The sequence below is a fragment of the Arvicola amphibius genome, chromosome 9 (assembly GCF_903992535.2).
Source record: "Arvicola amphibius chromosome 9, mArvAmp1.2, whole genome shotgun sequence".
NCBI lineage: Eukaryota > Metazoa > Chordata > Mammalia > Rodentia > Cricetidae > Arvicola > Arvicola amphibius.
The window spans coordinates 32,784,771-32,926,928 of record NC_052055.2 but is presented as its reverse complement, the minus strand read 5'-3'; the positions used below and the strand labels follow the sequence as shown (position 1 = coordinate 32,926,928).

The 142,158-nt window shown below is 52.0% G+C and overlaps 3 protein-coding genes across 5 annotated transcripts; 2 read left to right on the top strand and 1 right to left on the bottom strand.

Moving 5' to 3' along the window:
* The first annotated feature begins 23,256 nt into the window (after window positions 1-23,256).
* LOC119823663 (maestro heat-like repeat family member 5) lies at window positions 23,257-78,357 on the top strand. The gene is made up of 30 exons (XM_042055716.1): window positions 23,257-23,330; window positions 23,715-23,896; window positions 24,777-24,922; window positions 25,679-25,807; window positions 41,618-41,777; window positions 42,931-42,983; window positions 48,620-48,727; window positions 49,017-49,133; window positions 50,353-50,472; window positions 51,344-51,490; window positions 51,999-52,121; window positions 52,744-52,823; window positions 53,944-54,114; window positions 55,883-56,030; window positions 57,129-57,233; window positions 58,383-58,518; window positions 58,802-58,974; window positions 61,228-61,377; window positions 62,052-62,206; window positions 69,412-69,571; window positions 70,755-70,935; window positions 73,390-73,534; window positions 73,977-74,091; window positions 74,854-74,997; window positions 76,137-76,313; window positions 76,756-76,911; window positions 77,408-77,530; window positions 77,681-77,783; window positions 77,937-78,011; window positions 78,257-78,357. Exons 1-30 carry the CDS (start codon window positions 23,257-23,259, stop codon window positions 78,355-78,357), a joined length of 3,957 nt encoding a protein of 1,318 aa, XP_041911650.1.
* Window positions 78,358-80,118: 1,761 nt separating this feature from the next.
* On the bottom strand, window positions 80,119-112,960 carry Ptp4a3 (protein tyrosine phosphatase 4A3). 3 transcript variants are annotated; one of them, XM_038344024.2, is made up of 7 exons: window positions 108,006-108,043; window positions 107,774-107,909; window positions 85,655-86,555; window positions 83,497-83,589; window positions 81,941-82,071; window positions 81,265-81,339; window positions 80,119-80,559 (listed from the first exon to the last, which is right to left on the bottom strand). In XM_038344024.2, exons 3-7 carry the CDS (start codon window positions 85,757-85,759, stop codon window positions 80,442-80,444), a joined length of 522 nt encoding a protein of 173 aa, XP_038199952.1. In that variant the 5' UTR covers window positions 85,760-86,555; window positions 107,774-107,909; window positions 108,006-108,043; the 3' UTR covers window positions 80,119-80,441. The 3 variants fall into 3 exon arrangements, with proteins under 3 accessions (XP_038199952.1, XP_038199951.1, XP_038199950.1); XM_038344023.2 differs by lacking the exons at window positions 107,774-107,909; window positions 108,006-108,043 and adding an exon at window positions 112,845-112,960; XM_038344022.2 differs by lacking the exons at window positions 107,774-107,909; window positions 108,006-108,043 and adding an exon at window positions 89,059-89,140.
* Window positions 112,961-128,390: 15,430 nt separating this feature from the next.
* Window positions 128,391-137,495, top strand: Gpr20 (G protein-coupled receptor 20). Its single transcript, XM_038341203.1, has 2 exons — window positions 128,391-128,450; window positions 136,404-137,495. Exon 2 carries the CDS (start codon window positions 136,428-136,430, stop codon window positions 137,493-137,495), a length of 1,068 nt encoding a protein of 355 aa, XP_038197131.1. The 5' UTR covers window positions 128,391-128,450; window positions 136,404-136,427.
* Window positions 137,496-142,158: the final 4,663 nt, after the last annotated feature.

Genomic DNA, 142,158 nt, shown 5'->3' with positions numbered 1-142,158 from the left:
GCCGTTTTTATAAGTCCTATAGCGAGTGCCCTCGCTCTATGCTACAAGGACACAACCTCATATCTCAGAGGTTTAGTTCCTATCCTCGTTACAGGACCCTGACCCCAGTTATCCCCAGGACTTGAACTATGGGAAACCTAGGCATAGTTACCATCAAACACCAAGACAGACAAGAAAGGGGTTTCCGTGTACTCACTCTGAACATGACACTTGGGCCCACGAGTGGCAAGGGCATGGTGCCTACATTTCAGTGGCTATCAGGGGTCGCTTACTGACCCCACCTGCTCATAACCCAGGGGAAACAACTACACCCAGAAATGCCAGCAGACTTAAATAGGCCACTCAGCAGCCCACCTGCCCGTTCACACTAGATCCACCCACCATCAGTCTCAACCTTGGCCTTGAGGTCTTTCTCCAGGCATCAGTGTCTGCCCCTGCCCCGCTCTCCTTGCCCTCCTGCCTCCCCTGCCTTGGCTGAACACAGGCTTTATCTACAGGGGAGGGACGTAAACTAGATCCTCACAGCGACTCAATTACGCCTCCATCGGAAAGTCTAACACAATCAATTCAGGGAGCCGGCCGACATCATAACACAGTAATTAGGAACAACTTCCAACCCAGGGCTTCCTTTGAAGATTGTAATTGCAATTAATTAAACATCCTCACGGCTCCTCAGAATCTGCTCCTGAGGAAACCTGGGGAGGTGGGTCCCACTTCTATTCCTAGCAGCCTTGGAAGCAAAGCATGGACCAGTCTCCTTTTAATATAGCAAGGCATGGAGTCACCTAGAGCCGCTGTTAGGTGGGCAGAACCAGGCCTCTTGATTCTGCTTGTGTACCCTGGACTCCTCCCTCCTTCCCTTCTCTGCCATTCCCAGAATGAGAGGGGCCCCAGGCTGCCCTGCCTTGGCTCTGAAAGGTGATTATCCCAGATCATAAGCTGCTCAGGGCACCTGCTGTGTGCAGTTCTGCCATGTACGCACAGCACCAGGCCAGAGATCCTACCACTGCGGGGTGAGTGCTTCACCCAGGAGTCGGATCCCCATTAGGTGGATACGTCCTGAGGCTGAGACAGACAAAGTGTAGGCAACTCAGGCTCCCACAAGGGTGAGGGGCCCTGGGAAACACTGCTACACTTGGAGCAGAGGACTGACTAGCTCTTAAGAAAGGGGAACATACAAGGAACAGCTGAGAAATGCTAGTGTGGGTGTTCCCTCAGCACCCTAGCTCCTTGTAAGGCAGAGGTGAAGTGCCACCATTCAAGGCCAAGCTCTATGACCCTAGAATAGACACTTCCCCAACTTCTGAAGATAATTTGAAGGCTTGTTTGGTTTTTGCAGTGTTTGCTTGCTTGCTTGCTTGCTTGCTTGCTTGCTTGCTTGCTTGCTTGCTTGCTTGCTTGCTTGCTTGCTTGTTTAAGACAGGGTATCACTATGTAGCCCTGGCTGGCCTGGCGCTCACTATGTAAACCAAGCTAACCTTGTACTCACAGAATTCTGCCACCTCTGTCTTTCACCTTGTTTGAAGCCTTATAATGGTTAGCTTTGCCAACTTGATATAGCCTAGAATCACCTGGGATAAAAGAGAGTCTCAGTAACAGATTGCCTACATTGGATTGGCCTGTGGCTTGTCTGGTATGTGGGAGGGTTGCCTGAATTTAATTCACTGATGTGGGAAGATCCAGCCTGCTGTAGGCAGCTCGATTCCCTAGGCAGGGGACCTGACTCTGACTATATAAGAGCGGAGGACTGAGCTGAACACAAGCAAGCAGTCTTTCTGCTCTTGACTGTGGCTATGATGTGACTAGTTATTTCAAGTTCCCACCTTGACTCCCCACAATGATGGACTGCAACCCAGAACAGTTCGTTGAATAAATCCTTTCTCCCCTAAGTTGCTTTTTGTCAGAATGTCACCACCGCGGCAGAAATGAAACTAGGCCATGCCTCATATATTTCTGATGCAGACGTCAGGAGACTTGGAAGGCAGACAGCTGGAGGCAGCATCGGTGCTAGAGAGGAGGGGCCAGGAGTCCCAGAAGATGAAGCCCAAGGAAAGTCATGCCAGTGGCCATAGCAAAAACAGCATTGTGAGTGCTCCCCCTGTGTAATGAGGACCACAGGGGAAGCGCAGGCCAGGAAGGACTGCACAGCAGTTCCCACCTCCGTCTGAGAGCTCCTCAAGGCTGAAGCTACCTTCACAGCCTCAACACCACCTAGCACACATAGGTGTGTGGCCAGGCTTTCCACAAACTGCACAGACCCCAGTCCGCAGCTCTTTAAGACAGAATGTTCCCTGGGGGTACAGTGGAACGTGGGAGATTTAGCAGGAGCTGGCCACGGAGTCACATCCTTGACCTTCTTGCTTGTGGTTCAGCTCTCATCACCCTTTCCAGTCTTTCCCACTGTGGACGCCTCAGGGATTAAGCGCTTGACTTCCTGTCCCAGGGAGCATAGCTCTGTGGCATACCCAATATTCCCCTGTCTTCCTGACTCAGGTAGCAGAGACTAGTGTCAACGGATGTGTGGCACTTCCTGGGACATGGGAACACATTCAACACGGGCCACATTTGAGCCCCTGGGTCTTCTACACGTCTATTCTTTCTGAAACAGCTCGTGGAAGCCTGTGGCCCATGGCCACAGGTGAAGGTGGATGGTGTGTCAGTTGAGCTAGCCCAGAGAGGAAGCAATCTGAGGGCACAACCAGCAAGCTGGAAGACAGGGCTTCTATGACAACCCTGAGTCAGGGGAGCAAACCTTTCCTGAAGCCGATGTTTCTGGCCATTTCAGTTACCTGATCACCCTAATCCCTCCTGTGGCTGAAGCCCACATGAGATCAGTCTCTAGCCTGACAGAACTCCTAGGGGAGGGGCTTTGATCCTTGCTGCCACTCCCTGGGACTGCCCAGCCTTTGCAGACACTGTCCCCTCTTCTTCAGCACCCTTCCCTACCCACAGGGCAGCTTCCTCCTCACCCTGTCATTCTTAGCTAAAGCGCCACCCCCTCCCAGAGGCTTTCACATCCTGCTGGGAATAGTTTGTACCATTATTGCTCACGTCACTCCTGCATCTCTTTGTGATGTTTAATTTCCTGTTTGATAACTCACTGGTGGGGGGGTCTTGGTGCCCTATATTCTCGGATTGGCTCAAGGCTCTGTCTCTGAGCTCTTAACCACGTGACTTTGAAAACTATTTTGAAAATCAATTTCCAGAAAAGTGAGGTTAAAAACATAAAAAGCCCAACCCCCACATTTTCGTTATTATAGCATAGTCATAAAATGACTTCACGGATGCTATGAGAGAGGAGGTGTGTGCTCCATTCCCCCACAGGGCAAGCTGACCTGCAGGACTTACTGGCCTAGAGGACTCCTCACTAGGACAGAAAGGCAGTGATTAAGTGCTTGACTTCCTGTCCCTGGGAGCATGGCTCTGCGTGGGAGCCAGAGGGCACTGGCCTACAGTTGCCCACAGTATGAACTGCTTTATATCTGTCCCCCCTTCCCTACCCAGTTGGCTTCCTGGATGCCCTGTCTGTGTTCAGAGGGTGACCTCCAAATCTAGATGCTGTTTATAAAGAGCCTAAACAGCTAATATACCATATGGACAGACAGACACTAGCGTAGAGTCCAGATGGGTGTGGCCTGATTAGGAATCTAATGCCGGAGAGTGTTACAATGATGCCATCAGACGTCTCTATAGCGTTGAAGAGATGCCCAAGTGGAGAAGGAGCCTAGAGCAGAGACTGCAGTTGAGGCCAGTGCAGTGGAGGGGAGGAAGGAAAAGACCGCCTCCTCCATAGCCCTAAGCTGACTCTGGTACTGTGCCTCCTCCTCCCCCTTCTCCTCCTGCTGCCCCTGTTTCTCCTCCTCATCCCCCAAAGTGAACATTCCGTCTAAGTTGTTCTGCCAGCACTTGGGAATTTTTTTTCTCCTCAGCGCTGAGAAATTATAAATAACTCCTGGATTAGAAGAAACAAACAAAAGCAGAACCAAAATCTGAGTCCAGATGCTCTTGCATGGGAACGGGCCTGCAGCCCACCAGCCCCCTTGTATACCAGGAACCCAAAGTCTCTCAGGCAGGGGAGAGACTGGTCATTTCACTAAAGGCCACTCGTCCTTGCTGCTTGATGTCCCACGATTTAGAGAAGCCTCCAGGGCTAGGCAATCCTTCCCTGCAGCCCACTAACTATTGACACAGACTCCTCTCTGGAATTTGCAACCTAGAAAGGGACAAGTTGGAAGCCCTGGTCATATGTGCTACATTCCAGGAAAGCCTCTCAGATTTTCAAGAAAGCCATTGACAGCACGCTCTGGGAGGGGACCGAGAGGAAGACAGACTGGAGACTGTCAGAACTCCTTCCTGACACTGCCTCTCACATGCTCTCCACGCATACAGTCTATCCCTGTGCATCTCTAGCGGCTGTCATGGAAACCAGCAACGCTATGGCACTTGGAGTGAGGTAAAGGGCAGTCAACATCCAGCTACTCCTTGGAGGCCAGGCTGTCCTCGCCTTCCTTTCTGCCAGGTGAGATCATAACTTCCCATCCTGGTGCTGCGTGAGAGAGCCAACACTGGGGTGGAGGGCCTGACTTCCCACATTCCCCGACCCTTCTCCTTCTTGCAGCCTGCCTGGGTCTCCTTTTCCATCTGACTCACAGACTCGCTAGGTGATGGAGTTCGTGCAGGCATTGTGTCCCGCGCCCCTTCCCGGGCTTCCCTGGCACACGGTGCAGGGCGATGAGGGACTAGGTGACAGTAGAGGCAAAGGCTTTATTCGCTGTCGCGACCCAGGGCGCGCCAAGCAGGACGACCTGCTTCGGGCGGGAAGGCAGCGGTCGCAGGTGCCAGCAGCACCAAGCCATGAGGCCGACCCGCACCCGCATAGCTCAGCGCCAGGCGCTCCAGGCGTCGCTTGCGCTCGGCCGCCTGCGCCGTGGCGTGCAGGGGTTGCAGCAGCGCGGGAGGTGGCGCGCCGGGGCCGCGCAGCAGGAAATCGAAGCCCGCGCGGTCCCGCGGATCGTAGAAGAGCGGCCCGGTGGCCGGGTCCGGCCCCGGTGGCCAGGAGAACGGAAAGGGCAGCGTGAAGTCCTCTGTGAGCACGCGGATGGCGAAGTCGTCCTCCTTGCCCAGCGCGCGGTAGGCGCGCCCGATGCCGCGGAAATGCGCCTCCCAGAGCTGCGCGTCGCCGCCGTAGATGTCGGGGAAGCGCGGGGCCGGGGTCGCAGCGGGACCTGCGACAGGCGCAACAGTCAGCGGGGGGCCCCACGCTCGTCTCTGCGCGGGGAGGCTAGGGGCGCAAAGGGCCGGGAAACGGAAGGAAAGGCCACCCGGACAGAAGAATGAGGTGAGGGCCACTCGGGAGTGAGAGCTGGGGCCCCCCTCAACACCGAGGACCACGCCTGCGAGGCTGAGAGGCTCTCAACCCTAGATGGGACCAAGGTGGCCTGCCTCTATCTCTGACCCTTTTCCTGCCTCCTTGGTCACCTCTCCCTCCAAAAGGGACAACTTGTCCACTTTGCTGAAGGACTGCATCAACAGATTGTGGAGGCCAGCAAGGTCCCGAGAGTATGAAAAAAGTCAGGCTCCTGGGCAGGAAGCTCAAGATGGGGAGGGGGTAATTTGTCCAGAAAGCTCAAGATGGTAGGATTCACCCAGCAGGTGGTGAGCAGGCAGCAGTTGGGGCAGAAAGTGACTGAGTAACTCAGTAGAAACCACCCTGGCTGCTCTGGATACAGCAGACTATAGACCTGGCCTGGGGTCTTCAACTTGGTTCCCATGAGGAAGAAATACATATAAGGATAGTGGAGCACTCAGCCGGAGAGATGGGGTGCAGGAGCCTGGCATGGCAGCAGATGCTGGGACCCCAGGATGGGGACCAGTCCTAGGAGTTGGAGAATTCCGGCTTGCAGGTATGTGGGTTCCCACAACGCAATAGGGGTCAACATTGCATCTTGGCTATAGGCGAAGGTCTAAGAACAGGAAAGTCATGCAGGAGGGCTGTGGTAAACCTCCTAGTGCCACACCCATGCCCTGGAACCTCTTGGTTATAATTCTTACACAGTGTACTTACTGAGCGCCTGCTGTATACAGTCAGGTTCTGTACTAGACACTCTGCAGCCATGAGCCAGACCTGTTCTTCCACCTTCAGATAAGCAAATGCCTTCTTGAGTATGAACCCTGGGCAACACTAGTAGTATTGTGCCCGGGGCGGGGGGGGTAGGGGGTGAAACAGGTGTGACCTGCCTAGTCCAGTGGGCTAGGCCAGGCCTGCAGATGGCTGTACCCTCGGTGTATAGCTCAGAGGGCCAATGAGATCCCGTCTCCCTGGCTGTCTTCTGAGGTCCCTGTCTTACTGCTCAGTGCCAGGGTGTGGGGGGCAGCGACAGAAGGGGCTGTAGGAATTCCTCTGAGGTGCTGGTGCAGAAAAGAGGGACTGCAGGTGGGAGCAGAGACCCCATCACAGCCCTGGGCATGGATGGGGTGGTTTTATCAGACTGGCCTTGTTCCAGGTAAGTCTAGCTTACAGAGGTGGGGGTAGGAGCAGCCTCTGGTCCAGGTGAAGGCATCTGGAGCCAGGGCAGCAGTGAGGAGAGCCCTACTTCTGAAGATGTCTTGAAGGTAGTTGGAGTGGAACTGTGGAACGGGAGCATTGTGGGCGAGGGAAACTCCAAGGCCAGCAAAAGAGAAGCTGCTGGGGCCAGGGAATAGAGAGCTTGATTTGGGGCAGGTTGAAGGTTTCAGGTGGACCAGTAGGGAGCACTGTCTCTGACTGGAGATAGACTCAGGGATGTAGTATTTAGAGCCGAAAGAGTAGATGAAATCGCCAAGGAAGGAAGGAGGGATGGAGGAAGAGAGGGAAGAAGAAAAGAGGAGAAGGGAGAATAAATGGGAAGTGAGAAGAAGAGGAGGGGAGAGAAGAGAGGAGAGGAGAAGAGATCCAGAACCAAGCCTGAGGCTGGCCATCTGTCCTTGACAGGTCAGGGAGAGGAGAAGCTAGGGAGGGGACCAAGGAGGAACAGAGAGGGGCTGATCCAGTGCTTCCAGTGGGTCACAATCAAATGAGGCCTGAGACTGGCCTCAGATTTAGCATCGTGGAGGTCATCAGTGACCTTGACCTGAGTTGCTTCAGGGAAGCACAGAAACTAAGCCTGATTAGAGTGGGTTCAAGAGCAAATGGGAGAGAGAGATTTGGAGGCAGCGCGGATGCGTGACCTTCTGGCAGAGTTTTGCTATAAATGAAGAACAGAGAAGTGGGGCAGGGACTACCAGGGACGTGAGCTTGAGAGCGGAAACACAGAGCCACCCACCTCTGCGGTAAAGGCTGAGAAAAACCTGAGGTGGGAGGGAGGCTTGGCCACCCACCTCTGAGGAAAGCCTCAGGGGGAGGGAGCGCAGCTTGGGGTGTGACTGGGTAAGAGAGAAGGGCGGGCAGCTGGCCTTGGCTGGGAGTGGTGAAGGTGACTGGAATCAGTACCAACAGTACGGGAGTCCTCCTGTGATGGCTGCAAATTCACCAAGAAAGAGATTCACAGCCAGAAGCTGAGGAGGGGCACAGAGAATAGGCCCCTGGCTGCTGCTTAGGACAGAAGTCAGGCAACCAAGGAAGTAGCCACCTGGCCTGCTGGAGCACCCTGCAGGCAGCTATTAAGAGGGTGAAGATCTGGTTCTGTTTGCCAGCTTAGTGGACACAGGCAAGGGTGAGATAGCATTGGGGAGGGGGGGTTGCCAAGTAAGGACAGGAAAAAGAGAAGACTGGGGTGGGGTGAGTGAGACAAAGCTGGGAGGGCGGGGAGATGGTTTAAAAACAGAGAGTGGTTCCACCAAGTAGGACGGGAGCTTCCTCAAGAGAGCAGAACCGAGAAGAATCCTGAGGTAGATATAGAGGAGCCATGGTCTACCTGCTGCTGATCAGGTCTTCACCATGCTGGGGAAACAGGCTCCTAGGAGCAGAGGAATCCAGAGGCATGAGCCACTCAGTGGGATGACAGAAAAACTGTGATCAGAGAGGGTGGTGTCCCCATAGGGGTGGAGGGCTGAGGTCCTGGGGTCCTAGAGGTATGGCCAGAACAAAGGAGGCTGTGTGTCTGTTCTCCCCTGAGGGCCAGGGAGAGAGGAAGCAGGAAGGAGCTCAGCTCAGAGGAAGAGCCCTCAGCTGACTGGGCCCCGCCCCCACTTTCTGGACCACTGCTCCCAGTTCTCACACACCTTCCCCCACTTCCTCACTCATCCTCTCAGTGTCTCACCTGGAGTGGCCACAGGGGGCGGGGGCAGACCAGTGGGGCTAAGATGCCCAGAGCAAGGGGAAGCCATGTCAGAAGCTAGGATCTCACTTTTGTTTACCTGGCTGCCCAGGAGACTGGGAGGGGCCTTTTGGAAGATAGAACCTTGCATTTAAAGGGGCCTCATCTGTGGGGGGGGGGCAAGGGTGGGATTCATAGGAGTCAGAAGGTGACTGTGTGTCCTGTCTTGTCTCAGCTCCATCTGGTAACCACATCCCAGCCTGTGCCCACAGGGCTGCTGAGAAATGGATCTCCCTCAGATTGCCCTGCTATGGGCACCCCAGGATTGTCCCCAGAACCCAGAAGCCCAGCCATCAGCTCTCAACTCTAGATTTAGAACAGACTAGGTCTCCTATCTCAGGAAGCCTCTATAGGTTTGTGTCCATCCTCTGTGGTCTCCCTCCCCCACCCTAATGGATATAGCACCAGTAGAAGGATCAGGGATGTGGGGCTGCAAAGGTAAGAAATTCTAGCAGGAACTACTGTGGGCAGCAGGGCTTCCTGCCGTCAGGAACACTGAGCACTGTGGTATAGCCTGTCTGTGGTGCCACCCGAAATATTCATAGTTCAGCAAAGCCATAATCCCTGAAGGAGGCTGGGCTGTGTCGCTCCCCTCCAACCATGCCTGCAGGCTGTAAGAAGGCCCAGAAGTCAAGGTAACTTCAGAAGAAGTGAATGTCCATACCTGTAACTGGGCCCGGGGCCTGGGGAAGAGAAAACCCAAACTCCAGCCATCATGTGAGCAAGCTCACTGCAAGGGGCTGTTTGTTACACGGCCCTCACTGACTGATACAACAGCACCACAGTAGAAGAAGTCCACCATCATGGAAGACTTACCTATCCATCATTACACACACACACACACACACACACACACACACACACACACACCTCCTGTAGGGCTTTGCCATCCTACACAAGGCAAGCATACTCTTGTTCTTCAGTACCACTCCCTGTCCCTTTCCAAAAGCCCTCCTGGTCAGCGCTGCACCTCCAAGTCCACGGAGCCTTCATGGACTGAACTGGTCCCTCCTTGACTTGTGTGGCTTCCAGTGTCATAAGAAGTATGTCTTGCTCTAGACAGCCCATACCAAGACCATTCCCTTTTCTCTGCTCAGTCACCGTGTGAGTGCTGAAGTTCAGGTTCCCAAACAGCCACAGCCCTCCTTCCCCCATCTTCACCCAGATTTGGCACAAAAGCGCCCCACAGAGAATGGGCTCAGAGTGAGACTCACACTCACGTGGTCTAGGTCATCATGTCTCTTCCAGAGCCTCTGTTTTCCTGTCCGTAAAATGTGCCTAGAAACAGTCTACCTATGGCTAACCACGAAGACAGGCAGGCTTTTGAGAAAGGGTGGAATGCACCTTGCTCCCATGACTACCTGGCTCCCCATGTCACTCCACCTCAGCAGAGCTTTGGGTCTGTGTCCCGTGATCCCCACGTATAAGCTTACACCCTCAGTATGTCAGCATGCCCTCGTTCATCTTCCAGAGCCATGGGCCAGCAGCCCCCATCCTTCCCCAGCCCTAGTATCCGCATCCCACTCCCCACTGCTGGGAGTCTACCGGCTTCATATGTTGTAGCCACGTTGTCTGGGAGTCTACCGGCTTCATATGTTGTAGCCACGTTGTCTGGGAGTCTACCGGCTTCATGTGTTGTAGCCACGTTGTCTGGGAGTCTACCGGCTTCATGTGTTGTAGCCACGTTGTCTGGGAGTCTACCGGCTTCATGTGTTGTAGCCACGTTGTCTGGGAGTCTACCGGCTTCATGTGTTGTAGCCACGTTGTCTGGGAGTCTACCGGCTTCATGTGTTGTAGCCACGTTGTCTGGGAGTCTACCGGCTTCATGTGTTGTAGCCACGTTGTCTGGGAGTCTACCGGCTTCATGTGTTGTAGCCACGTTGTCTGCTGCAGCAGCTCTTTTCACTTAGTGCAGGGTCTTGGGGAGCAGCCCCATACCTGAGGCGTCAGCTTTCCTCCTCATTAAAAGCGAGGTGGTATTCCCCTGTGTGCCTCGTCACGCACCCCTATCCACCCAGCCATAGAGGGACGCAAGTCACTCCCGCACCCTGTCCTAGTGGCTGCCTCGGCAAACAAGGAGTGACACCTCCTGAGATCCTAATCTTGATGCTTTTGGATGTGTGCCCGGAAGGGCGATTACTAAATCATATGGCAGTGCTATTTTTAATTTTCTGAGGAACCTCCATACTGTTTTCTTGACTGGCTGCACCATGTGACACTTCACCCACAGGGCAGGAGCATTCCCCTCCTCCACACCCTCAGTCTTGCTTTCTGACAGTCCGTCCGGACAGGTGGCTCTGATGGCCCTGCCTGGGTTTCCGGTGATGGGGGCACCTGTTTGTGTACCTGCTAGCCAGGTGTCTGTCCACTCTGGATGCTGCCAGCCTGTCCTGCCCTGCCCTTTTGTTAGGGGTTTGTCTGTCTGTTGATGGGTTGAGTGCTTTCTTTCGCTGTTTGGCTGTAACCCCTTACCAGAGAGACAGCCGCCAGTGCCTTCCCCTGGCTGTGGGGAGCTGCCTTTGCATTTTGCCGTTTCCTGCGCTTTGCTAGGTTTTTTGCTCGGATACTGTCTCTCCCGCATCCATCTCCACCCTTTTAACTGTGCTTTTGGTTTCCCATCAGGGAGACCAATGTCCACCAGCTCCCCCCCCCACCGAGTTTTCTTCTAAGGGTCGTCCGAGCCTGAAGCTGATGTCTTCAGAGAGTGTGGGTTGGTCAAAGGGCTGCACTGTATTGCTGAAAAGAGGGGTGCAGGTGCGTACCTGGCCCCTCCATCAACATCAACAACACAGCTCCCCCAGCCCTCTCCCACTATGCCCAACAGTCTTCAGGGATCTGCAGCCCTAAAACTCAGACAAACCAGGACTGGCTTCCCAGAGACCAGGACTGGGGCATCCAGGAAGAGATAGGAAGGTGTACCGTGTTTCCTTAGGAAGAGGGCAAATTCCAGCGACCCCATGTTGCAGGGGGAGAAAAGAAACAAAAACAAAAACAAAAACCAGTATCACTGGAACACTGAGGGCTGGGGAAAGGTAAAGGAGAGGCCTGGAAGCAACCAGGTGCTGCCCTATGTGGGTCAGGTCTCTCTGCTAGGGGAGCCAGTATGCGTCCAAGACAAAACCACCGCAAGTCCCCCCTAAGGCGGTAAGATGCTGACCTCCCAGCCCGTAAGTCCCCCACTGCTGGTTTTCCGTTGGAGGAGGGTGATATAGGGGAGCAGCTCACTACAGGAGCTCCAAGGCTCCAGGCCGACTCCATGGAGTCCCAGCCTTCGCATCCCCTCCTCAAACTTCCCCCACCGCAGCCCTCTGACCACAGTCCTGTCTGTGACCACAGCACCACCTACTGGCCATATGAGGGAGCTGGGAGGCCCAGCAAGTGAGCCACTGAGACAGGATGAGGAAGCTAAGACCCAGGAAAATGGGTTCCAGATGGCCATGGGGCCTCATCCACACACTGGACTTGTTTAGTGTCCTGAGTTTGTGTCCTGCTTCTGCTACTGACAGCTGTGCGGCCTTAACCAATTTATGGCCGTCTCCGAATTTCATCCCAGATCAGGACAGTGGGAACGTCTGACCTTTGGGTAACAAGAGGAAGCAATGGCCCCTACTAGACAGGGAGCCTACATCTGGCAGAAGTCGGTGGTGCTCACAGGCAGACCAACACAAGCATGGCACAGCCAGGAGTTTGGCTGAATTCAGGTTCTCATGAACACCGTGGATGCTTGTGGCTCCCACAAAGTCACTCACTGGAACGTAGTTTGACAGCCACACAGGTGTAGTGTACAGTAATGATCTTAGCAGCACAGAGGACAGCGACACAGCCACAAAACCAGCAAGGAAGAGTTCGGGGAATCAAGATAATGCTTAAGCTTTCTGTGGCTTTATTTAGCAACCAACACCCAAAATTCATGAAAATTCAGGAATCCCCCATGAAGCCTGCTTGGCTGGCTCCTGCACACCTTTGGTCAAGGGTCCCAGACAGAAATCTTTATGGGCCCCTTGGAGCCACCACACACTTGTAGAAGCCACAGAACCAGCTGTGCTGTGACCTCCCTCGTGGGTGGGTAGGTGTGAGCCTGCTTATGATGGGAGGGGGCTTCAGGACCCCCAAAAAACCTGGGTCCCAACTCTGCTGCTGACATAGAACACATGGCCTGGGGGCTCATGAGCATCAGGAAGTCTGGACCAAGCTCTGCCCCCATTGAGGACTGGTTTCCTGCTTTGTATCCTGCACTCTGGGAGTGAGGGTGAATCTCAGCAGCCCCCAACGCTGAGCACTGTGACACTTAGCACCATCAGCCGGGACTGGCATTGCTGCCATCTCTGGCAGACTATTGTTGGACTGGGGCTACTCTTTAGCCCCAGAACCAAGATGCCACTAGCCTGCCCAGGCTCTGTATTGAGGTACTCTACCTTCAATAAGCCTCAAAGCATCTCAGGAGTTGGGTAGACGTGCTCCCATTTCACAGGTGGGGAGACTGAGGCAGGGGAGAGGCTGAATAGCTGACACTGGGCCTCGGAGTCACTGGGCCTCCAGGTCAGTAAATGGTAGACTGGGCAGTTAGTCTGTGGAGCAATTTGCCCTGCCCTCTACTTGGAACCTCAGGCTGGCCTCACTCCAGCTGTGTCTGTGAGGGACAGCGAGGGGGGATGTTTATGCAATAGCACCCAGATGGGAGAGTATGGCACCTCGTGTGCTCAGCTAGAGCCCTCGAGAGCAGTGCCAGGCCCAGCCTAGGCCCTGCTATTACCACAGGGTCCTGGACTCATATAACAGATGGTCCACTCATCCACAAGTCACAGAGAATGTCTGAAGTCTGAGGACCAAGAGATGGACACGGGGCCTCACTGGGGACACACATCCTCAATGCCTATGTAGACCCAAGCACACACATTCCCCAACCTGCCATCCCCAGATGTTGTTGGCTCCACACCACTGTCCCTGGAAGGGTGCTGTGGACACTAAAGCCATTGTGACCTCAGGGTGAGGTCAGGGCCAGTCAGGGCACCAGGAGAAAGGACAATGCCCAGGACAGAGCTAGCCTGTTGGTGAGGATAGGGCTGTCAATTGGGACCTGTGGGTCTCCTGCTCTGAGCCTCAGCATGGATGGGCAGCAGCCTGACAGGTCACACAGCCGCAACTCAACTGATGGGACCTCCTCAGCCATGTCCTACAACCCCAGGTCAGTTCAGCCCCAGAGGACATGGGAGAGCCAGGGGCCACCCCTCCTACAGGCACCTGGCCTTTTCACCTTCCAGAGCAGCAACACTCCGCCCCAGAGGGTGCATCCTGGGCAGGCTGCGCCAGCACAGTGTCTAGGGGGTCTCACCTCCAAGAGCAGCCCTGAGGGACTTTGGGTGAGTCCTGTGATGATGCTGCCCTCAGTGTGATGGGGTGGACCACAAGCTCTACCCTTACCATGGAGGAGAGGGCAGCAACTGCTTTTAAGGACCAGAGATGAAGATGGACAAGGGTCGCAGCACAGCGTGAGCTAGGGAATGGACAGCTGGACAGACAGGGACAGGCTGCTGCCTACTTCTGTGTCAGCTTCTTCAGGGTGGAGTGGGAGAAACACACTTGTGTTCTTACAGATTTGACTATGAGGAGAGAAAAGAGCTACTACTGTTCATTCATTACATGTACATGTACAAACTCCTATATACACACATACACACACTCATACACATGTACAAACATATATGCAGACTCCTGTATGTATGTATGTATGTATGTATGTATGTGTGTGTATGTATGTATGTATAGATATACACCTGCATATATATACATACATGCATATATACACAGGTATACGTATACACATGTGTATACACACATATGCACACAGGTATACAGAAGTACACATAGGTATACACACATACATATGTGCATGCACACATGTATATACACACAGGTACATATGCACACAGATAAGGCACCCACAGGGTCGCTTTCCCCACAGGCCACAGCCTTGGCCTAGCCTTCCAGGCCTGCTATTTGATTTGACTTCTTCCTTTACCTCATGGTCCCCTGTATCTTGGCCCAGCCAACACTGTCCTTAGTTCCCTTGTCCAATCACTTGCTGCTGTATTCCACCCCATTGCAATGTCAACCTCATGAAGGAGGGGACGTTGAGAGCCGTAGCTGCTGACAAACTTTGCTCCCAGATGTCAACTCTGCCTCAGCCCCATGAGTCGCAGTGAGGAATCGGGCCACTCTGTGCAGTGACAGGGCACCCAGGATTGGACATCTTCCGCCAGACTTGTCTCCCGCTGTTTCAGAGCAGAAGTTCACAATGGGATGGCTTCTGATGAGTGCCAGTTCCTAGCTCACTGACGGCTACCCTCCAGCTGCGTGCCCACACTGGGGAAAGAGACAGCCTCCTATGGAGACACTAACCCTGTGCCTGGGCCCCATCCTCAGCATTCAGTTTGACCCCAATCCTTCATATGGTCCAACCTCCAAGGATACAGTGAGGCTTCCACCCTGGAGCAGGGACAGAAGTCAGTCCATAGCAGGGCTATAGCCCGCTCCATAGCCGGGCATCACTGCTGACCAGTCACCTGCTCCCTTCTCTGCCCAACCTTGTGATAGTTCCTCCCCAGCTTGATCTCAGGATCAGGGAGGGAGTCTCTCCCAAGAACATCCTGCCAGGTCCAGAGGAGAAAATGGAAGGCATAGAAGTCCAGGTGTCCCCAGGAGTGCCCTTGGGCAGCGTACTACCTGAGCAAAAAGATTCTGAAGACTATTACAGGGCTCTCTATGCAAAGATCCAGAGAGGCTGAGCTGCCTTGCAGTTGAGAATTGGTAAGGTCCTGACAGTTATGGCTCCTGACAGTTATGGCACCTGACAAACTAAAAAGGGGGTGAGGGTCAGGCTGAGGTTTCCAACAAGTTTACCAAGATGCCAACTAAGCGAGACTTGAAAGAAGTGAGCAGCTGGGAGCTGGAGAGATGGCTCAGCAGTTAAAGAGTGTGTGCCACTCTGCGAAGGACCTGCGTCTGGTTCCCAAGCATCCACATCAAGGAACTCACATCCTGTATCTCCAGATCCAGGCCCTCTGACACCCTCTTCTGGCTTCTGCAGACACATGTACACAAAATATATATTAAGTAATTAAATTTTTAAAAAAGTGGTGGACCAGGAGAGAAGTGGGAGAGTGTGATGGGGCGGCGGGGGTGGGGGGTGTAGTGATCTCCAGATCAAAGGGAGCAGCCAGTGCAAATGTCCTCGGGTTGCAGCTTACCTGGTAGTTTAGAGCCAGCCTGAGCTCGCTGGACTGGGGTGGAGTGAGCAGGAGGCAGGAGGAAATGAAACCTGTTAGGATGGGCTCCTTTCTACTCTCTTGTGTGTTCATTTTTTTTCCTTTTCCTGCACATTCTTACTTACACATGAGAGAATTCGCTGGTTTGAGTGTGTGCTGGACCACAGGTTAGACAAGAAACAGCTGTCTCCGAACACATCCCCACACCGCCTAGCAGTGAGTGAGTCCAGCTATGCTCGTCCCCGACCATTGTAACCTTTTCCATTACGTCTGTAAAATAGCACGAAGTGTAGCCTTGGGTCTGTTTTCTTTCACGTGTCATTCTTTGTTTCTGATGTCCAGTGTGTCGTTGATCTGTTTCCCCTGGATCCTGGAATGTGCTATGGTTTGTTTAGAAAGCACATCTGTATGCTTTGCATTTTCAGCTGTTGTAAGTCAGAGCACTACTAAACATCTGTTCAGGGACTTGTATGTGACTGTAACTCACTTGAGTGAATGCGCAGGACTGGGCTGAGTCGCATGCCCACTGTGTGTTCAACTTCACCCAACTCTTAAGTGCAGCGGCTGTGGGGGAGGGTGACAGCTCCACCCCGGCTCTGCAAGGACTTCCTACTTCCACACTCCCACGGCTTTTGATGTATTCAGTTTTCCTGATTTTATTATTTTAGGCCTGAACAATGCATCCTGCTGTGGCCTTGGTTTTTTCTGTCCTTCAAGGAGGACAGTATGGCCCCCGTTCATCTGCTGCTTGGCCATCTGTTTCTCTCTACAGGTGGCTGTCCCATCAACTTTTGCCTGCGTTTTGTTCAGTTGTCTGTGTTTGAGTTGGGCTCAGTGTTCTTAGTTTATTTGGGATTCGTTCCTCTATTTCCTGTGTGATCTGCAAGGATTGCTTCCAGGTCTGCCACTCACCTTTCTGTCTGGATACCCTTCCTAAGTTCTGTTTCTATTAAATTAAATGATACACACACACACACACACACACACACACACACACACACACACAAACACACACACACGTGGGTATTGCTTTTGTTGGCACATCTAAGAAGACTGTTATTCAAGGTCATGATTTTTCTTCTCCTGTTTTCATCTAGAACTTTCAAGAGTTCAGTGGCCTTCCTTTTAACCCCATGATGTTTTGAGTTATTTTTTACATGTTTGAAATATAAACAGGAATTGTGAGCCTGTGACAAAACATTTCAATATGATATGCTGACGAATCCAACCTGCCTTTCCTATTGGAATTGCTTTTGTGTATCTGTCAAAAATCGGGAGCCCTTACTAGATGGTGGTGGTGCATTCCTTTAATCCCAGCACTCAGGAGGAAGAGACAGGTGGATCTCTGTAGCCAGCCTGATCTACATAGTGAGTTCCAGGACAGCCAGGGCTACCAAAACAAAAACTTTTTTTGCTCTGATCTGGGGGATGTTGCTCAATGGTTGGAGCACTTGTCTAGCAAGCATAAGGACTAGAATTTGGATCCCTAGAAACCCAAAGATATACTGGGTGGTTGTGTCCAGCCTCAGAAGGCAGACAGGGAATCACCTGAGCAATCTGAATAGCAAAACTAACCACATCAGTGAGCTCTGGGTTTGATTGAGAGAGCCTGCCTCCATGAATAAGGTGGAAGAGTGAGCAAGGATGATTCCCTACATCAGCCTCAGGCCTCCGCATGCATGCGCACACAGGTGCATATGCATCCACACTCATGGGAGCAGCCACACACGAGCAAAAAAAAATGCATACACGCTTACATGCACACCACACATGTACACATACATGTGTGCAGAAATTCCCATGAATGTCGCATTGGGTTCCATTTATTTATATTTCTTGGTTATATTGGCGATTTTCTCATTGCTAAGACCAGGACCATGCAAGAAGCAACTTAGGGACGTTAGAATTTGTTTTAGCTCCTGGTTGGAGAGGATACAAGTTCCCTCGTGGTGGGGAGGGCATGGCGGCAAAAGCTCCCTCGGCTGTGGTAACAGAAACAGGAGGCTGCTCACATCTGAGCAGATCAGAATGCACAGGGCAGACAGGAAACAGGCCAGGCTTTGAAGCTGAATAGTCTGGTTCCCAGTGGTCCATCTTCTCCAGCTCCAGCAACTTCTGGCCTCCTAAAGGTTCCAAACCTCCCAAAGCAGCACTACCAGCTAGGAACCAAGGTTCCAAACTCATGAGCCTGTGGGGAGCATTTTACCTTCAAACCACGCCATATGCTTTTGCTAATTCCACACCCATCTTGATTGGTGTAGCTTTATATGGATTGAAGCAAACAGTGATTTGAAAGCCGGTGCCCCAATTTTACCTTCTCCAAAACTGACCACCCGTATAACTGTTAGAAACAGTTTTGTGTTAGTTAGCTTGACATAAACTATAATCACTTAGGAAGAGAGTTTCAATAGAGGAATTATAGATCAGGTTGGCCTGTGACCGTGTCTTTGTTGAGAAATTATCTTGATTGTTAATCGACCCTGCCCACTGTGGGCAGCATCCTTCCCTGAAATCCCTGAAGGGGATCCTGGATTGTGGAAGATTCAAGGTGACTGGCTGAAGCAAGCAGGCAGCATGGATGCGCTCGTTTCTCTCAGATTTTGGCTGTGCCTCCGTGATGGACTGCAACCTGGAAGTATAAGCTAATTAACCTTTTCTTCTCTAAGTTGATGCCACTCAGGGCTTTTGTCATAGCAACAGAATTAAAACTGGGACAAACTTGTTTATTATTGGTAAAAACAATCTTCTGGTATTTTAATTGTAATTAGACTAAATATTTGCATACAGTTAGAGAAATTGGTATTTACTGTCAAGTCTTCTAATCCATGAGCATGGTATTTCTCTTACTAACATCTTGATTTCCTGGAGCTGTGTCTGTAGTGTATGAGTCTTGGGGTTGTGTGCTACGTTTGTGCTTCAGTGCCTCGTGACAGTTAGCACCTCTGTGCCTGGCTTCTTTTCCGTTTCAGTTCCCTATTATCCATCACCAGTACATAGAAATGTGACTGGCTTTTATACGCTGATGAAATGTGCAGATGTTCTGAATCCGTTTCTTAGTTCTACCTTCTCTGTAAATTCTCTGGCACTTTCTCACATAGCCAGGCCTCTGCAGACAGGGCTGGTCTCTTCCTTTCCTCTCTGTAGATTTCATTTCTTTCTCCTGGTTGTTTACATCACCCAAGCCCATGGTGCAGTGTTAAATGGAGTGACAAGAGCAGATACCCTTGCGTCAGTCTTAACTGGGAGGGAACAGCCTGTCTTTCATAGAATGTGTGTAACAGGGGGCATGGTATAGGTCTCTATGTCAAGTCGAGGGGCTCCTCTGATTTCCGTTTCTAGTGTGATTAGTTGTCACGTGTTCCAACACGTTCTCAGCGTCTGTTGATTGTGATTTTTCTTCTTTAGTCTGTTGTTGGAAAGTTACACTGATTTCCTTGCGTCCTCAAGAGAAGTCCCACTTGGTGAGTTCTCTGTATTTTTAAGAAAGCTCATGTCTGTAGATGAAGTATATGCACCTGTACTTACCTTTTTAGCAAGTTCATTGATGGCCAGGTGTGATGGCACACACCCTTAATCCCAGCACTCAAAGAACAGCAGCAGGTGGATCTTGTGAGTTACAGGCCCCTGGCCAGCCAGGGCTACACAGTGAGACCCTGTCAGGAGGAGGAGAGGAAGAGAGAAGGAAAAGGATGAAGAAGCAGAAGAGGTGGAAGAGGCTTGGGTATCTCACAGAATGAATCAGACTGTTATTTCCTCTTCTGTTTTCTAGATAAGTGTAATTATTGTTTCTCCACAAAAGAAAAAAAAAGCTCTGTAAAAAGTTAGGAGCTGGCAGGTCAGAAGTGTCCATCGTAGGAAGTTTATCCTATGTGACCTTTCCTTGTTATCTGCCTCTTAAACGAGTGTTAGCCTTTCGTGGACTTACGGGACGTGCTCAGTCTCTTGTCACTCTAGCTTGAGTAAAGTCATGCACGGTGTTCCCTTAGCACCCTACAGACACCCATAGGCTCTGTAGTTGTGCGCCGCTCTGTTTAAATTAATGATTTGTGTCGTCTCCTCTTTCCTTCTTCACTCTGATAATCCCACAAGGAGTTTGTCAATGAACTTGGCTCTTCAAAGAACCAGTATCAGGATTCTTTGGTTTTCTCTATTTTGGGGAGGAAGGGGAAGGAGAGGTTCACATTTTATTTTGAATATTTTATCCAGCATATTTTGATCATATTCTTTCCCCTCCCTTAACTCCTCCCAGTCCTCCCTACCTTGGTTTGCTGCTACTGCTTTACTTTCCGTTGATCCAATCTCTTCTTCCATCATGTGGGCCTCGGGGATCGATCTCAGGGCTGACGGACAATGTCCTCACTGCTCGGCCATCTCAACATCGGTCTAGCTCTCCATTTTCTTTCCTTGGTTTTGATATGTTCTGTTTTGGTTTCACAGGTAGATACTAGTCACTGGAGATTTGTCTGTTATGTGTACGGGTGTTCTGTCTGTGCGCTGAAGCATGCCTGGTGCCCACAGAGTTCAGAGGAGGGGGTCAGACATCCCTGACACTGGAGTTACCGGCAGTAGCCAGCCGCGGTGTCAATGCTGGGAATCGAACCCGGCTCTTCTGCAAGAACGACAAGTGCTCTCAGCTGTCTTCCCAGCACCTGTTTCGTTTATATTTAGTCAGGATCTCACTATGTAACCCAGGCTAAATGTGAGCTCATAATTCCTCTGCCTCTGCCTTGGGAGTACAGATTACATCTGAACATTGCCACTCACAGCATAAATAGAGTTCCTACAGGAAACATGCTTGAATCTCACTGCCTTCCTTCCCTTTGACAGTCTCTGCTGCCAGACTGCAGTGTTTGAATCATTTGCGTTGAATGTGACTGTTGGTATGACTTGGCCTTCCTCACCTACGTTCTTTATTGTCCTTTTGCAGCTTTGATTCTGTGTTGATGCTCTCCTTAGTCACTGCTTAGGTATTTAGAGTACACAGTACAGCCTGAGTGCCGCCTCCCTTCGAGCTGTATCACACCGCGCACGGTGCCAGAGCTGCCAACACATCAACTCTAACTTTCCCTGATCTTACCCTGTTATCTATTTTTTTAATTCTACATTTGTTATAGAGTCACAATGCATTATTTCACGTGAAATTTTAAAAGCGAGCAAAGGCCTTTCCTGCTTCGCTGCGTATTTAGCCCCGCCAGCGTTCTTTATTCGGCCAGATCACATGGTGATCTCAGTCTCCAGCCTCAGAGGACGCCTCTAATGCTATCTGCGGTCTGGGGCTTCTGGTGGTGAATTCATCGAGGGGGCGGAGTACAGGTGTGAAAAGCACCGAATCTCGTCTGAAGGTCTCGAAGAAATTTTCTTGGGTAGCACCTTCTAGATAGCTGGGATGTCCTCCCTCTTTCTGGTCATCTAGCTTGTGTTCTAACAATAACACTGATATTTTCGTCTCCTTTCATGGGTCTTTTTTTCTTCTTGCCTTTGGTTTTAGGTGGCATTTTCTTGACGTCACTTGGTGTGTTCTTTGTGTTTCTTTGCTTGAGGCTCATTGAGCATCCAGGATGTGTGGATCTGTAGTCTTCCTCAAACCTGAAAAAATGTTGAGCTATGATAAGTTGTCCCACCGCTTGAAGACTCTGTCCCGTCTTTTCCTCTCTGCGTCTGAGTTTCATTTTTCAGATATTTTCCGTTTGTCCGTTTCCCCTTCCAAGGTATCTAGTCTGCGGTTCAAGTCACCCACTGGAGTCTTAATCTGAAACGTAATTTCCATCTTTTTTTTTTTTTATTTCTTCCGTCTCTCTTCGGCATCCTTTTGTCTCACTCTTCCATGTTGGACATACTTCTAATATTTTAATGTCCTTATCTACTGATTCTGTGATCCCTGCATTAGTATGTTTGTGACAGGATTTCACACTGTAGCCTTGGCTAACCCAAAACTTACTGTGTAGACCAGGATAGCCCCAAACTTTCAGAGATTCCCCCACCTCAGCCTCCCTAATTCTGGATGTGCCTCACACTTGGTTCTCCATATGGATTCTGGTCTGTTAATTTTCTTCTCTTTATGGATTGTTTTCCTCCCGTGTTGCATTGCCTGGTAAGTTTTGAGTGACTGCCAGATACCATGAACTAGACCTTTCTGAGTATGGTGCTGTTCCTGCATACATAAATACTCTTCAGCTCTGTCTGGAATCTGAACCATTAAAACAGCCGGTCTCTGTGAGCCTTGCTTTTTAGAGCTTCAATAGGGAGAGCAAGAGCATCCTTGTTTGGGTAGAACTTTCCCTGTGGCTGATGTGACTTTTTAAAGACTTCATTGTGGAGGCGGGAGAAGTGTGCTTCCTAGTACCTCCTTAGCTCCAAAGTGTGTTTCTTCTGCTCCTACTTCGGCATGCACCAAGTGCCTATGTAGATGTCACTGGAGGTGTAGACCTTCAGAGTTCCCCCTAGGCCTCCTCCACTCAAACACTGGCCACTGTGGTCTCCCTACAATCTCACTACCATGTCAGCAGCTCACCAAGGTCACAGGATTTCGTGGTTCCCACCTGAAACTGGGTTGTGGCCCATCAACCAGCTTCCATAGTCAAAGGTTCACCCTGTAGGTTTTCCATTTTTTGGGGACCATTGTCCTGTACCAATGTTGTCCACTGTCTGATGACAATGATCTTGTTTGTATTGTGGCATAATTTGCATAATACAAGAAGGAAGCCTGGTCCTGGTTGCTCCATCATAGATACACAGATGGCAGGAATCAGACACGGCATGACAAGTGTCACATACGAGACAATGGATAAATAAACATTAGAGACTGCTACCTTCTAGGATAGCCATGGCAACTTTCAATACGTTCATGACGACTGCCTTCTAGTACACCTCAGGATGACTGCTTTATAATATGCCTCATGATCTTCTTGTTTAGTCTGCAGATGTGTTTATCCTCCTCATTTGTGGACCTAAGGAGCATCTAGAATAGACCTTCCCCCATGGACGTGTGCAGAACTAGAATTACACATTAACAAGCAGATGGGGTCTTCTTGAAGCAGGGAACAGAAGCCAAGATGGAGTCATGGGAGAACTAGATTTGAGCAGCATCCAAAACAAGAGTATCTTTCTTCCGGCCCTTTGTGGCAACTGCCAGTCTGGGGAAATACTTCCACACTTTTGCAAAACTGAAGGACTTCTGTGTTCCTACCCCTACTGCTCCTGCAGATCTGCCCACAGAGAGACCCCTCAGGGAACATCTGGTTAGTCAGGGTATTCCCTATGCCACTCTGAAAACCCTGGCTCTACAAGTCAATAGGATAGAGCTGGGGTCAGATTTTGAGCCCTTCTGGGTCCTTAGCTTGTCTGTCTACCACCCCTGCTGGGCCAGGCTGTCTTCTCCAGACCTTTAGTTTCTCCACTCAGGAGACTCTTTTGTGCAAGGCACTTTGATAAGACCCCAGGAATACAGATGTATACAATAGGGATACACGCCAAACATTCCCATGGGTGGGTACACACAACAGGCATACAGGTCAAACACTGGCTGATCATAAAACTGTGAAATAATTCATCTCAATTCAATTATCTGGTATTAGGATCTTACCACTTATCAAAGATGAAAGCAAATTAGTTACTAATTAGATGGATGGGCTTGTTTTCCACCACAATACAATTCAAAGTTGTGCTGATTTGATACCTAGGTGCTGAGTAAGACTGGCATGGGACTATCGGAAGCCTTTATTCTCTATGGCACTGTGTACAGTGCAGAGTATGTGGGTGGTGTGTTCTGGATGTAGGCTGCAGTGAAGTCACACGCCGCAGCACAGGCGAACAGTTTCAGAAAAACACCTCCAATGCATAGCGTGTTTGATTTTGAATTTGTTTTTGGTGTTGTATGTTCGGAAATCTTTCACGCTAACAAGGTTCTTGGAACTCCAACATGTAGTTTATGTGGCCCTATGGGGTCAGACCCAGTTTAAGAGCTTTGGCTTATTCAGCAGTGTCCTGGAGCCTCGAGGCACGTGCACTCTGGGCTTGCCAGCCCACTAAACAGAAGGACAGACGGCGTGGAAGGACACTGCAGAGCTTGGCCCAGAGCAAACTGTGCCGACGCTCCCTGCACTCGAACACACGTAAGCACACGCGATGTTTACACGTGGAACTTGCTCCATTTCAGAATCTTCTCCCACGTTTCTGTTTCTGCGAAGGAGTCACTGTGCACCAAGGAATCTCAAGATTATGCCTCCTGGGACAGACAGTCCCATCCTGCCACCATCGTGCTATGCAGATCCAAGAGCAGCCAGGCTTCCCTGGTGCCCAAGGAACACCAGATGTTTATGGAGGAGGCCTACAATTCAGGTGAGGATGCCCTGGAATAGGTCAGGCAGTAGGTCCATCAAATCCCTCCTCCAGAAGCCGTCTGAGGGTGCGGACCAGAAGGAGGCCCTCTCCAGGACTTTATGCATCACAGAAGTTGTGAGCAGCTGTCTGTGAGACCCCTACCTTGTTCTTGCCTCCTGGGGCACCAAAAAAAGAAGTCAAAAATTGTCCCCTCCTCCTCTTAACCACACTTCCTCCCAACCACACCATTTTACACCTCAGAGCTTCAGCTTAGACCTGCACCCCCTCTTTCTGGAATGCCTTCCTCTTCACCCCAATGCCAAGGGGTGACAGGTGACTGGATAGACAGTGGGGGAAAAAATCAAAGAATTGATGTATAGAATGATAAGGAATTGATATATGGAAAGATAAAGAGATGGTTTTTGAGTGAATTTATGACTATATGTGCAGATATATTGTTAAATTGATCAAAATGTATATGAATAGATAGTAGCTAGCTAGGTGGGTGAGAGGACTGGTCAGTGGATGAATTTATGAGCGCATGAGTTTATGGGTGGTTAAACAAATGTGAGAAGGACAGGCAGGTAAATGGAGAGCTGGATCACTGGCTATGCAGAAACAGGGATGAGTGGATGGGTGGGTGTGTCGATAGATGGGATATGAACACAGGGAACTATGAATGAGAGAATAAGGATATGCCAGTGAGCATACATTTCTGCTCTTCCCCCCAAAAAAACCCCATGAGGGACTAAGTAAAAAGTGAGACCATCGGACTCCTTGCCGATACGTCCAGCTCTCGCTTTCACTGCGCGCCCGCCCCTCTTTCCCCACCCAACCCTCTGACACAATATGACCTCTGCAAGGCCCACCCTCCTCAGACCTCTCTTGTCAACTTCAGCCATCTGCTTCAAGATGCTGCGGGACATAGGCACCTCAGACCCTCTGCAACTAAAGTACATCACCAAGAAGATGAAGAAGATGTCTCAGAGGTCCCCCAGCTTGGTGATGGAAAGCATCCATGACTACTTCAAAGACAACCCAGAGGTGCTATTTCTTGGGACCCTTGAGCAGGCGTGGGAACATAGTGGACGGTTGGATCCCAAGTGGGGCTCCAACCCTGAATCCTACATAGGACAGTTGTACCATTTGGGTAAAAAAATGGTGCAACTCAATCTCCTTGTGTGCCAATAGACTAAATAGGGAGGAAGGAAAGTGTACTCATGTGGCCTCAACATGCTCAGAGCACTCTTGTGAGGTAGAGGTTATGACTCTCGAAGATGAGAAACTATGGCTTAGGGAAGAGAGGACTCACCTAAGGGGACACAGAACCAGTAAATGGTAGAAACTGATGGATAAATACGTGGGGGGGAGCAGTGGACAAATGGGTGGGTGATGGATATAGTGATTGATAGGGAGATGAGCTGATAGAGGGAGGAGAGGAAGGAGGTGTTGGGTAATGAGTAAACACGGGGATGGATACATTCATTTATGAATGCTTGGATGCGTGGATGAGGAGAAACCAGCCTAAGTGTTGATAAAAAGATGGCCTCCCTTTGGAGGTGAAGTTTTTAAATCCCACAGCAGTAGTTTCCTGAGGACAGAAACAAGCTTTTCTTCCTCTCAGGTCTGTAGGCCAAGCTCAAGGGTAGCACAAGACAGGTGTCCCCTAAGAATTGCCAAATGATGTGTCCTCGTGTCTCCCTCCCTCCAACTTCTTGCGTACCCTCCCACCCGTGTTCTCCTTAGCATCCCCTGTACCATCAGACACCGCCGTCCCAACATAACCTCTGTTCTCCACAGATCTCCAACCGGCACAGGTTCCGACTCTTCCAGGCCCTGCAGGCCGTCATTGGAGCCCGTGATGTCTTGGAAGAGACATGGCAGAAGTACTTCATGCAGCTGGCCCTGGAGCACATGACCAAGTCCACGGTAGGCCTCCCTCCCCTAGCACACTGACTAGCCCAAGGACTGTGCGGTTGAGTCATTTGCCTGGAGGTTCAAATCATGCGGGTGCATAGGATTTCTGAACTCTCCCCAGCGTTTTCTGTATGTTCATGTCCTTGAAATGCCTCTCTGTGCAGGATCCTGCTAGATAGGGCCCTAGGGTTCATATGTAAAAACAATAATCTGGCTGTAGCTTCACTCTCTCTCTCAGAATGTCTCCTCTTCACCTTCCCTTTCCTGGTGCCCCACACACCAGCACCTGCCCTGATGCACACACACCAGCACCTGTCCTGATGCACACACACCAGCACCTGTCCTGATGCACACACACCAGCACCTGTCCTGATGCCCGCACACCAGCACCTGCCCTGATGCCCGCACACCAGCACCTGCCCTGATGCACACACACCAGCATCTGAAAGTCCTATTGCAAGTCTCAACTACTCTTCCGGCCCTAACCCAGCTTCAGCTCCTTCCTGCTTGATAGAGACATGCAAACATGGGACTCAGTTGCCCCAGACCACCAAACCAGTTTTGTGAGCCAGAGATCTCAGTGACCCTCCTCTATTAGCTAGCCATAATTGTCTCCGGGGGCCCAGGACAGGTTGTTTTCTCCAGATCCACTGGCTCTGGGAAGCCCCGTGTTGAACTTCTCTGCACAAATGGCATAAATGGTGTTCAGGGAACGGTGACTGTCACCAAGGTTTACCACAGTCCATGCTCTAGCCTTCTATATGTGAGAGCAGGCTTATTGCTCTGTCTGCATCACACTGAAGAGCTCAGAAGGCTAATGTCACATGGAGAATGTTTTTAATACCATACCCACTGCCACATTTAAACTACAGCCCAGCACCCAGCACAATGCCACTCAGGGCTGTGGAAACCATTCCCACACAAGGTCAGGAGACCAACAGAGGGAGGTTCTGACTGAAAGACTATGGGGATGGTGAGTAACTGGGTGGAGATGGACTCCAAGCCATTGATGAGACACAGGTTGGCTGGGGTCCATGGTAACAACGTTATAATCTAAGTGCAATATGATTCTCACAAACCCATCAGAATGTGAAGAACCTTGGTTCCTTGGGTCTTTCGTGCAGCCCTGTGCTCAGCCAGCTTACCAAGTGATTATTATTACAGAAATAGGTGCTTCTGCCCTCACCAAGAGGTTCTTATGCCCAAACTTTACAGAAAGAGGGATGGGGGAGCTCACAGAGTTGGGGGACTTGCTAGCAGACTTGAGCCTCCTGGTTCCCAGGGAAGTCTGAACAGCCTCGATATGCAGAGGGAAATGGGGAGCAGAGACTGTGTCTGCTTCATTCTCTTTTTTCAAGTGTTTCCTGTTATTTCATCATTGTGAAGTGTATTGGACACACCAAAGAACTGCACAGCAAAACCAAGACTGACAGCAAGTGCCTGTCATACCAGCCTATGAGAGGCTGAGGCAGGAGGATCACCATGAGTTTGAGGCCAACCTGGACCACACAGTGTGTTTCAGGCCAGCCTGAGCTATAGAATAAGGCCCTGTCTCAAGAATTTGAAAGAGAAACAGACAAGCAAACAAAAATAGCGTACACATGCAGGTACAGACCTGCTGCAGTAACGCTCTTTGGGCAGGGACAATGGCTAGAGGTCAGGGGTGTCGGTCAGCTTGGGGTGTGATCTGGCTTCTATCTCCCTGGAGTGGACAAGGTCCCTGAGGCTTTCTGACATAAGACTGGGGTTTGGCAAGCTAAGTGTGGGCATGGTGAGGGGGTCAGGGCCACTCTGCGTGTTCCGTCTCTGCATGCACCCAGATGTGCCTACACCTCTGCACCACCCAGTTGTTCCAGGACAGTCGCGGTTTTGGGATTTGGCATGGGCTCATACTATCCAAACAGGCATTCCAAAGACCAAGCTGGTGTCCTGAGGTTGCCCTGGCTCTCGAGGTTCCTATCCCTTCCTTACTGAAGCCTGCTCCCTACAGCCCAAACCACCGCCTTTTTTCTCTGTCTGCTCTTAAGTTGGACATAATTGGCAGCTTCCTCACAAAGAACATTTGGAAAGTACAATTTTGAGTTCTCTGTTTGTAGGAATCTCTTCATTCTCTCGTACCATGGACAGAGAATCACTGTCCCCTGATCTTTGTGCCCTCGGTGTGGTTGTTAAAATCCAGGGCCATCTAAACCCAGGTCCTTCATATATATGCCCTGCTCTTCCTCCAAAAGCCTAGCATGACTTTTTGCCTTGCATGCTCCAGACTTCCCCATAGTACACTGAGTCTAATCACCAAACTAGTCATGGCCACACCTACTCCAACAAGACCACACCTCCTAATAGTGCCACTCTCTAAGGGCCTATGGGGGCCATTTGCGTTCAAACCACCACACCGTGTGTCCTCAATCTGATACCAGCATCTTTTGATTCTGGAAAATTGCTCAGCATCTGTACTGATGACACTATCCCTCTGCCCTATGTCGGTGCCAAGACAGAACTCCCTCTCCATGCTTCTCGTCATCTCCTCTCCTCTCCCCTCCTCACCCCACCTCTTCTCTCCCCTCCTCTCCTCTCCTCTCCCCTCCTCTTCCCTCCTCGCTCCTCCTCTCTTCTCCCCTCCTCGCTCCTCCTCTCTTCTCCCCTCCTCCCTTCCTCTTCCCTCCTCTCCCCTCCTCTTCCCTCCTCTCCCCTCCTCACCACTCCTCTCCTCTTCTATTCCATCTTTCTGTACTTGGAGTTCACAACATTTCAGCCTTTTCACCAAGTACTGTGGCGTTGCATCTAGAACTTTCAGGAGAAAACAATTCTATATTTATTAGTGTATATTCACTGTACAAAGCAACAGGCTTTGCTATGACACATAGAAATGTATGCATCATGCATTTTGTTTTTATTCATCCTTGTTACTCTTTTCTGCCCAACTCCCACTAATGGTCTTTCTCTCCCCCAAGCAGTCTTCTGTCTATTTTCATGTATTTTTGGTGTAGTTTTTTTCAGTCTCGATTCCACATATGAGACAGGCAATAGTCATTCTCCATCTGGCTTATTTTACTTGATCTCCTGTTCCATCCATTTTCCTGCAGAAATGAAAAATGGAAAATTTCACCCTTTGCATAGCTGAATAAAGCTCCATTGTGTGTTTGTGGCATGTCTTCTTTATCTATCCATCTTCTGATGGAGAACAAGGCTGAGCTGGCTGTTGCAAACATGGATGTGCACTTGTCTCTGTGGTATGTTGACGTAAGACCCAGGAATGGTAAAGAGGGGTCATGCAGTACACCTCACTTTGAGTTCTTGGAGGAATCATCACACTGATCCCCACAGGTGCTGCACATGCACAGGTTTGCACTCCCAACAACAGTGTGTAAGCCCCACCCCCAATGCCATCCACACAAGGGCTTGTTTCCTTGATGATACCTTGTACTGGTTAGGTTTTGTTGCCAACTTGACATAAGCTAGAATGGATTGGAAAAATGGCCTGAGAGCATGTTTGTGGGAGGTTGACTTGACTGTTAATTGATGTAGAAGGGCCCAGTCTACGGTGGGTGGTACCATCCCAAGGCAGAAAGCCAGTAGAGCAGAAAGCAGTGAGTGAAGCAGCAGGCAGGGTTCCTCTGGGGTATCTACTTCAGCTCCTGCCCTGACTTCCCTCCATAATGTATTGCGACCTAGAAGGAGAAGCCAAATAAACCCTACTCTACATTCATTTAGTCGCTGACTGGTTCACCAAAGCCACAAAAAAAGCAAACTAGAACACAGCCATTCTTCATGGGGTGATAGGGAATCTCAACATAATTCTGACTTGGATTTCCCAGACGGCTAAGGATGTTGAACTTTTTTTTCATACGCTAATCGACCATTTGTAGTACTGCTTTTGAAAACTGCCTGCTCAATTCATTACTGGATGATTTGTCTTTTGGTGTTTAATTTTCCTCGTTCCTTAGATGCTCTTGATATTAATCCCCTGTCAGATGAATAGCTACCAGTGATTTTCCCCCATCCTGTGGGCTGACTTTTCACCCTGGTAATTGTTTCTTTGGCTGTGCCAAAGCTTTTTAATTTCATGCAATCCCATTTGTCAGTTTTTGCAGTTGTTTCCTGAGCTATTAGAGTCCATTTCAGAAAGTCCTTGCGTCTGCTATGTGAACGCGGATTCCTGGAAGGAAGCTGTGTCTACAAAGGCTGATTAGCTGACTAGAACTTCAGCCACGTGGAGAAGATGGAATCTTAGGGACCCATAGCCTAATTACACTTTATCTTGGGCTATCTTTAGCCTATGGGATAGCGTGCCTTGCCCCCTCTGTGTCAGAACAAATGCCCCATCACTAACAGATAAAGACAGACCGAATATCCTAACAGACTTAAGAAAAACTTTAGGAATGTGTCAACTTACCAAAACCCTAGTTTTCCACCAATCAACGGGATGGGTGTTATCGGATAGCATCTAAGGCCTAAAGCAGAGCTCCATTTTGCTTTAGTTCACCTACAGGCTGTCCCCACCAACCTATTTGGGTTTTCCTTTGTTCTGTCGCTATAAAAAGTTCATGAAAATGCTACCTCATCAGGACATGGGATTTTGAATAACCTAAATGTATGTTCCAGAGCCGTGGTCAATCATACTTTGCTCTAGAATAAACTATCTCTTATCCCCTTTGAGATAAGGTCTCTGTTTTTTTGTGTCAATACCCACATCTTGAATGTTTCCTCGATTTTTTTTCTTCTAGCAATTTCAGATTTTCAGGTCTTCCATGAAGGTCTTTGATCCAGCGTGAATTGATTTTTATACACAGTGAGAGACAGTGATCTAGTTTAAGATTCCCATGTGTGGACGACTTGTTTTTCCCAACACCACTGTAGAAAGCCATCATTTCTTTAACATATGTTCTTGGCATATTTGTTGTAGATCAAAAGGCTATAGACGGCTGTGTGGGTTTATTTCTGGAGCCTCTCTTCTATTCCGCTGGTTTGTTTGTCTGGTTTTGTATCGGTACCACACTAGCGTTGTTACTGAGGCCCTGTAGTAGAATTTGGGATTAGGTATGATAAGTCCAGCATTGCTGACACTGCTTAGGCTTGCTTTGGTATTCAGCATCTTTTGTGGATTCCATATGAATCTAAGGATTTCTCTTTCTGTAAAGAGCATCTATAGAATTTTGATAGGGGCTGTATTGAATCTGTAATCTGCTTTTGGTGATATAACCTTTTTTATAATATTAGTCCCACCAATCCATTAACAGTGAAATGTTGGGGACTGTGGACCGCCAGACCCTGAATTCCTTGTAAACAACTTGTTTTCGTCTGCTCTGAGCAGTCTGCAGCTGCTCTGAGCTCGAGACCCTGATGGCAGGCAGGCTGGTGGGGCTGCATCTGAAAGATCCCAAGAGCTGGGGCGTGGCCAGAGCCCTATATAAGCTGTCCTGAGCACAATAAAGTGGGCATGCTTGGCATTCCTGTCTCAAGGATGTCCCCATGGCCCCGTCTGTCTGTCTGTCTGTCTCTGTCTGTGTGTGTATGTTTTAAAATTTTCAGCCTAGTTCCCATAGCAAGTAGTTTTACAGTGCCTTCTAGTGCCTTCTTTAAACTCTTTATTATGCAGTGTTTCGGTTTCCACGGTCTAAGTCTCTCATGTCCCTTGTTGGGTTTATCCTCAGTTTTGTTAGCTGTTTTTGAGGCTATTATAGTGAATGAGATTTGTTTCCTTGCTTTCTTTCTTTGCGTGTGCATTATCACTAGAAGGGCATTACTGACAGAAAGAGACTGGGTTTTATATGTTGATTTCTGTATCCTGCTATTTTGTCAAGTGTTTGTCAGACCTTGGAGTTTTCTAGTGGAGTCTTTAGGGTCTGTAGTGTAGAGAATCGTGTCGTCTGCAAACAGAATGGAGATAATTTTGAGCTCTTCATTTCCTCCTTTTTTGTCACTTCTGTTTCTTTATCTTGTCTTTGTACACTAACAAGTAATTCGAGCTCTATACTGGATACAAGTGTAAAGAACAGACCTGTTTATCTTGCTCCTGATTTTAGTGGAAATGTTCTCGGTCGTCTTCGTTATTGAATGTTAGCTGTAGGCTTTGCCTGAATGGTCTGTATCACGTTGAGTGATGTTCCTTCTAGTCCTCCCTTCTTCAGAGCTTTCATTATGGAGGGATGTGAATGTATTCAATTGCCTTTCTGCATCTATTCTTGTGATTTCCGTTCCTGATTCTATTTATATCCTATAGACACTTAATTGATTTCAATATATTAAATGATCCTTCCATCCCTGAAATGAAAGCAACTCGATTATGGTATGTGATTGTCTTAGTTACTGCTCTATTGGTGTTGTTGATAGCAACACACTTCTCTCTCTTGGCCTGGTTCCAAGCCCAGCCTGCGGCTCTCCCTGGCAGGTGCACCACAGCTCTGGTGTCCCCAACGCCTTGAGGTCTCCAGTGCAAGCCAGAGGTCACCTTCATAGCTTCAAACAATAGCCTCTCCGGGTGTCCGGGTGTCCGGGTGTCCGTGCAGGGCCTTCCCTGACCCGTGCCTGGGTTCAGAGGCAAATTCCACACCCATTTCCTGTATTCTTTACTCTAAGGCCAGAACCACGAGGCCCAAGTTGTCAAGTTCTTCCCATGGCTGGGGCTGGAACCTGAACCCCTCCTTGAATTACATTTACATCAGCTTTGCTTTGTTGATGGGTTTCCATTGCTAAGCTTTCCTCTAATTCCCTCTCCCAGACTGGGAGCTTACCCAGGGGGCGATATTGCCCCGAGAGCACCACACTTTTTATTCCATTTAACATCGAGCTTTTCTTTAAACATGGTGCTCCCTGGAGCACGGGACTCCACTCCAACATTACCTTTCCTTGTGATCCTTTTCTCCTCAAACTGTGCATTTTTTGTTTCTTTTTGCCCTGTTTGCCCCTTTTCACTGCAGATCTGCCTGGGTAATCACTAGTAACCATGTGACACAACCTGTCCTTATGTCTTGATATCTCCTCGCCAATGATAGTAACCCAAAACTCTTCAATTTAGCCTCCGGCAGATTTTTAGGACAAAAGCAAAAAAGCAGCCACGTTCGTTGCCAACATATCACAAGAATGGTCTGTAATGTTATTCTCTGAAACCTCCTGAGCTGGGCCCCAATACTTCATATCACCCTCAGCCCTTCTGTCTTCCATGTTAATACTAGAATGGCCCAGTAAGTGCCACTTAACACTGTAGGGTAAAAGGGGGCAGCCAAAGAAACCCACTCTGGCTCTGAACCCAGAGCCAGTGACAGAAACACAGGCAGGATCTGAAGTCAGAGCCATCTCTTTCCCTGACCAACTGACCAATCCCTGAGTAGAGAAAACTAACCAATCCCTGAGCAGAAAAATTTCTCCCTGGGAAAACTCCGCCCCTAAGAAGTCCTATATAAGCCCCACTGCCTATTCAGTTCCTGGGTGTCCTTCACCAGCCTGGTAGAGGCAGCTATGCCCTGGACTACTCTTTCCCAAGACTCTCAAAAGATCTTATTTAGCCAGTGCAGATAGAAGAACTTGGCTGGGATGTGCCTTAGGGGACTGAGCCGAAAATCCTTGCTGAGATGCTCCCTTAGGGGGGTGGGCTGAGTAAGGCTGAACAGAAGAACCTTGCTGGGACCTTCTCTTGGGAGGACTGAGCAAAACTAAGCAGAAAAGTAACAACTTTTCGCCAAATAACAATATGATCAGGCCCATCACAGCAATGTACCACTCTCTGGGACCAGCTTCTGTCTAGCTCACTGTCTATGGCTTTGAAGAAACACCATGACCAAGGTAACGCTTAAGAAAGAAAGAATTTAATTAGAGACTTGCTTACAGTTTCAGATTAGCCCATTTTCGTCATGGGGTGGGGGAATTGTGGCAGGAAGGCAAGCATGGAGAAGTAGCTGAGAGTTCTATATCCCAACCAACAGGTACCAGGCAGAGAGAAAAAGAGATACTGGGTCTGGTGTGGGCTTTGGGGAGATCAAAGTCCATCCGCAAAGGCACACATCCAGAAAGCCCACTCCTACTCCCACAAGGCCACACCTCCTGTTCCTTCCCAAGAGTCCACCATCCAGAAGCCAAGCATTCAGATATATAAACTTGTGGGGGCCAATTTCATTCAAGCAACACAATAATCTTAATGTCTTCTTGAATTTGATCTGGTAGTGTTTTATTGAGAGTATTTCTATATTCACTTGGGAAATTGGTCTGTATCTCTCTCTCTTTGTGTTTGTGTGTGTGTGTGTGTGCACCTTTATCTGATTTAAGCATTGTTATGTTTGAGTGTGAAATGTTCCTCATGGTTCATGCATTGAACACTTAGTCCCTAGATGGTGCTTCTGTTTTAGGAGGCTATGGGGCTTTTATGAGATAGGACCTTGTTATAGGAAAAGGGGCCATTGGAGAGCAGGCTTTGGAGGTGATAGAATTGTCCTACACAAGCTCAAGTTCTCTCCGTTTCTAATACACCCAGGATGTGAGGAATCCCACCCACATGTTCTGCCATGCTTCCCCCACCACAAGAGACTATACCCTCTCAACCTGAGCCAAAGTCAACCCATCGCCCCTTGAGCTGGTTACTTTTGCCAAAAATTGTGTCACGTTGGCTGGAGAGATGGCTCAGAGGTTAAGAGCATTGCCTGCTCTTCCAAAGGTCCTGAGTTCAAATCCCAGCAACCACATGGTGGCTCACAACCATCTGTAATGGGGTCTGGTGCCCTCTTCTGGCCTGCAGGTATACACACAGACAGAATATTGTATACATAAGTAAATAAATAAATATTTTTTTAAAAATTGTGTCACGGCACCAGGATAACAATGGTTTGTAGAATGAGGTTGGGGTATTCTCTCCCTTTCTTTGGAATGGCATAACTTGAGGAGCCCTGGTGTTAATTCTTTAAAGGTTCATCCAGTTCTGATATTCCTTTGTTGGGAGAGTCCTCACTGCAGTCTCACCCTCACTGCTCCTTATACATCTGCTTAGGTTGTTTCTGGACACTTGGCTTATTTTGTCAGCTCATATGTTTCTAGAAATGTCTCCATTTCTTCTGAAGTATTCCCTAATGATCCTCTGGATTGCGTTGGTATCTGTTATATTGTCTTTCCATCCCACCCCCCACCCCCCACTCTTCATCTCTAATTTTGAATTGTCTGTTTTCTTCTTTTGGTTAGTTTTGCTGAGTCACAGGGGTCTCCGCGACCTTCATAGCGGTAGAGCATGGTAGAGCTTGGGAGGCAAGAAGGCCGTTCCTGTCAAAGCGACTCGGTGTCCAGGCTGGTTTAAACCTCAGGAATCTGAAGCCCAAGTGGTTTGTCTTAGGCTTATATCAGCACAGCACAATCTGGTGTAAACTATTCTTGTAATGATTAACTGAATCCCAAGTGAACAGCAAGGCATACCCAAATCTCTTAGAGGAAGAAAGTAAGAGAAATACAGATCATCTGTGACTACATGGAAATTTAATCTGTGACTACATTGTAAAGTGCATGTGACATCTCCCATGAAGATGAGTTCTAGCGATTGAGAAAAACAAGTCTATGAGAAGGGTCTGGACGAGGGTCTGGGGCCAAGACAGTCTCTTGCCACACAGATTGCACAAAGGTCACCAGGCTAGAAAGCACATCTGCCCCAGATTTCTGGGCAGAAACACATTTTTCATTCTTTCCCTCGAAGGAAACGTACCGTGTGGTTAACATTCCGGGTTTTCCCCTAGTGCATGTCTGCGAGCACAGAGACCTCTGTGTCTCTTACAGAGAGTTTGTAATACTGCATATCTTTACAAAGAACCAACTCATCACTGCGCTAATTATTTTGTTGTTTTTATTCACCCATCACATTTATTTCTTCCCCAGTCTTTACCCCATCTCTTCACTGTGTGGCTAGCTTGTCCTTGTTCTCTAAGAGCTTGAGGTCCATCCTTGAATTTTTTTATTTGAACTATTTCTCTTCTGTTTGTTGCTGTTGTTTTAATGTAAGCAGACACAAACTTCCCTTTTAGAATCACCTTTGCTGTGTTCTGGGAAGCCACGTTTTATTTTCATTTGAGTTTTAGGAATTTTTTTTTTAATTTCCTTCACAATTTCTTCAGCAACTCCTTCAAGAGTGTGCCATTTTAACCACTGTATGTTTGCTTATTTTCTATAGCTTTTCTTCATATCTATTTCTAGTTTTTGTTCTGTTATGGTCTGATAAGGTGCAATACATTTATTTTGTGTTTTTCTGCATGTCCTGACTTGCTTTATGAACTAAAAATGGGATCTGTTTTGGGGAAAGCTCCATGGTGGTTGAGTAGCTTCTCTTGCTTGCTTTGGGTTTCTGCTGCTTGGTGTATTAACCTCCTCCCTTTCACTTTTCGTCTGTGTACATCTTGGCCAGTGAGCATGTTTCTTTTTCCTTTTTTCCAACAGGACTACTCTCCTTATTAGATTGCTTACGTAGGCTTTAAATATCTCAGACTTACATTTTAAATTTAACTTCTGAAAGCATCATTTAATTTGTCTGGAATGATTCAATCATAAACGTTGCCATTGTTTATAGAATTGCTTAATGTGCCCATATTTTGCATACACATATCTACTAGAGAAAACATACCAGCTCTAGTGTAAGTCAGCCAACACCGTGGGGCTGTATTATATACTTGCCTTCTCTTTTTCCTCACTGATTAGAACTTTAAGTATTTTGAACTTTTCAGTGGTGAATTGCTTTAAAACTGAATAGGACCAGGCAGTGATGGTGCACACCTTTAATCCCAGCACTTGGGAGGTAGGATCCCTGAGAGCAAGTTCCAGGACAGGCAGCGTTACACAGATAAATCCTGTCTCAAAAAAAAAAAAAAAAAAAAAAAAAAAAAAAAAAAAAAAAAAAAAGAACTGTTCTTATTGGGGCCATGTTGAATAATCTTTTTTCCTGATTTTTTTTTACTAAAAAAATGGAGGAGTTTAATATTTCCTAAAGTAGTATTATTCACATATACATAAAAATAATTGTCAGCAAAAAGAAGTCAGCAATTCTGGCTTTTACAGGTTCTCCTGCCAGGATTGATTTACCCATAATGTAAAGACTGAACATTTATCAGTGTTCTCAACTGGCTGCATTGTCTTTAGGAAGAGTGTGTATCTTATTGGCAACAAATCAGTCTTGCTTGTAAATCCAGTCAGCAAGTCTATGCCTTTTAATTGGAGAAATGGGACCATTTATATTTAGTTTATTGTTGAAATGTATTTGCTGATTCTTACAGTTTGGTTTTTGTCATCATATTCCGTTTAGGCAGTGTTCTTTTCTTCCTTATTCATCACAGAAATTTGCTTGTTTATTGAGCTGGGCTTGTTTGGTCATTTCCTACTTCTCATTTATTTGTCTCTGATTAAACTCACTCTTTTCTGAGCTTCTGGATCTGTGATTATCTCATCTTCTGCAGCACTGCCTAGTAGTCATTAAATTCCTTTGGTTTGTGTTTATGATGGAAAGTCTTTATTCCTCCCCTGATTTTTAAAGGTAAAATTGGTGGATATGGCAAGCTTGGTTGGCAGTTTTTACTCTCAGATCTTAAAAGAGGGTGTGAAGCTTCTGCCGGAGGAGTCTGGTGTCAGTCTGATCAACTGGTCTTTGAGATGGCATTTTTCTCTTGAGTATCCAGCTTGTATCTTTGCTCCATAATCCTGGCTTTTTAACTAGTCAGTCTATTTGGAGTTCTAAGTTACTCTTGTTTGTGGATGCCCCCTCTTTCCCTGGATTTAGAAGTTTTCTGCTATATTTCTCACTGAATAGGTTTTCTGTGCCATCTGTTTGTATTCTGGCCCTGTTCACACCCATCAGTTCTCATGTTTGGTTTTGTGATTGTGCATCAGAGTTCCCACAAGTTGTGACTATGCTTATTGGTTTCTTTTATTAGTCGCTGAATATAATATCTCCTCAACCTCGTGTTACATTCCTAATAGTTTTTCTACTACTTGCCCTAATCTATTGCTGATTCTTCCTTTCCAATGTGATCTATTTGAAATACTGTGTTTTCATTTCCAGCATTTCTGTTCAACTGTTGTTTTGTTTGCCCCAGCTTTCTATATATAGATAGAGTGAAAGTAAAATGATTGTGGTAAACAAGAAAGTATGTGTATGATAACAATAAAGAATGAAATAAAGGAAGGGGACAGGAAAGGAAGAAAGAAAGCTTAAATAAAAGAAAATAAGAAAAAAGCAAAGAAAGTAAGGAAGAAAGAGGGAGCAAGAGATGGAATCTGAACAAGAAAGAACAATTTTTAAACAACATTAGTTAAAGATAAACGTAAAATAAAATAAACAATCCAGGACTGGTTGAGTTGGCTCAATGTAAACCTTGAGATCTAAGCTTTATTCCTGGAACCTCCATGGCAGTGGAATAGAAAGCCAGCTCCACAAAACTGTCCTCTGACCTCTACATGCATGTCTTAGTACATGTGCCCACACACACACTAATGATTTTTAAAGACTTATTATTTTTTAATGATATGTATATGTGTATACGTGTATGTGAGTGCAGGTGCCCAAAGAGGCCAGAAGAGGGCGCTGGATCACTGACGCTAGAGTTACTGGTGGCTGTGAGCTGCCCAACATGACTGCTGAGACCTGAAGGTGGGTCCTCTGCAAGAGCAGTGTGTGATTTTAACTGCAGAGCCATCTCTCCAGCCTCCAACCCCCCTGACCTTTTTTCAAATTTTGTAACAAATACACACGAGGTTTTGCAGTGCCCCCTGGGAGAGGAGGGCCAGGGTGGAGCTAAGGCTCTTTCCTGTTTCTCTGCCCAGCTTCTTTCTCTCCTGCCTCTCTCAGGAACCCTGCTGCTCCTCTCACTTGCTCTTTGAAATAAAATCCACCTTCTGGTACCGCGACACCTCTCATTCACAGTTACACACAGGCAGCTTCTAACATGTCACCTTACTCAGAAGTCTCATTTTCAAGAGATCTTGATTTTTTTTTCACAAAATTTTTCCCTGGGTGTTGGGGAAAGCCGACATCTTGTCTGCACTTTCCCACTTCAGGAGCCTGTGACCTTGGAGAGGCGTGGGTGGCTCCCACATCAAGCAGTTCTGTAGCTATAGCCAGCAGCGGGGCATCCCCCAAAACAAGGAGGTTCCGACACTCTGTACCAGGAGGTAGCCTCCGTTCCCTGTGCTGGGGCTCAGTCCCCAGGATGCCCGCCCCCTTTAGATACTGTCACAACCCCAGCTGTCATTCCCATTCCCCTGGCCAATAGTCACTGATGGGGACTCCCACATCCACCTCCTCATCTTCATCTCCTCAAGCAGCTAAGGGAACTCGGGGGAGATGCTCTCAAACATATTTGTTTGTTACAAAAGATATTGCAAAGCATACAGAGGAGCATGCATAGAGAGAGGTGTGGGGAAGAAAATAAGAATCCCTGCCCTTTCCAGGTACTCCCAATCTCCAGAAACTTCTCTGTGTTGAGCTATTAAGGAAGCTCTGTGAACTCTGACCTTTCTGGTTCCTTTGCATAATCTATTTCTGTGCAATGATCTGGCAGGGGGAGCAATCAAGGGCCGTGTACTCAGGTGCTTCCTGTCGCATGTGTGCGTGCATGTGTGCGTGCGTGTGTGCAACATTACTCCTTCCGGAGTCAACCTGGCGGGCGGTGGTGGACACTTTTAATCCCAGCACTCAGGGGCAGAGGCTGGCGGATCTCTGTGTGTTCGAGGCCAGCCTGGTCTACAAGAGCTAGTTCCAGGACAGGCTCCAAAGCTACAGAGAAACCCTGTCTTGAAAAACCAAAATAATTAATAATAATAATAATAATAATAATGAGGAGGAGGAGGAGGAGGAGGAGGAGGAAGAGGAGGAGAAGAGTCATTCAACCCAGACAAAAAAAAAGCAAGGAAAAATGAGGATTTCTGCAGCCTGCACTTTGGGAATGTGATGGTTCATCCTTGCTTGTTAACTTGATACAGTTGGGAACAGGGACCCTCTGCTGTGTGCATGTTTGATTTTCTTGATTGCCAGTTGATGTGGGAGGGCCTAGCCCACTGTGGGCAGCACTATACCTAGGCAGGTGGGACTGGGCTATGTAAGTAGGTAGCTGACTGTGAACCTAGAAGAGGGCCAACAAGCAGTATTTTTCCACGTTTTCTGCTTCAAGCTCCTGCCTTGAGTTCCTGCACTGGCTTCCCTCACAGGGCAGACTGTAACCGACAAGGTGAACCCTTTCCTCCCCAAGTGCTGCGGTCGTGGTGTTTGTCACAGCAACAGAAAGCTAACCAGGACATGGAAGATAATTCTAGATTTTGTGCCGTACCTTGAGGAAGGACCTGTGAGCGAGGAACTAGGGATAGAAGCAAAAGGTGTATGTTGTCACCACATACTGCGTGTCACATTCAGGGATGCCACGTCCTCTCCAGGTTCTGACTTCATGTCTTCTATTTTTGCTTTCCGTGCGTACATATTCACGTGTTTGCAGGTGCCCGTGTGTGCACATGTGCACCCATGCACATGAGAGGCCATGGGTCAACCTCAGGTGACATTCTTCACTACGCCCTGCTTTTTCTATGGTTACTAGGACTTGAACTCAGACCCTTGCACTTTCCACAGCTGAGCTGGCTCCCTGGCCCTCAGAGTTCACCTGATGTTTTCATCTGTGTCCAGCCTCTAGCTTCTCCACAGGTGTTTCTCAGGTGAACTAGGTGGCAGGTTGCGTGGTTTCATCCCTGTCACATCCAGAGCTCTGCCCAGTGTGACTTGTCTCCCAGACTCTTCACTACTCCCCCAGTTCCAAATGTTAGGGAGCCAGGATCATCCTTCCATCCAAATGGAAGGGATGGGGCTGAGCGAGAGGAGCCGGACCTGTGTGCTCCCTGCTGCCGGCAAAGCTCTCTGTTTTCGTCTCCCTTGTCCTTCCGCTCCTGGCTTTCAGAACATGATTGCTGTTGCTCCCTCTTTTTAATCTCCTAAATATAGTTTTAGATGAGGGACTTCTTTTTTTTTTTTTTTTTTTTGAAATTGCAAAATCAGTTTCAATCCAGTGTGTTAACAAGAGGCTCTCGCAGCCGTGCCTATAATAAGCTGTAAGTGGTATATTGATTTCATAGGACAATTTCCTGCATCACAGGAAGAGTGGGAGGGGGCTCAGAAATCTATCCCTACAGATGCTGCCCAGCCATCAAATGCATGCAGCCAGCTGTGCCCTGCTACACTGGCCTCTCTCTAGTCCCACCCAACAGCACCGAGTGGGTGGGAGCAGGTTCGGTAAACCACAGCACACGTGCTGAGGAGAGAGTTGTGTAGCACCCAGCCAGGCTGCAGACACTGGCTCCTGGCTATCTGGGAGTGACCCTCATGCCGCAGACGGGGAGCTGGTTGGCTAGACTCTGCTGTGGAGCCTTGCACACACTGGCTGTCCAGGCCGAGGTCTTCAGGTGGAAACGTGGCCTCTGGTCAAAGCTCATGGTGACAGAGGATTAGAGGGGGTGACGTACTAACCTGCCCAGGTTCCATGGGAAAGGTGACTTTAGCCTGAGGCCCTGTGAATGATGTCGTGAGAACAGGCCTGGGAGTGGGCTTTAAAAATGAACTAAGATTTGGATTGGGACTGGAGCTCCGGGCAGGGACAAAGTAGTAGCAAAAGCTGGGAAGAAAAAAAAAAGGAAAAATAAAACAACAGTGCTTGTGTTCTGAGATTCTAGCCCAGCATCAGAAGTGGGCCCATCTCATCTCAGGCTCCGTTAGCCTGTGTTCTATCCAAGAGATGGCTTAGTAAAGACAATACATGAGCCCAGTGTGGTTGGTCCACACCACTCTCACGCTGTTCGTCTGTCCCCACTCCCCCTGACCACCCTTGCCCGGCCCAGGAACTGGATGATATATACCAGGATGCAGCCAGCAATGTGTTACTGGCCCTCTGTCGGCATTCGTGGCCAGCAGTGGCCAAGCACTTGGAGACGGAGCTCCTGACGGGTGTCTTCCCACACCGCAGCCTGCTGTATGTGATGGGCATCCTGTCCTCCCAAGGTATGTGCTGCCATAGGATGGACCGTGGACCAGGCAATGGAAGGAGACTGAGAAGAGCCTCTGGGACCACCCCTCCATGGCCGTGGCTACACCTGGGCCATGCAGGCTGCAGCTCTAAGCCCCTGCAGTCCAACCGGCCCTCTCAGCAGCTCTGAGCTCCATGTCCCATGAGCCTTCAGCAGCCTTGGCCATGCTAGGAACCTTCCCACAGAGGCACAAAGGGCCTCTGCACCACTGTCTGATAGATTCACATGGTTGTTGGTCCAGGAGTTGGCCCAGACCCTGTGAAGTTGCCATTCTGCCTTGACTGTTCCCTATAGTGGCTGATTAATTGGTCCCCTCCCTTGGCCACACAAGGAAGATGAGAGCTCAGAGAAATAGTGATGATGGCCAGGGTCACCCAGGCTGCCTCACCTCGAACCCTCAGCTTCTGCCTCCTCTCATTCATTCACTCCTTACCCAAGCATGTGTTATCCTTATAAATGCCCACTTGGGAAGGTGCTGGCCCGCGATAGGGAACCAGCTGCCCAGAAGGTCACTGTAGGGGCTACGCAGAGGGCTTCCTGTAAGCAGCAGCCAATATGAACCCTATCTAAGTCAGACCTTGGGAGCCACAGGTCAGCAGCCAACAAGTTCAGGCAGAGAGGAGACGTGGGGGATCCAAAGAGTTCTAGAGAGTTTGTGCTCAAGCCTGGACCCAAGCAGGATCTTCTTTATCTCACCCTGCCCTTCTTCAAATTGGTAGGCTGGACGGAGGGACCCCCAAAGTAAGCCCTCCCTACATGGTAGAATTTCCAGATTTCTCAAAAAGCCTTCCAGTCCCACAAAGCATCCCCTCCCAGCCTTATATTCCCACACTTGAAGGGACCACAGCATGTCCCAAAGAGCCGTACTTCAAAAAGGTCCCTTCACTCACCTACCAGTGGAAAACAAGGTTCAGAGAAGGCAGACAGCCTGCCTGGGCACAGCATGCAGGGAGTGCCAAGATTCCAGGCCAGCTCTCTGGACCCTGATCCCCATCCCAGCTCACGTTCTTCCTACTGGAGAGTCTCCTACCCTACCCACTTCCCTGTGGATCCTACCAGGCAGGAGCAGGCTGGTGTAGGAGGGAATGTGTGAGACCTGGCCTGTAGCCCACCCCCTTCTCTCACAGAGGAGCTTCTCAAGAAAGAAGACAGAGGGAGCTGGAAAGATCTGCTGGCCCAGGTACGGAGGGAGCCTGTCACCCTAGACCTTCTGAGGGACATCAGCGAGGGAGAGACAGTGAGCTCATGTGGAAACCCCTACTGGGGCCTTGGAGGAAGAGGAAAAAGGGAGAGGTGGGGAGGATGAAGGAGTGGGAAGGAGGAAGGGGGGATGGGGGTGGCAGGGGCATAGACAGAGAAATTCTCTTACACAGCATAGAGGCAGGAGGTGGCTTGACCAAGGTCACTGGGGGAGCCAGGATTTAAATCGTGGTCACAAGACACTCAGCACAGAGCAGATGCTCAACACAGACAAACTCTTGCCACTCACACTTGGGGGACCGGAAAGGACACAGGGGCCAGAGTTGAGACCTAGGAAGGATGGAGGAAGGCTGGGGTCGACTGTGTGACAAGGCCAGAAGTAGAGTCAGGGCAAGCCTATCTCTGACCCTCTCCCAAGTGAGGGGCTTGTACTGGGTTCGAGTCCAAGGTCAGCTGCTCGCAACGAAGGCCTGGACTGACTTCCTTTGCCTCTCTGCGGCTTAGTTTGCTCGTCTGTGAAATGGGGTTAGAGGTGGTTGTGAAGGGCTCATCCCTCGATACTGGTTGTCAGCACCGTGGCAGGCAGCAGGCAGAGTAGCTGGAGTGGGTTGGGGAGATGAAACAGAACAGCAAGGACTAGGAGACCAGAGACGACATTAGGCACGTTTGTCTGACGCGTGTTCCTTACTAGTATGAATAGGACTTGCCTCTCTTCCCCACACGCTGGCTACGTACCAACGCCCAATAAATTTAAAGGGACCAAAACCAAACAAGACTTTCTATGACCAAAACATGAACTAAAGGTCGGTGTTAAAATACATCTGAAAACATTCCAAATGCTTGAAGGGTAAACAACTCACTTCTCAGTAAAATGTAGGGGAAAAACATCGGAAGGAAAATTAGAAACTATTTTTGAATATTAATGAAAACACATTTGAACATCCTGAGGTACAAAAAGCTTTTTATATTAGAAAGGGTATAAAACTTCATGGTTGGAAGCTACCAAGGGATAGCAAACTAAACCCAAAATAAACGGAAGGAAGAAAATATGCACTCAGAATGCAGAGGCAGGAGGAATGCCCTAAAGCCTGAGGCCAGCCTGGTCTGTGTAGCAAGTACAAAGGAAGGAAAGCAAGATCATCAGAAAGATCGCTACTGAATAATTGGGGGGAAATGTCACTTTCAGCAAAGAATAATTAATAATAGTACAAACACATTACATATTAAAGGATTCCCTGCCCAAAAAAAACCCAGATTATCAGAACTGAAAGCTAAAACAAGAAGAAACAAAAGGTCTCAGTAGTCCTGTGTCTATTGAAGAACTGAGAATAGCTATGTGGAATCCTCTTGTTCCAAGCCAATCCTGCTTTGCCAGCCACTGACGACATGCTTTCAGAAGAATAAAGGATTTATTAATTGGCTGCCTAGCAAATGGACACAGGAAAGCAGATCTGAACTCCACCAACTGGGCCCGGGGAGAGGTGACTGGGTCATGCTTTATCCCAAGGCATGTTAGGTACCACCATAGACAGCTGAGAGTAACTAAGCAGGTGAAGGGGGAGGTCTATTCAGAACCGCGGGTGGCTTGTTCAGGTTTTCCCCTGAGTTTTGCTTCCAGTAAAGAAAACTCCCAGTTCTGCCTGGAGGACTTCTGTGCAGTTCTGCAGACCCTGCACAAGCCTACAGAAGAGCACAGCAGCCATCTTGATCTAGCCTCAAACTGGAGACACCTGGGGCTGGCAGAGTGATGTCTTCCAGCTGGAGATCTGAACCCGTGACTCAGTGTTCTTAGGAAACCAGACAAGGAGAACCCTCCTGAACCCAACCCAAACCAACCAAATTCTACATTCAAAAATAAAAAAAGAATGAAGTTCTGATGCAGGCAGCAGCATGGATGGATCTCAGAAATACTCACACTTAGTGAAAGAACATCAGATACACAGAAACATGCAGTGAAGGACAACAGATACATACGGTTCCAGAAATTCCACTTCCTTATGATGAAATAAATCAGAAAGGGCTGTGCCGGAGTGAGTCTCGGGAGCTCTGCGCAGATCCAGTAGCTGGAAAGCACATGAATCTCACAGTTCTAAGGTGTGTTCACATCTCCTGCCCTCTGCACTGTGAATTTCACTGTAACTGAATTACGTCTGAGTGTTTTAAATGAAGAGAATGCCCTGTAAGTAATAGGGTGTGCACCAAACCCAGTGACCTGAGTGCCGTCTCCAGGACTCACATGAAGGATAACTGACTGCCTTAAGGTTTCATCTGACCACACACATGCCATAGCACATGTATACGTGCACACGCACACCATCATCATCATCACCATCACCATCATCATTATAAATTAAATGTACGTGTTAATTTATTTTTATTTTCTGTGTATGAGTGTTCTGCCTTCATGTATGTTTATATATCATGTGTGTGGTATCTGCAGAGGCCAGAAAAGGGCAATGGATCTTCTGGAACTGGAGTGACAGATGGTTGTGAGCCACCATTTGGGTGCTGGGAACTGAACCCAGTTCTTCTGGAAGAGCAGCCAGTGCTCTTAACCACTAAGCAACCTCTCTCTCTCTCTCTCTCTCTCTCTCTCTCTCTGTCTCTCTCTCTGACACACACACACAAACATACATGTGTGTATGTATGTAATATATGTGACATAATATGTAATATACAATATGTGACATATAATATAGTATTAACAAAATGTATTGTATATCATATAATATACATTGCATATATGTGTATAATATATTGTACATATATGATATGTTTAATAACACATATAATATGTTACATATATACTAACATTATATTATATAGTATAATACATGTTATAATAACATATTATTCATATTGTAATGCATAATATATTATGCTATAGATTATATATCCTGTTATATTATAATATGCTATCTATATTATAATATGTTATATGTTATATATTATGTTATATATGATATTTTGTTATATGTTATATAAATTATATTATGTATGATATGATATAGTATACATAATACAGTTCGTATATATTAATTGAGGCTAGACTTCAACATTTCAAATATTTAGGTTTTTCTAAGTGCCTGCCCTGTGTACCCCCTGACTGCTCTGAACAGAGTGTGTATAGTACACTCACAGGCAGAAACACTAACCACCTCTGCTGCAGAGACAGTCAGGTATACACAAATCCCATAATCTATGCCACATCAGCTTGGGTCAGGCTGGGCCACACTGAGGAGACTGTAGAGCTATAGGGAGGAAAATGCTTAGTTTTCTGAGTTCTGAAATTTGCATTGCAGACAAGAGGCTCTGGTACTAGCATAGTGAGCAGACAGAAGGGAGTGGGAGAGAAGACAAGAGCCCCCCCACACACACCTGCTTTTGGGTAACCTGGAGGCTTCCCAGCACCCACAGTGCTCTGGGATTAAGCTGGCATCTGTTCTATATCCTAGAATGCAGGGAGAGAACCAAGAACAGGGCCCAGGCAGGACAAGCACACTCTAATCAGGTTGTGCCATCTGTGGAGAGCAATTGCCATCTCAGGGATGAGAGAACCAAGACAGTGGACAGCACAAACATTCCTACCTACAGGGGGCGCTCTAAGTTAGTCATCTGTCCTGCAAGACAGTCCCCTTGGGATCACAGTGTCTCTAATTTAGGACTTCTTTAGGATAGATTCCTAAAAGTTTAGCTGCTTAGACAAATGTATTTTAGGTTTTAATTGATGTCAATATTGTTTTTTAATTGCTATTACCAAAACCTTCACACACACACACACACACACACACACAAGCTGTCAACTCTATCACCCTGCCACCAAACAACTCTTCCTTTCACTTACAAATCTGTTAAGCATTTTCAGTGCTGCTGCGCACACAGGGCCTTGATGAAAGCGAGAGACAATCCTCACAAGCTGTATGGGGCTGCTGCCTGCCGACACTGTTGTACAATGACTTCTCTTATAGAGCAGGAAGTATGCTCAAATAATGATCAAAGGAGTGGCTGCATAAGCCGGCAACAGAGTCGTTTATCATGATCAAGGACTACACACCTCACAATAATTGTGTGTGTCAGGCTTGACAGGTCTGGTGGCTCATAAGCCTGTTCCCGCCAGCATCACCACATTATCACAAAACACACACACACCATATGAGCAAAGACACTATGACAGCTGTAATAGAAATCTCCCAGATCATTTTAACTTTATGGGAACATATTGTCTATGGTCCCCAGTTGAAGGAAATGACCGTGTGCGTCCAGCCTTTATGCAGTCTTGTCCCCAAGTTATGTAATTACTTTCATTTCCATTTTTTTCTAATTATTTTGGGGAGATGCGTGGAGCATTACATGAATGTGTCCACGGGCACACCCATCTGGACATCAGGTGTCTTTCTCTACTGCTCTCTGCCTCGGTGCCTTGAGGGTCTCTAACTGAACCTGACACTCACCATTTTGGCAAGGCTGGCTAACTAGCAAGCTTCCAGAATCCACCTGGTTTCACTTCCACCCCTTCCCCCCATAGCTATCATGGTGGAGCACATAGCAGCAGGCAGGCATGGCACTGGAGCAGTAACTGAAAGACTATGTCTGGTCTACAAAGAAGAGAGAGAGCAAATTGGAAATGGTGTGGGCTGTTGAAACGCAGAGAGACACACCTCCTCCAACAAGGCCATACCTTCTAATCCTTCCTAAATAGTTCCACCAACGGGAGACCAAGCATTCCAATATATGAGCCTACGGGGACTATTATCATTCAAACCACCACATTCTACTCCCTGGTCCCCATGGGCTTGTAGGTATATCATACTGAATGTAATCCAACTCCAAAAAAACTCCATAGCTTTTCACTGTCTCAACACTATTGAAAAGTCTGAAGTCTCCTCTGAGACTCAAGGCCATCTCTTAATTGTAGCCCCTGTAAAGTCAAAAAGCAAATTACATGCTTCCAACATACAATGGCACAGAATCTACATTACTATTCCAAAGGAGAGGAAAGGGACACCTTATTCTCAACTGTATCTTTCAACTTAATTTATGTTTTTCTAAACAAATGTCTCTAAACATTTATCAATATTTTCTAAGATTTGGGGATTTAGAGGATGCCCCTAACACCAGAAGAATGCTGAGGACAAAACCTCAGACTTGTTGACTTGTAGAATCTGAGAACACTGGAAACGAAGATCTCATAGCCATCGCAACAGCCGTCCTATTGAGTGAAGCTGTGCACTTCCAGAATCCTGTGTCTAGAAAGACCATTGCATTCATTCACTTGATTGCTCATTTCCCTAGGAAATAGTGGAGTGTGCAGGCTGCCACCCTGCCAGGCCCTGGGAGCACACTTCAGAGGAAACAGAGTCCTGCCTATGGTCCCCACCCTGTCTCGGGGCCACTTTCACTGACATACCTGGTCTGAGCCCTCAGCTCATGTTGGGAATGCAGCTTCCCAGACTTGTGGATATCCTAAACACATCTAGGGGTACCTTGAGGAACCCCAACAAGCAAGAGAGCTGAATTCTGGAAACCCAGGGAGATAAGGGGGTAGAGGATGATGGAGTCGGGGCTCTCAGGCTAGGGGGAAATGCCTCCAGCCCTGCCCACCCCACCTGCTCACAGATAGCCAGAAAGTCGGTGCCATTCCTGAACACAGATGTGTGGTCCAAGGAATTGCTGTGGACCCTTACCAAGTCTGACCGGACGCAGCAAGCACACACCCCAGAGAAGGTAAGCCCACTGCCCCCAGGGACCCCAGCTGTTCACCACACAGGCCCATGGGCTCTGTCATAGGACACATAGGGCCCTTGAAAGAAACTGGAGGGGCTAAAGAGAACAGGATCCAGGCCTGGGCAGCGGGACTAGAAGTGTCTCCCTCCCTCACCACAGGTGGGGGATTTTAGGCTACCCTGGGGCAAGATAGGAAGGGTAGCCATAGGGTCATGGAACCCAGGGAGGTTGGTCATAGGAACTCAGGCCAGGCAGGTCCCACTCAGGACAGGATGTTGAACCCCACCAGGACTTCCTGTTCAACTACTATGGGCTAATCCTTCAAGCTGAGGAGAACACCACCACCGTCAGAACACACCTCAAAACCCTCTTGGAAACGTCTCACCAGTGGCCCAAGCAGAGGGAGGTGAGGGCCCAAGGAGGGGGAGGTGAGGGCCCAAGGAGGGAGAGGTGAGGGCCCAAGGAGAGGGAGGTGAGGGCCCAAGGAGGGGGAGGTGAGGGCCCAGTCTCCTTTGATCCTCTAACTGCCTGACCCAAACCACAGATTTGGCCATGGTCACCACTGAACCCTGTTCCTGGCCATAAAGTGACTTGTTCTGGTCACTTACCAATGCCTAATTTCCATCATACACTGAGCCCCGATCGTGATCACACACTGACCTTGATCCTGTCACACACTGAGCCCTGACCCTGGTCATACTCAGCCTTGTCCCTAGTCACAAAATGAACCCTCTGCTTGGTTTGACACTGAACCCTGATTATCATAACCCTGATCATTAGTCCTGCCCACACACTGAGCTCCCATCCTCAGAACACACTGAACCTCGGTCCTCTCATAGACAGAGCCCTGATCCTCATCACACACCGGACCTTTAAGTCCTGACCCTGGTCATACATTGAGATCTCATGAGTCTGGTCACACACTGACTCCCTTCCTGGTCACACACTGAGTCCCCATCCTAGTGGCTTCTCATTCCAGTCATATTCTGAGCCCTGATGCTAGTCACAACCTAAGCCTTCATCCTGGCTACATGCTGAGCCCTGATCCTATTCATGGGCTTCAGTCTTAATCCTACTGTCCCAGCCCTGATCCTGGTCACACACTGAGCCCCAGTGCCACTTACAATCTGAGACCCGTCTATGAACACACACTGAGGCCTTATCCTTGTCTTATACTATGAGTTGATCATGGTCATGGACTCTAATCCTGGCTACATTCTGAGCTTTCTTCTTGGTCACATCCTGATCTCTGGCCCTTGTCATACATCTAGGCCCTGATCCTGCTCCCACCCCAAGTCCTGAGCCGAGGCCTGCGTCCTGGTCACAGCATGAACTCTGACTCAGTCACAAGCTAAACAATTACCTCATCCCTTTCTTCTCATACATATGTTCCTCCCTATTCCTGAGCATGTCTGCTCAGAGCCGGCATGAGGGACAACCAACCAAAGGCTTCCTCTCTACCTCTTTCCTCCATAACTCCACCCACCAGACTCCACAAGAGGCACCTCATGGGTGTCTCAGCTCTGAGCTGCGGGGTCCTAAAGCGTGTGTGAGTCCCTGCACCCTGCTGGTGGGCTGGGGAGGCACTGAGTCCAGGTCGCAGACTCAGGGGACTCTGCCCACAGGGCATTGCTGTCACGGTGGGGCTGGCTGCAGTACGCCACTTGGACGATGCCTGGGCCATCCTAGAACAGTTTGGACGGAGCACGTCCGTCAAGTGGAGCTTACAGAACTTCTCCCTGAAGGTATCAGCTCAGGGCTCCTGGGGTTGCAGGACAAGGGGCGGGAGGCACATCAAACCCCACACTGCCTGAAGGAAGGTAGAACAACTACTGTGGGATTATGGCTGTCATCGAGGCGAGGATTTATTTGGAAAGTGAGACACTTGGCCTGAGAACTGCTTGCCAACACTGGAGGGGGCTCCATGCTTGTGCTACCTTACTGCCCCCTACATAATTCCCCCTGGAAGACATAGTGCCTGGGGACCCCTCCCCTGGGGGGGGGGGAACCTCTTGTTGCTTTTGCAGTGCTGCTCATGGTTAACCCTGCAACCTGAAGGCCAGGAGCCTCTGATGGGTCTTCGTACCTGACAAGTGGCTGAACTGGGGTACATGCCTCAGACTCTCAGAGGGCACCTGGCACTGAAAAATAATATCACCATGCTAGTACTCTGGTAGCATCTGAGAGAAGAGGTGATACTGGGCCACACCCAAGCAGGAAATTCCACTTGGCCCATTACTGTCTGTCTGGATAGGAGCATGATCTTTCTAGGCTCCCATAAGCCCACTAGGGTACAGTGCACCAGACTCTGTCTCATACAGTAAGAAAAGGGGTGCTGGGCTATGGGGAAAAGGCTATCACAGGAGACACCCCAACTCTTCCAGTTCCAACAGAACCAAGTGCCCTACACATAGCCCTGGGTGTCCCAGTACAAATCAGTCCAACCCCCTAAAATGCCAGTTCTACTTCTGCTGTTCCCATTTGGTGAATAAGGACCCTCTAGACGACCCTTCTCCCACCTTGCTGGGTTCAGGGTGCACCCCCACACACCAATTCCCCAAGTAGACTGTGGCAAAGTCTGACACCGAATCCACCCCTATCCGGCCCCACGGCCAGAGCCTCGAGGACCTTCGGTGGAAATGGGCTGGCAGCACCATCCTCCTCTCCTACGGCCAGATGGCAGCCAAGGCCAAGAGCTACATCCTGCCGTGGGTGGACAATATCTTGTCCAGGATGATCTTCTACTTCCGCTTCAGCAACTGGGTACAGGTCGCCTTGTTCATCCTCACCCCCGTCCTGCACCTCCTCCCCCCACAGCAGAGCCGGGATTCCAGCTTTGCCCTGACCCAATTGAGGAGTCAGAGAGGCCCAGGGCCACCTTTGACCTATGCCCACCTCCACACTGCCCCTAATACCTAGAATCAAAAAGGGGGTCTCTTACAAAACAAATGCTGGATTTTCACTGGGGGGGGGGCATGGATACTGAGAGGCCAGGGTGATGCCCGCCTCTAAGGAGCACCATAGCTCAGGTTATTGCAAGAGCCAGCCTTACCCATCAAAGCTGTAGCCACCCCAGCCCAGAAACCCTCACAGGTGCCCCTTCCTAGAGAAAACCCCACCCACAAGTTCCCAGCCCAGCCATCTCTGCTACATCCCTCTCACCCTGACCCAGCTGCTCCTGGAGATGGTGTCCTTGGCCTCCCCTCTTGATCTCTCCCGTAAGCTCCTGGGCTCTCAGCCTGATCTGTGCCCTGGGTCCTGACCTACACAGGATGAAACCCTGAAACAAAGCTTCCTTACGGCCATCACGATGCTTGTGGGAGCCATCAGCCGGAGCGAGGGTGCCCACAGCTACGAGTTCTCCCAGACTAGCGAGCTCCTGGAATGTCTGATGGTGTGTACCAGGCCCTGGGCACGGGCAGAGCCTCCTCCCTCAGAACAGGAAGTCCCCTCCCCTAGCCCATCTGAAATACTCCATGTCCTCCAAGTTACCTGGGTCTTGCTGGGACCCTGTATGCCCACATTACACCCAGTGCCACTGAGACACAGAAAGGCCAGCACACTCTATTCTACATGCTTTCTTGACTCAGGTCCCAAGTCAATCACTTAGGATTCTGGCTCCCTAGACAGATCTGCTGGGACAATGGGAAATGCACGAGAGACTGGGCAGTAGTGTCAGAAGCAAAGGGCGTTGATAAGACAGGGTGGCTCCTGTCCCCTGCCTGGGACCCAACAGCAAAGTGGAATAATTTCTAAGGAAATAAGAGTCAGCGCAAGCTGGAGCTAGTCCGGGGAGGGGCAGGCAGTTCGAACTCAGTATCCAGTACTCAGACCTGGCCTGTCTAATTCCAGAGGCCACGCTGGCAACCAGGTCTCACTACCAGGTGGATAAAGACAGACAACATCATTGCCTGAGTTGCATAGCATGCTGAAATTCTGAGGTAGGGCTAATATTTGGTGTCAGGGGCAGAGTCAGCTAGGCCTGAGCCTCTGCACCTTCTCCCGTGGCTTTACAGATACTGATGGAGAAAGAGCCACAAGACACGCTGTTCACCAGCATCCGCCAACAGGCCATCCGTATTGTCGCCAGCCTCTGGTAGGTACAGCCTATGGGGGCTGCCTTGGCCCAAAAAGGCAGCTCCCTGGCCAGGATGCTAGCTGGACAAGGTGGAGGGAAGTCAGACATCAAGGCCCTGCTGGGGAGAGCTTAGAGCTGAGCCACTGCAGGTCACGGGGCGGGGAGGGGCAGGAAAGGGGCTGGAACATTTATCCTGAGTACAGCCACTCCACACAGTGAGCTGACTCCCCATTCCTAGTACTCAAGTAGGGAAGAATCTAGAAGGAGGCCAAAGGAAAGCTGCATCTAGCCCCCAGTCAAGCCCCAGGGCATGGGTCTAGAGATCTTGGGGAGCCCCAGACCCTGGGGATACAGGTCCCTTATCTCTCCACCCACAGATCAGGGAGGAGGTAAGACCGGGGAGATCAGAGTTGCCTGCTCTCAGACCATAGCAGGCAATTCACATGGTGCTTGGCAGGGTGGCAAATGGAACTGGGCGGGCATCCACGCAGACTGCATTCCCAGGTGCTTGGCCTCTACTGACCCACACTTCGTATTCAGCCAATGCACAGTCACTATTGCTCTCTGGATGCTTGGGGACTGTCTAGTCTCTTAGGACCCAGCCAAAAACCAACAGCAAACACCCCTGTTCTCCAAAGACGCCCCTGGAAATGGGATGCATACCACACATAGGGCTGGGAAAGGTGCCCAAAGAGACCGAAGCAGGAAGTCAGATAGGGAGGAACGTAACATCCTCACCAGGCAAAGAAGGGTAGGAGCGCCAGCACTGCATCAAAGAGGCTGATTGACAGCTGGTAGAGCATCGATTCATAGACTGGTTCTATAAGCCTCGTGCTCTGCCAGAGTCCAGGACAAGACCTAAGGCTGGCTTACGTTGGCTGAAACGGGACTGTTAAGCAAAGTCCTGCATGGATGAGTCAGTGAGCCCTGCAGATACTTAGCTGCAGGAGCGGCACCTTCAAAGGCCCTCACAGGGCATGGCACGTGCTTGGGTTGACCACTAGGAGACTGGGGAGGTGGATGTGTGCACGCACGAATCCCTGTTGTGAGAAGCAAAGGCTGTGGGTTCGGTGAGGTCTGTGCCCTGACCACTGCCCTCCCGGTCCCAGGCCCTCAGGATTCTTCACCTTCCCAACAGCGCACTGAGACCACCCATGGATGTGGACAGGAAATCCCGGCTCCTCTCCATCTGTTTCCGCAGCGTCTTTGCCCTGCCACTGCTGGATGCCCTGGAGAAGCACACCTGCCTCTTCCTGGAACCACCCAACATCCAGGTACAGCCTGCACTTAAGCCCGGGGGGACTCTCAGGTAGGACATCAGGCTCAGTCTTCTGTGTGTGGCAGGGTGAGGAACATGGCCTGGCCACTCGACAGGCAGGGTGAAGGTCCTGCATAGTTGCCTAAATGGTCCCCATTTGCCCTCCTGGAACATGGCCCGCTATCATTTTTGGGTAGGTGGCTTACCTGGTGTGTGCCTGTTCAGGAGCTCTGTACATAATGATATGCATGGTCTCCTTGCTGACCTAAAATCCATGCAGAATAGGCAGAGTCACCACTGTGTTTCCCTCCCTCCAAGTCCCAGGGCCACCCAAGGAATTCACAGGAGAGGAGATGGCTCTTTCAAAGGGATGAGTTCCCTGATATTACAGGGATTGGTCCTGTCGCACTAGGATGGTTTACGGAGTCACCGTCCTTGTGGTCTGGGTTGCATTAACCATGCCTGCCTCCCTGGGTCACTCACTAGATCAGGTTTCTCCTGTTTAATACCAAGCAGGCCCTGCCGGAAAGATGCTTGTCATGTCTCATGGCTACCACAAGAGGGCGCATGAGCTTGTCAGGCATAGTCCCAGCCCCACGTGACTGGTAAAAGGCAAGACAGCTTTGTAAAGTGAGCTACACAGGCACAGGGTCATCTGTGGACCCTCCCCACCTTCCCACAGTGACTGGGGGATGGAGTGGGGGAAGGAATACACATCTCAGAAGAATTAAGTCAGCAGTAGGAAGGCCAATATCTGAACCCTATTCCAGGGTCTCTACTTGTATTACACATCTGTGAAATTGGGCCCAGGTTGCGTGAGGACAGACAAGCACTGTGGGACAGGTGGTGAAGGGAGGAGGGGTATCTGCCTCAACATCTTTCAAAGCATCTGGTGACCAGAAGACTCCTTGACCCTGCAGGAAAAGCCGCCAAGGACTGAGTGTCAGTCCTGGGAGCCAGTAGCATTGATCCAGGCTCCATCTCTCTCCTGCCCTGTCACATGGGACTGATTGCCTGTCACCCCTGTAGAGGAACACTGACCTAAGAAATGAAGTCATCCAGTTCACCAAATAGCAAATGGCCAGAGCTCCTAATGACCTCATGAGAGTCTGTCAGGGCATTTCTATGACACACACACACACACACACATATCCCTGAACATGCCAGCAACCTTGTTGAGGGCCCTTACATGAGCCTCAGAAATCCCATCATCTTTATAGCCAAAAAAAAAAAAAAAACCTTTTGAAAAGGCTGGAAAGACAGGCAGATCTCAGTGAGTTCAAAGCCAGCCTGGTCTTCCAGGACAGCCAGGACTGTTACACAGTGGGGGAGGGGAACTTTTAAGAGGACCAATGAGACCTTAGTGTGCAAAAGCTCTTGCCACTCAAGTCCAATGACCTGGGTTGGATCCTAGAATCCATAGTAAACAGAGGACACGTGACTGAAAGTTTTCCTCTGCTCTCCACACACATGCTACAGTATGCATGCATGCACACACACGAAATAAATAGTGAAATTAAAACTTACTAAGATTTTCAGGAAGAAAAATGCAGTGTGTTACTTCCAGTAATCGTTTCCCTTTTCCCCTGGGGTCCTGGGACAAGGCAGGCCTGGTCACGTGTCTGCACGTCTGTGGAGACAACCCTGCTGGAACTGAGCTTTCCCTCGGGTAAATTCACTTGGGTGGGTTCCCAAGGCCTTCCTGGTCTGTCTCCATGCCTGTGTGGCAAGTCCCCTTGCAGATACGGTAATGAGCTCTGTCAGTTGCGGGAATCCGGCCTCTGGACATACAGAAAGTGGGTGCCGCTGGATACTGCAGTGGCCTTGGCCCTCATCCCTACGGGACCTGGCTGACCTCCTCCCTTCCGCAGGGACTGTACAACCAGACCATGGAGGGGATGGACCACATGCTACAGTGTTTCATGATGCAGAACCCCACAACCAATGAGCTGTACTTCCTGTTGTCGGTGAGGACAGCTGACTGCGGGGGAGGGGGGTAAAGCAAGGGTGGGGGGCGGCAGGGATGCTCAGCTCTGGCCTCAGAGTCCCAGAGAGGGCCCGTCACAGGACGTAAGACCTGGCCAGTAGGCTTCCTATGCTTAGAGGTTTGGAGCATCTGGAGGGAACAAGGAAGCATCAGTCAGCCTAGCCAGAAAAGGATCTGTTGAAGTGGTTTCCCCTACCACCTGTGCCCATACCACAGTGTCCCCCAATGGCATGGATCCCACAAACTCCCTCATCTGCCCCCCAGGTGTCCATGGAAGGAAGACCACTCAGCAGATAGTGAAGGCCTAGTAGCAGGGCCTAGATCCAGTGGAGAGGCCAGGTCCATCAGGCCAAAGGTCAGGGCCAATGGGAGTTCCTCAGGAGCCCTGAATAAAAACTTTAACCGTCCCTGAGAGGAGAAGGACCCACAAGAGGAGCCTGGAGCCAAGGAGAGGCAGGAGCCAGCTCAATAGGTCAGAGTAGAGGTAACTCTGCCCACTAGAGCCTGGAGAGTGAGGGGTTATGGTGAGGCTCAGCCACGCAGGAAGCTGAGAGCAGAAGCAGGATCACCAAGCCCCGAGGTGCACAGGCGGAAGTCAGGAGGGAGAACACAGACGAAGGGACTTCCAAGAGAGCACGACAGTCTAGGAGTGTGCCCAAGCGGCAATGGCTTCTACCCGTGGAAGCCACGATGGTTTCCTCACCCATTCCTGGATCGCTCTGTCTCCAAACATCCTGCATCTAGATCAGCTGACCACAAAACCCCTCAGCCATGCAGGGGTCCGAAATCAGTACCCACCCTCTGCCAGAGGCAACTGCATCCCTGCTTGTGCGCAAGCAGAAGGTTCTAGAAAGGGACATCCGTAACCACAGCAGGCTGAGACCTTACAGGGGAGGGAATGTTCCTGCTGCCTAGGAAGTGACCAGTCGTGAAGGGCAGCTCTAGAGACAGGGACTGACAAGGGACCGAGAAAAGCTGGACCTGGAAGTGGTGAAAACCAAGGAGCCTTGCTGAAGGGTGGGCATGGAGGGCCATCTCTGGGCGTCTGGCACAATGCTTGACTACACCCACCCTGCAGCACCTGTATGTCTGGCTGGCATCAGAGAAGGCTCACGAGCGACAACGGGCTGTGCACAGATGCACAATCCTCTTCAAATTCCTGAACTATAAACGATGCCTAGACGTAAGCTCCATCTCCCCAGCTCCTCACCTCCCCAGTTCCTCTCCCCCAGTTCCTTGCCTCCCCAACTCCTCGCCTTCCCCACTCCCTAATCATACACCTTCAAGGGTGGGGTCTCCTGTTCAGAAGAACACCTTTGCCCCTGCCACCAGGCCAGGGTGGCCCCCGAACATCCTGCTATCTGACTGAGCTCCATGACAAGGGAGTCTAAAAGATATCCCTTTTTGTTGTGGTTCTTTTATTTTTAGTGTAGTAAATAACTTTTTTAAAAAATTAATTTTGGGGGATTGAGCAAAAAAAAAAAACAGTCCATAATGAAGATAAATCACATTTTAATGTGGTCATGTACTACTGTGGGGGTCTGGGGAAAGGGCTCAGCAGTCAAAAACACAGGCTGCTCTCACAGAGTTCCCAGCATCCACCTGGTGACTTACAGTCCTCCATAACTCCAGTTCTATGGGGTCAGGCACCCTCTTCGGGCCTCTGCCAGCATCACACACAGCACACAAATATACATGCAGGCAAAACACTCGTGCACATAAAAGATGAAAAGAAGATAAATCTTCTTTTAAAATGTAACTATGGTCCACAGGGTGGCTACGTATCTTGTAAATAGCTTTATTGACTCCAGAATTAAGATCAGGATAAGAAAAGCCAGAGAGCCGGGCTGTGGTAGCGCACACATTTAATCCCAGCACTCAGGAGGAAGAGGCAGGCAGATCTCTGTGAGTTCCAGGCCAGTCTGGTCTACAGAGTGAGTTCCAGGACAGCCAGGGCTTCACAAGAAACCCTGTCTGGATAAACAGAGAGAGAGCTGGTGGGAGGGGAGCCAGATAGTGTCCTACAAAGTCACAGCGGGATCCTGTCCTAAGACTTCAACACTCTGTTCCTCCAGGAGTTTTCTGCGGTTTTTGTTGTTGCTGCTGTTTCTTTGTTTTTGAGGGTCTGTTTTTGTTTTTCGTTGTTTTTTTTATTAGATAACCCCATTCTTTTTTTCTTGATTACCAAGTTTTGGAGTCAAGTCCTTATATTTTTTTCTAACCCCAGCCCTGCTACACAATTCAAGGGATCCTCTGGTGGAAGCCATTCTGGGTGCATGAGTAGCCATAGGATGCTGTAGGTAGGCACCATCAAACTGTGTTCCCTACGTAGATCAAGGAGCCCTTCAGAAGGATGGGGCAACTGGTGGCCATGCTGGGGATCCTGTGCCAGGACGCAGACAGAACCATCCAATGCTTCAGTTTAGAAGCCATGGGCCATCTCTATCAGCTTTTGATGTACCACAAAGGTGAGTGTTCTCAGCACCGCAGCCCACCTGAACTTTTCCTCCCTACCTCAGCCTGGGTGGACTTATTCCAGCACTCCTGAACACCACCTTTCCCCAAGTCCACCCTCAGCCCAACCTTGACTTCAACCTTGACTTCAGCCATAACCTTCTAGTAACAAACCCCCAAACACAAATACACACAGGCCTGCTGCCAGTCACTAATGCACCCAGCCTGACTCCTGCTCTGTCCCACATAAACCCCAGCCCACTCTGCCCTGCCCTCATCTCTGCCTGTCCTGACCAGCAGGAGAAGTTCCAGAGGTAGAGAGGGAGACCCTTGAGGAACTCCCTCCGCCTGATGCCATTGGAACTGCCCTCTGGAGCAGTGGAGACCAGAAGGACACTCTTCTGATCCCCCAGGATATGGCATCCAAAAATGACAGCATCTTCTTCATGGGCAGCAACCAAGTTATAAAGGTCAAAGCCTTTAGTCTTTCTGGATGGATGGATGGATGGATGGATGGATGGATGGATGGATGGATGGGTGAGTAGGTGAATGGGTGGGTGTGTGGGTGGGTGGGTGGCTGGCTGGATGGGTGGATGGGGTGGGTGGATGGATGGATGAGTGGGTGGATGGGTGGGTGGATGGATGGATGGATGGATGGATGGATGGATGGGTGGATGATGGATGGATGCATAACCAGAGCAGACTGCCACATCTGTGGGTTGTGATAAACACATTCTTTTCTAAGTTGTTGAAGGGGGACCAGGCAGAGTGGAGGGACACCGGGACACACTAAGCCATGTGTACCTTGGACAGGAGCATTTGTAGGTTTTCTCAAAATCCCTTTCTCAAGTTTTTCCAACCTTCTCTAGGTTGTTTTCCCATTTACTGTTCTCCCACCCCATCACACCAAGGTTTGAACTGTGTAACCCTCAGAAGCCACTACCTGAGGCTGTGAGCTAGGGACTTCCATTAGCTGGGTTGGGTGGCCCACACTAAAGTAGCATCCGAGCTGGGAGTTCAGGAAGTCTATAAGGTGTGAGTTCTTGCTTGCTCAGGTTGCGTTGAACTTTGGCTAAGAATGACCCCTGCGATTGGCATACTTGCCGGTCCTTGTGAGACCTAGCCTTCCACTTCTCAGCAGAGTCCATGTGGGGCCTGGTAGTTGAACTGGCCTTTAGTAAGCAGCCATGACATCCTACATAAACAGAAGACAGAAAAGTGGGGCGCATGGCTAGTAGGTGCCCCAGCAAGACTTTGGTCTGATCCCATGGACTCCAGAACACAGCAGCTACAGTGAGCTGTCTGAGTATTAGGCCCCTTAGAAATTTAATACAGACTCTCTCAGTCCTTGGTGCCAGCACCTCCATGGGCCTGCCTAAAATGAAGGCAATCTCAGTTAGCTGTAGTTTGCATCAGAGAACCTGGGCTGGGGGCAGAAGCAAGGCAAGGAGGGATGAGCTCCACTGGCCGCCAGCCCAGCAAGTTCCAGAAGAACGGGGAGCCACTGGGAAGCTTAGAGTCCAGGGCCTGGAGAGAGGCAACCTGCTCTCCATCCATGGAGGAGGCACAGATGGAAACACACGGAGGAGTAGGAATGGGAGGATCTGCTGACTTCGAGATGGAGACCTTGGAAAATTCCAAAGGAGAGCAGATATTCTGGGCCTCAATTCCATTCCCAAGTTCCCCTCCCAAGTCTGTACAGGACTCCTCATGTGGTCCTAGTGTGCACTACACATTTATCATCATCCTCTTCATCTTCACCACCGGGTATCACTATCACCATCATCACTAATACCCTCGTCACCATTGCTATGATCATCATGCCATCGTCCCCACCACGTCATCACTAATACCTCCAACCTCACCATCCCGACCAACATTCGCTATCACTTCTCCCGTTATCATCACTAATACCCCATCCTCACCATCATTCCCATCATCGTCACCACCGTCACCACCGTCACCACCGTCACCACCACCATCATCTCCACATCATCACCCCCTCCCACACCTGCCGTAATCACCATCACCCTTACCCTCACCCTTGCCATCACCACAGTCAACCCACCATCTCACGCTTACTCGTGGCCTTGATTAACACTCAGCTTCACAGGAGTATCTCTCCCCTGTAGTACTCTGGGCTCTGAGCATCTCACCACTATTCTAATTTGAACTTCCTGTGAGGTTGAGTGCAGCCTACATCTGTGCAGATCAAAGAAGCCGCTGGCCCCGTGTAGCTGCTGAGCTCCTGGCGTGATCCTAAGGCTGCCAAAGAACTGAAGTTTTAGTTTTACTAAATTAAATATTGATAGATTTGAGTATATCATGGATCTAAACTACTGAGTGGCAGGGATATTATACTGAACAGCCAGTCTTTCCAGAAGGTTCTGCCTGTGTGTGATCTAGCCCAGCTTTACCCTTCAGGGTATTAGGGAGGGGGAAAACTAAGAAACTTAGACATACCACCTGAATCCAAGAACAAGCCAATATTGGCTGGGGAAAAGAGTCCTATACCTGTCCAGTGCTAGACACCAAAACCCATCCTTCCTGTACCTAGGCATTGACTGGGGCAGAGAGATGTGGAAGATTGTGTACTGGGCCCACACAGAGAGCCTAGAGGAGTGTATGCCTAGAGATTTGGGGAGTCTGACAAAGGAGAAGGGTTAAAGATGATAGGCACAGGGGTTTGGCATGATAAGCTAACAAGCTCTCCACTCTCACAGGAGATCACGGGTCATCTTGAAATGGCAGAGCTGACTGACCTCATCTGGACAACCATCGATGGCTTGGGCTCTACCAGCTCTTCCTGGGTGCAGGCATCTTCCAATATGCTTTTCCTTGTCATCCAGGAGCATGGGGACAACCTGGCAACTGTGAGGGGTTGGGGCCTCATCCAGGGCCAGGGAGGAGAGGGGAAGAGTTGAGGACTAGGCCACAGGCAGCATCTAGGGACCTTCTCTAGAACAAAATGGAGAAGACTGGGGTCCCATGCAGGCAGCAAACAACCCAGTTAGTGGATAAATGGATGGATGGATAGGTGGGTGGGTGGGTGAATGGATGGATGGATGGATGGATGGCCAGGTGAATGGATGGATAGATGGGTGGGTGGGTGGATTGATGGATGGATGGATGGATGGATGGATGGATGGATGGATGGATGAATAAATAGATGGACAGGCAGACATAGGGGTGACTCAAGGGAGTCTTTGTGGTCCTGGTGACAATTGCAGGGTCATGGGGTAAATATACATTGATTAAGTGTAGCTACGAACCATAGAGGAATAAGGTGACGTGGGGGAAAACATACCAGAACTTGTAGAGCTTGTGGTCTGATAGGTGACAACATACAGATAGAGGTGGGCAGAATGGCCCAGTAGAGGCAGAGAGTGATGAACCCTACAGAGTGAGAACAGTGCCCCAGCAGGAGACAGCTGAGGCCAATGTTTCCAGACACCTCAGACAGCCCTACTGGAACCTCCCTTCAGGCCAGGTGTGCAGAGCAGGTGGCCTCTCCCCCATCAGACCCCTCCCACTACTCCCTAAACAGGTGGGTAAAATGGGCCAGGCCATCCACCACCACCTCTGTGCCATCCAACTGCCCCAAGCCAAGAACAATGCCCTGCGTGTTATCACCTTCCTGGCCCGGAACCACATCCCAGAGCTGGTGGCTGCCTTCCTGGACTTTTCCACTCCCCTGGACAGGTACCTAGCCCTACTCTCCTCATTGACCCCATTACCTACCCTTCATCCTTCCTCAAGCCAGGGTCACAGCTTCTGCCCTCCTGTCTGCCCATCACAGTCCACAGGAACCCAGAGTGCTTGGTGTAGGGAGGGGATCGGCACCCCTGTTCATTTAGGTTTGTCTCCCATAAGCGTTCCACAGATATGTCTGCCCCACCCTCCACTACCCATGCTAAGTGGTCCCTAACTCCCAAGTGCTCCTGGAGGGACCCCTGCCAACCACAAAGCTTCCCCATCCCTCAGTGCAGACCCCTCCGACTTGTCTTGCTCTTCATTCTCTTCTTCCTGCTGAGCCTCCTGCCCACTCAGGTGGACCTGCCTCTTCTCCCATACCCCTAGACCCCCAGGTCTGGGGATAGACCAGGATTCTTGGTACTTTTCATGTCCCTCATCCCCCAAAATCCCACCTCTGGATCCCATATCCTCAGTCTACAGCACCCACCATTCGTTCATGACCTGGCCTGAGTCACCCCGCACTTTTCAATACTATAGCATATGCTCAAAGATAGACTCTGCTTTCTCCCCTTTCCAAACTAGAAATACCCTCTGCCCCTCTTCTGCTTGAATTTCTTACTCCCTCCAAGATCCAGCAAACTTTTACCTGGTGGGGTCCTGCCTACCTTCTCCACCCCTGCCCCCACACATATCCTCCCCTCCCCCATCCTCACCCAGTTTCCAGGTCAGGTTCCACCAATCAGTCCCACCTGGCAAACCCAGCTCCTTGCCTTGGGTGCTGTCTTTGCCCCACCTGCTCTGGGAACTCTGGAAACCTGGGAGAGAGCTCTTCCAGAGCCTAGAGTCTTCTCAGTGGAGAATTCTCACCTCAACGGGGAGGTGTCCTGTTTGCATTAGCTATTCCTATTTCCCTTGTGTTCACATACAAATGCTGTTCTCTCAGCTCTGGACTTTCTGATTCCTTTAAGATAGTGTTTTGAGCCAGGAGGTGGCGCACGCCTTTCATCCCAGCACTCTGAGAGGCAGAGGCAGGCGGATCTCTGTGAGTTCGAGACCAGCCTGGTCTACAGAGCAAGCTCCAGGACAGGCTCCAAAGCCACAGAGAAACCCTGTCTTACAAAAGGTTACATTTTATTTTGTGAAAGTCAGAGGGAAACTTGTTGGAGTCAGGTTTTCTTCCTCCCAGAGCTGTACATTTGCAGATGACCAAGTGTTTAACTCCTTCCCTGTGTCCTCTGAGGTTGGGCAGTGAGAGCCAGTAATGAGGAGTAAGGACGAATAGAGTAAGACATGCAGACAGACACTCCTCAGCACTGCTGGTGAAGGGAGGTGCTCTGACCTCCCAGAGTGCTCTCTCCTCTGGTGTATTTTAAGACTTCAAGGGGATTAATCTTCCTGAAGGTGACTTTGGCCCAATCTGAGCTTTCATTTGCCCTGTGTCCTCTTCCCAAAGGTTTCTCTTATCTGCTTCTGTCTGGTGGAGCCTTGTGATGGAGGGGTGGAGCTTGCCCACCAGGGCTGGCGAGTTTTCTCTTTACTCCCAGTGAAGGGACCACGGTTGCACTGCTCCCTCCCGGCTCTGTGCTATCTCTCAAAAAACCTGGGAGAGTGCAGATCTCCACAAGCAGCACTTTTTTGCTGCCTAGAAGTTTATGGTTCCATCTCACTGCCAGAATTTATGCCTTCCTCGGTCCCAAGCACCGTCCCCATGATTGTATTTACAGAGCCTGAGTGTGCCGCACACCAATGGAGCCTCTCATGACTAGATTTCTCTAGATTGATATTGGCTTCTACCAGTCAGCTGGGCACCGTCATTTGTGATGGTTTTAAACATAAAAGTCCTGCTGGACAATTTGGGGGCTGCATTGGTGGGGAGAATTTAAATATCAAAATAGACTTATGGTTCAGGTTCCCAGGACAGCATCCGTCTCCTGCCCAGGGTACTGAAGTTTTTTTCCACAGGGCAGAGATCTGTTTGTGTACTGCTTCCTTTTTTCTAAACTATGCACATAACTCTATGGAGAGATTACCTATTAGGTGCCCCTCATGGACAACCTTCCTTTAAAAACAAAAACAAACAAACAAAAAAGCTGCATGTCCTAGCTAGATATGGTAGTGGATGCCTAGAATCCCAGCACTCAAAAGGCTGAGACAGGAGGATTACAACTCTAAGGAGAGTTTGTGTACAGACCCTGTCTCTGAAGGAAAAAAGAAATTACCACCTTGCCTCAGGAAAAGGAAAATAAAATGTCAGGAGTAGTAAGGCAGGCATTCCCTCTTCCTCCAAGTTCAAAGACAGCCAGGTCTACATAGCAAGTTTCAGACCAGCCAGGGAGACAAAAAAGACCCTGCTTCAAAAAACGTACCTATCCCAACAGTGCAATGTGTGCTGAAAGCCTAAATAGAACTGTGCAGTCTGGACTCTTCCAATGCCTTTCTTCTTGAATGGCTTTGTTTCCCTCCGGCTTCATGTTTAAATTTCATGGTGTCCCCTGCAGCTCCCTCCTTGCTGTTGCTCCGTGGCACTAACACTGTGAATGCCAAGGGTCCTCTTCACCATAGGAGACTCTTTCATTGTTCCCCACTAGAGACCATGACAAACACTGCATCCGTGAACTTGCTTGTGTGTGTCCTAACATACTCGAGGACTGGATTTTCCATGTTGTGGGGAGTGTGTGTGTGTGTGTGTGTGTGTGTGTGTGCATGTACACGTGTGTTGTCAGGGACAGTGCACCTAGAAGAGGAAGCTGTGTTGTGTCCCACCTCCATGGAGGGTGTGGGGCATTTCCCATTGTGCTCCTGCCGAGTCCCACCCCAGGGACAGACTGCTATTCTCTGAGTGTCCCTCTCGCTTCACAGCTTCGCTGATGCTCAGCACCTGCATTTTAGCCAATTTGGTGGGTGCTGATCACCTTATATTCATCATTACTTCCATGATTGAGCTTGACACTTTCCGGTTTCATTTTTCTTTTGTGTATGTGTGTAAAAACATGTGCATGCGTGTTTGCATGGGCAGATGTGTGTGAACGACTGTAAATGTGGAAGACCGAGGTTCGTGTCAAGAATCATCTTCAATCGCTCTTCTACCTTATCCATTGAACCGGCATCTCTCAGTCAAGCCGAGAGCTCACTGACATGGCTAATCTCATTAGAGCCAACTTACTCTGGGGACCCTCTGTCTCAGCCTTTGGGGGCTGAAATTACGGATGGATCACTACACCCACCTGGCATCTCTGTGGTTTCTGGAGATCAAAATTCTGGTCCTCACGTTTGCGTGGCAAACACTTAACCACTGAGCTGTTTCCCACCTTCCACTTCTTGCCATTTGGCAGTGAGACTATACAAAGCCTTGCCCGGTTTCCCACTGGCTGTCCCTCTTTTATAAAATACAATATGAGACTCCCGAAAGCTGGACACGGTCCCTTCTTGCCTGAAATGTTAGGAATATCTTCTCCCATGCAGCAGCTGCTTTCCCACCCCTGACACATCCTCTCGTGAGCAGGTACCAATTCACACATCCTCAAGCACTGTCATCTTTTCTGTTGCCATTTTTTTGTTTTTTCAAGACAGGGTTTCTCTAGGTAGCCCTGGCTGTCCTGGAACTCTCTCTGTAGACCAGGCTGTCCTCAAACTCAGAGATCCACCTGCCTCTGCCTCCCGAGTGCTGGGATTAAAGGCGTGCGCCACCACACCCCAGCTATGCACTGTCTTCTAAGGGTCTCTTATTGGCCTTCAAGTTGACCTCTCCAGCCCATCTGGAATGATTCATGTATGGTGCAGATATGGTCCCAGAATGCCGGCTCACCCCTCTCCCTGCTCAGCGTCCCTCACAAATCAAGCACTTCCTGTCCTCAAGAGGCTCTACTTCTCCACACACCCCCCCCGCCAGCAAACACTCATAGTTCTAATTGTGACAGCTTTGCAAAAATTGTCCTCTACAGAGCAGCCTCCCTTCTGACTTTCCAAGAATGTCTTCTCTACTCTTGGCCTTCTGCACGTCCACTGAACACTTAAGAGTCAAGTGCCCAAAAGGCCTTTCTTCTCTTCCGCCTCTGATGGCTGTTTTTACTTCAGTGTTCAGAAGCACTCAGCACTATGCGAGGGGCTGGAGAGATGTCTCGGTGCTTACAAGCATTTGCTGCTCTTTTGGAGGACCACAGTTTGGCTCCCAGCACCAGTGTTAGAGTGGTTCACAACCACTATAACTCCAGCTCCAGAAGACCTGACACCTTCTTCTGTCCCTCCTTGGGTACTCAATGGCATGTGCATAGACACAGATACGTACACTCACACACATGCACACTGGTACAGAATTTGAGTTCACACTGCCCAGACTTTTTTTTTTTTTTTTTTTGGTTTTTCAAGACAGAGTTTCTCTGTGGCTGTGGAGCCTGTCCTGGAACTAGCTCTTGTAGACCAGGCAGGCCCACACTGCCCAGTCTTTAGACTGCTCAAACCCTAGCCTAACCACATCAATTCCTTTAGTTGGTATTGCAACTTTGACTTCTGATATTTTCACATTTTAGTGTCAGACTTGTCTTTTTCTTTATTTTACTTTATTTTTCAACATGCATATGTGTGCGCATGTGTGTGTGTGTGTGTGTGTATGTGTTTATGCACATGCAGGTGCCTGTTGAGTTCAGAAGAGGGTATCTCATCACCTGACTCTGGAGTTATGAGTGGTTATGAGAGGCCCGGTGTGGGTGCGGGGAATGCAACTTAGGTCATCTGTAAGAGCAAGGACTCTTGACCATGGAGTCATCTCTCCAGCACCCAGACATGTCCATTGTAGACAGAATTTTATCAGGTTTGTCATAGCCAGTCTTTGTTGGAGTACATGTCCTATTTGTGTGTACTGTAACTGTCAGTTTGTTCAGGATTGACTTTTCTACCCTTACTCTTTCCATCAATGTATTCGGGATTGACTTTCTACCCTTACTCTTTCCATCAATGTGTTCGGGATTGACTTTGCTATCCTTACTCTTTCCAGACAAGCAAAGGAGCTTCAAAGTCCTCATGTGAACTGCTACAGCCCTGGATTAACGCCTAGACTCTCCCCTGGGTATTGCACATTTTTTCCTCTATGCTAAAACACGTGTGGTAACTTCATTCTTATGGCTGGGCAATGTTCCCCTGTGTGTACTCTATGATGGGTGCATGTACATCACTGTGTGTCCATCCACATTTGGCTCATCTGTTGATCTGTTGGTAGACACCTTGGAGGTCTACACCTTTTTTTTCTGCATGAGTAATTTGCTGTCAACACTGGCAAACAAGAATTCCCCACTCTGCATCCACAGCTCCCACATCCATGGAGTCAGAATATTTCTCCAGAAACACTACGCCTATGCTGACCCCGCACAGGCTCATCAGCACTCCCCAAGTGATGCAGCTTAATGACTGCTTGTATGGACTCTGCCTCCTATTGTGTCCATATAATAGCAGTGGAGGTTAAAGGCTACCTGGAAAGGGGTGCGTGTAGGGTATATGCAAAGAGCTCACCATGTTATACAAGCGACTCGTGCCGGGTTTATTTTGACTTGGATTGGATTTTTGAGACAAGGTCTCACTGTAGCCTAGACTGGTCTGGAACTCACTGTGTATCCCAGACTACACTCACACTCTTGCAATCCTCCTGTTGCAGCCTCCCAAATTCTGGAATGACAGGCCTAAGCCACCATGCCCTGCTAGAGCATCCCCAGATTTTGATACCCAAGGGAGGCCCTGAAACCAACACCCTGCTGCCACCATGGGACAACTGTGTACATTTGATCTGTTCTCTGATTTTGGGGGTGCACGCACTTAGTAAAAGCACAATGCTGCATGGCTGCATCGCATCTAAGCCCCGAGGAACTGCTCCAGATTTCCAGAGTGGTTCTGCCTCTTTACACTCCCCGCAGCAGCACAGGGAGTCCAGTTTCTCCACATCCTCGTCCAGGCTTGTGCTCTTCACTCCTTGGACCATGCTGTCGGCGTGGGGGCGAAGTAAAATGAACTGGTTCCCACTGGTGTCCGCATCTTCCATGTGCTTCTTCTTTGGCCATGCATCTCTCTCTCTCTCTCTTTTTTTTTTTTTTTTTTTTTTTTTTTTTGGTTTTTCGAGACAGGGTTTCTCTGTAGCTTTGGAGCCTGTCCTGGAACTAGCTCTTGTAGACCAGGCTGGCCTCGAACTCACAGAGATCCGCCTACCTCTGCCTCCCGAGTGCTGGGATTAAAGGCGTGCACCACCACCGCCCGGCTGCATCTCTCTTTTTTGAGAAGGTCTGTTGGTCTGTGAATTCTGGCTGTGTTTCCTTTCTCTCTTATTCCCTGCCCCCACTCCTCCCAAGCCTGCTTAGCTCTAGCACTCCCAGGGCAGCTGAGAGGAAGCTGCTCTTACCAACAGCTTCATGGGGCTGGGACCATCCCCACCTCGGTTAGTTGTCGGCCTTCAGGCTTTCATCCTGCACATGTGGGTACCATTGCTTCCTAAGTTGTCCTCCCTCCTTTTCCCATCCCACTTCCGTCTTGCCCTCAGCATCCTCCGCACTTAGCGTCTGACATATCCGCAGTCACCACTAGGCTGTCACCCCTAAGACGTCAAGGGTTTTTGTCAGTTCTGCAGGTCTTGCTCTCCTGAATGTTACTTCAAGGTGCTCAGCACAAAGGAGCAGCTGAGGAAGCAGCAGCCCCAGGGAGCAGATGGAAAGACTCACCCTCCAGACTCTCAGAGACTCGAGAGGACTCTCTCTCCCTCTAGCTCTTGATGCCGCCATCCTGTGGCCACTCTGGAGAACACTCCTAAGAGCTGCTGTTCCCACCAGCAGGGACTGGAGTGATTTCCTTAAAGGTGGCCCCCCTCGGGTCTGCCTTGCCACTTAGGAGGCCACTCAACTAAGTCCTTCTTGTCTTGTCCCCAAAGAGCCCTTTCCACCCAACACTAAGCCCTGAGGACACTAGGGCAAGACTCAGAAAACATCATTGTTTCCTCTCAGGACAGCTCTTTCTTGCGCTCCCTGCCCTTGGCCTCAGATGGCTGCAGGCCCAGTGCCCAGATACCAGACTGGGCCATGATATAAGTAAGCCTTTCTATGCAGGCCTCAGCATCCAACTCCCTGCAAAGTAAATACAAGGCCACCCTGCCCTTCACTAGGGCTCTAGACACAGGGCCTACTAGCCAAGACCAGCAGGCATGAGCCGCATGGCGCTCACAGCACCCCCTCTGCCCACAGCCATGTCTTTTGCCTGTGGAAGGCCCTGGGAGCTGAAGAGCCTGCAAGCCATTTGATTCTGACTGTGCTGATGGCCTGGCTGCGGAAGAGGCCTCTGCCCTCTGGTGCCAATGACAGCAGTTCCTGTCCCAAGGAGAAACCTTACTTGCGTTCACTGGCCGTGAGTCTCTCACCCCATCCCTGGCAGGCAGCTGTGTGAGCATGTGAGTCAGTATGCCAGGTTCCAGGGAGGAGGGCTGAGACACGGTCCACTCCCTATCTGGAGGAGAGGGTAAGGGGCAGCCCAGCCCACAGACAGACTCCACACTCTGTGGCCCTAGGCTCAGTTCCCAATGACCAGGCTCAGAACTCTGAGCCCTCAGCAAGTAAGGCAGCAGTGTCTGCCTGTAGGACTGCTAAAGAGACTTAGGGGGACAGCCTTGGAGAGGAAGGGCCTCTGGCAATGCACAAATGGAAGCCTAGCATTTGAGGCTCAAAGCCATGCCCCATATTGGGATTATAGACCCTGGCCAAGCCATAGAATTGGCAGCAACACTGTCCCTGTAGGATCCTCTCTCCAGTTTTCTCCATCAGCCTACACCATATTTGCAAACTCTGGGACAGGACACCTGCTTGCTAAGGTGGCCATGTCTACACCTGGCAAGGCAGCAGCGGTGCCAAACTCTATGTGACACTTTCTTAGACAGAGTCCTGACCCCCCAAGCCTCCCAAGTGATAGCCCAGATATCTTCTGGAAGATAGCTGCTTCCCCACACCCAAATCCTCCCTAGATAGATAACGACTTACAGACACAGTGCTGAGAATATAGGAGGTGCTCAGGTTGGGGTGCACTGGTTAGGAAGCATGGGTTGGGGAGCACAGGCTGGAAAGCACCAACTGCTGATACACCCGCTGATGGCTCTAGAACATCAGATAAAGAGCACAGGCTAGGGAACACCATTTGGGGAGCACAGGCTGGAACACGCCAACTGCTGGTGCACCCGCTGATGGCTCTAGAACATCAGACAAAGAGCACAGGCTAGGGAACACCATCTGGGGAGCATGGGCTGGAATGCTCCAAGTGCTGATGCACCTGCTGATGGCTCTAGAACATCAGATAAAGAGCACAGGCTAGGGCACACCATCTGGGGAGCACCAACGAGACTAGAGCAGCAGGTCCAGAGGCTCTAATGGAGTGTGCCCAGGTGACATAAGCCAGCACAGATCAAATGACATTGCCTGGACACATTTGGTCTTGAGCCATCAGAATAGGAGGGAGAGGTGTGTTTGAGTGTGGGTTTTGGCTAAACACCCCTGGCCGGGAATCCCAAAACTTCAGATCCAAATCCACTCCACTCCAACAGGCCATGTACACAATTCACGAGCTACAGTTCGCCAGAGAGTTCAAGAGAGCCGTGAGGGATGCCTTTCCCCAGCTGTTCCTGGCCCTTCTGGCGCAAATGCATTATATCCTGGAGCTGGACCAACCCACAGAGCCTGAGCAAGAGCAGAAAGCCCAAGAAGCAGCCATGCCAAGTCCTCAGAGGTAAGCCCAAGGCCTCATGGACAGCTAACTGCAGGCCTTACACACACCTATAGGAACCCCCAGGACAAAGTTAGCTTCCTGTCCAAGGAACAACACATATACACACACACACACACACACACACACACACACACACACACACACAGTATGGAGGTTGCTTAGATAGCAGGATCTGATCATTCAGTTCAGAGGTCAGATTCTTCGGTAGCTCAGAAGTCTAAATTCAGAGGGTCTACAGCCTTATCCTTGATTACTTCCCTAGCTTCGGCTGTTCCCAGGATATGTCTGTAACTTGAAGCTGTATGACCTTAATCTCTGTTTCCAACATCCCATAATACTGTCCTCTGCCTGTGTCTAAAGGCCCATTTCATATAAGGCCACCAACCACTGAGTCTGGGCCACCCTAATAAGTGCATCTCAACCTGATGGCATCCGCACAGTTGGTGGGAGGGTAGTGGGGAGTAGCTCCAACATATCTTTCTAAAAGGGACAATTATAATAGTCATGATCCCAAATGCCATTCAAGACCAGGATAGCAACCAGAACAAAGGATCCCCAAAACAGGTATGTGCCTGCTTTCTTTGTCCCACTAGGGTACCTCTCCACAAACACTTATCAAAATGGGATCCCTGAAAACAGCTACCCAGTTATGACACAGGGTACATTTTTTAAAGGGGGATTTTCAAGACAGGGTTTTTCTATGTAGTCCTGGCTGTCCTGGAACTCTCTCTGTAGACCAGGCTGGCCTCGAACTCAGAGATCCACCTCCATCTGCCTCCCGAGTGCTAGGATTAAAGGTGTGTGCCACCACTGCCCAGCAGGGGACCTCTTCTTGATCCATGCCCTCCTTGCAATGGGCCTAGGACATAATCATCCCCCCACATTGTACACACGGGACAGCAGTGGTTCATGGTGGCTCTGACATTTCTCTAGCCAAGAGGCACTGAGCTGGACCACAGATGACCATCCAGCCCTCTCTCATCATAGCCAATGCTGTGGCTACCAAAGTGGACCATGGCTTATGGGTAATGTCATGGATACTAATGCCCCACCCACCAACCCGCCTGGCCAGGATGTGAGGGACATCCCATCCTGCCGCAGGAGGGGCCAACTGCCTTGGGCTTCCCTTTGCACCTGGTCACATGTCCCCAAATCCAATAAGCGTGTCTTTAGAAGCCACCGGGGCTCACTCTTTTCATTTGTGTGTGTGATGGCGTGCTTCAGCCATTTGTCTGTCTTAACAGCTCTCCCCAAGGCACATCACAGGGAAAGAAATGTCACTTCTCAGATCGCTTCTGAATTCCAATATGCATGAAATCTCTTTTTTATTCACATCAACCATGCAAAATGCATGAATCTTCCCTAATAAGCTAATAAAACATTCTCCTCCCAGAGCTCAGCAAGGTAGGGAAGAATGCAAAGATGACTGCCTCCTCCCTTCTGCTTCTCCGCCCTCCCCACTCTTCCCCAGAGCCTGCTGCCCTCAGGGCTCTGCTCACCTGAGAGTCCCCGGTCAAGGCCTCCACGGCCATACCTTTAAACAGCAATCCCTCCCTCAGCCCCTACCGGACCCTGGGCCCTCAACATCTAACAACACCTTTCCTGGTTTGTGGCCTCTACCCCATGGGTGGAAGGTTCTAGAAGGTTTGGATGAGAATGGTCCCCGTAGCACTCAGACATTTGAAAGCTTGGTCCCCAGTTAGTAGAACTGTTTGGGAAGGATTAGGAAGTGCAACCCTGTTGGAAGAGGTGTGGCATAGGGGTTGGGCTATGAGGCTTCAAAATCCCAAGCCCTTCCCAGTTATCGTGCTCTGTCTCTCTCTCTCACTGCCTCTCTCTCTCTCCTCTCTTTACCTCCTGCTTGTGGATCAGATGTAAGTGTTCAGTTACTGCTCCAGCACCATGCCTGCCTGCCTGCCTGCTGCCATGCCCCCAGCCATGATAGCCATGGAATCTAACACTATAGAACCATGAGCCCCCTAATTAAATGTTTTTTGTTTTGTTTGGGGGGGGTTGTTTTGGTTCGGTTTGGGTTGGGTTTTTCGAGACAGGGTTTCTCTGTAGCTTTGGAGCCTGTCCTGGAACTAGCTCTTGTAGACCAGGCTGGCTTCGAACTCACAGAGATCTGCCTGCCTCTGCCTCCTGAGTGCTGGGATTAAAGGCGTACACCACCACCGCCAGGCTTAAGTTTTATAAGTTACCTTGGTCACAGTGTTTTGTCATGGCAATAGAAAAGTAACTAAGTAACTATGTAAAAAAGTAAGACACTCACACCAGCAGGACCTAGTGGTGGGTGTGCTTTGCTGTGTCCTTGTGCCCTGCACATTCCTCCTCACCCTGGCCCTTAGCAGGAGGCAGGCTCCAGAGCCGAGACAGCCTGGGACCCCATCCCAAGAACAGGAGAAGGCTCGGGTGGCATCTGCCACTCTGGATAGACCCTGCCTTTCTGCTTGGCTGCAGCACATCACTGGAGGCCCTGAAGAGTCTGCTGTCCACCACGGGACACTGGCATGACTTTGCTCACCTGGAACTGCAGAGTGCCTGGGAGCACTTCACATCCATCAACACCTACCCGCAGGCCGTGGGCCTCCTTGCCAGGTACTAATGGGACAAGGGAGGGGAGGCTGGGCCAATGAAACCACAGTGGGCAGGCCCTGACCACTGTGCCTCACTTGAAGCCACCCTGGGCAGCCTAAAGGCAGCACCTCTTGGGTCTACATATGCTTACGGTACCCTGGAGCACAAGAGGCATGGGCTACACTCCCAGGCACATGAACTCAGAGTGGGCAGGTGTAGAATCCTCCCCCAGTCCCACCCTGTCCTGGGACCTCAGGAACAAAGGCTATCTCAAAGGCTATTTGTTCCTCCTCTGCCTTCCCCGTGCATATAGCCCAGGCCTGGCACGTGGGAGAAGAACACACAGAGACACATGCCTGCTCCATCACACTGGGCTGTACCTAGCTGCCCAACCTGGCCAGCCTGGGAGGTGGTAGCAGGTACACTCAGGGGCAGTGACCACAAAACCAGGCCCCGCCCCCAGGGCCATGGTGCAGAATCACTGCAAACAGATCAAGGCCGTTCTCAGCTACTTATTGCCCGGCCTGCAGAGCCAGCAGGAGCGAGAAAGGAAGACCGCCATCCTGGTCCTCATTGAGGTAGGGTGGGGAAGGGGGGTGAAGGGAGCAGTGGGCCCCAGGTAGTCTGTGTCCCACCCTCCGGCCTCCTCAACCCAAGACAAGATGCCCACCTGACTCACCCCGTGGGGACAGCTGCCCAGACTGACCCCTTCCAGCTTTGCAGGGGCCTCCTCTCAGGCCTTGGGGACCTGTCTTTTCACCCTACCCTGCCCACGATGACCCAAGCAGAGTTGAGGATCCCTGGGTATGGACTCGGCAGATCATACTCAAACATGGCCTTGTTCTGCTCACATGTAACTCTGGGTCCCTACTCATTCCCACCCTAGAACCTTGAGGTACATACAGGGTAATGGTTCAACAAGGGCTGGGATGTGGCCACTTCACCACCGTGGGCTCTGGCACAAGCAGAGCTTCAGAGGAAGGGTCACTTCCATAACTGGCATCATCTACTAGGTCTCTAAGCCTAGAGGGGGCCTTACGTCTCCTCCCAATCCACTGGAAGTATTTGTGAGCTGCCCTTCCTGGGGTCTTGTTTCCCTATGTCCCATGCGCTTCTATGGGTACAAGTTGGCTCCAAGCTCACTAAATAACTTCCCTAGGCCTCAGCTTCATCAGCCATACGTAGAAAGGTTCGGCCACTGAAGTTTTAAATACTTGCTAACCCTGATACCCTGGGCATGCTCTCCTAAGTCAACCATCCTCCCCTAAGCCCACAACAAAGACACAGGTTGCCCAGGAGAGAGTGCCAAGCCTGAGCCACTTATTCCCTGGGGCCCCCAGTTCCTCTATAGCCCTGCCCTGTTGGAGGTGATTTCTAAGCAGACTGCACTGACGGTACTGGCCCAAAGCCTCCAGGACACCAGCCCCGAGATCCGTGTGGCCAGCCTGCAGGGCCTTGGAAACATACTCTTCCACGCGGAGAAGGTGAGGGCCAGGGTGTCATGTAGCCGCAAGCGTCGGTCCAGTGGGCTGGAACCCTGGCTCTGTCACCTGGGACATAATTTAGGAGAGGACACCCATGTTCCCCAGGAACATGTCTCCTCATCCTAAGAAGAGACAGACCCTCCTGCACAACCCAGAGGCCCACTGAGAAACCAGGCAGACAGGACACTTCACCTGGCACAGAGAAAACACCCCTTAAGAATCATGTGGCCCTTATCCCCCAATTTTCCATTTCCAACAAAGTCGCCTGTGTCACCTCTATCACAAGCCACATCCCACATGGACAGCCTGTGCTGAGAAGACTGCAGTGCTGCCTTTGGGGCCTAGCCTTCCCTCGTCTCCCCAACCCCAGTTCAGGCCCTAGGGTTCTGGGCATCCTTCTCACTGCAGGGACCATGTAATGAGCAATGGCTGAGGCCCTGACAAACCTCTTCCCAGACTCCAGTGAGAAAGTCCGTTCAGTCCTCAGCAGCCCACCTGCTACCAACCAAAAGACATGCTGGGCATGCCCGTTTTTCTCCCTTGGCTCCTCTATCAGAACCCCATCCTTCCAGGCTAGACCCCAGGGCCCGGCACACTGACTATACCCACAGGTGCCTGCGTCTGCACGGCCATTCCACAACTCTGTGAAGGTGAACTTAGTATTCCAAACCAAACAGAACTTAGGAGACAAGGTTTGTTTATAAGAGGAAAGCCACCTTGATAAAAAGGCCCAAAGGTGGGAATATCCTGTCACTTCTGACCACTCACTGAGAGTTCAGGACACACAGCTAACAAGTGGGACTGGCAGAATGGGCTGGAACAACAAACAGCCAAAGTGTAAAAATGGCCCACAGTGATCCCTTGCAACACCAAAGTTCTGGAGGCCCACCTCAGTAAATGCAACCTGACCAGCCTTTCGTAGTCCAGCTGACCCCATCTGACCTGAAGGTAGCCAGACACAGGAGTGAAGCCCCTATGGGGCTTAGAGGAAGGAAAAAGCAGCCCCAGGCCCAGGAGGGATAAGGACCTGGGACTCAAGGGCAAGGCAGCAACAGGGCTCAGGTCAGGTACCCCAAGTGAAGCCCGGTGAAGGGGGCACACCTGAGCCTGCCCCCCACTGTCCACTGCCTTCCCCATAGGGAACCCTGCTCAGAGGTCAACTGCCAGCTTTCCTCAATGGCTTCTTCCAGAACAACGAGGCGGTGGTAGTAGGCATTATGGGCGTGGTATCGGACGTACTGCACCGCCTGGGCACAGAGGGCGCGGGTGCCCAGAGTCTCTGCATCTCTATCAACACCCGCTACTTCTTTGATGACGTAAGCATAAAGACAGGCGCGGCTGGGCTCGCCCCCTGGGCCCTCCCAACAACTCCCTGTACTTCAGGACCCCTCCCGCCCTCCCACTGCACCTGACTCTGAACCCAGGGGAACCGAACCCGTGGGCCAAACTGCGAGGCCACAGTGCACCAGATCTGGCCAGGTGTCCACCAGGAAGTGCTCCCCCCAATTAGAAAATGGGAATAAGTCACCTAGCTGCCTTCATGGTCCTGGCTGTCGGGGTAACAGTAGGCACCAGAGGACGGCGATTCTATGGGAGGATGTCCTGAGACCTTCTCTGAGAGAAACTCTGACCCTCCTCTGAATCTAAGGGAGGAATACTGACCTTACCCTGGGTCCCTGAGCCTGACTGAGGAAGTCCAAGGAAGTAGGGGCTCCAAGCTGGGGAGCACTGGCACCTCGCTAAGTCCCTGCCTCGTAGGAGCGGGACAATGTCCGAGCAGCAGCTATGGCACTGTTTGGGAACCTGGTGGCAACGATAGCAGAGAAGGAGCTGAATGGCCTGCGGTCCCAGGTGTTCCTAAGTATGGTCCCTCTGCTTCTACACCTGAAGGACCAATGTCCAGCTGTTGTCACGGTCAGTGCCCACCTGCAAGCCTTTCATCTTGGTCAAAGGACAGGGCGGCCAGATCGGGTTACTTGAGGGTCAGGTAGAGGGCAGCGGCAGAAGGTCTGGCCATCTGCAGGGCTTTCCTGATCACTGTCCCCTCCCATGTGTTCCCACACTCACTCTGGCCAGCCAGACCTGTGGGTCTACTGGCTAAAGCAGAGCATGGTGGGACACAGGCACACAGTGCACCTGCTGACACACAGACAGAGCCCTCTTTAATGTGCCCTGCTCTCTGGACTCCCTATCATCTGAAGAGGAGACAATAGCAGCCAGCTCCCCAACAAGCTCAGACAGAGCTGAGTACCTACCTACCTTCCACAGGGCACCATGACCCTAGGGTAGGACATCAGCACAGCGGGCTGCTGAGGTCCCCGCCCATTGCAGCTGTGGTCTTGGGGAATGGGAAGCCCAGGCTCAGCCACACACAGGCAGTGGGTGACCCCTCCCATGGCTGTCTCCACAGCAGGCCAAGTTCGCTTTCTACCGCTGTGCCGTACTGCTCCGCTGGCAGCCACGGCACACCCTGTTCTGCACACTGGCCTGGGAGAATGGCCTCAGCGCCCGCCACTTCCTTTGGACCTGTCTGGTGAGGGGCGAGGGTGCAGGGTCAGTAGTGGGGACCTGAGGTAGCTGCACACCCACGGACTCTCCTTCCCAGGGAGGTGAGGCTGGCAGGGGTAGAGGTCAATAGTCCCTGAGGCGCTTGGCAGTGACAGGCGGGCTCTCCTCCGCCCAGATGACACACAGCCAGGAGGAGTTTAGCACCCACTTGTCGCAGGCCATCAACTATCTGCACAGCCATCACCGCCACATCAAGACCTGGGCAGCTCTGTTTATAGGTGGGCAGCATGGGCCAGGCTCACTCACCCTGCCCACCCATCACCACAGCAGAGGAAGGGGAGGGGTTAGGGAGTTGGGGGGCTTCTGGAAGCTCCTTGGGGCTGGGCCAGAACAGCCTGCATCCAGCAGCCGTGGCTCTCCGTCTTGCACAGGGTACACCACCTGCTACCAACCCGAGGCTGTGTCACAGATGGTAAACGACATGGACACCAGGCTGCTATTCTCCAGTGAGCAGCCCACACCCTGGGCCTGTCTCCACACCTCCCAGCTTTCTGCAGCATCCCTGTCTCAGATGGTGGCAAAAACAAGGACCCAGGCCTCCCACGCAGACCCCCACCCCACCAGGGCACTCCATGCTAGCCAAGGGACGGAAAGAATCCTCTTATCCTTCTACCCAGACGGAACTGGCCTTGTGGGGGTGGAAGGGATCCCAGGCCAGGATCCCTTTTGACTTGTCCTTTTTCTCTTGAAGCTTTTAAAGATCTCAAAAAAGACCCGGAACCTGGCATCCGGGAATTTGCCACCAGACAGCTTGAGTTCCTTCGGGAGGTATCAGCCGGATCCGAGAAGTGACTTTGAGCCATCCTCCCCCAGCATCTACCCTGGAACAGCCCTGCCCCAACCCTGTCCATAGATCTTGGTTGTGTAACATTTTTCCATTTGAAAGAAAAATCTAGATTCAACAAAAAAAAAAAAGCGTAGTAGCTGCCGGCTTCCTGCCTGCCACCCGAGGACCCTCTACAGTGGCCAAACCAAGTCCTTAGAAGATACTAGCAAGACTTGGAGGCACAGATAGGGACAGACAGGAGGGGTGGGACAGACCAACTTGAGGGTCTGTGATACTCTGCTTATGACCGCTCAAGGGTGGAATCAACTCCACGTTACCAGGGCCGAGGCCGTAGTGCCCACAGCTGAGTATGGTCATTCTCTGGGAGTGGGGCCTGAGAGGAAAGTCTCCAGTGTCCCCAGCTGAGAGCTACGCAAGGTATATGGAGCAGGTGGAAGGGAAGGGCACCCCAGCAGGCTTCCCTATCCCAAGGCAGCATCTTCCTCCAGCAGGGCCAGTCAGCCTCAGCTGTAGGCCCCCCAAATTTGCAACAATCTAAAAGAGGTTGCCTGACTTCCTGAGAGTACCCCTGAATCCCTTCTCAGGCAGAGCTTAGGAGACTCACCCTGGCCTGTCATTCTCAGGACCCATTAGATCAGCCAGCTAAAGCAAGGGACCCTCTAGCTAGCCCTCCAAGCTCGGGCTCTGTGCCCACCACCCAAAAGCCTCCACGCTCCACGCTACATCCCCCAGGTTTTATGGAACCTGTCAGGTAGACCCTGCACACACACCCTCACCTGAGGGGATCCCTATGGCCCATATCTCCCAGCTGCTGGACTATGTCCCTCCTGGGGCAGGGACATCGTGTGGAAAACTTGAATGGCAGACTGAAAAAGAAAACAGTGACTTTATGCAAACAGGCCACAGGTGTCATGAGTTTCCAGCACACACAAGGCCACCACTACTGAGTTTGGGAAAGGAACACCCCCAAATGGCTGCACCTCGCCACAAGGCCTGCCTGACTGGGACAGGCAGAAATAGTGATTTCTGGGGCTCTAAGCAGGCCCTCGAGGTTTCTGGGACCACTAGGTAGAGTGGGAGGCCACTGGGCAGGCATGAGGAGCCTGAAGAGGGAAGGGTTCAAGGCGGGTGACAAGTGCAGGTGAGGGGCCCTGAGTCTGTTATAGGCACAGAAAGGACAGGTTTGTAAAGGCCTGAGGACTGTATCCACAAGTGGTATCAATGCCAAAGGACAGACAGCACATCCAGTGATGTGTAGCCAGCCCTGTCCCCCATTGTCCCCTTTCCTCAGCTAAGGGAAGAGCCAGATCACTGCTCAGAACTTGAGAGCAGGAAGATCAGGCCCTCACAGGAACCCAGCCTTCCCACACTCTCAGATCTAACGTACTCCACACCGCTCTGATGCCCCGCCCTCCTCCTCCTCTGAACAGTGGAAATCATTTCCCAGGCTGGTGGCCACTGTGGTCAAATCTCACAGGTTGCATGGGGCAGGGGAGTGGAGGCTACTGAAAGTTCCAAGTGAACCCTACTCTGTCCTACAGAGATGATTCAGCCTCACCTTCTAATGTTCCAACCCCCAAACGGTCACCAATTCCGATGAAATGTCAAGAACTTGTCGAGACAAGGCAGGATGCGGAGCGCCGCATGGCCACCAGAGGGTGCTAGGGAGGCACACAGCAGCAACACCTCACAGGACCACAGAGGGGGCACATGGCCTCCCAAGATTCAGACCCCATTCCCCGGCTCTGCACCACTCCTCACGCACGTCCACAGCTCCTGATTTATTGCCTTGAGAGTCCAGAGCACCTGAAGGCCCAGGATCTGGTAACAAAAGGTGCTGAAAACAGGTTAGGGTGAGGGCAGCGCCGCTGAAGCCCTGGGCCCAGTGGTTAAAAACACCCACCTGTGGTCCACAGGCCAGGGAAAGGCCTGGGCAGGGGGTGGAGGGGCTGGACAGAACTGGCCGGAGGTCCAGGGACAGCCGTGGGCACAGACGGGGACAGAGCAGGAACACGCACGGCCACTGGGCTCCTTAGACACAGACACACTGAGGCACGGGAGTAACGGGTGGACAGGGCCAGGGCCTGAGCTACATGACACAGCATCTAGTCTTGTGCGTGTGTGGGTCTTTGAACCGCAGTCTCTGCTTAGGCCGGTACTTCTCCAAGTAGGTGAGCTGCTTGCTGTTGATGGCCCCACGGCGCTTCCTGCAGACAGGGACGGAGGGTCAGTAAGCCTGCCTTGGACACCTTGATTTCCCTCAGGAAACTTCAGACCCCGTGGGACTCTGGGGGAACTGAAGTGGATAGACCCACAGGAAGTAGGCTAAGCTGGGGCTCTGGGAGAGGCTGGGGTTGCTGGGCTTGGAAAGGCTGGGGGCACATCTCACCCTAGCTAGCCGGCTAGGCTAGCTAGCCACAGTGCTGTACCAAGGTACAGAGAGCTGTGTGCCTGTGTTAAGCATAGCTCTTTAGGTTGCATAGCCATCTGTATAGTCCAGGCTCCCCTAAGGATGCATGCAGGCTAGTAGGCCCATACTGCTACAGTCTTACAGGGCCTGCCCAGGGAGAAGAGATGGCTGTGCCTATTTCAGGCAGCACAAAGCCGTCCACATATCCACAGTGGTTATGGCACACACACACACACACACACACACCCGCACACGCACACCACAGGCTAGGGCTGCAGCATCAACTGTTCAGTCCTTGCCTGGAAGATCAAAAAGACAGGTCCTCCAGGAAGTCTACCATACCACAAGGAGGTACCAGCTTGGGAGCAGCCAGAAAGGGCAGAGAGGAGGGACCTAGCTACAGAAGAGATGAGGGGCAGGAGAGGCCAGCAGCCTAAGCCCCGCCCAGCTGCCGAGATCCATCATAGAGCCCTATGTGCCATCCCCACCCCCTGCTACTCACTGTCGGATGAACTGGATGGCATCCTCATACTTCATCCCGCTCTCAATAAGGGCAAGAGCCACGAGCACTGGAGCCCTGCGGGAACAAGCAGAGCTGAGGTTATCTGAGACCCCATACCCCATCTCGCCCCTGCCTCGGGCCACCTGACAAAGGTGGACATGTGAGAGCCTGATTACCCCCCAAGTCCCTCTGCTTGCCCATGGAGGATACAGACTCCAAACAGCTCAACTAGCTGCTCTAGTCTGGTTCCCCTTGTCCCTCCTGTACAACCTGGGGCGATGTAGACAACCTCTCTGGGCCTAAACTCCTAGAACAAGAGCTACGAGCATACTGGCTATTGAGCCTGCCCTCCAGTCCTCCTGCAATAGGAGCATCGGGGATGCTCCCTCGCCTGGGTCATTTCCAGCTAGTGTGGGCAGCTGTTTCTCCTCAAACAGGGGTCAGGCCTGGGTGACCAGTATGTCTCCGCAGCAGCTCTTTTGCTGCATGAGGCGCAGTGACTGGATCCTAGTGGATCCTGCCAGGCTGGGAAAGGACTTGCCTGGGAACCCGGGGACTTAAAAAGGTCAAGTGGATATGGCCCACATCCAAACTCACAAAACAATGAAGTCAGATCACAGAAGCACAAGTTGAGCTCCCAGCGGCAACGGGGTCGGGAGCACCACCCATCACTCACCTTCCCAGACCCGCCACACAGTGCACAGCCACGCAGCTGCCCGGGTCATTGTAGAACTTGGCCTTCAGCAGGCTCAGCCAGTCCTCCACCACCTTGCCAGGAGGGGGCGCCCCGTCATCAAAGGGCCAGTCCTATGGAGGAAGATGCTTAAGGACTTGCCCTATGGATGTTAGCTTTCCTTCCCCTGTCCCTCAGGGTTCTAGGAAGGAGGAGGAGGCGGGCCCACATGGAGAAAGCTCCAGCCCAGGGTATGCCAGGGCATAGTGTGGAGAAGATAGAGGTGAGACCCATCACCTATGGGTCCAGACTTGGACCCATTGGTTCCAGGGAGAACCAGCATGGGTCTGCAGGAGCTAGTTGATGGAGGGTAGCTCTTGGGGTCTCTCTACCTCTCGGCAGCTCCTGGAGGTCACCAGCTTATGTGGCTGTCCTAAGTCTAACCCAAGTCTCTCCTAAGAAAGGGAGATCAGCTGGGGAACCTCATACTGAGATGCTGACAGGCCTTTGTCTCACACTCCCCTAAACACCCACACTATGGGAGGCCCTTGAGGGTCAAAACAGCCTGTAGGATCTCACAGCAGGAAAGAGTCCACGGCAGGAATTCCTCCCAGGCCTGGGTGACCCCAACCTCCTCCCTCCTCTACAAACTGCCATGCAGTGGATATGAGACCCCGTCAACACACGGTCCTCACAGAGGAGTAGCCCAGGGTCACTCTGGTGTGGAGGGCAGGACACCAAGGCCTCAGCACAGTCAGTCTGGGTCTGTTGCACGAGGCCTGACTCATCCAGGCTCCACACCGGGAAGAGAGGCCTTATGCCCAGAAACTGGCTCTGCTCTGAGCCTCCAAACACCACAACCAGTTCTACAAGGCTACCCCTCCGCCACTCAGCCCCCAGGGTCAGGACGCCAAGGAAACAGCAGCTAGGATCCCTACCCATGGCCTCTGCACATGGTCTCCTGGGACTCACGGCTGCCAGGAGACAGGCTCCCACAAGGCAGGCGATGAGAGGCTGAACAGAGGGCCCCGGAAGCCGCAGGGAAGCCAGGCAAGCACCTGCTGAGCCCTACCTATCTGTACAAGAGGGTCTCCATCTTAACCAGCCAGAGCCAGCAAGGCCCAACCCCAATCCACAGTGCAGGTGGGGAGGCAGCACCATTAGGGAAAGACCTCTCCTCATGTGCGCCCTCCTACTTCTAGCTGTGGTCTCAGAGAATATCTGACTCCAAGCTCAATTGCTCTGAAAAGAAACCACACAGATGCTACAGGCTGCCAATGGACTCGGAGCACCTAAGAGGACCCACAGGCCCCAACACAGACAAGCCAGGTGTTTAGAAACTACAGCCAAGAGCACTGACCATGTGCAATCTGACCTCGGGGGATAGTCTGGGAAGGTAGGTGCCGTGGAGACGACTCTGTCAGTCATCTGCCCCGAACACCAGCCCAGGCAGAGAGCCCAGGATGCATCAGGCAGCAGCAGAGGACCCAGCCTCACAGTGAAGAGCCCCAAATCTACTGTCCAGACAGTCACAGTGCCCAGAGCTACATGTCCCTCACCACAACGGTGATGCCGTCCTTCTCCAGAGGGGTCTTATCGTAGGTCACTTCGCACACACGCACCACGGTGGTAGCCCCATACTTCTTCAGGTCCTGGGGTAGGAAGAGGGAAAACACCGGGTGGTTCAGATTTCAGCCTAGAGCTCTGCCCATGCTGAGTCCCCAAAGGTCTGCCTGCCCCTCTGGAGCCCCGAAGCCTCTGAGACAAGCAGACTTCATAAACCAGCAGGTAGGCCTGAAGGCTTAGTGACTGGCAGAGTAACCTCTGCTGGTGCTTCCGGGTCACCTGACCCTGTCCAACGTGGAGACGCTAAGGAGCCCACCTGTATTCACTAACATGTTCAACCACCATGATTTCAGCCCTGTCTTGTCCCTCACACCGCTGCAGCACCCAGGGCAAAAGGTCTCAGCAGCAAGGCCTCGCTCTCCAATTAAGTCACTCAGTCCTCAGAAGGGTGGCCCAGGCCTCAGGGAGCCCCCTTGCATCTGCACAGCCCGCCCTTCCTGGGCTGCATGAGTGTGTTCCACAAAGGCCCTTTGGAGTCTCCAGCAAGCAAACCTCAGGGGCTGGAGACTCAGAGTCAGCAGGGTGGCACCACACACCACTGGGGAAGCCCCATCCCTTCAGAGGAAAGTTCATGCAGCTCACAGCCAACATGGGGTATTTATACCCAGAGACACAAGCAGGGCCAGCCCCCACCTACCTGCTTCCAGTGGGTATTTTGGGAATGGTGAGGTATGACTGGGTCTTGCTGGCCATGAGATGGGAACACCAGACACAGCAAGGCCAGGACCCTACTATTCTGAGAGCGCAAGGAAAACGGGGGAGCATCGACTTCAGAGACTATGGGAGCCTCAGAGACCATGGGGACGTTGCAGAGTCCATGAAGGAGAAAGCTACCATCCAGCTCAGGACTCGGTCCCAACCCTACTCACACCTTGAACCCTCATCACGCTTACACTCTGACCCCTGACCTTAGCATATACTGAGCCTCGATTCTTCTCACTTGCTGGTCTCATCCTGATCACACGCTGAGCCCCTATCCTGGTTGCTCAGTACTTTTTTTCTAGTCTCTCCTTGGGTCCTGCTATTAACTCAGCTATCAACTCGACACCTCAGCTGCAAGAGGGGTAGGCTCTGAAAGTAGAACCTCATCCTGGTCACACGCTGAGTCCTCACCCTGCTTCCAGTCTGACCCCTGACCCTAGTCAGACACTGAGCCTTTATCCTGGTCAGGAAGCCCTCGTGCTGGTCACAAACTGAGCTCTCATCCTGGTCACACAACAAACCCTCCCTCATCCCAGGAACATGCTGAGCCCTGATCCTCCTCATACCCCTACCCTTTTCCTTCATTCTGGTCACTAAGCCTTCATCCTCATCACACACAGAACTTCATGCAGGTCACACACTGCGCCCTTGGTCCTGGTCACTCATGGTGCTTTCTCCCCCTCTGCTGTTATCTCAAGGTTCTCAACAGTAAGAGGGGCCATCTTCCCTGGCGTAGCACCCAGCTAGGTGTCCAGGGCCCAGGTTCCCTGACATAGGGTGTCCATTGCCTTCCTCTATTCATTCTTTCCTGTTTTGATGTCCACAAGCCCATGCCACAGAGGAGGACTAAGAACCTAAAATCACAAAAGTCCATTCCACAAACTACCCAGCACTCAGCGTCAGACTCTCTGAGAGCAATTCCAGGTCTGCAGCAGGAGCCTTGCATAGGGCCCCAGGGAGGCCATGCTGACAGTCTCCAGCTCTACTCCCCACACAGACTCTGAAAAAACGCTGGAGGTGGAGTGAGGGTGGCTACGACAGACACGGGTAGACTCCCCACATGTCACCGCTTAGCTGCAGAGGTCGTTTCCTTCCCCCAAGAATCCCTGGAGCCTGAGCCTGTGGGCTGGACTAGCCATGAGGTAGCCCTTCCAGCCCATCTTCCATCTGCCTGTCTCCAGGGCATTTCCCCATCAGCCCTCATCCCACCAACCTCTTTCTTGCTCAGTTTCCAAAGAGGCCCATGTCACCCAGGGTCTGGACGACCATAGCCTAGCCAATGCCCCGTGCCCACAAGCCTGAATGCAGCCAGACCTCCAGGAAACCCAGCTGATCACCAGCACCCTTGAGCCACCCAGGACACCCACCCATCCACGACAGCCCACTCACCTCGATGAAAGTGCTGAGGGTGGCATTGCTGGGGTTGTGCGTGATGAGGAAGCGCATGTTTCGGTAGCTCACCTCCACAGGCGCGGGCCGGTTCATGCGAGCCATGCCTCCTCCGGGAACCCAGAGAGGGCCAGCCAGCAAGGGCTGCACGGGGGGTCCCCCAACCCCCCACACCAAGTCCAGTGAGACCCCCGTGCTTGTCCAAAAATAAAGAAAAGACCTTCTTAAAACCTCGTCCCCACACCCCGCACAAATATTGTGCAAATATTTGGGAAGAGGAGAGGAAAGCTGCCTCGTGGTTGATAATTCCAAAACAAAACCCAATTCTAAAAAAGAAAAGGAAAAGAAAGAAAACCCCCTCTCCCAGTAAGATGGACAGCTCCAAAGTCCTGTCTCTCAGAGTGGAGTAGTTACAAAGAGGCAAAAATAAAAATAACAACAACCAAAAAAACTGAGCAAAGAGAACTTCAAGTTGGTGACTCTGGCCGCAGAACACTGTCCTCTATGGGGCCGTCGCTGGGGACACCCTCTCTGCATGGGTGGGTAGAGGAGAGTCCCCTTTGGTCTAGACCCAGCACTCAGGACCAAACAGAAAATCAACTTGAACTCAACCAACTCTGGCGGCCCTGGGCCGTGGTGGGCAGGCAGCCTGTGATCCGGGGCGTCTGTCACGTTACCCCATCAGGGAACGGCAAGTCCTGGAGAGGGGCAGCGGGCTCAGGCAGCAGTGCTGGCCTCTGGCCTGGTAGCAGAGGCCATTGGGAGGCAAGGGCAATGATGAGGGCCAGAGAGGCACGGGCCTCCTCAGCAGCAGCACCCACAATGTTGGGAACGGCAGTAGTTAGAGCTGCCTTCCTGGAGTTCCTCCATCAATCACACACTGGTCTTCAGAAGGCACAGTCTATGGGAGGGGAGAAAGAAATGGGAGGTTCCTGTTGGGCCTCAGAGTCTCCATATGAAAACACAGAACAGACAGCTCCTGCCAGGGCTGCCTAGGCCCCTGGGGTGATAGAATAACCACACACAGACATCGAGACAGGGTGAAGAGGGTATCAGGGCTCACCCCAGGAGCAATGAGAACCCCACAAGCGTACACCCACAGCAACAGAAACCAGGCCACCAAGCCTGGTCCCCCCCTCACAGTCCATAAGGACAGGGCCCTTCTCTTGGGACTGCTAGCCACAGCACAATGTACAAGTTCAGATCGTTCTGCAAGGGTAGGTCTCGGAGACAATGGGTACTGCCAGAGCAACAGGGGATGAGTGGCCTCAATTGTTGCCCCTCAGGCTTTCTGTAATCTCCACCCACAGCCACCCCTTTCTGGGACTTGCCAGGCGCTAGAGGTAAACAAGATATTCTGCCACGCAAGATACCACAGTCCAAAGGGCCAGCTGCCAGGCTCATGCCAAGGTAATGACAGAACAGGGGGTCACACTGTGGCAGGGACCGGGGGGGAAGGACACTACTGGAGGGCATCAGCCCTTCCACCCCATCCTTCCCCTCTCCAAATGTACTAGCTACAAGGGCCCAAAAGAGCAGCTAGCCCCCTGTCACTCTCTGGAGGGCCTGGGAGACCCTGGGCACATCACAGACCTCTCTGGACCTGGTTCCTACCTACACAGTGAGGGGTTGAACAAGATGGCACCACAATCCCTTGGGCTATGATCCAGTGTAGAGCCTGAACCTGAGCCCACACCCCACCCATCATTCTTCTGCCCAAATGAAGGCCCCTCCAGGCCCCCCACCTGGAAGAATTCTGCCCATACCTCTTCCCTCTGCCCCGGCACCCACTTCTCCAGCTGCCCACCAGGCAAAGCAGGCCCTAAGATGCTCAGTCTGGCTGCTGGAAGGGCCTAGCCTAGGACCCTAGACTCTTGCCTCAAGCAGTGAGCACAGGCCCCACCGTCCAAGGCTCGGCTGTGCCAGGCAGCACACAGGCTCCTCACTCACCACCTTCTATATCTGGTAACAGCTCAGTACTCCAGGCCAGGTCAGTGCCTCAGCTCGCAGCTCATCCTTGCCATAATTTTGGCAGCACACTTTGTGGGGGCCCCTTGTGGGGGGGGCACCTTTGTGGGATCTGCTTTGGCCAGCCCTACACACGCAGAGCCACGACTAGCCCGAGTATAAGCAAGGAGAGTTACATGCTATGACACAAACACCTGGGCCTCCTGGGAGGGGCATCCCATGTGTGCACACTGCAAAACCCTCATGTGTACAGAAGAAAAGACAAGGCCCCCAGGAAGCCAGAGAACACTGGCAGGCTCTTGTAGGGCTGACTGCACCTATCCGCGGCAGTAGAGCGGAGAGGCTGTGAAGCCCTAAGAGCCAACAGTCATGGTCTACTTCTGCTACCCATGGTTCCAGGCTGGTCTTCTGGGCCAAGGAAGCCTGAACCACCTACAATGCTCGCCCCAGGCCTGAGGGGATGGAGGTCAGGGATTCAGGCAGTGGTGTCTCCAGGCTGGACTGCATCTTACAATTCGCTGTACAGGCCACTGCAATCTGGGCCACACCCCCAAGGGAAGGCAAAGGAACATGCCCACAGCATGCTCAACCACATGGTGGCTGTCCCCCCCCAAAGGAGCCCTTCCCTTGACATATCACTTCATGGGACTGAGAGGTCCAGAGAACAAGGAGGAGGCTTCTCCACAACTCTAGCAGACCTGACCCAAGGCTCATGGGCCCCTCAGCCACCTACATCCCCCAGCCCAGCAGCTCCGGGTGAAAGCAGATGTCAGAGCTCACCTTGCCTCACCATCGTGGGTCCAGGCACTCAGTCAAGCCACCACATCCTCATGCTTATGGACCCGACTAAGGTCTGGACGTTTCTCTGACCGGCCCTTCTCTATCCCAGCCTCCTCTAGCAGTATCCTAAGCATTCTGCTGCTCCCAGACCTGGCCTGTTTTTCAAGACCCATTTTTGTCCCTGTTTGCCAGACGAGGACATGGGCCAGAAGGGCGTGGAAGGACTTCTCTGGACTCTGGCCAGCACCCACCCTCCAGCAACACAGGTTTTCTCAACTAATAATCAGGAACACTTGAACCCCAGGGGAAAAAAAGAAGGCACAGAGAGGTTCACAGAGGCTCCACCCTCGAGTGATGGAGGGGGAGTGCATCTGGCTTTAGAAGGGACCCAAATGGAACCCTGTGTGACACTAGGAGTCAGAGGTCGCAGTTCAGGGCTTTGCGCTGTCACAACAGGTAAGGATGCTCGTGGATGGCCTGGGGACCCCAAGAACCCGTGGTAGGGTGTGTTGAGGGCGCACAGCTCCCGGACCTCAGCGGGGCTTCCCACCCAGCCCGCCAGGGAGCCGCCATCCCATATAGGGCCCATCCCAGTAAGGGGTAGGGTCCGGGAGTGTCCTCGAGGCCGGATCCCCGCCGCCCGCAGCCCGGCTCACCCGCGCCCACAGGAGTGCGGCCGCCTCCATGCGCCGGCCGGCCGGGCCGGGACCCGCGCGCGCCCTCCGCAGCGGCGCCGGCTCCGGGCGGATGCTGGGCGCCCGCGGCCCAGCTATTTATAGCGCCCGGCGTCACGTGGGGGGCGGTGACCGGCGGGCGACCCGACTCGCAGCGGCTCCCGCACCTGCTGCCTAAAGATAGCGCGCCGGCCGGGCAAACAAAGGCGCGGCCAGCAGAGGAAGAGGAAGGAGGAAGGGTAGGACCACCGCGGATCCGCCTGCCTTCCCCTCTCTGCATCCTGCTAGGCAGATGCAGAAGGGCCACTGGCCTGGAGGACCCCTCCCTTCTCTCCAGCCTTGCATGTATTTACTGAGCAGCTACTGTGTGTCCGGCGTTAGTCCTCACTTCACCTTAGGAGCCACTCCCCCCGCCCCCAGCCTACAGCTGAGGAAACTGAGGCACTGAACCTAGGCACACTCCGGAGTCATACAGCAGACAGGAGCGGACTCTACACTGGTTTATCTCCAAGGCAACTGCAGCCTTCCAGGGCACTCCCCAGCAGGATCCTCTCCTAGGCTCCACTGCCTCCACCGAGAGGACAGAGTCCTGTTTTTCCTGGGGCATCCCAGGCAGGAACCCTGTACTCCCCAGCACATGAATGGAGACAGATGTTAGTCCACACCTGCCCCCAGCGGCTGCATCGCCCTGGAAGCCTTCTGGAGCAGAATTTGTTAAACTCCTGTTCTCAGAATCCCTAGAGGCCTTGCCTTGCTGGGAACCCAGCTCCAAGCCTGGCTCCCAGACAGAGGCCTGGCCCTTCAATCAGTAGTTGGTGCTAGGGAGAGGAATGGGCCCTGAAAGCCTGGACCTGGGCCAAGAGAGGCATGCCCCACCCCATACTACCAGAGAGCAGTCACATTAGCCAGCCTAGCCCAGCAGAATCTGCCATTCCCCCGCTCTTGACTGACCCAGGTAAATAGGGCTGATAGTGTCCAGGCTGAAAGGTCCCACTGGAGCCCTATCCAGCTAGACCCAGAAAGCAAGGCAGCCATGTGAGATCCCCAGGAAATACCATGCTAATAGACCCAGTACACGAACAATATCATAATCTCAGCTGTTCCACCAGCTCCCAGCCTCACCACAGATCCTGCACCCACCAAGGCACCAGCATCCAGCAGAGGAATTGAGTAAACCATCCAAGTCACCCAGCCAGGAAGCTGGACCACGCCTGGGGAATTGCCCCCCAGAGATCCTGCTGGTCCCCAGCCCGGGTGGCTGGGGGAGAGATGGCACAGATAAACCACCTCTGGTGGCCCATCTGTTTCCATGTGTGGAAAAGGGTTTGTCAGTGGCAGGCTCAACAATTTCTGAGATTCTGTACCAGCCAGGGCTGCAAACAGGGCCCCAAGCGCTCCCCCCACCCCTGCAGCTGGGGCCTCTAGCTAGGCCTGGGGGCACCTGCTACAGCTGGCAGGGCCCCAAGCTTTTCGGAGAAGTCTATATATACCACAGCCAGAGCCTTCTTGGAGTCCTCCCAGAGTGCCCATCTCAGGGGCGAAGAGGAGAGACCCTAGCAGGCTCCACCCACAGCAGTCCCTAGGAAGCCACCCAAAGCTCTTGCATCCCTGTGCCCCACAACTCTAAGGGTGTAACCCCTCAAAAAACATTCACCTAGCCCCATGCCATCCCCATCCCCCCTTGGTCATGTGCCCAGCCCCAGGGAAGGCATCTCTAATGGGAGGAGGGGCCTAGCACTCAACCCCACCCCCACCCCACCTCCCACCCAGCCCTGGCACCAAGAAGCTCCCATTTGTTTATGGAAGGAACAAATGACCCAGCGTTCTAGGCAGAGGTCCAGATGGGGGAACCGTCCAGAACCTATCACGAGACCTCAGCCCTCAAGGTCTGAGGGAACCTTAGAGGAGAGGATACCTATGCCACCTAACGGCAGCTGCATGCCTTCCCAGAGGAAACCACCTTGACCACCTGCCTTGGAGGTAGGGCTTCCCCAACTTAGTCCCTCAAGGGCTACTTGAAACCATGCACAGCATGGGGGGCATGGGAGAGCCTCAAGTGGCAGGTGCTCTGTAGGACAAGGTGGACAGGGAAGGGGCCACAGAGCAGCTGACCCAAGAGGGAGATGGACACACTCCTGGTGCTGTTGCTGATTATCTGCCCTGCGCCACCTGAGGCCAGTGCTAGCCCCTGCTGAGCCTAAGGCCAACTCTATAAATGGACGCACTGCCAGAGAGGGAAGCCACCTTCTAAGGTGGTGCCAGTACCCTGCATGTCATGGAGCCCTTGGGCTGTGACCTGGAAACAGCTGGGAGGAAACAGACCTGGGTTCCCAGTGGGCAGGCACCTGCTGGCCCCACCAAGGCTCAGACTGAGCAGTGCCCTGTGGGGCATGGTGGTGATCAGCTGACCCAGGCCCCCACTCTCCATGGGCACCCTCATATTGTCAGGCACTGGCCCTGCCTGCACCACTGCAGACCAGAGGCTGGAACTGTCACCCCTGAGGGCTGGCAGCACCCAATGGGACCAGGTAATCATTCATGACGGCCACCAGGCACCATAGGTCTCAAAACTTGGGACCTCTGACCCCCAACAATTAACCCTCAGCTCTATGCTCTCTGAGGACATCAGGTTCCACCCTCCCAGGAGGTGCCTCAGACAGTCATGGCTGACAGGGTACCCCTTTCCTTCCCTTATTCTGTCCTTCACCTCCCAAGAGCTCAGCCCATGAGAGCCACATGTCTTGTCTTTTACAGCCCATGGCCTCCCCTACACTAAAACAGACCTTGGGTCTCCTTCCCAGGAGCAATGGGAACTGGGAAGGCATTCATTCATTCATTCACTCACTCACTCACTCATTCACTCACTCAATCAGTGTAACAAGCATGCTGAGCACCCCCGGGTGCCAGTCACAGGGCTGAGCAGGATGGAGACAGAGAAGCCAGCTGAGTTGCCAGTGCCATGGGCAGGCATCATTACTGACTCAGGGTGCCTCAGTTTCCCAGGCTGCCACATACAGAGTTGGGTGGTGCTTTCCCAGTGCCGTCTCTCACTAGGACGCGTGCTCAGAGCTGAAGCACCCTGGGCCAGCTCACCCCACTATCCCCTCTGTAGTTCTACACCGATGCCCCCTGCCCTGGAGTCATGGCTCCTGGCTCTTCCTGCTCCTGCCAGCAGTTACTCTCCTACAGAGTAACCCCTAGCAGGAACTCTGTGACTCAGTTTCCTCACCTATAGAGCAGGATGAAGACAGCAACTTAACTCCCTTACCAAGTCATCAGAAATAAGAAAGCTCCAAGTTGTAGCCACACCCAGAGCACAGCACTGCCTCTGCTCCCACTTCTGTCTACTTCCGGTAAGTAGAGGACCACTTGGACCTGGACGTCCCCCAAGGCCACATGCCCTCAACATTGTCATCTGGTCCCTACCTCACAACATCCAAGCACCACCAGGAGGCTCAGGGCTCTGTCTAGAGACCCATCTACGTCAAAGGACAACAGTCACAGATTCTGCCCCTGCCAATCGAGGGGACTCGAGAGACCCAGGTGTCCACAGGCCTCCCGACTCCATCAAGGACTCCTTTGCAACATGGAAGGTGTTGGTAACAGACATGCACGTCCAATTGGAAGGGCAGCTTGGTGTTTCACGTAGAGCACGTATTAGCACCAGGGCTCAGAACCTGTTCATCTGCCAAGCAAGCCACCACAGCTGTCCTCAAAGTTTGACTTAAACTGTCCGATCAAATGTCCCACCTGCCACAGCTCACACGTCACCCACGACTCCCATAGCCTACAAAACTGACTGGCCTTCAGTGACAGGATAAGGACGGTATGGAATTCACACCTCCAGGTACCCTATTCTCTCCCTCTGAATGCCTCAGACACTCCCAGAGCTAGGGCCTCGTTCTTCAGGAAGCCACCAATCACTCTCAGTGTCCCAAGCTCCCAGTCACATGTGCACCTACAAAGCACTTCTGGTCTCCAGACCCCATGGTTGTACTGGGTTATGGGGAAGCAAATGCCATAATCGACTCCCAGAGATCACAGGGATGGAGTCTGCAGAAAGAAGCATAAGATACCAGGCAGGGAGTTACAGCACAGGCAAACATGGGCTGGACAGAATCACCATAAAAAGAAGAAATTGGGAAGGCAGCGTTCAGGCAAACTCGCTTCCCAGGGTAGGGATATGGGGACCACATCCTCCTACAGCAGCAGGTACCAGGTCTACCTGGCTGGCAGCTGGCAGCTCACAGTCTGCCCTTATCTTTCCCCCAATGCACACACAAGCCCCACCTGAGATCCAAGACTAAGGATTCCTATTTTACATGTGACCAGACAGACAGACAAAGAGGAATAGGACTGCCTGCATCCTGCTTGCCTTGTCCTAGCCCAGGCTTCCTTCCTATCTCCCATTGTGTCAATTCCACAGACTCAGAAGCTTCACATCCAGAAGGCCTACTGGGCAACCGACGGAAGTGGCAGGGGGCCCACTTCACCTAATCTGCCATGCACCTCCAGGCACCCCTCAGAGATTCTCCAGCCACCGCTTGGAGTCCAGAGACTGTCACTTTGTACACTGCTATGACCAGCATGAGAAGAAGTGACTTTTCAGAACCTCACAGGGCCTTCAGGCCCCAAATAATAACAGATGACAAACCAGGCTACCACGTGTTAGCAGTGGAAATTAAGAGTGACATCTGCCACTGAGAGGACCCACAGTCATATAATCAGACAGATCCTATGGCTGACTGGGGTGGAGGGGGGAGTCTCTGGACCTCACTGGCCCTTCTGTGCTGCAGGTTTAGAAGGGTGCCCATGGCTGCGCTTCACCAGGGCTACACCAGCACATGGCCACCTACCGTAGTCCTGACCCACTTTCTGATGGTGTGGCTGGCATGGAAGTAACAGGGGACACAGGGATGGGCCTACAACTGAGCTGTCGTACCACAGTGGGAAGGGCCCGGTACCTCACAGTAGACAGAACTTGAATCCTACAGGAAGATACCACACTGGCCATAAGGGTGACACCCTTCCCCACTCGCCCTATGTGCGATAACACCCTTCCCTCTGTAGTCTGCTCTTCTACCCCGCTGGCCTCCGCCAAGGACCCACCCACACAGAGCTAGTAACACTCACCACCCTGGTCCTCAGCTTAGCCTCCACTGGCATCTACTTTTATCTCATCACTGCCATACGTGTCAGGGGTGGAGGGAGGCAGGGGCCTGATATGGCAGCAGCTCAGGGACAGCTCAAACAGGGTAGGGACTTGGATCACAGTCGGGTGCAGTTCTCACTACTGAGCAGGGGTGGGGGGAGCAGGCAGTCCTCTGGGGGCCTGTGACAGCAGAGGCATTAGAAGGTAGATGGCAGGTCATAGACAGCCCAAACAGGGTAGGGACTTGGGTCACTGTCTGGTACAGTTCTCATTACTGAGCAGGGTTGAGGAAGCAGGCAGACCTCTGGGGGCCTGTGACAGCAGAGACATTGGAGAGTAGACGGCAGGTCATCATGGCCCAATGGGGTGGGCGGCCTGCCTGGTGCAGACAAGAAATAGAGTCTCCGTCCACTCTCCAAGTGAGCATCCCCATACCCAAACCACTGGCCAGATATCCCCAGCAAGCCATAGCCTGGGTTTGGCCTTGGGCCCTATGTCCCATCAGTTCCTCCTGGGGTCCACATTTCCTCTAGTAGGAAGTGGAAGGGGATAGTGGACCAGGCCTGCACACCCAACCTACCCAGGGCCACTCCAGGGGCTCATCCATGCTCCCTCCTGCGCAGCACTAACCCCCTCTCCTCATTCATTCCCCAGGAAATGGAAACTCCATAAACAAGGGAGGGGCTATTCCTGCCTCTCAAGGACAGTCACTTTCCCCTCCCCAACAGGACACTGTTCCAACCATGGCAATGTAAGGAAAACACTTAACACGTGTGGACACACACACACACAGACATGTTCCATGTGGGAATGTACTACACACCTGCACACACAGACACATGTACACAAAGGTGTATACACACATGCCTCCACACAGAGATGTGCACACTCAAAGACGCACACACAAGACATGCACAGTCATATTTCTGGGAAAAAAAGTGATAATCAACCAGATGTCTGTGCCAGGGAAGTAAACCCAGTATCCTGCAGTAGCGGGACCCACCAGAGTCTCCAGGGCTGTGCAGAACCTACCAAGTTTTCCTATCCTCAGCCAACAGCCCCTCTTCCACTCTGCCTGCCCCCACATGGCCATGAGCTTCACACCGAGACGTAATGTCACCCATACTGCAGTCCAGGTCCACTGGTAGAGCCCAGTGAAGGCCTGGACCCCTCCCTCCCTGGGGCAGCCTGGCTTTGTTCTTCAGGGAACACTGGACTCAGGTTTCCATTGTGCCATCTATATACACAGCCTCCCAGTCCACGCACACATGAGGATTACCTGCATTCGCACTTGTGACAGGCAAGTGGGAACCCAACCCAGTTCTGAAGCCCTGTAACCCCAACACTGCCCTATGTGGAAAGCCTGGGGCTCCTTCAATGGGACACTGGCTGCCATAGCCGATGATTCTGGGATACCAGATGCTGAGACAGGAATTCTGTAGGTCCAGGATCCCAGTGGGAGAGGACAGGTTTGAAAGCCCACCACAGCCTCATAAGACTTATTTCTTCACAGTCTTGGCATTTCCCTCCTCGGAATCATCCAGGCTGGTGCCAGCTACTGGCATAGTGCCACCCAAGCTACAAGGCCTCCAAAGTCTAGTACCGATGAGTGGACACAGCATCGCAAAGGGCACAGACTTTCTTGGACTAACTTGGTGCTAACAGCCCCTGAGGGAGGGACCCCACTCTCACAAAAAAATCCCCCACCAGAAAGACAAGGAACCATTCAGTGGATTTCTTTTGTTTTAATTTTTTCAATGTTTATTTTTATTTTATGTGCATTGGTGTTTTGCCTACACACATGTCTGTGTGAGGGCATCAGATCTGGATTCACGAGCAAGTGTGAGCTGCCATGTGGGTGCTGGGAATTGAACCCAGGTCCTCTGGAAGAGCAACCAGTGCTCTTAATTGCTGAGCCATCTCTCCAGCCCAAGTGCAGTGGATTTCAATAGGCACAACCCCTAGGAGGGAACAAGAGCTGAGTGGGTCCCTGGCCCAAGGATACCCTTTTTTAGTCTTACTGGCTACCAGGTAAGTCCCACCTATTGATTCAGAGGTGCCAAGCAGTCACAGAGACCCTCACTAAGTGTCCAACATAGCCCCCGCCTGAGGCCCACCAGACACTGAGACTACCTGCACAGCCAGGATGCCTGTGGAATCGGGCCACCTCCAACCTGTACTTTGGAGAGCTGTCACAGTGACAAAAGGCACATGAGACAAGAACGTGTGAGGGGCAAAGTTACCTGCCTGCAAGGTGCCAAGCCACAAGGAACAAGCTACAACTCTTCTTCGGACCCTCCTCCAGGGGTCAAAATTCCAGGACCATCAGCAGACAGCTGGCCATGTGGCCCTTCCCTCATGGCCAACCCCAACCCTGAAAACAGCTTCGAACCTGTTCAGCATGCCCACAGACAGATGGAGAATTTTGTTCTTAGGTGGGGATCCAATCTCCACCCCCACCTCCACCAATCACCTGGGAAGTAGGAACCTAAGCTAGCCTGGCCTTCTACAGCAGGACCAATCAGGAGGCTACCCAAGAAGCTGTGGTCCTCCAGGATGTCAGGATAAAGTTCACATGCAGGAAGCTTATCAGAAGTCTCTGGCAGGCAACAAATACGTATACCCAGGCCACAGAGGAAGAGACTGCGGCCCAATGGGAACTCAAGTATCTGAGGTATCTGAGTGGTTCATAGTTCAGAGGATTAACCAACCAGTGTCTGGCTCAGAAGCCATATCCACCCCCTGCTGGCTCCTCTCTGGGCCCACTATCCAAACCCATGAGTTGAAAGAACCACAAAGCCTCTCTGTGTGGTAGTCATATACACCACACCAAATCTCAGAAGAGGTCCGGAAGGCGTTCATCACCACATTTTCTGAATGAGAAAACTGAGATACACACAGAGCCATCCCAGTATATCACTTCCTATGTGTTTTCTCCTTACAGTGGCCAAATCCACTAACGCATGGCAGGCTCAGACAGTCCATCCCTCACCCACGGTCTGCTACATGCGATTCCTCCTCAGTCCCACCCAGAGCTCAGGGCTTGGGGTCAGACGGGCACGGAGGGGGGAGGGGGTTGAAGATCACGTTGGGAGTCAGGGCTACATGCCAAGGCCCTGGGATGCACGTCAGAGGGGCCCAAGGAGCCGCGGGAAAGAGCTCTGACCTGGCCTCAAGAGGCCATGTCCAAAATAGCTGGCCTTCACGGTGAGCCGACTTGGCCTGGCGCACGTAGGCCTCTGGGCTCCAGCATTGCCAGGCTGGCCACAGAGGGCACAGCTATTTCTGGGCTAGCCTGGTAGTAAGACACGGTTCTGACACCACCAAAGGGTTAGTGTGTGAGGGACAGCAGAGGCCCAGCTAAACGAGAGCCCCAGGACACAGGTGGAAGACCTGGTCACCACAGATCCTTGACGTGCAAAGCAAGTGTTAGGGGCCTTACTCCCTCAGCCACCCTGTACACAACTCCTTGGAACATCAGTTTATTGGTCTCCCGTCCACCCACTGGCTTCACAGGCCACCAGAGAAGTCAAGCCTATGCCAGGCACATGGGCGTCAAAGCAGCAGGCCTCCTCCCTGAGACAATGAAGTGACCACATCAATGGGCTGCTGCTGGCTGTCTCCAGCTGCTGTGAATCTGAGCTCACAGCAGGAGATTGGTGCCACTAGGCACATGTATTACCCAACACAAGCACACAGCAGCCCCACTTCTGGAGGCCACACTGGCAGAGCCAATTGGCTGGCCCAAGTGTACATCCTCTTCTGAGCTCTACCTGTCCCCAAATCATTTCCCTCTCTTTAGCCTGGCTAGCCCCTGTGACATCATATGACACTTGGAGAAACTGAGGCACTTGGCTTATCCTTTAGCCCCATCTTAAAGTTCCCTGGGGTTGCAGACAGGGGACTTACTCTGCCAGCTGCCACGCAGCCTTGCCTAGCCTCTGACGTCTGGCTGCAGAACCTAGTCCTCACAGAGAATCACCAGCTTGGACCTCCAGTTGGCTTCCTGCTGCCTACCCAAGTATGAGCTGTGTGACATCGAGTGGCACCCTCTACCTTTCTGTGTTCTGTCTGCTCATCTGTGAGATGGGTGCTCTAGAAGCCTGGTTCTGATGGAGATGCCTTCAGTGTCCAGGATCTAACAGACCCCCTCCCCACTCTCCCTGAGCCCTGAGAGTGGAATCCCTGGAGCTCTGACTCTAGGGCAGGTCCCCACTAGGGCTGAGGACCCACACTCAGGTTGGTATGCCTCCTGGGTTCTTCAGGAAACAGTCTAAGTAACTTTTTTTTTCCTGCAGGACTTCTCAGAAACCTCATTCTGGACATGGAGACCTCAGGGGAGAGACAGCCAACAGGCTTTCCAGCATGCGTCTGACACCAATTTAAGTATGGTGAAATGATCTAGAGGCACAATGCAGCAACATCAGACTAGGTCACTCTAGACCCCGCTCTTGATACCCAGCAAGAAGGCACTAGCCATGGCTCACTGCTGCCCATGCCACTGCCTGGTCACCTTGCCCAAGCCAATAGGACCAACTTTCCACATGCATAGAAGGAGTAGGTCATTCAGCAAGCTCTGGGAGGTGGGCATGAACACTGAACATACCAGACCCAGACCGCCTATATGCCCTACATAAATACCTTCCCAGCTCCCAGGATTGAAGGGAAATTCCACTCGGCATCTGGGGACCAAGTGCAGGCTGGGCTTGCTGGGATGGACCTGCGGACTCTTGGTGAAACACTCACATCCTGGGCTGCCCTCCTTCCTATGGGTCCCAGCAGGAGTGGGTCAGAGGCACCAACAACAAGTTTGAGGCAGATAGGGAGTTAATGCACTGTGGGGGCTCCCAGCCCCAGGGTCATAGAGCAGGACCTGATGCCCTAATAATGACTCTCAGCATAAGCTGGGACTTTTGCTCCGGACCCAGGATCATAGAACAGGAAGAGCCTGGTGCCCCAGTAATGGCTCTCAGGGTAAACTGGGACTTTTGTTCTATTTGGCATCACTGTGGCTGAGCCACTCACACATCAGCCAGACTCTGCGGAGGCTCCCAGAGATCCATGGCAAAGCCAGGCAAAGACTTGTAGAAGCAACATTGTTGACATCTTGGGGACCAGGAGCTAGGGACACAAGCCCTAGCTGCTCTTGTCATGGCTAGACTCTGGGGACCCACAGGGTAGACATACAGAAGCAAGTACCTGCACTGATCACAATGACAAAGAACAGGTCCCCCTCATGGTTCCAGACTCCCCACTGTGTTCATTCCAAGGTCCTCAGGCAGAAGGACGGCAGCACCCCAGTTCCTAGCACCAAACCTTAGTTAACTGAGTCCTATCACAACCACTAGGCAAAGCCAAAGGCACCTCAGTCCCTTCCCAAACCCCTGAACACGAGCCCCTAGGCAAGGCTGTTTTCAGTGCCTCCTTTCCCATAAAATCCAATAACATGGGATTCACCACTGTATTTTACTATTTTTGTTTGTCTGTTTGAGGCAAGTCTTGCTAGCACAGGCTGTCCTGCAGCTCCCAAGTGCTAGGATTCCAGGCATGCGCCACCACAACTGACACATGCTGACCATGTAGATAGCCTCCCTCTGGGTACGGTATGCCAGGCACGGTGATGCTCATCTCTAACCTCAGCAGTTGGGAAGCCAAGGCAAGAGGATTCTCATGAGTATGAGGCAAATCTGGGCTACATAGTAAGTTTCAAATCAATCCAATCCAAGATGCTGTCCAAGACAGCAAGATGCTATTGATGATGATGATGATGACGATGGTGGTGGTGGTGGTGGTGGTGGTGGTGGTGGTGGTGGTGGTGGCCTGGAAGATGGTTCGATCAAGAATGTGCTTGCCACACAAGCATGAAGATCTGAGTTTCAACCTCCAGTATCCAGTGAGAAGTGGGGCAGCATGTGTTTGTTTTCCTAGCATGTGGAAGACAGGGATAGGCAGATCCTGGGCTCTCTGGTCAACCAGCCTAGCCTAATTGATGAGCTCCGGGCCAGGGAGAGACCCTGCCTCAGAAAACAAGGTGGATGACTCCTGAAAGACTCATTATACTCAAGGCTGATCACTCTGGCCTACACACACACACACACACACACACACACACACACACACACACACACACACAGCGCGCATACCTACACACATACGATACAAAAGTGTTCAATGCCATGGTTGTTAGTTCACAGTGTTAGGCCGTCATCGCCATTTCCCCAATTCAAGAACACCTGCATCACGACAGAAACTCTGCAACCAAGTATGGTGGACACACCTGTAATGACAACACTCAGGGGGCCAGCGAGGTGGCTCAGCAGACAAAGACGCTTGCTGCAAAACCTGGTGACCTGAGTTCAATCCCTAGGATCCATAGTAGAAAGAGGAAAACAACTCCTGCAAGTTTTAATCAATAAATTGATCAATTAGTCAATCAATGATTGAGTAAATAAATTAACTAAAAATTGAAGGGGAATTTTGCTTTTAATCCTAGCACTCAGGCAGGTGAGGCTAGAGAACTGTTGCCAGTCTAAGGTCAGTCTCCGGTACACAGCAAGACTTTAAAAACTTAGGAGGGTTGGGGCTCAAAGGCAAAGTACTGGTAGACAATGTGTGAGGTTCTGGGTACCACCGCGCAGCACAGAGAGCAGCCACAAGCACTCATTCACCTCTTCCCCAGGCCTTCATCTGTGGTTCCCTGTCCTGGGCTTCTCAGTAGAAAAGGATCTGACATGAAACCACTGTGCTATCTTTTCTTCCGAGATCTCTCGTCTACCATGCCAAATCTTTACTCCTTCCATTAGCTGAGTAATAGTCCACTGGAGGAACACACCATGTTTTATCTAGTCCTCAGATGAAGAACACTTCCATTATTTTGAGCTCAAGACCGGGACAGTGCTGAACAGTGCAAAGGTAGGGGAGGTGGAACATGCCTCCATTTGTTCTGTGAGATGCTGGGGTCCAGGAGCCCTGGGACAGACACACTAGGAGGGACCATGAAGCCTGGAAATAAGTCTGAGCAGGGAAGTGGGTCATGGTAACAGGGGCAAGATAACAGAGACCAGTCCATACCTAGGGGGCACCTGGTCAGCCCCTTTCCTACGTCTGGTGAAATTGTGGCAGCATGCAAGGGAAGGTGCAGACCGCTGCCACTAAAGAGACACAAGGCAAACTAAGGGGAGGGGAGGTAGGAGCTCTGGTTTGCCACGGGGACCTCAGGAGAGTCCAGCTATCTCCCCTGAGGACAGGAAATGTTTGTCTACGCATGGAAAAGCTGCAACACACTTGGACAAGTCAAGCAAACCTCAGGGCTGGTTAATGAGCTCATTTGGACAGAACCAGTAGCAGACAGTGCTGGTTCCTGGTGGAGTTTGGCAGCTGACTGTCTCCGGCTGAAGGATCCTGAACATTGGGTTACGAGGAAACAGAGGAGACTTGGCCAGTCAGCACCACACGTGCCGGTCACTGTCTGCTCACATAGGCCTTCATGGAGTCTACCCAACTGTGTAGTGGGGTAGACATCCCCAGGATCAGCTCACTGTGGGACTATTAAATGCACTCCAACAAGACAATCCACACTTTTGTTAACGGAAGAGCGAAAGGGTGGGTGTCCATGGGGGGATGCAGAAGGAGCAAAGGCAGCAATGAGGGTCCACTGTGAGATATGAGAGTCAGCTTGGGCCAGCACTCGGCTCTCAGAGTCACCATGGACACCAACAGTCCTCTGGTCTTCATCCAGGACGGTCCCAGAGTCCAGCACAAGATGATGCCACAGCTCCAGACAGAGGCCAGCTGGGAAGGGGAACAGGTGAGATGCGAAGTCAACCGCCTGAGGGCCAGGCCTCTGGAGGCAGGACAAACTGAAGTCTGGCAGCTCCCTCTGGGTCTCCTAGGTCTTCTGTCTTCTCTGGTACACTGTAGTCAGAACCTGACCTCCTCTGCTTAGTCCTCCAGCTGCCCTTACAACCTGGAAGGAAGGCCCCAGAACCTGCAACTATCCTCTGGCCTTGGCCTCCCTCCCATCACGCAGCTCACCTCCTTTGCACCTGCCTCCCCAGCTGGGTCTGCAAACTTCCAAGCACGGTGCTGCCTCTGGGCCTTTGCCCTGACCTCGCTGGTCAGTGGCCCTCTCTGCTTCTCCACGTCTCCTCCTCAGCACTGAACCTCAGGTCTGGGGACTCTTGGGCTAACACCCATCCATCACCATTGGCTGACCTGTGATCACTGCTCTTGCCTGTCACTCGGTCTCCCCACTGAGCGAGAGCCCCACTGAGGTTCTGTGCTTGTCTACCTGATTCTGAGCATCACACTCAGTAGGTGTTCACTAGATATACAAGTGCAGGAAGTGCCCAGTGAGAACTAGGAAGGACAGGGATTACTACCCGGTACACCAGGCCTGGCCAGGACCTTGTGGCCAGTGAAGTAGAAAAGGGATGCTGGCAGGCTTGTCCCTTTCCAACAAACCTCCCAACCCCAGAGCCCAAAACAAAGATAGGGACAACCTAAAGTCACCACTCAGGACCCCTAGAGAGGGAAGGCTCCAACCCCAGCCCTCACCAAGACTGCCTATTGTCCCCCTAGAAGACAGCGCATGTCAATAAAAAAACAGAATCACCCATGTACAGAACACAAAGCAAGGAAGCTGAGTATACAGGACCAAGCAAACCAAGGTAAGAATGCAGCTGGCAGAACCAGGGTGCCAACACAAGACTGCAACATCAGACTTGGGCAGCGATGGGTACCATACAGGTTCCCAGGCACTCCCCGTTCCCTAATTGCTGGGAGCCTATTCCTCCTTACACGGGCTGTGAGCAACAGCTTGTGCTAGCCCCTAAAGCTTAGACAAGGAGGTCCCTGGCATTTTCTGTGACTGCCTGGTGACTCTTCAGCAGTCTCTAGTTAGTGCTCCGTGGGGTCTGGCATTGGTGGGGAGCAAGCATTAACAAGTACTTCTAAACGCGGTGTTTCCTACATGACAAAGGGCCGGTGAAGGGCATGGGGCAAGCAGACTTCTTTTGCATCTCCATCCTGGCTGCCTCCTTCTGGAGGCCCACCAGGGTCCCTAAGGATGCAGCCTCACCCTGGCAAAGATTTCCTGAGCGATGTCTCTGGACCCTTTAGGAAGCACACTGGTCACGGACCTGCTGAGATGCTGCGAAGGGTGAGGAAGCACACACCCTCTGCAGACCTCCCTGGGCTGTACTCCACTGCTGTCCACTGAACCTTTGAGGACCAGGACCCATCCGTCTACTGCCATGCTCCTAAGGATTGCATGGTATATCCTGCGGATTTTCTGAGTGTTGCCTTCTAGCCTTGCACACATGCCTAGGACCCCACACCGGCCTCACTGTCCACCCAAATACCCGCTTCTTGGCAATCCAATGGAGAAGTGGAGGGAAGATCCCCTAAACTGTGGTATCAGTGGGGTATACCAGGAAAGCATCATAGTTAGCGTGACTCCGTCCCAGTCAGGCTGGCACTAGGTGGGGTTAGCCTTACCCAGGGCTCCAGACTCCCTAGCCCAGAGGCTAACACCTTATCCACTGAGCTCGATGCCCATGCTTCTTGGCCACGCTTGGGGCTGGCTGTGGTTTAAACACTCCCGCCCATTCCGCTGGGACTTCCAGTTCGTCTCAGATTCACTGAGTATCTCGTGGGAAGGCAAGATTAATGAGCTGAGCCAGCGTTGACCCCACTCTGTCCCTCTGGCCTCGCGGAGACAGACGATCCTTTTCCAGTCTTGCCACAGTCTCTGAGGTGGGGTACTCTCAGCCCAGCCAGGGTTGTGTGAGGCTGGATCACAGGATGGGGTGTCCCCAGTGTACACAGCAGATGCTTTGAACCTGCCAGTGGCCCTCCTGGGACAGTCAATGGCCACTACTGTGCCCAGGGACAGCTTCTGTTCCCACCCAGACTGGCCCAGTCTCCCTCCAAGTTCTCATGTTCACTTCCTTCAGCACAGGACAGAGTCGCGGAGGGTACTTGTCTGGGAACTCCCAGCATATCTAGGTCTTTGGACAGGGTCTTCAGCCACAGCCTTCCCAACTGGGAAGGGAGGAAGGGAAGGGGAGAAACTGAGGAGAAGGAGGCTGTACCTTGACCTCCCCATAGCTGGCTGGGGCAGGGATGTGTGACCCCATGGCCCACCCAACTCCCCAGGGCAGGAGGGAAGCCAGGACAGGCACAAGACTGCCAAGAACCCAGGCCACAGGTCCCACAGGGTTCAAGGTCCCTCCTGGGGCAGGGCAGGCCTAGCTGGCAGTGTCCGTGGGAACCGTCCCCAGGCCCTGTCAGTCACACTGAGGCCAGCTACTAGACAGTGGAGCTGCCACAAATGCCAGGGCATCTGGACATGCATGGCCTGTAAGGCAGAAGCTCAGGTCCCTAGGCCTAACCAGCCAGGCGAATGACCAGACAGGAGTTCTGGGAAGACTGAGAAAGGAGCAAAGAAGAATCTACAGGGCCCAAACCACAAGGACTGGTGCCATTTGTGCCTCCAGATCTGTCTGCTTCTCTCTCCTCTACCCCCAGGCCAGTGTCTGAGAAGTCAGCTTTTCACTCCCAGGGGCCCCTTCCCTCCCAAGGCCACATCCTCTTCCTGTAAGATCTCTTCAGTGCCTAAATCACTCCTCCCCCCACGCAACCTCCACCTGGTGGTCTAGACACAGTAAAGAGTCCCCACAAGTTCTCAAGACCCCACGCACAGCACAGACCACCCCGGGCTGGAGTCCAAGGACCTTTCGCCTGTATCCTGTTAAGTCTCAGGCGCAGGGGCTACTGGGCCTCCTCTGGGTGGGGGAGGGGTGTGTGCGGAGGGGACAGATAGACAGATTGCCCCTGTATGACTGGCTCAACCCCACTCCAGCCCAAATACCCAGCTCCAGCCCTGCCTAGCTCTGTTCTCCTGGCTCCCTGCCCGCCTCGCTCTACCAGGGGACTCCATAATACAGACCCTAAGCCACTGGTTGTCCTCACAGGCCAGCAGGGGCCCCTGGGGACAGCCCTTCCGGTGACTTCCTGCCAGAGAGTCTGGGGGAGGGTAAATAAGCCCTCCAGATGGCTTCCTGCACTGGGTAGTCGTGGGAACTGCGGCTAGTGGGAGGAGACAGAAGCAGGGAAGCCAGAAGGCCTGCCTCACTTCAGCAGAGGCCGTGCAGTGTCCCCAAACAGAGGCTTCACACCTACTGACAGGGAAGGAAACTGAGGGCCTGAGAGTCAAATGACAGCAGAGACCAGCAGCAGGATCTCCTGTGAGCTAATCACATCCTCCACCACTGAAAGAACAGGAGCCACAGCTGTGCTGGGCTCCTCCCACATGCACCTGGAGGCTCCCCTCTCTGGCTCAGCATAAACAAAGAGAGCTAGGTCAGACCACTCTGCAAGGGTATACCATCAACATGCCTTCCGCCTTCCGCTTTGCACGACCACTTCCCAACTGTGCCACCTGCAGGAAGCCAGCCACAGACAGCGGGTTCCCACCTCAGAAAGCTGGCTAGGGTGGAGCGGAGTAGTAAGAGTAGCCACTCCCTGGTTACCATGAGGACTAAAGAGGTACCCCCAAACTAGTATCCACCACCAACCCAAAAGAGCTTAGCAAAGACCTGTCCAGGTAATGTGGGCTGCACCCCACTAGCCCCTCCCTCCACACCATGACACCACCACTGCCCAGAAGCCCACCTGACTACCTGGCCGGGGGAGGGGGCGGGGGCGGAGTACCACAAAACCTCTAGGTCACAGAGCCATATGTATCAGGAAGTTGATTACTACCCCCCCCCCCCGTAATCCTGCTCAGTTTGTGTGGGTCCCTCTAGGACAGGGCCACCCATCTCTACATTTCTATGAAAACTGTAGCTTCTGGGAGACCTGGGGAGGCGGAGCAAGGCCAGGTCCTGTAGCCTCATCCTCCGTGCAGCAGTCAGGACAGAGGCAATGGTGCAATGTGGGCTCAGGGCCAGCAGATGGGACTAAAAGATTCACACAGTGCCCAAACGCATGTCCCTAAGCTACCCAGAACGTTCATTATAAATGGGGAGGGGGGAGGGGAAGAAGGCAATAAACAACAATCCTTCTAGACCCAGGGACCAGAGGCCCACAGTCAAGGCCATGGGAAAGTCCAAGTGCAATGCGGGCATCCTGTTCCTGTAGGGCTGAGCATCAAGGAAGGCCAGCATTCAAGGAAGCTCTTTCCTAGGCTGTTTACAACTAACGTGCCCAAATCTACAACCTGACCGATGAATGGGGTTTAACCGTTGCCCTCCCGTGTGTGAGCTCTGGAACCACTGTAGGTCTGCAGCAGCCCCAAGAGCATCACCTGACAGAAAGGGAGAATGAAGCACCAACAGACAGCACCTCCACAGGTCACAGGCCTGAGACAGAGAGCAGGCGCGTGCCTGCCTGATAACATCCAGTTCAGTGGAGCAGCCCGGCGCAGGTAGCCAGGAAAGAGCCACCCAGGACAGCTCTGTACTGACATGCCACCAGTCTACTACGGGGCCTGTGCTCCACTCCAAGCTCCTATCTGCAAGTCTGAAAACTGAAGCCAGGAAGGGCAGGGCAGGCCAAGATCCATCCAAGGTCAGTATATTCAGAGCCTATGTTCCCCAAGGCCAGTGGAGGGGGCAGGGACATCACTAGGGAGGGACAACCGGGAGTCCTGGGCACCCCTAAGCTCTGCGCAGCAATTCCCAGCACATGTTGGGCCTCTGGGCAGCCAGCCAGAGGGAAACTGACCCTGGAGGAGGGGCCGCAGTGCTGCCCTGACCGGGAGATTAGAAGGAACTGCTTGCCTTGGCAGAGTTTCAGGGCCAATGGGCATTGCCAGAGAGGGCTGCCAGAAAGCAGAAGCATCCTCTCTGGGGCACAGGCAGCAGGGACTAGCAAGTGACACTGGGAGCCACTGTAGAAGCCATGATGGATGGGGCAGGAGGGCTTGATCCTGGGTGGGACAGGGGATCCTCCAAATACAGCTGAACTTCTTCCGGGAATCCTGAGTCACAGGAAGGCTCAGGCCAAGAGCAGTGGGAGCCCTGGTCCCATGGGAAGGGGACAGGACAGGCAGGCCTGCCTGCTGCAGTTGGCCCACCTCCTCTTCTGGGCCAGCCCTGGCTTTGATGTGTCTGGTAAACCCGAGGCCTTGGGAACGGATTTCCATAGGATTCCACAGATCCCAGGAGGGGAAAGAAGGTCCACAAGACACTACAGAGGGGAAACTGATGCCTAACAGGAGCCTTCTAGCTAAGTGGTCATCTCTCATGCCACTCAGAACTAAAGACGAGACTGGGGCAGCCTGGTCAGCTAGACCTATGGTACCCTGACCCCGATTTCTCTTTGGTTTGTTGTTGTTATTGTTGTTTGGGGATGAGGGGTTTCGAGGCAGGATTTCTCTGTAGCTTTGGAGCCTGTCCTGGAACTCTCTCTGTTGACCAAACTGGCCTTGAACTCACAGAGATCCACCTGCCTCTGCCTCCCAAGGACTGTGATTAAAGGCGTGCACCACGACCACCCAGCCTGACCCCAATTTCCTAAGTCAGACCTGTAACGACTTACCAGTCCTCAAGTCATTTAAAGCCTCCTCCAGATGCCTCACTCCCATGGGCCCACAGGTCGGGCTTCAGCCCACAAGCGCTGCTCTTGAGTGCTCCTCAGCTCTCTCTTACTGTTCACCACTGATTCTAAGGAGAAACTGAGGGATGGAAACACAGTTCTCTGAGGTCAAGGGAAGCCAACCTCCCACCTGACGACACCTGTGGGAGGATGTAAGGCCCCTGGGGGTACGTACCTCAAACCGTGCGATCAATCAGCGATGTGTCTGATACACAGCCAGTCATGGGTCTGGTCCAGCCTTGGGCAAAAACAGGGGGATCCTCACCTGAAGGCCACCCACTAGGAAACCTGGACCCTAATCCTACTTTGATCCTGATCACTGGCCCATTCAGCCCCTTGTACCTGCTAGGACCCAGTAACCTCTACCTGTGCCTCAACCTGACCCTGTTGAGGGGCTCCAGTCCGGCACATCCACGCAGGCCTCTCCTTCCCTCTCTAGTCTGCACAGACTACACAGGCCCCGGAAGAGCAAGTAACAAAGGTGGGAACTGAGCATAGTTGGGATAAAGAGCAGAGCAGCAGGAGGGGCCATGTCTAACTCAGGGCTGATTTCTGGAATATATTCTCCTAGACTCCTTCTGGCCCCAGTGCCAGAGGATAGCAATGCCTTGCCATAGTGGCCCAAAGGTCACTTCCTTTAGAAGGGCAAACAGCAGTCTGGAGAGACTGGGTGAGTTACCCCACTGTGGTGCCCAGACCTGGAGGTAGGAGCCCCCTTTTGAAACACTCACCCCGAGCCTCACATCACCCACACCAACACCCCCACCCCAGTTCTATACCCCCAGTGATCCAGGTCATGGGATCCAAAAGTCATCACTACCGGGAGCCATTTAATCTCAGGATGTAAGTCTTGCTGAGCCACACCTCAGGTTCTGCAGCAGGTGAAGGATGTGTCCTACTGTGGCAGACATTGCCCAGGACAGTATTAAGAAGAGCCCAACACCCTGTAGGCATTCCATACACTCTGGCTAACATAACCCCAGAACCTGTTTTCCACTGCTTTGTAAAACAGGCTATTATGCCTGCCTCCCCAGTTGACAGTGGCCCAAGACATTAATGCTGGCCCTGAGGTAGGGGGATGATGGTGGGAATGTACACAATGGCACACTAGGGTGGGAAAGACAGAGCTCAGAGGCAGCCCACTGCTGGACACCAGCCTCAGCCAGCAAACTCCTGTCTCTCTAGCTGTGTCTGGTAGATCCTCAGTAGTCTCAAAACAAGGGTCAGGCCCCTGGCTCAGCCCATCAGCTGAACAGTGGCCGTAAAGTGTGACTGAAGAGACATTAAAGTTCATGTCCAAACTGGTCTAGCCCAGTTAGGGTCACCTGCCCCATCACCTCTGACCCAACCCTGCAAGTGTGACCTTTACCCTCCACATAGGTACACCAGCACATCACAGACAGCTACACTGTGGACACTCACTCTCTTCATGGACAAGGAGAACCAAGCTACCTGCTGGGAGTTCAACTGTACACACCTGGTAACTTTGGAGCTGCCTGTTCCTGTGGTCCTTAACCAGACAATGAGAACCAACGGCCTTCTGCTAACCCATCCCCAGAAAGCACACATAGTACCACAGCGGTGGGCCTGGGATCTGGCCCTAGATGGCAACGTCCAAAGCCCTGCTCAACCAGCAGGGTGCCCCAGGCACATTCCTATACCTCCAGGTCCTATAGAGCTGTGGAAGAGAATAATAACCCCATAACCTAGGTGAAGGCATGAAGAAAGATGTCCAAAGGGCCTTGTGGTCACCATTAATGTCACCAGACACTACTACAGAGTCCCCTCCTGTACTGGCACCTTCCCCAGCACCTGGCCATGCAATGATGGGAACCTGAGCTTCCACACCAGGGTAGTTGGCTTGCTCTGGGCAGGGCAGAAGGGATCTACTGCAGCCGAGCCAGGATGGTGTGTGGTCTGCAGTGAAGACCACACAGCTTCATTCAGACTCTTCCAGCAGACTCCACATCTGGGGCAGACATCTGTGAGGCACCAGGGCCTCTTGTGGGAGGGAGACAGGCAGGTGGGCACCAGAGGGCTCATGTGCTCTGAACTTCAGGGAAGGGTGGAGCTTCCCAGGGAAGGAGACTGTGTACACACACTGTCACCCCCGGGTCCCTTTCAAGTACTAATGCCCCCAGGTTGAGAGTTCCATGCCGCATGACGCTAGGTGGCCAAGAGAGCTCCTGAGTCTCAGTTCAGTCATTAAAGTGACAGCAGAGACCCCTCCAGGCCACCATCTTCATGAGGCTAGGAGCCTGTTCCTTGTCTTAACTATCCCTGGCCTAACAGCCTTGACCCAGCTCAAAATGACTATGGTGAGGTTTTGGTGTGCCGGCCTGAGGCACTCCTTGATAGGAGACACACAACCTCGACCAGGTGAACACCTCTGGAGCCTTCAGAACCCCACAACCCCATTCTCTCCCTCAGACCCTCAATTATGCTTCATTACTCTGTTCACTGTGAAATAACACAGCTTGGGGCTGCACTGTTGGTGGCCCCAAGACCATCAGGAGTCCCCTCTATGTCCCACCCCCTACAGAGCCAGCCTGTCCAATTGGGGGATACAGGAGAGGCTTTTTACATGTACACTGCCAACCTAAGACCAGCCCAGTCCACTCCAGATGGGTAAAGATCCACTGGTACCACACCATGCCACAGCCCTCTCCCGAATACAAGACCTCCTCTTGATCCCAGAGAAAGTGCTGGGTGGCCCCTATTGATTGAGCCTTATACCTGTCTTCAAAGCACATATCTATTGCTGTCCCAATCTTACAGGAGCCAAAACTTTAAGACTAGATCGGTCAGAAACTAGGAAGCCAAGCTGAGCAATGGTGGCGCACACCTTTAATCCCAGCACTAGGGAGGCAGAGGCAGGCAGATCTCTGTGAGTTCAGCCTGGTCTACAGAGTGAGTTCCAGGACAGCCAGGGCTACACAAAGAAACCTTGTCTTGAAGAGAAGAAATGAAAGAAAGAAATGAGGAAGCCAGCTCTGGGCTAGGCCCAGCCTCACACAGGTACACACATATGGATGGTAAAGGGAATATATACAGGGACCAAAGGAGCGGGACAGTAACAGTGGTTAGGGTGGAGTGTGAGGGCTTCCTGTAGGAGGCACCATCACAAGCAACAGGTGAGAAGGGCAGCCCAGACAAAGGGTCCAGCACAGCCTGCCATAGCACACAATCCCATCATAGGTATCAGGGTCCAGCATGGCCTGCCATAGCACACAATCCCATCACAGCTATCGGGTTCAGTTCTTCGGGAGCAAGGCAAGGCCAGAGGCGTGAGGAAATAATCATTGATCTGCCATCTCCAGTCCCAGCAACTCCTGGCTCTGTCCCTGAACAGATGCCAGAGGGACACTACTTCACCTTCCTAGTGCATCACCATCACCACTGGGCATCAGAAGAATTGTGCCACCCAGAGGCCAGCTCTGTGTACGGTATCCCCATGCCACCGCAGTGAGGTCAGGCAGGCCGCTTGGCAGCACTCATACCCCAGGGAACTCGCCAAGAGTCTGAGTCGGTGAGTGCCAGCTTCCCCAGCCAGAGGTCCTCCTGTCATTTCCAGCCCACCACCATGCAAGCTGCCTTCAGGTCTGAGGAAAGAGACCCTCCTTTGGCTCCCCTTCTGCTACACCAACCAGACAGGCTGGTCACTCTCAGCCAAGCCCTGTGATGGCAGGAGACACTGGGGAAAGTCCTGGCAGGCTCCTGTTTCAACATCTACAATGACCATCTGTCTAGACAGCTTATTTGAACCCTATCCATCAGCCACCAGGGTCCTAAGCCTACCACCAGCACCTCCAAGTCAAGCACTAGGCCTGGCCAAGACAGGGGGCCTAGTAAACATCTTGGGGTGGCCAGCTCCTTCTAGAGGGAACATTTAGGAACATTCCCGTGGCCTTAGTTAGACCAGCCTCCCATTCACAGTAATAGAGCAGGGGCAGGTGGAAGGAGCCCCTAGGCCTGCTTCAGTGCAGGCCACAAGCTCCACATGTTGTCCACACTCCTAGTTGCAGTCCAAGCAGAAGAAGAAGGCTCTGATAAGGCCCAGTCTTAAGGGTTAGAGCTAAATCCACTTCTCCGGTGCCTGGATCATCTGGGGACTGGGGTTAATAATCTCGTGGGAGGATTTAAGTCCACAGGCACTGTGTACAGTGACTTCTACCACCCAAAGAGTTCACTACACTGATCTCAGCACCAAAACTGTTTCCTCCAGAGCATGCTGCCAAAAAGAGGTGCACCACTTACCCATGGGACACAGCACACTGTGACAAGCCATCTGGAACCCACTCTGCCCCTCAAGGATGAGGCCAGAAAGATGGTCACTCTACCTGCCTTGGGGCTAAGCATGCCACCTAGCTCATGCTTGCCGCTCCAAGCCAGGAGACCCCGAGCTCATCAGGAGTCACCTGCTTAACCCGGCTGCTCTGCACCTGGACAAGCTGCAGCAGCACCCCTGCTCCTGCTGCAGCACCCATGGATAATGAGGTGCTGTCCACCTGGCCTGGCCCAGGATGCCTGAGTCAGGACTCGGTCCCTATGTATCCAAGACCTTGTGCCCAGTTTCCAAGGGTGACCTGCTGACATCCACGCGGGAGACAGGGACGGGTATGGAGTCCTATGCCCCAAGCTATGCAGAGAAGGAAACTGAGGGGAGCCCAAAATCCTGGGTAGGGATCTTGGGGAGAATGAAAACCGGGCAGATGTTGGGGAATTTTCTGCACCCCTAGAAATGGGAGCAGAGTCACCCCTTCCAAACCCATGCAAGTCTGATCGACACACCGAGGAAACAGCTGGCTACGTCCCCACGCCTGGCCTCCCTGCGGCTCCGGCCCTGCACGTGGCAGCCACCAGCCGGGTTCACGCAGGGGCGGCAGCGGGGTGCGGCCCCCGCCGGGAGCAAGCACACAGGCCGGAGCGCGCTCCCGCTGGCGCGGCCCCGAGGCGGCGCCCCCGCCAACGGCCCCCTGCGCGCCCCCGCCCGAGCGGCGCGGTGGAGACTGACCTGGCGGTCCGGGCGCCGGCGCCGGCACGACGCGGAGGGCTCGGCACGCGCGCGCACAGGGACGCGGCCTCAGCGCCGTCAGGACGTGCGCGCGCGGGGGCGCGGCCTCGGCGACGCCGGCTTGGGGCGCGCACCGGGTCACGTGGGGGCACAGCCCAATGGGAGCACCCTTGTGCAAGCTGTCGCAAGCGCGCGCATCTCTACCAGGCCTGGGGGCAACCCCTAGGCACTGACCTAGTCTACTCTTCAAACCCTGACACCTAAGCAGCCCAGACTAGAGAGCCTCCTCGGAACTTCTAGAGCCCCCTGCTTTCCCATAGGTCTCGCGCAAGGAAAATTGACTGGTGCAGGGGCCAGCAGTCAACAGTCATCAAGCCTGGGGGTCTATAATCAGTTTGAGACCCCTTGTGCTAAGCGGATTCTGGGGTTAGGGCACTTCCGAGAATGAGCTGAAAGACTAACCCCTCCCCCACCCTGATTGTCCCCTGCCTCAGTGTTAAATAGACTGTCCACCCTGTGGAACCTTCAAGATGTGCCCTTCAAAGTGCCACACCCACCCAGTCCTGTGCTCCTGTGCCAATGCCAACACCAATCCAGTCAATCAAACTTCCCGATTGTTCTCTTCCCTGCTCCAAAGACGACCATTCATCCCCTCTTCCTCAGTGGCAGGAAAGACACCAGAAAGCTAACATTAAGACCTTCTGTGCATCATCCTGCAAGGACACCATTAAGGACAGAAATCCCATCTTGTCCCCAGGCCACCTAACGGTGTACTTAACTGCTGTCATCTCACCTTCTCCCAAAGCTCTTCCCCAAATAGGTCAGTTGCCTTCACCTCTCAGGACCCTCAATGTGGTGTATTTCATCAAAGATCCACAGAGAGGTCAAGGCAAACCGGGCATATCCAGTCTGAGGTCCTAGGAGAAAGTTCACGGTCCCAGCTCTTCTGTGAATTCAGTACCTGTTTCAGCAGCTCACAGACCATCTCGTTACAGAGCTGTGTGTCTTTGAGTTGCTGGTTGTTTGGTTTTTTGAGACAGGGTCTCTCTGTGTAGCCTTGGCTGTCCTGGGACTGGCTCTGTAAACCAGGCTGGCCTTGAACTCAAAGAGATCCACTTGCTTCTGCATCCCAAGTGCTGGAATTAAAGGCGTGCGCCACCACCGACCAGCAAGTTGCTGATTTTTGAAACTGTTGTACAGCGCCTTCCTCCTTACTTTCCCCCTTCACATTCCCTCGGCTCCTACCCCAAACCTCAGGTGTTTTATCCCAGCATTTGTGCTGGGGACAGTGGGTTTGCCTTCCATTCGGCCTCTGGAAGCCACGAGTTCCCATCCCACCCACGCCCTGGCAGCCAGTGGCCAGAAAGGAGACACAACTAACCTGATGGAGTCCAGCCTATGCTTCAGACACTTGCTGGTGCCAGACCACGTGTTCAAAGCCAAAGTTCCAAAAGTTCCCCTACTCCTGCAGAGGAAGTTCTGCAGCCCTATTTTATAGATTCCCCGGCAGAAGTTCAGGGGATGCCGAGTGGAGAGCCAAATTCAAACCTAGCTAGCCAGTACCTGCCATCTGCTATTAGTGGACTAGAAGGTCCTGGGGCATGTGGGAGGGGTGGAGAAATCTTGAGGTTTCCTATGGGAAACCTCAGGCTGTCTTATTCTATACAACGAATGACGAGATGAGGGTCGGGCAAGAGGAAGGTAGAGGCTCCAGGCGCAGAGCTGTTCGCGTAGGAGCTGCAGATGTGGACATAACCCCTGAAGTCATCCTGTCTCTCTGCCTTAGACCTGTCTGGAACAGGAGGACCCAGAGCTGCCTGCCCCCAGGGGCAACAGGCTCAGCAGATTAGCTCAGAGGACAGGGGTGAGGTCAATGCTAAGTGGATTTCCAGGAAGCCACCTCCAGACACCAGGCCTAGCCCCAGGTCAGCAAGTCTTTAAAGGAAGGGCCCTGGCTGGGGAAATGCTGAGCTAGCCATAGGATGTAGGCTGATGCAACGGAAGGGACTTTTGAGCCCCCTCCTTGGGTTGCATGATGTAATCTCTGACTTGGCTCATTTCCCCCATGGTAGTAACAGTTATAATCCTAGGGTCATGGAGAAGATCAAGCAAGACAGAGTGGCCCATACTTGCTTTGTTCTGCCTGCCCAAGACACACCCTTTCAGTGTAAATACATACTAAGGCTCCTTCCTGAGGACAGCCATGAGCAAAAGGACAAAGAGTTTGGAGTAAAAGAAGGGGAAGAGAGAATGCAGAGAGCATCCAAACAGAAGCCATTATGAGGCCAGGCTCTAGACCACCTCACATCCTGATAACCTCAGTGGCTGTAACCATTGGGAAGAGCACAGCACTTACCTCACTGGCAGAGCCTATCACCCCTCCCAATGGCACTGAACCCCAAATTACAGAGAAGTGACCTCAGGCCAACCCCCACCAGCAGGGAAGTCAGTAGAAACACATGCCAGGATCTTTTCCTGCTGCCCTGGGGTATCCTCAGTCTCCTGTCCTGCTACCCTGTGGTGTCCGGAACATGTGGCCTGAAGTTTTATAACCAGGGAAGCTTCAGGAACACACCTGTGTGTGTTAACGTCATCACTTCAGAGCCCCCAGGATAACTCATCTGAAGCCAAATCCCATCGCAGGCTCTGCTGTGAAGGGGACAGAAAAGAGCAGCAGTGTCCCTGACAAGACACAGAGACAGCTGGAGGCAAGCCAGGCCTTGGGGCATCGTGGAGGAAGAACTGTAGAGATGGTGCTTGCGCGGCTCACTCCTGGGTCTCCTGTTGGGTAGCTGGGCGACCGCCGTGATAGCACACAGTTATCTGTGGCTTAGTTGTGTGGTGACTATTCATAGCATAAACATAAACAGCATCCAAGTAGTCTGAAACAACCAAACTGTGGCAAGCTGGAGGGCTGCGGCCATACAGATTCATTCTGGCCTGGGATCCCATGCTAAGCAGATAGCTAGCCAGGGGCTCAGTGGATCATCTGTGGCATTAGCCTCCAAGACGGAGTCTCAAAGCCCCCTGGGATATTCCCTCTAGGGATATATGGGTTTCCTTACCACTCAGGGACCAATGTATTCTGTAAGTCAAGGGGAAGACTAGGAGAGAAACTGAGATGCCCATGCATAATCTAGCACCAAGAAGCTCAGTCTCTTCTGTTGGTCCCATGCAGGCTGAGACTGAACAGGTCCTACAGCAACATAACTGGTTCCTGTGTGGGACCAAGATGCTTTCCTCCCCAGGATGAGATGGAAGGCAACTAATGTCCAAGTGGAGCTCCTGAGACTACCAGGCAGATGGTAAGGGGCGGGGGCCATCAGAGTTTGCATCTCTTCATGAAGAGTGACATAGGCAGAGGCAACTCCCTTTGCAAGCTTAGAACCTTCTGGTTGCCAATGGCACATTTGTTGAGCATTGTAACAGGCTGCCCCCGCTCAGGATATAGATGGGAGCCAGGGATCCCACTCAGACATCCCTGGTGCAGCAATCAGAAGTCTCTATGAGGGCACATGGACCTAGGCCTCAGTGGGCCGTTCAAGGTGTCTGGTCTAGAGCAGAGGCCTGCCAATAGGTAGACACAACAGATAAGCAAAAAAAGGGTGTGCGAAGGCCAAGGCCAGCCTCTCAGGAAGGAGGCTGAGACTCAACAGGCAAAGCTTGGGGACACCAGGTCAGGGTGCCCAGAAAAGAAGAGGGGTATCTTAGGGGGAACATTATTGCCTCCTGGGGGAAAGAGACAGGTGTGTCCCCACATCCAACCCTCCTGGTCCCCTGACTTCATCTGGCACCTGCCACTGTCTTTGGTCACTCCAGCACCTGGAAGACCCCTTTGAAGAAAGCTCCTGCCAGTGACAATGCCAAGAAACGAAGCTGCCCACTAAATGCCTCCTTCCAGGTTTAGAGTCAGACATGGCATGTTCGCGCCCCCTTGTGGTGTTCCTGGTCAGGGTTGATCATGTGGGCCATCCAAGCACTGGCTTAACAGTCCCTGCGCAGCAAGCAGTTCTGTGATTCTGACCCAGAATCTTGTGGTTTCAAGATCTCTGAAAGAGTGTGGAGGGTCTTGACTCAGAGATACTTGCAGCCTGCCTCCTAGACTGGCATTTGAGGAAAATGACAGACAATATGTTAGCACAAGGTCCCTACCACCATCTAGTCAGAACAGGAGGCTACAGTGCAGGGAGCTCCAGTCACAGACCACTTTGGCCCCAGGACATGCCACCACTGAGATCCAGCCCATTATCCCCAGAACCCCAGGCTAGACCTTGCTCAGTCCTCTAAGGCCTAGCAGAGACAGACTGAACCAAAAACTGTGGATACTACATGGCCAAAAGAAGGCCCTGAGGTGTCAAAGAGTCTCTACCTGCTCCTGTGGGCTCCCCAAGCACCATGAAGTTCTCTGAAATTCAAGGTCCAGCTTGGGGCAGGCGATAGAGAGGGATAGAAACAGACCCTATTTAGGTCTTAGGAGTCCAGTGTTTGAATAGCAATAAAAGCCCAGTATCTTCCCGGGTGGTGGTGGCACATGCCTTTAATCCCAGCACTCAGGAGGTGGAGGCAGGTGGATATCTGTGAATTTGAGGCCAGCCTGATCTATAGTGTGAGTTCTAGGACAGCCTGTCAGAGAGAGAGAGAGAAAGAGAGAGAGAGAGAGAGAGAGAGGGAGGGAGAGAGAGAGAGGAGGAGGAGGAGGGAGGAGGAGGAGGAGAGGAAGAAGAAGAGGAAGGAGGAGTAACAGAAGAAGAAAAGTCACCAATGGAGTCATCAAAGACAGTGATAGGTGCCAGATGAAGCCAAAGGACCAGGAGGCTTGGATGTGGGAATACACACACCTGTCTTCCCCTCAAGGAAGCGCTATTTTCTCATAAGGTCCCCACTTCTTTTCAGGGCGCACAGAAAAGAAAAGCCCAGTATCATAAACCTCGTGGCCAAAAAAGTAGAATCTCTAGCCTGGGTAGAGACCCCCATTTCGACTGAGCAAGATCAACACAAAAACCTGGCCAAAGGACCACCCCTAGGAAGGCAGGCTCACCTTAAACAAAGCTAAAGAGATGAGCAGAATAATTTTTCATCTGATGAGACAGTGCAGCTTTCCTTCCCAGAATCTCCTCTCCAGTGCAAAACTTACCAGGCCACAACCATGCAGCTTTGGAAGCCTGCTCACTAGGTACACGGTTTCTCCTTTCCTGTCTCCTTCCTAAGCACGCTTTCCTGACACTGCGCTTTCCCAACATCTCGGGCTCTCTTACTCCTTCTCTAAAGCCTCCCTCCCCTCCAAGCAGCTGCTTGTCCACCCTGTGGCTGACCTCCATGGGGCTCTACCTGCATGGCATTTTCCTCCGTGTCCCTGCTCTGGGCAGCTGTTGAGACTCACAGCTTGCCTGTTCTAGGCTTTGTTTTAGCTCTAACAAAATTGTCCTCAAACTTCCACTTGAGTTTTTCTTACATTATTTTATAAAAGAGACTAAGAGCCCTAAGAGGAGACTCTCCCCCATTTCCCTTCATTGGGATCTCCCCAGGGCAGTCTTAGCTACTGGTAAGTATAGGGGGCTGGTCAGCCACACCCCTGCACCCCCATGGACAGGGACCAGAAGCCTGGGAGATCTTCCCCATTCAGAACTCCTAGGTGACAGGGGACCAGATGTCAGCCAGCAACACTATTCTTTCACCGTCTAAATGCCACAGGCACAGCCTGCTCTCAAGTGATGCCCACCACATATCCATCAACGAGACCAGAGTCAGCACCTCCATGCTGTTCACATTGGTAGGGACATTGAGCCCTCACGTTGGAGTCAGTGCTGGGGAGGGAAGTACTCACAGGAAATCAACAAGCGCACTGGGATTTAAGAGTGAATGGGAGCAGGTCTGTCCAGGATGGGAGCAGGAGTGCTCAGTCTGCCCCACCAGCTGATTGAGAGGGTCAGAGTGTCTCAGAGTACGGTCCTCCAGTAGGCTCGCAGAAGGGGACCTTAAAGACTCAGGGATCAGTGACTGAGATGGGGGCACCCTGGCCATCCACCTGGCCCCACTCACCTCACCACCTTGGTTCAGAAGACTCTGCCTCATACCGTAATTCAACCCTCCAAGAACACACCACTACATGTCAGTGCACATGTGGAAATTCCCCATGTGCTCAGTCCCAGCCACATGACTTTGGACAGGCCACCCGCCTCCCTGAGGTATGTTCTCTTCTATAAATGTCATGTCTTGGGTGTATACACAAAGGAATCTAAGTCAGCGCATCACAGAAGCACCTGCTCACCCGTGTTTACTGTCCATTAGCTGCAGTAATGGAGTCGCAGCTGAATGGACAAAGAAGTGTAGCATTGGTACACAGCAGAGTTGTATTCAACCATGAAGAACAAACATGTCCTTTGCAGGGAAGTGGAGATCATCTTGTTAAGTGCCATAAGCCAGGCTGGGGGCCGGCGGGGGTTGGGGGAGGTAAGGGGAGGTGATGAAAGTAGAAGCTGGCCTATCAGAGAACAGAAAGGGAACCCATAGGGAGGGACAAATGTGGGGAATAGGAAGACAAGAGTGGCTTAGATGCATGTATGTAAATGACATAAGGAACACACCACTCTGAGAATTAATAACCACAAAAAAAAAACTGGAGGGAAAAATCTTTCAAGAAAAAGAAAACCATGTACAACAAAATGGTCTTGCAAATTCACAGAGCCACTGCCCGTGGTCCTTGATGTGACCCATGCTCAGACAGAGCCAGCCCTGGGCTGAGCCTATCAGCCCGCAGTGCCTGACTGGGGAGGAGCCTGCACATCTAGCCACCCCTCCCCCTATGTTCCCAGCATGTGGTCGGACAGAGATGTCAATTAAGGGCCCTTCAATCAGACCACAGCCTGGTTGCAGAGCCAAGACCTCTCTACTCCAGACCTGGAAAACAGCCCTGCTTCTGCCTTGGAGTTTCCAGTCCTCCACCAACAGTAACAGGGAATCTGTGATTTGGTAACAATGGAAAACAAAATTTGCTGTTAGATTGGTTTTTTGTTCTCGCCAAGTTAGGATAAAGTCTCTGAAATGACCAAGAGAAGCAAGATGCAGGGGAGAGGGAACATGGAGGGACTGGTAACAGGATCATGGTCCTATGAACCCTCCTATCCCTCAACGAATAGATGAAGGAAGCTGATGGGACTGCCTGGTGAAATTCAGACAGACTGGAGGGAAGAGCAGGAAACCGTGAGGATTGGGGTAGCACAGAATGCCTCAAGCATCCACAGCAGATCCCACTGAGGACAGAGGGACAGATGACCAGAAGTCTCTGGATCCAGGATTACGGAGACCTGCAATGCCAACAACGGAGCCCATCAGGCTGTGACTGCTGGGTATGGGCACTCCCTGTCCTTTGGGAAAACAGTGGTTCTGTCTCAGGGAACATTGAACCTCACAGTGAAATCAGAAGGACCTCAGCACTGCTGATGCCAAGGACATGGAAGTCCAGGCTAAGGAGAGCAGAAGTCCTATCCTTGGGACAGGGCTACAGGAATCCAGAAGAGGACAAAACTCAAACTTTGGCTTCTGGAGCATGAAGATGCTTCTCTCTCTCCCCATGCCCAAGCATGGCATTTACTCCTCGTTCCTATCTCCTGAGTCTACAGCACCCAGCCCTCAGGGACAGGAGCTGAGGGAGGCCAGATGTGCAATGCAGAGACGCAAACCATGAGCCTTCTACACCTGTAAGCACTGGCCACCAGAGGGCAGCATGACTCTCCAGAGCCCTGGAGTAAGGAGGGACTCCCGCTGATGACACACCACTGACCCCAATAGAGCAGCTGACCCCCTTCTGCCAAGCCTCTTTGGGGGAGCCTGAGTCCTTGTTTCCAGGAAACATGGACCAGAGAGTAGCAATCTCTGTCATGAAAGGACCCGTGCATTTCTTTCGGTCAAGGTCTCATGTTTGGCTTGTTGTTGTTTGGTTTTTTTCAAGACATGTTTCTCTGTGTAGCCCTGACTATCCTGGAACTAGGTCTATAGACCAGGCTGGCCTCGAACACACAGAGATCCACCTGCCTCTGCCTCCCAAGTCCTGAGATTAAAGGCATGTGCCACTACTGCCCCGTGGTTGGTTAGTTTTGTGAAACAGGATTTCACAGCCTCAAACTCATGCTTCCCCGACTTAGACTCTTCATAAGTAGGGTTGCCCTGTGCTGTCAGTCAGTGGGTTCAAACTGGCCTATTCCTTGGTCTGTGAGCTTACATGTCTGAACCATAAAACACTGTACACCAAGAATACCCATGCAGTCATTGGTTTAGAGAAGGGGTCACCAACAAAGCTGGGGCACGAGCACCCGGGATCATCCAGTATCGTCTAAAGATGGTTCTCAAGTTAACCCATGGCTCTGGGTGACATTAGCTTGTGACACACAGGAAGCTTCAGGCTACAGGAACAGTGCCTGTAAGGTACAGGAGCATGAAGTAGGTGTGCTGGCAGCTAGGCATAGCAGAGTGGGGTGGCACCACACAGTTGGCATCCTAACAAGATGTCATGGGGCTACATGTGCCATCTTATATGCCTTACTTGGCTTTCTCCAAAAAAGTAGGAAGACCGTCAAGGGCTGGGGAGGGATGTATTAGTCATGGACCTGGAGTTATAGCCGGCAACAGCTGAGTGTCCATCGTGTGCCAGGCACAGTGCCAGACTCAGGGCCAGACACATGTCCTGCCTCATCTTTCCTCTCTCCAGACAGAGCAGGAAGCATCTAAGCAAAACCAATCTCTGAGCTCCCCGATGCCAACCAAGTTCCCCACCTTCTGTACTTGGGTGACACTGTGAGAAGGAGTTAGGGCAGAGCAGAGGCTGGGGACCCAGCGAGCTCAGGCTAGGCCACCGTCTTCTCTGACTCAGAGGAAGCAGATGAAATCAGGTTCCAGAATTTAGCACCGAATGAGTCAGTGAGCACCCTGCCCTGAGAAGTCACCAAGCTCCCCCAGAGAGACTCAGTGGCCAGAAACAGCTTTCCCTGCTGGAAGCCAGATGTGCTTGTCCTCCTGGAGATCACAGCATCAAAGGGTTTTAGGGACAGTTTTCCTCAGAGTCAGATTGTGGTACATCAGGACACAGTTTGGCTTGGGATGCCCTCATCTAGCTTCCAGCCTGCTGCAGGCAGAATTCTATTGGATTATTGGGCCCTGAACCTTGGACTGGCTGAGGAGGTCTAACATGCACCCCTGTTTTAACAGATCATATCTCTTTCTTTTTTAAATTGATGTATGTATAGAGTGTCCTCCCTGTATGTATCCCTGCAGGCCAGAAGAGGACACCAGATTTCATTACAGACGATTGTAAACCACCATGTGGTTGCTGGAAATTGAACTCAGGTAGAACAACCAGTGCTTTCAACCTCTGAGCCATCTCTCCAGCCTGTTCTTAACAGATCTTCTCTTGCAACTCAGCCCTGTGGGCTCAACACATTGCAGCTACTTCTGGAGAGATGAGGAAACAGAAGCAACAGAGAGTTAGGTAAGGTGCTCAAGGTCACACAGTCTGGAGGTGGGGACGACAAAATGTGCATCCTACACTCAGGCCACACTCACCCAGGAAAACCAAGTCACTGCGTGTCTGCTTTCAGTCCAGAGCTGGGAAGCGCCCGGTGCCCCATACCCAGTAGTGGCTCATACCTCTATCTTCGCAAAGAACAATCCCATGCCCCCTCCTCCAAAAAGCCTGCCTGGGCTCTTTCCCCTTAACAGACTGGGACCTAAGGAGATTAGAACTACATCTCCATTCTGTTCCTGTCCTTCAATGCTCCCTACCCTAGGTCCTCTTTGTGCACCAGAGACAGGTCTGGACAAGTCCCAGAATCCTCATGTATGGGGGTGGGGGCTGCCTCGTCCACCTCCTTCCTGCCCTTGGATTTCCTATGACAGAGCACCGTGCCCATGTAAACACCGAAGGCAGCAGGAGAAGAGTCGTCAGCAGACCGTAAACAATCCTGCTCCGGAGATGAGGCCCAGGCAAGTTATCTGGACAGGGTTGAATCCCTGCAAAGTTTACAGTGGGAAAAAGAATTATCTACAAGGATTGGGGAACTGTAAAGACGCCTGTTGATGAATGAGCGAGTGAATGAATGAGACGGATGGTGTGTGCCCAGAGGATGCTCACGGTTGCTGAGAGGTGATGGCAGTTTAGCCGGGGTCCTCTCTAGTCAGCATCTCTGCGTCCAGCTCAGAGGTCGCCCTTCCCCAGCCTCCATCCGCACATCAGAGTCACTCTGGAGCTTCTAGGGAAGCTCATGCATCCAGTGTTTCCTCCATTGCGTTCTGTGCTGGACCAAGGTGCCTGAGGGAGTGTGGTATCCCTCCAGCCACAACTACACAGTATAGGGGACTGAAGACCATCCGTCGTCTCAGATACTCCTCCCACAACCCCAAATGCTGCTGACTTCATTGTGCAGGGGAACTGAGGCTAAGCGACTTGCTTCTTTTGCCGTCCCCCTATCCCCACGTGTCCCTGCAACCCACTTACTTGCTCATTGTCTCCTCCATCAGATCAGAATCCTCAGGCTTAACACAGCCAGGCTACACAGAGAAACCTTGTCTCAAAAATAGAAAAAGAAAAAACCAAAGAGGACAGGTAGATAGGAAGTCAGTCTCTTCCGGCTGATTGTTGGTTTCACACAATGGGAGGCTGGGTTCTTGGTGGGTTAAGTTCACAGCAGGCCTGCGCCTGGACCCTTCACACCCCCAACTTGTTTCAGTTCATCTCGGAGCAGGGTGTCCCTCACTGTAGTAAATGTATCCCTAACCCCTGTGGGGTCAGACTACTGTGGCTGACATCGGTGTGGCGACCTCCTGGATTTGTGGTTTGCTGGCCACTTCCCACCACAAACCAGCTTGAACGCCCCATAGAGAGAGGCCTGAGTCACAGGGTCCAGGATGGGTGCTCAGTGTGGACGTGAGGCGCCTTCCTCAAAGCAGTTAGAGGAAGGGCCCATGCGAAGTTATCCTCAAGGGACAACAGACCATTTAGTGTGACCCTTACCATCAACAGAGGCCTACGGCCACTGCTTTCCTGAAGTCACCTGGGGTCAGGAGCTGGCTGGGTGACACAGGTTGCCTGCTGGCCATTAGAACATACTTTAACCATGGGGGGTTATCTACAGCCTAGAAACATGCCTCCCTGCTTCCTCCCTCCCTCCTAGTCACCACTGTCCAAACACCTTCTAGGCCTGGTCTCTATCCTCTGGACATGACCTGGAAGTCTGTGTACCAGGCTGGCCTTGAACTTGCAACAGTAACAGTCTTCCTACCTCAGCCTCCCAAGCCCTAGGATTGTAGAAGAACAATACTTGAACCAGTTAAACTATGAATTGTGCTCCTGGGCCCAAGCTAAAGTCTGACCTTTGCCACATACTGAGCTCTGCTCCTGCTCATACTCTGAGCCCTAATCTTGATTATGCCCTGAGTCCTAAGCCTGGTCACATAGTGAGAGCCTTGCTCTTATTTGCACACTGAGCCATGATCATGCTCATATACTGAGCCTTGGTCCTGGTCACACACTAAGCTCCTGTCTGGATAATATTCTGGGCCCTGATCTTGCTTACGCTCTGAGTCTTGACTCTGTTAAGAACAATTCTGATTGTATACTGAGCCTCGATCCCTGTCACAGTCTGTGTCTTGATTCTGGGCATGCAATGAACACCTGTCACAGGTTGAGTTCTGGCCTTCTACATTGCCCCTGGAGGTTTTATTCTCTTTCCGTTGATTCAATTGAGGCTCTACAGCTGGAAATTGAGCCCTGGTCTTAGACTTCCTTCCATCAGGACCTCATGGAAGAAAAGGGAAGAGAGGAGAAGGGAGCAGGGAAGAAAAAGAGGCTGGTTTGCCTGGGAAAAGAATAAAGACCCTCCTGATGACACACAGGTTGGTTGTCCTGGGTCTACTTGTCTATGAAGCTAGGGACAGGAAAGGTCCCTGACTGATAACTGTGGGGAGACTAAATGGAGCCAGCGCTGCTGATAGAGCCAAACTCCTGAGAGACATCCAGAAAGGTAAGTGGCTCTGGGCACCCTCAGGATAGGACAGGCCTTATTGGGGGACAACCCCTAGCTCTCCCTGTAAGCAAGGCTTTGTGTCCTGGTGAAAGATGACGGAGCAGCTCCTCTCCTCCAGAGCTTGTTCTCCTCCTCCATAAAACGTGACCAATGGGGATGGACAGCGAAGAGCATGCGTTGTCCTTTCAGAGGACCCAAGTTCAGTCCCCAGCATCCATAACAGACAGCTCACAACGACGTGAAACTCCAGCTCCAGGGCATCCAACACCTTCCCCTGGCCTCTGAGGACACCTGCACCTATGTGCATATACCTCCCCCACAGACAGACAGACAGACAGACACACACACACACACACACACACACAAAATTTAAAAATAAAATAATTCCTTAAAACCCAAGAGACAGTCAAATCCCCAGACAATTCTAGAAACATTGGAGCTCTGTGCACCTCAGAGTCTGGTGTAGATCCTAGAAAGACAGCAGGATGTACACAGTACCCATTGTAGGGTACTACGAGGTCTGGGGAGCCCTTTCTCAACTCCATCATGGTCCTCAGCAAGCTGTGGCCATAACCAAAAGTGAGAGTGTCTCTCTGAGGACCCTCAGCTCTGGCAGGTCAGATGCTGGGCAAAGCGTTACCCCAGCTTCATTACTTCTTTACTCCATTGCAGTTTGGATTCAGGATCCTGGACATGGAGTCTGACCTGCAACCCCTACCAGACTCACCTTGTCTGACTGCTCATCAACTGGGAGGGGGTGGCCCTTCCAGTCACTTGATTCCGAGTGTCTTGCCTATCAGTCAATCCCAGGAATTTGTTACCAGCCTTCCAGAAAGTGACCATCCAAGCCAACAGCATCCCCTTTCCCATTCCCACCACGCCCCTAGTACCCCTCAAGGGTGATGCCAGGGCAATGCCAGGGCAATGCATAGCATCCCCGCTCTGAACATACAGCAAGGCAGTGAGGTCCAGAGAGCAGCTCCAGCTGTACCATGGACCCACTGTGCCGTCCCACACAGACTCAGCGCTCCTGGTCCCACGGGAGCATCGGAGGCCAGACAGGTCGGAAATAGAAAGCAGATCCAGGCCCTGCGGGGGATCTGGCCAACTCCTGACCCTGGTCGAGTTCGGCCAAGGGAGCTGAAGCCCGGCCAACTCAGAGTGGTACAATGGGCCACTCTGGAAGAGACAGAAGCCCACACTTTGACCAGGTACCAGGCCTGGAGCTGTTCCTGGAGCTTCTATGAAGAAAGCTCACTGGGCTTTGGCTCCATGTGTGACTGGCAGTTTGACGAAACAGACAGACTCCAGGCCTGGCTCTCCCCTTTCTAACTATGTACCCTTGGACAGCCGACTTTACTTCTGCTATTTGTCCTCCCTGAGAATGGAACCCAGCAGCCCTTCAGAAGGCTTGAAACTTGAGGCCCAGCAGCTGGCCCATGCCTGACTGACACCACTGTGGGTTCCTCGTTCTGCATTTCTTTGTTGTTTTGTGAGACAGAGTTTCTCTGCATATCCCTGGCTGTCTTAAAACTTGCTCTGTAGACTGGGCTGGTCTTGAACTCACAGATTTCTGTCTGCCTCTGCCTCCTAAGTACTGGGGTTAAAGGTGTATGCCACCTCCGCCGAGCTTCATTCTATATTTGCTGAACGATGGACCCTTGGATTAAGTTTTCAGACAGATAGTCACACTCCAGCAGTGGCTCAGTTGAGTAGAGTCTCCCAACTGCCCCTGTTGGTGTCACGGTACCTCGATACAAGCAAAAGTAGAGAGTGTGTTGCTGTCTCTCAGATTACCTTGCTCAGGACCGGATCACTCTAAGACCCCCTGAAGCCTCCTCAGCCCTTTTGAGGTCCACTCAGCCCCTAGGGATCAAGGATAGCTAAGTCTCTCCTTCCCTCCCCGTAAAGGCTGTGTTTCCCCAGAGACCCACAGTACCCTACGATTCCACACTTCGGAGAACTGTCTTCTTGCTCCAGCCTCTCCCTGCAATCACCCATGCTCCTGGCCTGTCACCTACGACCCATGCACCCGTGCACCTATGTTATCCCTCAGACAAGGTTCAGGAAGCAAGGCAGCAGCTGCCCTGGCCTCTGCAACCTTAGCACCACCCTTTCCCTAAGATCTGTACATCCTGCCAAGTGATAGGACAGGCTCTGCCCAGGAGCTTCCCAGAAGTGGAAGGATACCACAGAGGTAGAGACACGTCAGGAAAAGGAACAATGGAGCCAGGCTGTACCTGGGCATCCCAGGTATAGAAAGTCCCAGCCACTGGCCAGGATACCCAAGTGTAGAAAAACAGGTGGGCACTGACCTCTAGGGAAGGAGCATGGTTTTCTGGGATCACCCTGGCCAGCTGGTGAAATGTGAGCTCCTCCAGCCTCAGGCCCTGTTCTTGCCTACCAATCAGGCCCTGCCCACAGAAGTGACATTGAGTCCCTACCCCTCAGCCCTGAAGCCTAACACAAGCCTGAAAGCCTGCCTCCACAACCAGAAGCCAGCGTTGACCTAAGGGAGGCCGTCTGGAAAGTCACGGGCTCCTGCACTTCTCTGGCTCTCAGTTTGCCCATATGGGATAGATACAATGAAATCCTGAGAATATAATGGTGAGTGCGGACTGAGGCTGGGGGATTACACCGTGCTTCTGGAACCTTTCATTTCCCAGAGGATCAAAGCCACCACCATGCTTCTGGAACCTTGAGACCCGGTGGGAAAGTGTCGGCTCCCTCACAGCCCCATCACATTCTTCGGGTCTCTGCTCTACAAACCCTGACTGTTCAGCTGCCCCTTCCTGGAATGGTTTCCCCTCCATCTGCCCATCCAGACAGCCCCCTCCTGTTATACCACCTTCTACCCACTACCCTCATTCCTCTCCTGGGCTTGCTGGATCTGCCACTAGGCACCTGCTTCTTCCTGTAGTCTTTATCACACCCAGTGTGAGCTCTGGGGGCCTTGGACCTCCTGTGCACAGCCCTCCTGGGTCTACAGTGTCAGAAAGACTGCTAAGTGGGTAATCAGGGAAGCATGGTGGTGTGATCGAAATGGATGGTAGACACGAGGAGCAGAGGACTAGAGAGAACTTCCTAGCAGAGCAAACAACCCTCCACAGCCTTAGTCCCAGCGACGTTCAGCCCTTGCCCTGCCCAGAGAGCATCCTCTGCCAGCAGTCTGTGGCTACACCTGCCTGGATGCCCTGAGCCCCAACCTGCTGGGGCAGGACCCACCTTGCAAATCTCTCCTCTCTCAGAGACTGGTCTAGCTGTTCTAAGACAACGCACAGCCTTGGGCCATAAGCCAACCCTGCCCCCCCTTCATTCTTCCTGGTCTGAACAGCTGCGTCTCACCCACCCCTCCGTCTAGGGGAGGTGTGGTATTTCTGACCCCCTAGGCTCCTTCTGGCCCTAGCTCCTCTAGACAGCCAGCAGGGGTGGGGAAGAATACCGCTCCGCCCCCACCCCACCCACCCCTCTGCTCTTGTCCAAAAGCAGCTGGCTGGCCTGACGTCAGGCCCTGGGAAGGCACTGTCCGTTGGTCACAAACCTGGAACTTCAGAGCCCAGGCTCCGCGCAGAGGAAGGCACAGCAAGAGCTGGTGAGTTCCCCAGGCATTGGTCCCTCCTGTATCCCCAGGCAAGTAGCACAGCTCGGGGTACCCTCATTACCCAGGCAGGTTATTTAGGGGGAGGAGAGGGAAGAGAAAAGAAGCAGTCCCAGGAAGCAAGCCCACTTCACAGCCCTCTGCCACAGAGGCAATCACCTAGATGGAAAGATTGAGCCCCAGAGGGGAAGGGGATGGAAACGGTACCCACCCTGCCCCATCAGTGACTCTTGCCCACCTTACCCACTCTGGGTTTCATTCATGAAATTGATCACCCATTTGGTCAGCACTGGCTTCCCATCTGTTGCTGAGTCCAAAGCCGAAGTTTGGTTTCCTCTCCTGTCAAGGCAGTAGCATGGTCCCTCAGACCAGGTTAGGAAATGAAGAATGACCTGACCGACATGTACTTGATGAGCTCTGGGTCCCCAGCCACTAGCACCAGGAGGGGACAAGGTTTGCTGCAGCATCCAGGGACGACTTCTGTCCTGGATCGAGGTCTTTAATCTAACCCAGCTCCTTCCTCTGCCCTTTTAGGAGTGGGGAAACTGAGGCCCCTTGCTGGATTTGTCTGCTCAACCCCACAACACAGCCTCAAAGCTGATGCTTCCCAGCTGGGCTTACCCTGATGTAGCTGCCCTGTGAGAAGGCAGTGGAGCAGGGTCCCGAGGGGGCTGGCTGGCTGGGAACTGGCTGGTGGCCAGAGTGCCTGGCGGGACAGATACGGAGCAGCTGGGTAGCCTCAGGCAGGACTGAGACAGAGGCGGTGGCGGGAATGCATGGCCCGCAGGGGTACCTGCCACTGCCCACCTTAATCTGCCCTCCACAGCAGGCCACCAGGGACTTCTGTCCCCCCCAGGGGCTGCGTGGCTGCGTGTCAGTGTGCAGGTCACCCTGCCAGCACTGTCAGAGTGAAGGAAGCCATGCTTTCTCCTGGGAGCCCCCAGGGAACTTCTTCCATCCTACACAAGCTGGTATGATCTGGGGTGTCTATCAGTAACCCCAGAGGGCCAGAGGGGAAACAGAGGCTCAGAGAGGCTGGGAAGGGTCTCTCTAAATCCTCGTTCTAAATCCCAAGCTGCCCTCTTTAAATAGCTTAGGTTGATCTCAAAGTCGCAACAATCCTCCTGCCTCAGTTTCCAGAGCAATGTTAGAATTACGCACATCAGACCCATTTCCAGCGGGTTTCTGTTCAGAGGGGGAAAGAGGTGTGTTGATTTGTTTTGTTTGACAATTCTTGGTTTGGTTGACTGGCTGGTTGGTTGGTTGGTTGGTTGACTGATTGATTTTAGTTTTTAAGATAGAGTCCCACGTAGCTCATGTGAATTCAAAGGCTCACTGTGCTGCTCAGACTGACCTCAAACTCACAGTGATCCCCCTGCTTCCGCCTCTCCAATTCTGGGATTGCAGGTATGTGCTCCCACACCCACCTTCAGAGGGGTCTTTCAGAAGCACTCATTTGCATTCTTCAAAGCTGTTCTGACACAGGTCACCTAGGCCACACCCTTACTAGTTCCAGTCCAGCCAGATACCACACAAATAATAACAGGGAGGCAGGTGAACATAACCCTGCTGGACCATGGGACTGCTGCAAAGAGAACAAGCAAGGGAAGTGGGGTGCTCCAGCAGCACCCCCTGAGGAGGAAGGTGAAGCAAGTCCAAAGAAGTAAGACTCCTTCCATAAATCTAGTCAAAACCAAGGCCACCATGTACCTAGATTGCTTTGGCTTCTCACAAAGTATTGAGCCACACAAGGGGTTCCTACTTCAGAACCCCGAAATAAACATCTCCAAGCCATAGCCTCTTAACAGCAAAAATTGGGCCAACAGCACCTATTTGGGGTTCCCTTGGGAGGTGGTAGTGAGTTCCTTGGAAGTATCCTCATAGGGGCCAAAGAATTATGGGACTATATTGCTCTCTCCCCAGGAAGTGATGTCTATGGTACTAGGGATTTAAGGGGGCCCAGGCAGAGTTGTGTGGAGTAATAACTGTGAGTTCCAAGGTCACCTCAGGCACAGGGAAGAGAATATGCAACCCAGGTGCAAAGAACAGCTTGCCTGGGATGGAGAACAGCAGGTACAGGCTAAAGGTCTATACTCCGAAGAAGTAAGCAGCTGCCCCGTTGGCACTTCCTAGCAGCCCTAAAAAGGCTGAATTGACAAAGCAGGGTATCAGAGGCTGGTGAAGCTGTAGTTGTTCAGGCTAGAGGTGAGAACTAGAATGGCAGGGACACATGTTTAGGAACATCAGGACCCCCAAGTGTTGCCAGTGATCCCCCAAAACATGTGGCATTCCCATTAAGGTCAAGGACTCAAATAAATGTTCCCAGATAATGACTTTGTGGAACCAGCAAGATAAAACCCGGGTCCTATTCTCAACAGTGCTCAGTCTGCTCCCAGAAAAGCTGGATTAGAGGTCTGAATATACAGTGTTTCAGGGAGCTGCCAGGTGATCCAGGGCAAGTCTGGTCCTTAAGCAGGACTGAATGAGGAGAAACCAAAGGGCAGCAGCTCAGGACAACCGAACACAACTGATGCTGGATCTAAAGAGGATGCTACCATGTCCCACAGAGTAGTTCAAATGTGTAATCTCAGCACTTGAATAGCTAAGGCAGGAGGATTGCTGTGAGTTCAAGGCTAGCCTGTACTTACATGGTAGGTTCCAGTTCAACCTGGACTACACTGTGACTGTCTCAAAAATCATGACTTAAAAATAAGCAGGCAGGTGCTTCTTCAGCCCTGGCTCTCTTGTCCTTAGAAGGCCATGTGTGTCTTTATTAGGGTTGCAGGCTGAGCCCTCACAGATTTAAACATATACCTGTGATCTTGGAGCCCCGAGAACCACCCAGTTGCTGAAACTAGCCCTCCTGCTCCCTGCGTGGCTCTCAGTCCTACCCAACACAGCTCAGATCTTCAGGGTCACGGTCTCTATGCTGTGTGACCCTGGACAGATGGCTTGTCTCTCCTATAAAAGCTACTGCTGCCTTGTGGCTATGGAGTACATTCCCAACCAAAGCCAAGAGCACCTCAATGCCTGCCCCTCCCAAGCCTGGCACAGAAAGTCAGGTGGAACAGGATCCAGAGTCACCCTGGTCCCCTGTGGAACCAGCCAGGGCAGCCAGCCTGCAGAGGAGCAGCTGTTGGGCCACATGCAAACACCAGGGTGGGTTTGGCAGAGCCTAAGAAAAAGCCAAGATAAGCCACTCACCACTCACAGTTTGAGGAGAGAGTCAGTCTCTGGTGCCCAATATGGAATCCTAGGCTAGAGCATTCTGTGGCTATGTGCTCAGAAACTGTAAAGGACAGAGGTGGCCACCCCATCAGTGTTCTGGGCATAGTATATCAACATGGCCTCGAGGGAGGGAACGGAGTCAAATGACTTGAGGAGAGAGGTTCACTCTGTCCCTGGAAGCTTCCTAAAAGCACTGAGAAATCCTGGGAAGGCTGACGTGGCCACTCAGGATCCTTCAGCATGCTCACAGTAACTGTGCGGTTCTCTTGTGCACACTGTGGTCATTTCCCCCTGAGCTACACAACACCTCCAGGCCTCCCCGCTGGACCTCCTTCATTTATCTAGGTCCCCAGAGTCTTGACTCTACAAGATGGAGTGACTCGCGAGAGCTTGGTGGAGGCAGAGCATGTTTAAAATACACATTTCCATGGAGTATGGTGATGGGAGGGGATGGGGACAAACCCAGCAATCTGGGTGGCAGCAAGGGGCTTCCTGGCAGAGGTGGCAGGCAGCCTTGCTCAGCTCGTGGATAGGGAGGGTACAACTGTGGGCAGAACCAATAACAAGGCCCCCAGCTCCACCCTTAGCGCAACCCTAAGGGGTCTGCAAAAGTGAGCAGTGGACAAGGCAATGAGTGCCAGAGCAAGAAGCCAACCTTACTTATCCTGCAGGCTTTAGCAGGATGGTGGGTCTGGGCTGGCCACTTACAGCCCATAGTCCCTAAACGCTCAGACTGCTGGGAAGGTACAGGATGCAGCATTATAGGGGTAGCTAAGTCACTGAGGGAGGAACAGAAGGCCAAGTCAAGGGGACATCCAGAAATTGGGCAGGGATCATTCCCTCTAGCAGGCAAGAGCCCTGGCATCAGAGAGACACCCCAGCTCTTTCCAAGACCCAGCCTCAGGCCCCTGGAGGAAAGGGACTGCATAGCCCCTCTGAAGCTTGTTTGCATGAGACCTAGGGGACCTGGCCCACCACAACCTGCCCCTAGCAAAGCCTCAACTGGCCTATAACATGGGAGTTCTGGCTCTGGTCACCTGGAGGGGAGAAGAGAAGTTGGCAGAGTCAAGCAGCCTCTACCACATGTGCTCACTCTTTGGTGAGGCCCAAAGAAGGCTCTCCTGCCCCAAAGCAGTACAGGCCACAATGGAGGTAAAGAAGCAAAGTGGCCCCAATAGAAGCCTTCTCCTTCCTTGGGGAAGATGTGACTGTTAGACTCAGACAAGTCTCTGTGACCTGCTGACTTGTAGCTTCCCACTTCCTCCAAGGCCAGGTCTGTCTATGTGTCCCCTTCCAGACTTCCCCAGGACACATACCCACCAAAAGCCTCTCCATCGGGATTGGCATGGGAGGAGTCCTGTGAGTGAGCACTTAATGATGCAGTGAGGACTTCACTGTGAGAAGCTGGAACTAGGGGAGTACCTAAGGGAGTATCAGGGGTGGACGTCATAATGGGTACAGAAGCAGCTGTAGGTAGGAGGAACATGCCAGTGTGAGGCCCCAGCTGTGGACAGAACCAGAACTCCATGAACAAACAAGACCAGGTCTTAGAGAGGGACACGATCAATGTATAACTGGGATCAGGGGCCAGTATGTAACTCTGTCCTGGACCAGGGTTCGAATGACCTGGATCAAGATTGAGAATAAGACAGGATCAAGACTTGGGTTCCTTGAGTGGGGAATGAGGACATGGTGGGGATCAGGGTTCCTTCTGTGGCTCTGCCTACAACAGAGGTGTGTGTCTGGTGGGGAGGCACCATACGTGCAGGATCAGGGTTCAAGATGTAACTAGGACAGGGCGTGACAGAGATTGGCCTTATTGCATTTAGGGGCTTGGGAATTGACATATGTCAGGTCCAAAAGCGACTTGGGACAAATGGATACGTGTGGTGTCTATTAGTATACCATAGTGCATGCTGGCCCCCAGGCTGTCTTAGCATCACAAGTACCAGTTACAGGGTCCAGGTTGGCATCCTGTCTCTTCTCAGCTCTTCTTACACAACACCTACCCTAAACTTCCACAGCTCATGGGCTTCCCTCTCCTAGCTTCTCATTCCCTTATAACCCTGCAATTTCATCTACTTCTTTTGTCTTCCTCTCTTGGCCCCATCTCTCTCAGTCTCCTTTGCCCATGCTCACTTTGTATCACTTTGTATTCATCTCTCGCTCTCCCGCTCGCCCCTTCCATGGTCCAGTCCAGTCTGCTGGACATGTACAGTGTACTACTTTCTCTGTCTGCTCTGCACTTTTCCAGATGCCTCTGGCTGTAATCTCCTTCATATCTACAATAAAAACCTTGCCCTCCACCATACCACGGAGCGGTCTTACCCTCAGTTTACACATCTGGTGCCGAAACCCTCCGTTTACACAGTGTATAATTAGGATCAGGGCTCATTGTATCTCTGGGATCAAGTCTCAGCGTGTAATCAGGATGCAGGCTCAGAGAGGGATCAGAGCTCTTAAAACAAACCAGACAAGCAAAACCCAGTGTCTCTTTATGTAGCTCTGGCTGTCATGGAGCGCTATAGACCAGGTCAGCCTCCATCTTCATAGTGATCCTCCTGCCTTTACCCCCTGTGTGCTGGAATAAAGGTGTGAACCACCACACCCAGTAGAGCTCAATGTTTGACTAAGGTTGGGCTCGGGGTGTTACAATGAACGGAGGCTTCTTATGTTACTGAGATCAGGGCTCAGTGTCCGACAAGAGTCGGGACTCAGTGTGGGAGCAGGTTCCAGTCCCAGAGTGTGACAGGAACTAAGGCTCATTGACTTACTGAGACCTTGAGTCAGTGAGCAAGTAAATTCTGTGATGGGAAGATCAAGGCACAGCTTTACCCGAAGTGAGGGCTGGTATTCTTGGAGGGCAGCATCAGGTATGCGCCTCCATCGGCGCTCACTCTTCTAGATGCTGGGATATTCTGAACACAGCTCCTGACTCTCTCGAGGCTCAGGATACCTCAGAGTCCCACTGTGCTATTGTGTCCCCAGTACCTCAATAGCATTTCTTGTCACCACAGACGGCCCTGGGGAATTTCTGGGGACGCAGGACCCTGAGGGCTGGCGTCACCCTGGGACTGAATCCCAGAGGAAGCGCTGTAATGTTTATTACAAGTCTCTTATTATGTCATTCACCCAAGGCCAGAGCACACAGAGCCTGGGGAGAATCCACACAGAAGAATCTGTCTTGTTAGCTCTGGGGTCTTTTCTTCTAACACCTTCTTACCCATGTCCTTGACCCTAAGACACAACCCATAGTCCCCAGGTGCCAGGTCCTGGACCCATACTCCCTTGTGTCCACTGAATATCTTTCCTGCTTCTACCTTGCCTGGTGTCTTGGAACCATAGGGCGACAGGAAGGCCATACCGTTTACTCAACAAACACTTCTGCTTAGAGGGCCCAAGATAAAGACCCTGTGTCTTAGGCAGCACAGAGGCTCCTCCTAGAAGCCTCGATGTGGTAGATGTCCAGGGTACTGGTCTCTGGGACAGAAGGTACACTGAAAGACCTCAGCAGAGACTGAACTCTCCAAGCACACAGCTAGAGGAGACCAGCCCTGCCAAAACCCCACCCTTCAAAGTTAAGGCTGCATCAGCTCTGCTAGGATAGACATTGGATCCCCAACTCCCATCTACTGGGAGGCGAAACTCTGTGGCTAATTCTAGGTTGGGGTGGCCAGAGGGAACCTGCTGCCTGAGGCTATATGTCCAGGTCCTGAAAGTGGACCGTGTCTGGGCTGTTTACAGCAGTCAGCTAACAAGGGGGACGCAGGGAGCCAGCCTATGGGTAGGAAGGGTTTTCTTGTGCCCTGAAGGGGGGTGGAGCAGTGGGCATCAGCAGCGCTTCATGTGCCGCCCTCCTCCCTGCCTCTTTCCAGAGGCTCCTTTCTTCTGAAAAACCCCAAAAATGTCCATATTTGGAGGGTCAGCCTGCTGAGGCAGGGGGAGCGGTGCTGGGATCCTGTTAACCCTTCCTCTTTAAATAAAGGGATAAATCAGAACGGAGTTAAACACTATGGCAGAAACATAAACAGCGGGTAGCTCCAGCCCAGCCCCCTGCCCGCCCCACACCACCCTGCATGGAGTTCAGTGTTTATTTGACTCACACCGGAGGCCCGGCAGCTAGGCAGCTTCTGCTGGGACCTGCCTCCTGGCTCCAGCTCTCAGCACCCATATAGCCTACTGACCACCCATTCTCCAGGGAGGGTCCAGAGTGGTGATCTGAAGCTGACCGGAGGAGAGGTAAGAACAGACCAAGGCCGAGGGGCTGGGGCCTTGACAATGGGTGTGGAGCAGGGGCAGGGCAAGCAGCTTCTAATCCCCCACATGGGCCAGCTAGTCTTTATCCCAGCAGAACTGGTTCATCATCCACCAGCTATGTCTGCAATGCTCCCAGAGGCAATGGGATTCCAGTGGCAAAGAGTAGCACAGAAAGCACAGTAGCCAAAGGACTTGCCTAAGGAGACGCAGCTAGGACACGTTAAAAGCTGCCCTGAACTCACACAGCAGCCCTGTGTGTTCTTTGCTCTGGAGTCTCATGGCGTCTGAGGACAGTCCTCCATGCAAATGTTGGTCTGTCCATCCAGAATGGTTTCAGGAACCTCAACATCTTGCTTCATGCACAATGGACAGGGTCTGGGTAGAACAGAGAGAGCTGGGTCAAACAAAAGCATGATTTGGGGAATGCTAGATACCTAGGATGACTCGTCTGCTTGCTTCCAGGCTGGGGGCCCACTGACCACTGCCATGCCCTCTGCATCCCCCACGAGGCCCTGGGATGCTGTGCCCCCCAATACCACTGCAGCAGTATGGACCAATGGAAGTGTGCCCCTTTTCCACCTGTTTGCCCAGCTGGATGAGGAGCTGCACCAAGGCTTCCCCAACCTGTGGCTGGCGCTAATGGTCGTGCATGGCACCATCTTCCTGGCCGGGCTGGTGCTCAATGGACTAGCATTATATGTCTTCTGCTGCCGCACGCGGACCAAGACACCTTCAGTGATCTATACCATCAACTTGGTGGTGACTGACCTGCTGGTGGGCCTGTCCTTGCCCACACGCTTTGCTGTCTTCTACAGTGCCCGTGGCTGCCTACGCTGCGCTTTCCCTCATGTCCTAGGCTACTTCCTCAACATGCATTGCTCCATCCTCTTCCTCACCTGCATCTGTGTGGACCGCTACCTGGCGATTGTACAACCTGAGGGCTCCCGTCGCTGGCGCCAGCCAGCCTGCGCCAAGGCTGTGTGCATCTTTGTGTGGCTGGCAGCCGGCATCGTGACCCTGTCCGTACTGGGTGTGAAGACTGGTGGACGATCATGTTGCCGTGTCTTTGCTCTGACCGTTCTGGAGTTCCTGCTGCCGCTGCTGGTCATCAGCATGTTCACAGGCCGCATCATGTGTGCGCTGTCGCGACCCGGCCTGCTACGCCAGGGCCGCCAGCGCCGCATGCGGGCCATGCAACTGCTGCTCACGGTGCTCGTCATCTTCCTGGTCTGCTTCACACCCTTCCACGCCCGCCAGGTGGCCGTGGCAATATGGCCCAATGTGCCACACCACACGAGCCTCGTGGCTTACCACGTGGCTGTGACCCTCAGCAGCCTCAACAGCTGCATGGATCCCATTGTCTACTGCTTCATCACCAGCGGTTTCCAGGCCACTGTCCGAGGCCTCTTCCACCAGCACGGAGAAGAATTCAAGCCCAGCAGTGTGGGCGCGGTCAGCATGCACAAGAGCACCAAGGCTTCGGGCCCCCATCAAATCCTCAGCACTGGCTCTCACACCCTCACCCAGCCTCTGACCAATGGGCCTGAGCCCTAGGCAGCAAATGCTCTGTCTAGGGACTGAGAGGTTACCAGTCAGTCACAACCTGGACCTGGCCAACAAGTTGACTTCTTATTGATCCATTGGATGTGGCTGCCCAGTGTGTTGTATTGACAAACTGAGGCCACTGTGCTGTGATTGATTAGCAATGTCTGCCAGGGACTCCAGCTGGGGTATAACGGTGTGAATGTCAGATGCTTACCTTTCCTATGGCTGTTCAGTGGTGTCCGCTGAACACTCGGGAAGGTAGCCAGGAGCTGTTCCTCACCTCTCTTATTTCGTCTCCTGAAGAAGCTCCTCCAGAGAAAGCATAAAGATTAATGTTCTGAGGACACCACCAGAAGAGTCTCCATCCCAGGTGGATGGAAAAACAAGAACAAGACTGTGATCTACAGGGAGTGGAGAGAACCCCTCGAGTGGCCCTGGGCTTCTGAACCACACCACAGACCAGCAGAGCAATACAAAGTGCCCACTGCCCACTATGTCCCAGGACTTAGGTATCCAGCTGACACTCGGAGCACTGCAACCCCAAAAGAAGAAGCTAGTTTTAGTTTCAGCCTTTTCTGTTTTTCATGCAGAGAGGGGAAGTGATACAGACACCACCACTGGACAATGGTAGGGTCAAAGCTAAGGCCAGTCTCACAGCCTCCAGCATACCAGCTCCTGCTTCCACACCTACCTTCCAGACTCCTGAAGACCCTGCCCAGGAATGGTCCTGAGTCCATTGCCTGCTCCCCCAGACTCTGCAAGGCCCCAGCCCTGTCTGGTGGATGAAGATGCTAAGAATAAAGATACAAAGCAACTCAAACTCAGGGCCACCAATCCTAGGCCTCTGTGTCTCCTAGGCTCACCCTTCTGGGGACCAGAGCTCCCTTGGAGACGATCCTCTGACCACTGTCTCCAAGCTGGTCTCCAAGGGGGTCTCATACTTGCCTCTCTCAAGTCCTAGGCTCCTGGTGTTTGGGGGCGGGGTCTGTGGTGAGGGAGCGTGCTCTGTGTCACAGTCTGTGAAGCAGGTGAGGTGGGATCTGGGCCCAGATTGTGCACCAGTCTAGTGAGAAGTTTCCTATGTCCCAGGGACTTGGGACTTGAGTGGCTGGAAACGGGAGACAATTGGAGCATGGTTGGGGTACAAAGAGTTTCTAACTGACTCCAGACAGGGTACCTATACCCAAGCTCAGAGGACTGTGTGAGAATAAGAAAGCCAGTCAGGGACCCACTTTCCAGCCAGGAGACTGGGCTTTGGATATAACTAAATTGCTAGCTAATCATGCATGGTGTGCTGGACTCGACTCCCAACACGACACAACAAAAAATGGACAAGGTTTGAAGTGAAAGCATGATGACAGTCATGGAGAGCGGAGAACACTTGGAGAGTCAGAGGCCAGTCTTGTTCCCACTAATCCCAAATAGGTTTCCAGGACATCATGAGACCACTGGGGTGGGATGACACTGGATTTCATTTTCTGGCCGAGATGAGATGACCTAAAGTTCAGACATCAAAGGCATAACAAGAAAGACAGCGGGACATGGCCCTGCTTGGGGCTACTTCCTGTCTGTATACCTGAGAAGCAGGGGCCAAAATCATGACACTCTTTTTCTGAGACAGGGTTTTTCTGTGTAATCCTAGCTGTTCTGCAGCTCGCTCTGTAGACCAGGCTGGCCTCGAACTCAGAGCTCTGCCTGCTCTTGCCTCTGGAGTGCTGGGATTAAAGGCGTGCTTCACTGTTTTACTCTCCTAACCACCATGTCCCTGACCCTCCCTAGAGTCATCTGTTGTGCCTTCTACTGAGGCCCCCCCCCCAAAAAAAAAAACACTAGGTCATACAGGGCCAGAGACTCCAGACTCCATCCGAAGGGATCTTTCGGGTTCCTATAGGTTACTCACATCCTTCCCTCTTCCCCCTGCCACGTCCCAAAGTCTATGTCTCTATAACCTGACTCCCTTCTGTGCTGAGAACCACAGAGGCAGGGACTGCAAGCAGCAGAAAGCAGGGCTGAGACAGGGCAAGGGTCAATACAAAGAGGAGTCCAAGTCAGTGGTGGACAGGAAGCTACATCGGCCCCTTTAGCGTCACATGAACAATCCCCCAACCTTTTCTAGCACAGGCCCCAGTCTCTCACCCCGACTCCACTGATCCATACCGCACCTTTACCCTTTTTCATCCCTATCAGAAACTCCCCAATCCTGGTTCCCTGTCGTTGCCATTCTAATTCACACTACGGAGTGAATGAGTAGGCTTGGTGGTAAAGAGGAGGCACTTATTCTGGGACAGTCCTTTCTAGAAGAAAGGGGTCTCAAAAGTGGATGAAGAGCCATGCCCAAGTCTAAAATAACACCGTCAACTTGGAATCCTCAGGGCCTTGGAAGCTTCTCGGGCAAGAAGAGCCTTTAGTGAAGGCCTTTGAGGGCCTCACCTGGAGCTTGACACTGTTCAAGCCAAAACTGGCCGCCTTCTAAAGGGTCAAGAGCCAGGCTCGGGGCCCTCCTCCCACCTCTGAGAACTCTGACGGCCTCTCTTTCGGAGCTATGGAGCCTCAGTTTCCTCACACCCAACTCCCCTCTCCTCTCCTTGGAGCTAGAAAGAGGATTCTCAGGGCATCTTGACTACCTGGGGTCTGGGGGCAGGGCCAGGAAACTGACTCCCTGGTCCTGGCAGTTCAGACCATCGCCCCATTTCAGAGATATAGCAGCTAAGGATTTGTCCAGGAGGGCTCTGCTCAGGCCCATGATGCCCAGGCTATGAAGTTTCTGTGTCCAGTCTGACTTCCCCCTCCCTGGATTTTCAAAACTCCCAAATGACGTAAACTGTGTATTTATATCCGATGTAAACAGCATCCTTCACTAGAAGTCCATGCCCTGAATTAACACTGTTTATTTTCCTTGTGCCCAGCTCGGCTCCCAGCTGGCAGTTGGGGCCTGGTGGGGGCACCCAGCCTAAAGGGACCTGTGTCGTTCCTCCCTCTTTACTCACTGTCCTGTGGAAACCCTAAGGAGGGAATGAAGAGGGAGGTGAGCAGCTAGATGCCTAAGCATCTCACCAGATCCTCAAGGGGTGACCTGGAGGTAGGGGAGCTTTGGCCCATTTGTGGGCCTACTAAGTGCCTAGAAGCCATTTTCTCTCTGGCCTGAGAAGTGAGGGTACCCACCTTACATCACTGATAGGGGCAATGTCTGAGGGGGGTTAACTTGAGAAGTTCTCATTGGTACCCAGCTTTTGTCTCTCAAACAGCCTGTCTGGCCTTGGTCCAGGAAGGCTCAGAGGAGACAGGGATGCTGGGAGGGATCGCTGGCCATACAAGACTCATCATTCTTCCTGTCTGGCACCGTTGAACAGCCGGAGGCGTCTAGAGGTAAATATTAGGGATTGTTTAGATTAACCTCCATTAATAGCAGGAAATGTCACCTTGGGTGCTTGCCCTGGCTTCCTGCAGGCCTGAGTCGGGGCTATCTGGTTCAAGCTGATGGCCAGCAGAGAAACGCTTGCATGAATTCCAGACCTTCCACACTTTCTCCTGAGCTCAAGGCCACCTTCTGGTGTGGGAGGGGTCTGCCTGCCACAGCTCCCTGAACCTCACTCTCACCTCCTAGGGGGATCCCTGAGGCAAAGGTGCAAATCCAAGGGAAGGAGACACCATCTGGCTGGTTGTAGCACCCATCTCACACCCTTTGGGCTGGGCTCCCGGTTCTCAGAGGAGAAAAGTAAAGTTAGAAAAACAAGGTGACACTGTCACCCAAAGACAGGAAGGGAACTCGCCACACAGACCTCATCCCAGCCTGGACGCACATACACGGGAACCACAGAAAATGAGGACCTGGCTGAGGAGGCAGAGAACAACCACCTGAATGCCAGCACGGGTCACATGGCCTCAGAGCATAGACCAGGAATGGAGGTGGGGCAGAACAGGTAGAAAGCCCCCCCCACCCCCCACACAAACATGCACGCATGCGCGCGAATCACATTCTCTCAGGCACGTTTTCCCCACTCCTGTGTCCGCAGGACCTCATGGCCCCAGGAAGACCCCCTAGACTCTTCAGCCCACAGCACTCTCCTGCCTGTGGCCCTCCTCAGCCTCTGCCCCCAGTTCAGGACGGTTCTATTCACAATATTACCAATCCTCCCCCAGCACCTACCCACCCGTGCCACCACCTCCCTCCTCTGCCTTGCTCCCTGAGACCCTTTGTGCCGAGAACCACTCCTTCCCAGCTACTGCAGGGATTTCTCAGCATCCTCCAGACTCCACCTTCCCCGATTCTCTACCCAGCAACTTTGCATGTGTCTGTCATTAACCTCCACTGCCACCCTAAGACCTTCTGGTTCTTCAGAGGAGTCCATTGTCCCACACTGTGATGTTTTCCTGTACCCTGGGACTGGCAGCTGGGACCAGGCTCAGATCAGCCAATGACAACCATGAGTGACTCGGCTTGTAGGAAGGCTTCGTGGCAAAGAAGGATTCTCTGCCTCCTCCTCGGTTTCCTCATCCAAATTCAGAACTCAAGTTCACTGGCTCCCAGTCACAGCGTGCTGGGGGCCTCCAGATGACCAAGCCTGATTTCTCCCTGCCCATCACCTGGTATCAGACCTCCTCTGAGATTTAAATGGGAAATGTTTGATAAATGCTCTGTCGGAGACTCTGGTCTCCTCCTCTGTTAGCCCTT

What these genes read in the sequence shown, in the direction of transcription:
- LOC119823663 (XM_042055716.1), top strand. Translation starts at nt 23,257, where the DNA reads ATGGGACTATCGGAAGCCTTTATTCTCTATGGCACTGTGTACAGTGCA. An exon ending in ACTATAAACGATGCCTAGAC is followed by an intron (nt 57,234 to 58,382) that starts GTAAGCTCCATC and finishes TTCCCTACGTAG; the next exon opens with ATCAAGGAGCCCTTCAGAAG. An exon ending in GCCGTGGGCCTCCTTGCCAG is followed by an intron (nt 73,535 to 73,976) that starts GTACTAATGGGA and finishes CCCCGCCCCCAG; the next exon opens with GGCCATGGTGCAGAATCACT.
- Gpr20 (XM_038341203.1), top strand. Translation starts at nt 136,428, where the DNA reads ATGCCCTCTGCATCCCCCACGAGGCCCTGGGATGCTGTGCCCCCCAAT.
- Ptp4a3 (XM_038344023.2), bottom strand. Translation starts at nt 85,759, where the DNA reads ATGGCTCGCATGAACCGGCCCGCGCCTGTGGAGGTGAGCTACCGAAAC. An exon ending in AGGACGGCATCACCGTTGTG is followed by an intron (nt 82,072 to 83,496) that starts GTGAGGGACATG and finishes CTTCCTCCATAG; the next exon opens with GACTGGCCCTTTGATGACGG. An exon ending in GCCATCCAGTTCATCCGACA is followed by an intron (nt 80,560 to 81,264) that starts GTGAGTAGCAGG and finishes CCCTGTCTGCAG; the next exon opens with GAAGCGCCGTGGGGCCATCA.